Source organism: Hemitrygon akajei, chromosome 9 (assembly GCF_048418815.1).
Source record: "Hemitrygon akajei chromosome 9, sHemAka1.3, whole genome shotgun sequence".
Classification (NCBI taxonomy): Eukaryota; Metazoa; Chordata; class Chondrichthyes; order Myliobatiformes; family Dasyatidae; genus Hemitrygon; species Hemitrygon akajei.
In genome coordinates, this window is record NC_133132.1 from 97813731 (window position 1) to 97957909 (window position 144179).

The following is a 144179-nucleotide window of genomic DNA, read 5'->3' on the forward strand; positions in this document are numbered from 1 at the left end:
AGCACCAGGTGCATAAAGATGGCCTGAAAGATCATCGGGGACACCAGTCACCCCAACCATAAACTGTTTCAGCTGCTTCCGTCTGGTAAACGGTACGGCAGCATTAAAGCCAGGACCAACAGGCTACGGGACAGCTTCTTTCTACAAGCCATTAGACTTATGACTTCACATGTCTGTACATTGTGTCGGAGTCATAACGCAAACATTTTTACTCCCTCAGCGTATGGGAGGGATGTAAGATTTAAATAAATTCAATTGTTTCTCCGAATGGCCAAGTCTTATCTGGAGGACGCGGCCTCCTCCTGATTGGACAACAGCATCGAGCCTGGGCTGTTGTGATTGGTGGGAGGCCGGACAATGCCGAGTTGGGTGTTGGCGCAAGCGCACTGCCTTGCTTGTGATGGCGGAGAGAGGGCGGGTGAATGAATTCTCCCGGAGGACGAGGCAGGAAGAAGAAGGGACCGGCCCGAGATCCGCCCGAAGGCAACAGCGACAGGCTCTCGCTGCACAAACGTAACCTCTACTACTTCTCCTACCCGCTGGTCGCTGTCTTCACCTTCCTGCGTTTCCTGGCCTTTCACCTCTGGCTCTTCTTTGCCTACGTCTGCCAGCGCCTGGCCGAGATGGCATCGCGCAAGAGCACCCCGACCGTGGCCACGGCCGAGCCCGAGCAGATCCGCCAGTCCCACCGGCTGGCCTTCGAGTACATCTCCACGGCTCTCGGCATCGACGAAGACGAAAGAGGTGAGGAAGAATCAGGAGGGAGTTGGCTTTTGTTGGTCCATTGCAAGGGATGTTGGGTATGTCCACTGCCCCTTTAAAGATGAGTCAAAAGCACTGCATTTTGTTTTTAATTGGAGTGGGTCGGCATGGCATTGTAATGTTGTGCAATATACGCTGGATTGTAAAGTAGGCTGTGGTATTAGTTTGTCGCCGCGTTGCCAATGTTCCGCGTATTGTCGTTTTGCTGTGATGTACGTGTGGTATAAAACACTTTTTACTGTATTTTAATTTTGTACTATACAATGTACATAAATTGTGAACAAGTGCACACTTGTAAAAAGCTGATGCGTTGTCTTACATTTATTATGCACTGAAACTGAAGTTGAAGTAATAGTTTGCTTACTCCACTATCAGTTGGTCAAAGTCATGGTTAGTTTTCCTTAACACTTGATTCCCAAGATCCAAGATTGAGAAAAGACATAAGAATAGACTTGGGCTAGCCAGCCCATTGAGTCCATTCAATCATGGTTGATTTATTTATTTAATGGTACAGAGCAGCGTAATCCTTTCCAGGACAACCTATAATAACCGATTAACGTACCCAGTACATCCCTAGACGGTGGAAGGAAACTGGAGGGCCCGGAGCAAACTTGCGCATCCACAGGGAGACTCCTTGCGGATGGTGTCAGAATTGAACCCTGGAATGCCCCAAGCTGACAGCTACACTACCGTGACACCCAAAAGTCTTTGGCTGCCCACCCGATTTATTCCTCTTTTGTTTAGAGATAGTGTGGAACAGCCCGTCTGGCCCAATGGGCTCCACCACCCATCAACCCATCTATTTAACTCTAGCCCAATCGCAGGTCATCACCTCCCAGCTTCTCACTTCATCACCACCCCCCCCCACCACCCCCACCCCTTCCCTCTCACCTGGTCTCACCCATCACCTCCCAGCTTCTCACTTCATCTCCACCCCCCCCACCCCCTTCCCTCTCACCTGGTCTCACCCATCACCTCCCAGCTTCTCACTTCATCTCCACCCCCCCCACCCCCTTCCCTCTCACCTGGTCTCACCCATCACCTCCCAGCTTCTCACTTCATCTCCAACCCCCCCACCCCCTTCCCTCTCACCTGGTCTCACCCATCACCTCCCAGCTTCTCACTTCATCTCCACCCCCCCCCACCCCCTTCCCTCTCACCTGGTCTCACCCATCACCTCCCAGCTTCTCACTTCATCTCCACCCCCCCCACCCCCTTCCCTCTCACCTGGTCTCACCCATCACCTCCCAGCTTGTACTCCTCCCCATCACCTCCCAGCTTCTCATTTAATTTCCCCTCACCCATCACCTCCCAGCTTCTCATTTAATTTCCCCTCACCCATCACCTCCCAGCTTCTCATTTAATTTCCCCTCACCCATCACCTCCCAGCTTCTCATTTAATTTCCCCTCACCCATCACCTCCCAGCTTCTCATTTAATTTCCCCTCACCCATCACCTCCCAGCTTCTCATTTAATTTCCCCTCACCCATCACCTCCCAGCTTCTCACTTCATCTCCACCCCCCCACCCCCTTCCCTCTCACCTGGTCTCACCCATCACCTCCCAGCTTGTACTCCTCCCCATCACCTCCCAGCTTCTCATTTAATTTCCCCTCACCTATCACCTCCCAGCTTCTCACTTCATCTCCACCCCCCCCCACCCCCTTCCCTCTCACCTGGTCTCACCCATCACCTCCCAGCTTCTCACTTCATCTCCACCCCCCCCCCACCCCCTTCCCTCTCACCTGGTCTCACCCATCACCTCCCAGCTTCTCATTTAATTTCCCCTCACCCATCACCTCCCAGCTTCTCATTTAATTTCCCCTCACCCATCACCTCCCAGCTTCTCATTTAATTTCCCCTCACCCATCACCTCCCAGCTTCTCATTTAATTTCCCCTCACCCATCACCTCCCAGCTTCTCATTTAATTTCCCCTCACCCATCACCTCCCAGCTTCTCACTTCATCTCCACCCCCCCACCCCCTTCCCTCTCACCTGGTCTCACCCATCACCTCCCAGCTTCTCACTTCATCTCCACCCCCCCACCCCCTTCCCTCTCACCTGGTCTCACCCATCACCTCCCAGCTTCTCATTTAATTTCCCCTCACCCATCACCTCCCAGCTTCTCATTTAATTTCCCCTCACCCATCACCTCCCAGCTTGTACTCCTCCCCATCACCTCCCAGCTTGTACTCCTCCCCATCACCTCCCAGCTTGTACTCCTCCCCATCACCTCCCAGCTTGTACTCCTCCCCATCACCTCCCAGCTTGTACTCCTCCCCATCACCTCCCAGCTTGTACTGCTCCCCATCACCTCCCAGCTTGTACTGCTCCCCATCACCTCCCAGCTTGTACTGCTCCCCATCACCTCCCAGCTTGTACTGCTCCCCATCACCTCCCAGCTTGTACTGCTCCCCATCACCTCCCAGCTTGTACTGCTCCCCATCACCTCCCAGCTTGTACTGCTCCCCATCACCTCCCAGCTTGTACTGCTCCCCATCACCTCCCAGCTTGTACTGCTCCCCATCACCTCCCAGCTTGTACTGCTCCCCATCACCTCCCAGCTTGTACTGCTCCCCATCACCTCCCAGCTTGTACTGCTCCCCATCACCTCCCAGCTTGTACTGCTCCCCATCACCTCCCAGCTTGTACTGCTCCCCATCACCTCCCAGCTTGTACTGCTCCCCATCACCTCCCAGCTTGTACTGCTCCCCATCACCTCCCAGCTTGTACTGCTCCCCATCACCTCCCAGCTTGTACTGCTCCCCATCACCTCCCAGCTTGTACTGCTCCCCATCACCTCCCAGCTTGTACTGCTCCCCATCACCTCCCAGCTTGTACTGCTCCCCATCACCTCCCAGCTTGTACTGCTCCCCATCACCTCCCAGCTTGTACTGCTCCCCATCACCTCCCAGCTTGTACTGCTCCCCATCACCTCCCAGCTTGTACTGCTCCCCATCACCTCCCAGCTTGTACTGCTCCCCATCACCTCCCAGCTTGTACTGCTCCCCATCACCTCCCAGCTTGTACTCCTCCCCATCACCTCCCAGCTTGTACTCCTCCCCATCACCTCCCAGCTTGTACTCCTCCCCATCACCTCCCAGCTTGTACTCCTCCCCATCACCTCCCAGCTTGTACTGCTCCCCATCACCTCCCAGCTTCTCATTTAATTTCCCCTCACCCATCACCTCCCAGCTTGTACTCCTCCCCATCACCTCCCAGCTTCTCATTTAATTTCCCCTCACCCATCACCTCCCAGCTTGTACTCCTCCCCATCACCTCCCAGCTTGTACTCCTCCCCATCACCTCCCAGCTTCTCATTTAATTTCCCCTCACCTATCACCTCCCAGCTTCTCATTTAATTTCCCCTCACCCATCACCTCCCAGCTTGTACTGCTCCCCATCACCTCCCAGCTTGTACTGCTCCCCATCACCTCCCAGCTTGTACTGCTCCCCATCACCTCCCAGCTTGTACTGCTCCCCATCACCTCCCAGCTTGTACTGCTCCCCATCACCTCCCAGCTTGTACTGCTCCCCATCACCTCCCAGCTTGTACTGCTCCCCATCACCTCCCAGCTTGTACTGCTCCCCATCACCTCCCAGCTTGTACTGCTCCCCATCACCTCCCAGCTTGTACTGCTCCCCATCACCTCCCAGCTTGTACTGCTCCCCATCACCTCCCAGCTTGTACTGCTCCCCATCACCTCCCAGCTTGTACTGCTCCCCATCACCTCCCAGCTTGTACTGCTCCCCATCACCTCCCAGCTTGTACTGCTCCCCATCACCTCCCAGCTTGTACTGCTCCCCATCACCTCCCAGCTTGTACTGCTCCCCATCACCTCCCAGCTTGTACTGCTCCCCATCACCTCCCAGCTTCTCATTTAATTTCCCCTCACCCATCACCTCCCAGCTTCTCATTTAATTTCCCCTCACCCATCACCTCCCAGCTTGTACTGCTCCCCATCACCTCCCAGCTTCTCATTTAATTTCCCCTCACCCATCACCTCCCAGCTTCTCATTTAATTTCCCCTCACCCATCACCTCCCAGCTTCTCATTTAATTTCCCCTCACCCATCACCTCCCAGCTTCTCATTTAATTTCCCCTCACCCATCACCTCCCAGCTTCTCATTTAATTTCCCCTCACCCATCACCTCCCAGCTTCTCATTTAATTTCCCCTCACCCATCACCTCCCAGCTTCTCATTTAATTTCCCCTCACCTATCACCTCCCAGCTTCTCACTTCATCTCCACCCCCCCACCCCCTTCCCTCTCACCTGGTCTCACCCATCACCTCCCAGCTTGTACTCCTCCCCATCACCTCCCAGCTTCTCATTTAATTTCCCCTCACCTATCACCTCCCAGCTTCTCACTTCATCTCCACCCCCCCCACCCCCTTCCCTCTCACCTGGTCTCACCCATCACCTCCCAGCTTCTCACTTCATCTCCACCCCCCCCCTACCCCCTTCCCTCTCACCTGGTCTCACCCATCACCTCCCAGCTTCTCACTTCATCTCCACCCCCCCCACCCCCTTCCCTCTCACCTGGTCTCACCCATCACCTCCCAGCTTCTCACTTCATCTCCACCCCCCCCCCCACCCCCTTCCCTCTCACCTGGTCTCACCCATCACCTCCCAGCTTCTCATTTAATTTCCCCTCACCCATCACCTCCCAGCTTCTCATTTAATTTCCCCTCACCCATCACCTCCCAGCTTCTCATTTAATTTCCCCTCACCCATCACCTCCCAGCTTCTCATTTAATTTCCCCTCACCCATCACCTCCCAGCTTCTCATTTAATTTCCCCTCACCCATCACCTCCCAGCTTCTCATTTAATTTCCCCTCACCTATCACCTCCCAGCTTCTCATTTAATTTCCCCTCACCCATCACCTCCCAGCTTCTCATTTAATTTCCCCTCACCCATCACCTCCCAGCCTCTCATTTAATTTCCCCTCACCCATCACCTCCCAGCTTCTCATTTAATTTCCCCTCACCCATCACCTCCCAGCTTCTCATTTAATTTCCCCTCACCCAACACCTCCCAGCTTGTACTCCTCCCCATCACCTCCCAGCTTGTACTCCTCCCCATCACCTCCCAGCTTGTACTGCTCCCCATCACCTCCCAGCTTGTACTGCTCCCCATCACCTCCCAGCTTGTACTGCTCCCCATCACCTCCCAGCTTGTACTGCTCCCCATCACCTCCCAGCTTGTACTGCTCCCCATCACCTCCCAGCTTGTACTGCTCCCCATCACCTCCCAGCTTGTACTGCTCCCCATCACCTCCCAGCTTGTACTGCTCCCCATCACCTCCCAGCTTGTACTGCTCCCCATCACCTCCCAGCTTGTACTCCTCCCCATCACCTCCCAGCTTGTACTCCTCCCCATCACCTCCCAGCTTCTCATTTAATTTCCCCTCACCCATCACCTCCCAGCTTGTACTCCTCCCCATCACCTCCCAGCTTCTCATTTAATTTCCCCTCACCTATCACCTCCCAGCTTCTCATTTAATTTCCCCTCACCCATCACCTCCCAGCTTGTACTGCTCCCCATCACCTCCCAGCTTGTACTGCTCCCCATCACCTCCCAGCTTGTACTGCTCCCCATCACCTCCCAGCTTGTACTGCTCCCCATCACCTCCCAGCTTGTACTGCTCCCCATCACCTCCCAGCTTGTACTGCTCCCCATCACCTCCCAGCTTGTACTGCTCCCCATCACCTCCCAGCTTGTACTGCTCCCCATCACCTCCCAGCTTCTCATTTAATTTCCCCTCACCCATCACCTCCCAGCTTCTCATTTAATTTCCCCTCACCCATCACCTCCCAGCTTCTCATTTAATTTCCCCTCACCTATCACCTCCCAGCTTCTCACTTCATCTCCACCCCCCCACCCCCTTCCCTCTCACCTGGTCTCACCCATCACCTCCCAGCTTGTACTCCTCCCCATCACCTCCCAGCTTCTCATTTAATTTCCCCTCACCATCACCTCCCAGCTTCTCATTTAATTTCCCCTCACCTATCACCTCCCAGCTTCTCATTTAATTTCCCCTCACCCATCACCTCCCAGCTTGTACTGCTCCCCATCACCTCCCAGCTTGTACTGCTCCCCATCACCTCCCAGCTTGTACTGCTCCCCATCACCTCCCAGCTTCTCATTTAATTTCCCCTCACCCATCACCTCCCAGCTTCTCATTTAATTTCCCCTCACCCATCACCTCCCAGCTTCTCATTTAATTTCCCCTCACCCATCACCTCCCAGCTTCTCACTTCATCTCCACCCCCCCACCCCCTTCCCTCTCACCTGGTCTCACCCATCACCTCCCAGCTTGTACTCCTCCCCATCACCTCCCAGCTTCTCATTTAATTTCCCCTCACCATCACCTCCCAGCTTCTCATTTAATTTCCCCTCACCCATCACCTCCCAGCTTCTCATTTAATTTCCCCTCACCCATCACCTCCCAGCTTGTACTGCTCCCCATCACCTCCCAGCTTGTACTGCTCCCCATCACCTCCCAGCTTGTACTGCTCCCCATCACCTCCCAGCTTCTCATTTAATTTCCCCTCACCCATCACCTCCCAGCTTCTCATTTAATTTCCCCTCACCCATCACCTCCCAGCTTCTCACTTCATCTCCACCCCCCCACCCCCTTCCCTCTCACCTGGTCTCACCCATCACCTCCCAGCTTGTACTCCTCCCCATCACCTCCCAGCTTCTCATTTAATTTCCCCTCACCCATCACCTCCCAGCTTCTCACTTCATCTCCACCCCCCCACCCCCTTCCCTCTCACCTGGTCTCACCCATCACCTCCCAGCTTGTACTCCTCCCCATCACCTCCCAGCTTCTCATTTAATTTCCCCTCACCATCACCTGCCAGCTTCTCATTTAATTTCCCCTCACCCATCACCTCCCAGCTTCTCATTTAATTTCCCCTCACCCATCACCTCCCAGCTTCTCATTTAATTTCCCCTCACCCATCACCTCCCAGCTTCTCATTTAATTTCCCCTCACCCATCACCTCCCAGCTTCTCATTTAATTTCCCCTCACCCATCACCTCCCAGCTTCTCATTTAATTTCCCCTCACCCATCACCTCCCAGCTTCTCATTTAATTTCCCCTCACCCATCACCTCCCAGCTTCTCACTTCATCTCCACCCCCCCACCCCCTTCCCTCTCACCTGGTCTCACCCATCACCTCCCAGCTTGTACTCCTCCCCATCACCTCCCAGCTTCTCATTTAATTTCCCCTCACCTATCACCTCCCAGCTTCTCACTTCATCTCCACCCCCCCCACCCCCTTCCCTCTCACCTGGTCTCACCCATCACCTCCCAGCTTCTCACTTCATCTCCACCCCCCCCACCCCCTTCCCTCTCACCTGGTCTCACCCATCACCTCCCAGCTTCTCACTTCATCTCCACCCCCCCCCCCACCCCCTTCCCTCTCACCTGGTCTCACCCATCACCTCCCAGCTTGTACTCCTCCCCATCACCTCCCAGCTTCTCATTTAATTTCCCCTCACCCATCACCTCCCAGCTTCTCATTTAATTTCCCCTCACCTATCACCTCCCAGCTTCTCACTTCATCTCCACCCCCCCCCACCCCCTTCCCTCTCACCTGGTCTCACCCATCACCTCCCAGCTTCTCATTTAATTTCCCCTCACCCATCACCTCCCAGCCTCTCATTTAATTTCCCCTCACCCATCACCTCCCAGCTTCTCATTTAATTTCCCCTCACCCATCACCTCCCAGCTTCTCATTTAATTTCCCCTCACCCATCACCTCCCAGCTTCTCATTTAATTTCCCCTCACCCATCACCTCCCAGCTTCTCATTTAATTTCCCCTCACCCATCACCTCCCAGCTTCTCATTTAATTTCCCCTCACCCATCACCTCCCAGCTTCTCATTTAATTTCCCCTCACCCATCACCTCCCAGCTTCTCACTTCATCTCCACCCCCCCCCCCACCCCACCCCCTTCCCTCTCACCTGGTCTCACCCATCACCTCCCAGCTTCTCACTTCATCTCCACCCCCCCCACCCCCTTCCCTCTCACCTGGTCTCACCCATCACCTCCCAGCTTGTACTCCTCCCCATCACCTCCCAGCTTCTCATTTAATTTCCCCTCACCCATCACCTCCCAGCCTCTCATTTAATTTCCCCTCACCCATCACCTCCCAGCTTCTCATTTAATTTCCCCTCACCCATCACCTCCCAGCCTCTCATTTAATTTCCCCTCACCCATCACCTCCCAGCTTCTCATTTAATTTCCCCTCACCCATCACCTCCCAGCTTCTCATTTAATTTCCCCTCACCCATCACCTCCCAGCTTCTCATTTAATTTCCCCTCACCCATCACCTCCCAGCTTCTCATTTAATTTCCCCTCACCCATCACCTCCCAGCTTCTCACTTCATCTCCACCCCCCCCACCCCCTTCCCTCTCACCTGGTCTCACCCATCACCTCCCAGCTTGTACTCCTCCCCATCACCTCCCAGCTTCTCACTTCATCTCCACCCCCCCCCCCACCCCCTTCCCTCTCACCTGGTCTCACCCATCACCTCCCAGCTTCTCATTTAATTTCCCCTCACCCATCACCTCCCAGCTTCTCATTTAATTTCCCCTCACCTATCACCTCCCAGCTTCTCACTTCATCTCCACCCCCCCACCCCCTTCCCTCTCACCTGGTCTCACCCATCACCTCCCAGCTTGTACTCCTCCCCATCACCTCCCAGCTTCTCATTTAATTTCCCCTCACCTATCACCTCCCAGCTTCTCACTTCATCTCCACCCCCCCCACCCCCTTCCCTCTCACCTGGTCTCACCCATCACCTCCCAGCTTGTACTCCTCCCCATCACCTCCCAGCTTCTCATTTAATTTCCCCTCACCATCACCTCCCAGCTTGTACTCCTCCCCATCACCTCCCAGCTTCTCACTTCATCTCCACCCCCCCCCCCCACCCCCTTCCCTCTCACCTGGTCTCACCCATCACCTCCCAGCTTCTCATTTAATTTCCCCTCACCCATCACCTCCCAGCTTCTCATTTAATTTCCCCTCACCTATCACCTCCCAGCTTCTCACTTCATCTCCACCCCCCCACCCCCTTCCCTCTCACCTGGTCTCACCCATCACCTCCCAGCTTGTACTCCTCCCCATCACCTCCCAGCTTCTCATTTAATTTCCCCTCACCTATCATCTCCCAGCTTCTCACTTCATCTCCACCCCCCCCACCCCCTTCCCTCTCACCTGGTCTCACCCATCACCTCCCAGCTTCTCACTTCATCTCCACCCCCCCCACCCCCTTCCCTCTCACCTGGTCTCACCCATCACCTCCCAGCTTCTCATTTAATTTCCCCTCACCCATCACCTCCCAGCCTCTCATTTAATTTCCCCTCACCCATCACCTCCCAGCTTCTCATTTAATTTCCCCTCACCCATCACCTCCCAGCTTCTCATTTAATTTCCCCTCACCTATCACCTCCCAGCTTCTCACTTCATCTCCACCCCCCCCCCCACCCCCTTCCCTCTCACCTGGTCTCACCCATCACCTCCCAGCTTCTCATTTAATTTCCCCTCACCCATCACCTCCCAGCTTCTCATTTAATTTCCCCTCACCCATCACCTCCCAGCTTCTCATTTAATTTCCCCTCACCCATCACCTCCCAGCTTCTCATTTAATTTCCCCTCACCCATCACCTCCCAGCTTCTCATTTAATTTCCCCTCACCCATCACCTCCCAGCTTCTCATTTAATTTCCCCTCACCCATCACCTCCCAGCTTCTCATTTAATTTCCCCTCACCCATCACCTCCCAGCTTGTACTCCTCCCCATCACCTCCCAGCTTGTACTCCTCCCCATCACCTCCCAGCTTGTACTGCTCCCCATCACCTCCCAGCTTGTACTGCTCCCCATCACCTCCCAGCTTGTACTGCTCCCCATCACCTCCCAGCTTGTACTGCTCCCCATCACCTCCCAGCTTGTACTGCTCCCCATCACCTCCCAACTTGTACTGCTCCCCATCACCTCCCAGCTTGTACTGCTCCCCATCACCTCCCAGCTTGTACTCCTCCCCATCACCTCCCAGCTTGTACTGCTCCCCATCACCTCCCAGCTTCTCATTTAATTTCCCCTCACCCATCACCTCCCAGCTTGTACTCCTCCCCATCACCTCCCAGCTTGTACTCCTCCCCATCACCTCCCAGCTTCTCATTTAATTTCCCCTCACCTATCACCTCCCAGCTTCTCATTTAATTTCCCCTCACCCATCACCTCCCAGCTTGTACTGCTCCCCATCACCTCCCAGCTTGTACTGCTCCCCATCACCTCCCAGCTTGTACTGCTCCCCATCACCTCCCAGCTTGTACTGCTCCCCATCACCTCCCAGCTTGTACTGCTCCCCATCACCTCCCAGCTTGTACTGCTCCCCATCACCTCCCAGCTTGTACTGCTCCCCATCACCTCCCAGCTTGTACTGCTCCCCATCACCTCCCAGCTTGTACTGCTCCCCATCACCTCCCAGCTTGTACTGCTCCCCATCACCTCCCAGCTTGTACTGCTCCCCATCACCTCCCAGCTTGTACTGCTCCCCATCACCTCCCAGCTTGTACTGCTCCCCATCTCCTCCCAGCTTGTACTGCTCCCCATCACCTCCCAGCTTGTACTGCTCCCCATCACCTCCCAGCTTGTACTGCTCCCCATCACCTCCCAGCTTGTACTGCTCCCCATCACCTCCCAGCTTCTCATTTAATTTCCCCTCACCCATCACCTCCCAGCTTCTCATTTAATTTCCCCTCACCCATCACCTCCCAGCTTCTCATTTAATTTCCCCTCTCCCATCACCTCCCAGCTTCTCATTTAATTTCCCCTCACCCATCACCTCCCAGCTTCTCATTTAATTTCCCCTCACCCATCACCTCCCAGCTTCTCATTTAATTTCCCCTCACCCATCACCTCCCAGCTTCTCATTTAATTTCCCCTCACCCATCACCTCCCAGCTTCTCATTTAATTTCCCCTCACCCATCACCTCCCAGCTTCTCATTTAATTTCCCCTCACCCATCACCTCCCAGCTTCTCATTTAATTTCCCCTCACCCATCACCTCCCAGCTTCTCATTTAATTTCCCCTCACCCATCACCTCCCAGCTTCTCATTTAATTTCCCCTCACCCATCACCTCCCAGCTTCTCATTTAATTTCCCCTCACCCATCACCTCCCAGCTTGTACTCCTCCCCATCATCTCCCAGCTTGTACTCCTCCCCATCACCTCCCAGCTTGTACTCCTCCCCATCACCTCCCAGCTTGTACTCCTCCCCATCACCTCCCAGCTTGTACTCCTCCCCATCACCTCCCAGCTTGTACTCCTCCCCATCACCTCCCAGCTTGTACTCCTCCCAGCTTGTACTCCTCCCCATCACCTCCCAGCTTGTACTCCTCCCCATCACCTCCCAGCTTGTACTCCTCCCCATCACCTCCCAGCTTGTACTCCTCCCCATCACCTCCCAGCTTGTACTCCTCCCCATCACCTCCCAGCTTGTACTCCTCCCCATCACCTCCCAGCTTGTACTCCTCCCCATCACCTCCCAGCTTGTACTCCTCCCCATCACCTCCCAGCTTGTACTCCTCCCCATCACCTCCCAGCTTGTACTCCTCCCCATCACCTCCCAGCTTGTACTCCTCCCAGCTTGTACTCCTCCCCATCACCTCCCAGCTTGTACTCCTCCCCATCACCTCCCAGCTTGTACTCCTCCCCATCACCTCCCAGCTTGTACTCCTCCCCATCACCTCCCAGCTTGTACTCCTCCCCATCACCTCCCAGCTTGTACTCCTCCCCATCACCTCCCAGCTTGTACTCCTCCCCATCACCTTATTCTGGCTTCATCCCCCATCCTTTCTAGTCCTGATGTTATTTTCTCCATAGATGAGTTCCTCCAGCATTATGTGTGTGTTGCTCTTGAATACCATCATCTTCGGAATCTTGTGTTTAAGTACAGGGGAATCTGTGGGACTTTCTCTCATTCTGTAGCTCTTCATTCCCAGGGATCAACCAAGTGAACTGTGCCTTCCTTCAATGTCATTATATCCCTCAAACTAAATCTATGCACAGTACTCCCAGGAATTTGCCAATACTCAGCATAGTGCTAATAAGACTTTGTAATTGAAAAGGAAATCTGAATGAAAAGCATAAACTGGTGAGGAATACTCAGTGGGGTCAAGTAGTGTCTGTGGCAAGACAGAAACGGTTAAGGTTTTGGGTCAATTACCCTTTTTCAGAATTGGTGAAGTAGCTGTTATCCAATTTTCAAAGGACCCGTGTGGATCAGTCTGTTTATGACTATAACTACCAAACTTATTTGTATTGACTTTGAAATTCCTTGTACATGCTCTCCCTTTTATTCTTCATTCTAATGATCTTACTATTCCTTGTACTTTGCAGTTTGCCTGTTAGTTTACATTCTTGCATCCTTTACTTGTGTATAGCTTTATCTTGGATTACTTTTCACTCAGCAAGAACACTTTTCATTCCTTGATGTACGAGTTGCTTCTGTATTACATTAAAATTCCTAAAGCTCTCCTATCAGTCTGTTGCTTGCCTATTATTATTGATCATTAAGGACCCTGATCATCCAGGACATGCCCTCTTCTCATTACTAATGGGAGGAGGATTTGGATACATCCATTCAATTTGAAAATGTGCAGAGACCTAATAGGCAACTTTCCAAATCTGGCGTAGCAGCTCGCATAATGCTTTACAGCACTGGCTGTAAAATCAAGGTTCAATTCCCACCATAGTCTGTGAAGAGTTTGTATGTTCTCCCCATGATCGCATGGGTTCCTTCAACTTCCCCCCACATTCAGAGTTAGGGTTAGTAAGTTATGGGCATGCTATGTTGGTGCCAGAAGAATGGCGACACTTGCGGACTGCCTCCAGCACATCCTCTGACTGTGTTGGTTGTAGCTGCATACGACACATTTCACTCTTTCAATGTACATGTGACAAATAAAGCTGATCTTCCTTTAATCTTTTTCGTTTCATTCTTTCCACACATCAATTGTTTGCCTGCTGACGTTTCAGACGGCAACTCTGCCGTTATGTTGGCTGTGCAGAGTTACTGTATAAGGGGAGAAAGAAAATGTGTGTGGCAAAAAATTGCAGTTGTGCACTTTAAGTTTTCTGCTTGTTGGGACCATCAAATCATGGAAGCACCTTTGCAACCTCCCACAGCCCCAGATGACCTTGTAATTTCAGTCTCTGAGGCCAATGTGAGCGTGTCCTTCAGGATGGTGAACCCACAGAAAGTGCTAGCCCAGACAGAGTAGCTGGTCAAATATTGTGGCTAGAATGTTCACCGATATCTTTAATTTCTCACTTTGGCGGTCTGAGGTATCCACCTGCTTCACACAGGCTTCAGTTATACCTGTGCCTAAGAACATGGTAGCCTGCCTGAATGACTGCCGTCCTCTAGCATTTTCATGCACTGTGAAGTGCTTTGAGAGGTTGCTGATGAAACATATCAACTCCTGACTGAGAAGCGATTAGAATCCTTTCCAATTTGCCTACTGGCACAACAGGTCAACAGCAGGTGCCATTTCAATGGCTTTTCACTCAACTGTACAACAGCTGGACAGCGAAGATGCATACATCAGGATGCTCTTTACTGAATACAGCTCAGCGTTTAATGCCATCATCCCCTCAAAACTAATTAAATTGGTTTCATAACATTGGCTTCAATACCTCCTTGAGCAGTTGGATCCTTAATTTCCTCACTTGCAGACCCCAGTCATTTCGGATTGGCAACAACATCTCCATAATATCGCTCAACGAGGGTGCACCACAAGGTTGTGTGCTTGGCCTCTGCTCTATTCACTCTACACCTATGACTGTGAGGCTAAGCACAGCTCAATTATCCATTTTAAGTTTGTTGATGACAGCACTGTCGTTGGCTGGATCAAGGGTTGTGACGAATCAGCATCTAGAAGCCATACCAAGAACCTCTCACGATGTCAGCAAGACCAAGGAGATGATTGTTGACTTCAGGAGGAGGAAACTAGAGGTCCATGAGTGACTCATTGGGGAATCAGAAGTAGAGAGGGTCAGCAGATTTAAATTCCTCAGTGCTTTAGTTTCAGAGGATCTCTGTTCAGGGTCCAGAATGTAAGTGCAATTACAAAGAAAGCACAGCAGTGCCTCTAGATTCAGCATGTCATCTCAAACTTTGACAAGCTTCTATGTCAGGAACAGAACATGCTGTGATAAAAGTTGGAATGTTTGCCATAAAGTCTACAAAGAGTAGTGGATATGGCCCAGTCCATCACAAGTAAAGCTCTCCCCACCATTGAGCACAGCTGTACGGAGCACTGTCGCAGGAAGGCAGCATCCATCATCAAGGGCCCCCACTATCCAGACCCATGCTCTCTTCTTGCTGTTGCTGTCAGGACGAAGGTGATACAGGAGCCTCAGGACCCACACCACCAGGTTCATGAACATTTATTACCCCCCAACCATCAGGCTCTTGAACCAGAGGGGATAATTTAACTCAACTTCACTCACTGAATTGTTCCTATTGAACTGGGCTCACTTTCAAGGATTCTTCATCTTGTTCTCAATATTTATTGCTTATTTATTATTATTTTTTATTTTTGTATTTGCACAGTTTGTGGTTTTTTTGCACATTGGTTCCTGTTGGGTGTGGTCTTTCATTGATTCTGTTGTTTCATTTATTTACTGTAATTGCCACAAGAAAATGCACCTCAGGGTTGTATATGGAAACGCATACCTTTCTTCAGTAATAAATTTACTTTGAACTTAAACTGCAAGTAGGCTTCTGTTTCTAACGGCATGGCTCGTGGGTAGTCGGTAGTGGGGTGGGGGGGGGGGGTGTATAATCGGCAAGTTCTATTCATTGCTCCAAAGGGCTGATATAAATGTTTTCCTCTGTTTGAATAGGACAGAAGAAAAAAGCTGTGGAGTGGTACAAGAAAGGGATCGCAGAACTCGAGCATGGCATTGCAGTCCAGATCTCTGGAACAGGTAAGATCTTAATGAATGAAAACTTGTTCCTGTTGATGCCAGTGCAGTGTTTTTTCCATTCAGGTGGTTAAGAGAAATTTAGCATAATAAGTGGATTTAAAATGGATTTGGTTGGGGAATGGATGGTATTCGTCAATATGTACAGAGAAGAGTGTCACAATAAATTGTGATCTAGAAAAGAAATACAAGTTGCTTATAGGAATGAAAATCATAATGGTCATTTAGATAGCACTTCACAATCAAGATATTGCAGAGGATGACTCACAACTGTACAGTACATCGTTTTTCTCTTAGCTGGGTTATATTGCACCACATCCAATGTGCTATTATGTTTTCTGCCACTTGCTTTATTCTTGCCCTGCAGGTGAAGTTCTGGAACATACATTTGAATCTCACAATGGCAGCTGAGAAAGTTGAATTCAAATAATCACTTTTTTTTTGCAAAATCAAGTCCGTTTTGTAAAATGCTATTTGTAAAGACTCATCAAATATCCAATCTGGATGGAAAGTGAGACCCAATAAAAGCAATTGTGAATTAAGGGGTGAACGATAAACACTGGTCTTTTTCCAGAGTTCTGTCTGTTGCATGAATGAAATTTAGAAGTCATGAGGATTGAAAACAACAAAGACCAGTTAGTGGTGTTGATGGGCAGGCTTAGTCAGTAATATTTCTGCAGCACTGTGGTATGCAGCAACCATCGAGTACAACCATCTACTGTTGGTGGCCTGTGATATTGCCAGGACCAAATCTCCCACCATGAATATTTTGGATGGGCCATTTAAATACTAGAAGAGGAGATCAGAGGCTGGGCAATCTGGTGAATTTAGTTCTGTGGCCCAATATTTAGTGCAGTTACTCCCAGCTCAGAGGACCTAGATCTAACCCTGACCTTAGCTGCCATGCACGACCTCCCTAGGGAGGTCACTGCTGTGGTTTCCTCTCATCTCAAGTGTGTGTTGACATGTTAATTGGTTACTGTAAATTAAACTATTATGTAGTTAAGTGCTAGGAGTACCAAAGGGTACCTAAGGATATTTTCTCATGATAGTCATAAGACAGAGAGAAAGTTGCTGGATTACAGGAGAAGAGAGTGGGTCTGGAGATTACTTTGAGCCGGTGTGCATCAAGGTTCTTCAGTCAAGTGGGTTGAGGTTGGCTGGAGGTTGGAGTTGGTGTGTCTTGAAGCACTTCACGGTGATGGAAGTCATTAAGGCACTTTGTTATTTTAGGTACTGAGAAGATGGTGATTTTCTTTAAAAAGGTGGGATCCTCAGATTGAAACAGGGAGGTGTAAAATATTTGCAAGTCCCCTGACAGTTAATTTGTGCAGGATCTATGAATGTGGCCAGGGATGCTTGAGGCTAAATTCCTTTTGCAGTTCACTGATCTTGCATCCACGACAGTAATTGTGGGTACAGATGCATTGGATGCTAATGGGATAGTGGTAACATTCTAATCTCTTATCGACATTTTGAACAAAATGCACTAAGCTCGTCTGGAAAGGATGCACTGCTGCCTGACTTGTAGTTCAATATGGCTTATCAACCCTGTTGCAGCTGATGGCTGGTCTGGGACTTGATTTTTGGATTAGTATTGTCTCTGGATATCCTTGATGGTTTGACAAGGATCATATTGCAATTTCTTGTAAAGGTCAGGATCACCTGATTTGAATGCTGCACTCCTCGACTTCAGTAAGGAGTGGATGGTGGATCATTGAGTTCATCCATGCTTCCCTCTTCGGGAACACTCGGTTTGTTAGACTGGTTTGAGGTACTCTACAGATCTGCTGATAAAATCTGTGACGATGGTGACATGCTCATTTCTGTTGGCTACTGAGACTTTGAACGTAGACCAGTCTTCTGACTCAAAGCAATCATGTAGAAGCTCATCTGTTTCCTCAGATCAGCAGTGTATGACTTTCTGTATTGAATCTTCATATTTCAGCTTCTGTTTGTAGGCAGAGAGGAGTACAGCCTGGTGGCCTGATTTACCAAATTGTGGGCGAAGAGAGGCTTATTAAGCATTATTGATAGTCATACCTTATTGAATGGTGGAACAGGCTCGATGGCCTACGCCTGCTCCTATTCCTTGTGTTCTTGCATACCAATTGTCAAAGATATTTTGGCCCCTGCTGAGACGAGATGAGTTAACAAAATACTACCAGCACATTTTTTTTGAAGGTGGCCTGGTTGAAGTAACTAAGATACAGGAGCAGAAGTAGGCCATTTGGCCCATTGAGTCTGTAGGCCATTTGGCCCATTGAGTCTGCTCTGCCATTGCATCTCGGCTGATTTTATTATCTGTCTCAACCCCAGTCACCTGCCTTCTCCCTGTGACCATTGACTCCTGTCCTAATCAAGAAGCTATCGACCTCCACTTTAAATACACCTGATGACTTCATCCCTATAGCAGTTTGTGGCAGTGATTTCCACAGGTTCACCAGCTATAATGAAGAGTATCTTCTGCATCCTGTCACAACTGGTGACTGATCTGAATCTGCATGCTACATAATTAGATCTTTAGTAGGCTTGCTTTTGTTGCTAAATATTCACTAACCTCCCATCTTGCCAGGTGAGCAAGTTGAGCGAGCCAAGCGACTGCAGAGCAAAATGACGACCAATTTGATCATGGCTAAGGATCGTCTAGAGCAGCTAGGTAGGTACTGCAAATACTGGCCACTGATTAATGGTTGCCTCTTTATAAATGGGATTATTGCATATGACTGTGCTGTTGTGGGCAGTTTGCCAAGGTCAGGTGTTTTACTGTTGAGCATAGAAGATGAGAAGGCTCGTAAGCTCAAAACTGTTCCAGCAATCAAGGTGAGTTATGATCAAGCTCTACCCACACAGTTCCCTCATCCTTTTTCCCTTTCCCTGCTTCTAAATGTACCGTACTTCAATAAGTTTTGAACAAAATTTGTCTTGGATTTAAATTTTTAACAGCATTGGTTGCCTTTTTTTCCCTAAATTTCTGCATTGTTTACATAAAAACGTAGTACTCCAGTCTTGAAAATGTTTGCTTTGAGTGTTTTGAGGATTAATCCTTGACTCCTCAGTCAAAGGAAATACTTAATTTTTGCTGCCTCCTATCAGTTTACATTTTAAGCAATCAACTTAAGCCCAACACCCCTACTGGGACATAATGCTCTATTTGTCAGATCCTCGACTACTTGTTTAATCCTTTCTACATGTCCATATGTCCTTTTCAGCTCTATTTCAATCTCTCCTTCCTCTAGAGAGACAGCTGGGGTATGTAATCTGCGGGTGTACTTTCATAATGTAATGATTGGTTAGAGTCCTAAAGCATAGCAATGGACCCTTCAGCCCACTGTCTGTGCCAGCTGTTAATTACCTAATTGCATTTATGGCCTGAATAGATGCCTTCTGTGCCATGGTTCACATCTAAATATGTAAATGTTCTGCGGCTACCAGCTTCTACCTCAGAGAGGGTTTTCCAGAAATCAGCTGCCCTCTTGATGGACAGACTTTTCCTTCAAATCTCCCTCAAAATTTCCTACCCATGAAACCAATGCCATGCATTAATGGATAAAGTTTCTTGCTGACAACCCTATATGTGCCCCTGCATAACCATATATTTATTTTATTTATTAATTGGCCCTTCTGGCCCAATGCAGCCGTGCTACCCCTGTGACCACTTAACCTAGTAACCAAAGCGCCCTTGGAATGCGTAGGGAAATTGGAGCACCCAGAGAAACCCACGCGTCACAAGGAGAATGTACAAGCTCTCTACAGACTGTGGTGGGAAATGAACCCGAGTTGCTGGTGCAGTAATACCTGACACTAATTGTTATGCTACTGTGCTGTGCCAAACGTGAACTTCAGCCAGATTTCCCCCTTCTGCCTTCTTTGCTCCAAGAAAACAAACCCAGCCTGTCTAGACTTTTCTCACAGCTGAAACATTCCATCCCAGCCAATACCCTCGTGAATCTCCTTTGCAATCTTTTTAGTGATTAACGCAAGCATAAGCTAAATGCCAGGAATGATATAGTTATTAAGTAGGCGTGCATGCCTTTCTGTGCTTTCTGAGATACTTGAACAAAACAAAAAGGAAACAAAAGTGGTCTCTTCAATGCTGTTACAACTCGGGGTGCTGGAGTTCTAAGTTCAATTCCAGTGTCGTCTGTAAGAAAGTTTGTACGTCCTTCCCACGTGCGAATAGTGGATTTCATCAGTCTATGGTTTCCTTCCGTAGTACCAGTTAGTTGGGTGATTGGTCATTGTAAATTTTCCTGTGATTAGACTAGGGTTAAATCGGTGGGTTGCTGGGTGGTGTGGCTCAGTGGGCTGGAAGGGCCTATTCTGCGCCGGTATCTCTTTGATATAAAAAAGTTTATAATTTTCTGCTTTGTATAATATTAAAAGTTAAATATTCATTGTCTATTATGGAAGCCCTAGATTCTAAGCTTATGTAATGCTCCAGAGTTTATACTTTGAATTATTAATATTAAAAATACAAATCCCTTTTCACAAGGGAATTAATTAGATGTCTTAATACTGTAGTAAAATATTGATATCTGGACCTCTGTTTTTAAAATGCATACTTCTTGGTATAAAACTAACATTTAATGTTGTATAATACAATATTCTGTAAAATTGTTTTCTAATGAATTAACAGCGTCAACTGGATTGTTATTCCCATGGGGCATTCCTGTTGTAATAGCACAGTGAGGTAGCAGTTGGCTGTGTTCGTGCAATGAGGCGATTAGTGGCTGCCTTCACTGAAAGGTAGTTCCTGAGGTTCTGGAAGAAATCCACATTGTCCAGGTTTTATTTTTGCAGGCTTTCTTATCATGAGGGAGGTTGGGTGTGTTGTGTAGAACATTAAAGCACAATGCAGGCTCTTCAGCCCACAATATTGTGCTGACTTTTTGACCTACTCAAGATTAATCTGAACTTTCTCTCCAACATAACTCTCAATTTTCTATCATCCAAGCCCCTATCTAAGTATTTCTTAAATGCCCCTAATGTATCTGCCTCTACCGCCACCACTGGCAGGGCGTTCCACACACGTACCCACTGCGTGTAATGTGAACCTGTGACAACGCCACTTCACTATCTGCCAATTACCTTAAATTATGCCCCCTCGTATTAGCCATTTTCACCCTGGGGTAAGGTCTTTGGCTATCCACTCATCTGTGCCTCTTGTACACCTTTTTCAGAAGAAACATTTTGCAAATGTATTTTGTTTAGTGGAACTTGAGTGCGAGGCTCCTTCTGTTGTGTCCCTTGGTGAGTGAATCGATGCTGATGTGGAGCTTGGTCTTTAAATGGCTGAGGTGACTTTGGTTGTGGACTTGAGTTAACGTAGGTTAAGTAGTTTCCTATTTGTTATTTAAATTGGATGCACTTCAGTATGAAACTTGTTGAAGATAATGCACATCATTGAGGTGAGGAAAAAGTGAGATGGCACAGCCTTGTTTGACACTGGTCACCCACATCTTGTGTCTGGAGAAAATAATTTGGACCTCACGGAATTGGAGGGGAACCAAGTCGACCAGGTTGCTTCTCAATGGCTCTCCACATGGCTTTAGACCACCTGGACAACACAGATACCTACATCAGGATGCTGTTCTTCGATTATAGCTCAGCATTTAATACCATCATTCCCACAATCCTGATTGAGAAGTTGCAGAACCTTGCCCTCTGTACCTCCCTCTGCAATTGGATCCTCAACTTCCTAACAGGAAGACCACAAGCTGTGCAGATTAGTGATAACGTCCCCTCCTCGCTGACGATCAACACTGGTGCACTTTAGAGGTGTGTGTTTAGCCCACTGCTTTACTCTCTATATACGCATTACTCTGTGGCTAGGTGTAGCTCAAATGCCATCTATAAATTTGCTGATGATACAACCATTGTTGGTAGAATCTCAGGTGGTGATGAGAAGGCGTACAGGAGTGAGATATGCCAACTAGTGGAGTGGTGTCACAGCAACAACCTGGCACTCGATGTCAGTAAAATGAAAGAGCTGATTATGGACTTCAGGAAGGGTAAGACGAAGGAACACATATCAATCCTCATAGAGGGATCAGAAGTGGAGAGAGTGAGCAGTTTCAAGTTCCTGGGTGTCAAGATCTCCTGAGGATCTAACCTGGTCCCAAAATATCAATGTATTATAAAGAAGGCAAGACAGTGACTGTACAGGTAGTCCCCGAGTTACGCACATCCGACTTATGGACAACTCGTACTTACGAACCGAGGAAGGAGAACGCAGTCTACCATTTTAAGTTGGATGGCGACGCTGTCCACCATTTTAAGTCGTTGCCATTGACACTGTGAGTGTTTAACTTTGTATTTGGCTTAAATTTTTCTTAGTAAGGTTCACCCCTGACCATGCCCTGCCCCCCCATTCCGATCAGCTGGTGGCACAGTTAGATCAGTGCCAGGCTAGAGAATGGAGGGTCCTGAGTTCGATTTAGTGACAGACCACTCCCGTGCTGGGTTGATGTTGATCCAGTGACTGCTGTACCATCTGTGCTGGGTTGATGTCGAGCTTACAACTTGACCTCGTAAAAAAAAAAACAGTTTAAATTCCCATGTGGAATATTGTGGAGGATCAAATAGCCAAACCCAGCACAACCCCCACTTGTCCCACTTAACCTGTCTCTGTGCGGTGCAGTTTAGGACCCAGGGAAATCAGTGCGGTGGTCCTTAGGACCCAGCGGACCTCAGGAGCCGGCGCAGGTCGGGACCTGCTGCCCGCAGTGTTTCTGTTTCATTAACGGGAAGCAATCGCAATTGAAAATAAAGTGGAAATAATAAAGCGTTTGGAAAGAGGTGAAGCGCCATCAGTCACTGGAAAAGCATTAGGCTACAGTCGGTCAACGATGGGAACAATTTTAAAGGATAACGGATAAAGTGAGAATAATGGAGCATGTGAAAGGCCCTGCCCTGATGAAAGCTACAATTACTATTAAGCAACGCAGTGGTTTAATTACTGGAATACATGTGTTTTTGAAGTGTTTTATATGCATAGAAAGGTAAAATATATACTAAGACAAACGTTTGACTAACCGACGCTAAATAATACCGGATGTACTTGTTCCGACTTACGTACAAATCCGACTTAAAGACGGACTCAGGAACGGAACTCGCATGTAACCCGGGGACTGCCTGTACTTTATTAGGAGTTTGAAGAGATTTGGCATGTCAACAAATACACTCAAAACCTTCTATAGATGTACCATAGAGAGCATTCTGACAGGCTGCATTACTGTCTGGTATGGAGGGGCTACTGCAGAAGGTTGTAAATCTAGTCAGCTCCATCTTGGGCACTAGCCTACAAAGTACGCAGGGCATCTTTAGGGAGCAGTGTCTCAGAAAGGCAGCGTTCATTGTTAAGGACCTCCAGCACCCAGAGCATGCCCTTTTCTCATTGTTACCATCAAGTAGGAGGTGCAGAAGCCTGAAGGCGCACACTCAGTGATTCAGGGACAGCTTCTTCCCCTCTGCCATCCGATTCCTGAATGGACATTGAACCCTTGGACACTACCTCACTTTTTTTAATGTACAGTATTTCTGTTTTTTGCACTTTTTAAAATCTATTCAATATACATATACTGTAATTGATTTACTTTTTTTTCTCTTCTATATTATGTATTACATTGAACTGCTGCTGCTAAGTTAACAAATTTCACATCACATGCCGGTGATAATAAACCTGATTCTGATTCTTCTCGCCTCCAACCTGTCCCCCAATCTCTGAGGAGCTGCCTGAGAGTAAGATCCTGACATTGAAATGTCCAGCTCAGTTTGCTTTATTGTTACTGGGTCTAAGGATAACAGCAGTCTGGTGCAGCAATCAATCGGCTTTTTGTGGGCAATAAATGGTGCCATCGCCATGACGCCCATGTTCCTGAGTACTAATAAACAATGGATTTAAGCTGCAAGCTTTTGTATGTCGTATGTGAAGCAGATAGGGCACAAGAACTTCTGCAGATGTTGGAAATCCAGAACAACTCACTCAAAATGCTGAAGGAACTCAGCAGGTCAGACAGCATCTATGGAAATGAATACACAGTTGACGTTTTGGGCTATGATCCTTCATCAGGATTGGAAAGGACACGACTTGAGATTTTGTCTTCTAAGGACCATCAATAAGATCACAAGCTTGTGGGTTATTATAAGCTGGTCCAGGAACAGGATGGATTTTTGAGGGCAGCCAAATTTGAGAGTCAAAGGGCTTTGTGCCTCTGGAAAATTGAGGGCTAAGTAGGAAGGAATAGTAAGATTGCTCTTAGTAGGTTAAAAGGGCAGTACAACATCTGAAGATGGGCTTTCCTTGTTTGTAAAGTTGTTTGCTGAGCTTGGAGGTTACCGCCAGTCGAGGTGACGTAATTGGTGTATTGTTTCTGCCAAGTGCTGGAGTTTATATTGTTCTAACTCATTCTTATTGGTTCAGTAGTCTCTGGGGCCTGGCCATCCGGATAGCTGAGTGATCTCTGCTGGCGCATGTTACTGGTTATTGATCTTGGTTTCCTCCCACATTCGAAAGATGTACAGGATAAAGATCTTTTTTAAAAAAAGCTTTATTTGTTACATGTACATTGAAAAATACAGTGAAATGTTGTTTTGTATTAACAATCAATGCACATGTTGAGACTGTCTTGGTTGTTGGTGCAAAACAATGCATTTTGCCGTGCTTCTGATGCCAGCATAGCATGCCTACAACTTACTAATCCATGTGTCTTTGGAAGATGGGAGGAAACCCATGCAGTCACAGGGGGAATGTACAAAACATACAGAGGGCAGTGGGAATCAAACCTGGATTGGCAATGTAAAGCAATTGCACTAACCTACGGTGCTGCCCATTGTGAGTATTATGACCATCAGGGAGGAGGCTACATGGCATCCATGCCAGGACCACTAGACTCAAACAGTTACTTTCCCCAAGCAGCAAGGCTGATCAACACCTCCACCCACTAACCCACTCCTCCACAACCCCAGCTACTACTACGTTATCACTTCCTGTCAGTCACCTGATGTACAGATACCCCTTTGCCTAGCATTGCTTTATGGACATACCATTATGTATATAAGCTGTCTTATGTACTTGTATTTCAAAGTACATTTATTACCAAAGCATGTGTACTATATACAACCTTGAGATTTGTTTCCTTACAGGCAACCACAAAACAAACAAAGCCGATAGAACCCATTAAAAAAGACAGTAAAACATTCAAAGTGCAAAAAAACCCAAATCATATAAACAATAAAAGAAACAAACAACATTCAAAACTAAAGTTCATGAAAGTTAGTCTTCAGCCATGAGACCAGTTCATCGCTGCAGCCAGTCCAGGAGCCCATTAGTTGCAGGCTACAGCTTCAGTTCAGCACAGAGATGAGTAAACCTTGCTGAATGATGAGCCCATACCTTTCCTCTGCCCTGACACCATGTCCTTTTCAATTTTTTCTGGCACTTAAATTTATCAAGCATGGGCTCATTCCTGGCTCTTAGGCCTGGGTCTACCGTCTTGCCTTGGATGTGCTGCTTTGAATTGGCTCCAAATCTGCTGCAGCGATTTCCAAACATTGGCTCATTCCTCGCTCTTGGGCCCAGGCCCTGCCATCTCCATTCGGCCCGTACGTGATATGCCACAACTGTCCTGAACCTTTTGAAGCTTTCGGTTCACACTGCAAAAATGCCAGGTTGTTCAGGCAGTCCAGAAGCTCACTCTGAAAGGGAAATCGCAGGCTATTGATTGCGGTGATTGTTGTCCAGAAAGTGTGATTAATAATATAGGTAAGTTTTATTTGCTGCCAGTAAGGTGTCACTGTATTTCTTCAGTGCCATCTTAAAATGGAAGTTCTTTATCTTACTGTTTTTTGTTGCATCGGATTCAGGGTAATAATTATTTTGTTCTCCTTTACACTTGTGTACTGGAAATGAATCAAACAGTTTTGAACCTTGTCGTGTGAAGGACCCACCTGAAATCATATCTTGCATCCCTTCCAAGCCAGGAGGATCAGTTTTTCTGTTTGGTATGCAGACCAAGATTCCATTCAGGGTTAACGTAGAAAACCTCTACACTTGGAGCTTGCGTTCTAATGACTATAGCCTATTTGTTCTGTGTTAGTCAGCCAAATGGTCCTAATATGTTCTTTATTTCGGCATACAGTTTGCCGAATTATTATTGCATGAGGCTGAGCTAACCGGCTTTTTGCTAATTTAATTTGTGGTATGGTATTGGGCTGAAGATCTTTTGCTATCTGTTAATGAGAATTTGAAGTCGTGGTTGTGTGGAAAGCGCTGGCAGAATGGCCAGCGGCAGTGTTTGAGTGGAGGCTTCGGCCGTTAAGGGAAATTGAAAACTTTTTTTAAATTTAGAGTTACAGCACCAATGAGCCCACACCACCCAATTACACCCATGTGACCAATTAATCTACTGACTCCTATGTCTTACTGTCTTAGGAATGTGGGAGTAATCAGAACACCCGGAGGAGACCCATGCAGTCACGGGGAGAACAGGGAAAACTCCTTGCAGACAGCAGTGAAAATTGAACCCCAATCTTTTGTGCTTTAAAGCATTGTGCTAACTGCTACGCTAAAATACCACAATTAAACCATCAGAATGTTGAGCTAAGTGGCATACTATTTGTGCAAAATTCCTGCCAGAGTGAATTTTGCAACTAAACCTGCCCCCAAAATCTGCAATTTATTATTTGCAACTGCCCAGTATATGTCTGTCTGTATATGCCCAGCATATGTCTAACTCCTGTCTGTATATGTGGATGTTTCTGGTGTCTTTTTTTCCCCAGCCCAAGCATTGCAAAGGATCTTGTGCTTCAGATTTCCTCTCTTGGGTTTGTGGGAGGGACGGTTTTGCAGTTGATATTTTTTTGCTTCTTGTGTTCTGAGTTGTTCTGCTGAGCATTGTGGGCATGCAGTGTTTGGTGCCAGAATGTGTGGTGACCCTTGCAGGCGAATTCCAGCACAACCTCCGGTGTGTTGATTTCACTGTTTCGATGTGCACATGATAAATGTACATATTAGAATGTAAACAGCATTGCTAACAGTGGATTGAAGTGTTTACAGTGCAGTGTGTGACTGAGGTTTTAGATAGAGGGGGATAGGTTTTTTAACCAAAGGGAAAGAAATAACTTTTTACATGTATATCCAAACACCCTCAGCTGATACTGTGTTTCATTGAACAATGAGCACTGGGCGTCTTGCCTAAGATATTAAAATATTATTGCGACCCCTATGCAGGAGAAAAAGAGTTGGATTTGAATGCTGCTTCCCATCACCATGGAATCCTGCTAGTCTTTAAATTTAGCCGTTGTGGAAAGAAACATGACAACATGGTTTACTAAGTGTTTTATTGGCAATGGAAGAGGCAGCAATGAATAAGATTAGAAAAATTTCCTTTATTTGAAGAATCTTAGATCTTTTGCATCCACTTGATATGATAGTGCAGTAGCTCTGACATTACAATACCTTATCTGACCCATCTTGTGTATTGTATTGGCATCTGTAAGTTAGTTTTGTTCTGATTATGCAGTTGTTATAAACAAGGATCCTGTCTGCCTGTGCAGATGGCCAATGATCGTTCAAGGCACAGAATGAGGTTCGGGTGGCCAGGACCTCAAAACTTCAAAAAAAAAGGATTGGATCACAAGTCCAGTCATCTGCTTTGTTGACTGCAGGATTGCATCTGTTACAGTTTTTCTACATAACATCACTAAATGTAAAATGCCTTGAGCCATCATGAGGAGGTGCCATATATAATGTGGCCTTTCATGATTTGTATTTCCAAAGACTGTTTTCCACAGTCCAGAGTGTCCTTTGTTATTCTTGTACAGAATGTGAGTGTTGTTGGTTAAACCACATTCATCATTCATTGCTATTGCTTCTGAGCTGAATGGATTGTTCATCCATTTCAGAGAGTAGTTATCACTGTGAACCTGGGATCGCAACTCTGCCAGAGCAGATGTGGATACCGTATTTCCCTTCCTGAAGGACCCTAGTGGGAGCTTCACGATCACCATAAGTAAATGCTGAGATTTAATTAATTCCTTACATATAAATTTCACAGTTACAATGATGGATCAGGACTCCAGACAACTGGATGTGAGTGCTGTAACTTGATTAATTCTCTTCAAATTTTCAGCCATGGGTTATTAATCCAGGCACTCTTCTCATTACTTCCAATAGAGAGGAGGTGCAGGAGCCTGAAGACCCACACTCAGCATTTTAGGAGCAGCTTCAATGCCTCTGGCATCAGACTTATGAATAAGCCATGAACGCAACCTCATTATTTTGCTCTTTTTGTGTTATTTATTTATTTTTTATATACACCCAGTGTCACTTTATTATATATCTCTGTACCTAATAAAGTGGCCTCTGAGTGTTCATGGTTTTCTGCTGCTGAGGTCCATCCACTTCAAGGTTTGACATGTATTTTCAGAGATGCTCTTCTGCACACCACTTGTAACGTGTAGTTATTTGAGTTACTGTCACCTTCCTGTCAGTTTGAACCAGTCTGGTCATTCTCCTCTGACCTCTCTCATTAACAAGGCATTTTCGCCCAGAGAGCTGCCGCTCATTGGATGTTTTTTTTTGGACCATCTCTGTAAACTCGAGACTGTCATGTGTGAAAATCCCAGGCGATCAGCAGTTTCTGAGATATTCAAGCCACGCTGTCAGGCACCAACAATCATTCCCGAGTCGAAGTTACTCAGATCACATTTCTTCCCCATTCTGATGTTTGAACAGCAACTGAACCTCTTAACCGTGTCTACATGCTCTTGTGCATTTAGTCACTGCCACATGATTGGCTGATTAGATAATTGTATTAATGAGCAAGTGCACCTAATAAAGTGGTCATTGAGTGTACGTCAGTGATAATAACCAGATTCTGATTCCATGGTGCAGTTGACTTTGTCAAACGTTTGTGGGTTTGAACCCACTAAGGTATTCAAGTTCAACTGAAGCGGTTTTATTAGCTCGGTATTTGAATGCCATTTGCAGGAAACGTGCTCATACCATATCATTGCAGATGCTGTATTACCACACTACTAATCTGGTTAATCTTGCAGTCTTTTTAGAGTCTCCCTTAACCAATGGCTTCTAGTTGTAGCCTTGCCCAATCAGAAGAGAGAAAGCCTGCTTGAGTTTACATTATCTCTCATTATTTTGTATACCTCTATCATTCTCCTACATTTCAGCCTCTATTAAATGCCATCTGCAATTTCTCTAACTGACTTTGTAAGCAAATATTAACGATAACCTACTACCATCGGACCGGTCAACATCTTCAATTTCTCAATCCACTTTTCAGACTTTTTGTGTTCGGACTTTCCATGTAGGGAGAATTTCTCTCAGAAAGGAGGTTCTGATTAAAGTATCAGACACTGTCTTTATAGTTCATAAGGTAGAATCCTTCTTTGATATTTCTCAGTCACAGTCATACAGTAGAGAAACTTGCCCTTTGGGCCACTAAATCCACATCAAACATCAAGCACTACATACACCAATTCCATTTTATTCATCCCATATTCAAAGGAGGTTCATGAAAATGATTCCAGGATTGAATAGCTTGTCATATGAAGAGTGTTCGATGGCTCTGGGTCTGTATTCACTAGAGTGCCTGTATTCAACTATGAGGAACCCAGGGCATATTCAAAATCCAGATTCCAGCACCATCACTGCATGTTCCAACGGCCATGGATTGGCCCTGGCCGTCGATCTCGGCTGCCCCAGCAACCCAGGGGTTTTTGAAAATCCGGACTCCAGCACCATCAATGCGTGTTCCAACAGCTATGGATTGGCCTCGGCCGTCGATCTCGGCTGCCCCAGCAACCCAGGGCATTTTGAAAATCCGGACTCCAGCACCATCAACGCAGGTTCCAACGACCATGGACAGCTTCAAAGCGATTGCGCAACCACTGACTGCGACTCCAGCCTTGAACTCCAGGCCGGGTCTTCACGTGCTGCGATTGTGACTCCCGTCTCCCCTTCCCCCACCACCACTCTGCCATCCCCTCTCCCTCAGATCCCATCGTCAGCTCCTGGGCCCTCAGAGGCTCCATCTTCCTCTCACCCCAACCCTTCCCTCTCCACTGACACTACCAGCCTCCCTCCCCCCTCTGATCCCATCTCTCATCCATGCTGGGTCTTTACCATTCCCTCCGAACTTCAACTCTCTGAGGCAGAGCGCTCTGTCCTCAGTAAGGGCCTCACCTTTGTCCCCCTTCGCCCACACCTCAGTGAGTTCTGCGTACACCATGATGCTGAACTCTTCTTCCGCCGGCTCTGTCTCCGAGCTTACTTCTTTGACAAGGACTCTCCTGCACCCACCGATGACCCCTTCTCCCGTCTTCAACCCTCCTCCTCTTCATGGACACCCTGCTCTGATCTTCTGCCTGCTCTGGATCTCTTTATTGTTAATTGCTGACGGGACATCAACCGTCTCAACTTCACCACACCGTGTTCCAATTCCAACCTCACTCCTTCCGAACGCTCTGCTCTCCGCTCCCTCTGCACCAATCCCAAGCTCACTATAAAACCTGCTGATAAGGGGGGAGCTGTTGTTGTCTGGTGTACTGACCTCTACCTGGCCGAGGCACAGCGACAACTCTCTTGATACCTACTCTTATTTACCCCTTGATCATGACCCCACTAAGGAGTACCAGGCCATTGTCTCCTATACCATCACCAACCTTATCAGCTCTGGGGATCTCCCATCCACTGCCACCAACCTCATAGTTCCCACACTTCCCGTTTCTACCTCCTACCCATGATCCACAAACCTGCCTGTCCAGGTAGACCTATTGTCTCAGCTTGCTCCTGCCCCACTGAACTCATTTCTGCATACCTTGACACAGTCTTATCCCCCCTTGTTCAATCTCTTCCCACCTGTGTTTGTGACACTTCTCATGCTTCGAATTTTTTCAATGATTTTAAGTTCCCTGGCCCCCACCGTCTTATTTTCACCATGGACGTCCAGTCCCTATATGCCTCCATCCCCCACCGAGATGGTCTCGAAGCTCTTTGTTTTTTTTGGATTCCAGACCTAACCAATTCCCCTCTACCACCACTCTCCTCCGTCTAGCGGAATTAGTTCTTACTCTCAATGATTTCTCCTTTGGCTCCTCCCACTTCTTCCAAACCAAGGGTGTAGCCATGGGTACCCGTATGGGTCCCAGTTATGCCTGCCTTTTTGTTGGCTTTGTGGAACAGTCCATGTTCCAAGTCTATACCGGTATCCATCCCCCTCTTTTCCTTCGCTACATCGACGACTGCATTGGCACTGCCTCCTGCATGCATGCTGAGCTCGTCGACTTCATTAACTTTGCCTCCAACTTTCACCCTGCCCTCAAATTTACCTGGTCCATTTCCGACACCTCCCTCCCCTTTCTTGATCTTTCTGTCTCCATCTCTGGAAACGGCCTATCTACTGATATCTACTATAAGCCTACAGACTCTCTCAGCTACCTGGACTATTCCTCTTCCCACCCTGTCTCTTGCAAAAATGCTATCCCCTTCTCACAATTCCTCCGTCTCCGCCACATCTGCTCTCAGGATGAGGCTTTTCATTCCAGGACAAAGGAGATGACTTCATTTTTTAAACAAAGGGGCTTCCCTTCGTCCACCATCAACTCTGCTCTCAAATGCATCTCTCCCATTTCCCGCACATCTGCCCTCACCCCATCCACCCGCCACCCCACTCGGGATAGGGTTTCCCTTGTCCTTACCTACCACCCCACCAGCCTCCAGGTCCAACATATAATTCTCCGTAACGTCCGCCACCTCCAACGGGATCCCACTACTAAGCACATCTTTCCCTCCCCCCCCCCCCCCCCCCGCTTTCTGCAGGGATCACTCCCTACGCGACTTCCTTGTCCACTCGTCCCCCCCATCCCTTCCCACCGATCTCCCTCCTGGCATTTATCCTTGTAAACGGAACAAGTGCTACACCTGCCCTTACACTTCCTCCCTCACCACCATTCAGGGCCCCAGACAGTCCTTACAGGTGAGGCGACACTTCACCTGTGAGTCGGCTGGTGTGGTATACTGCGTCCAGTGCTCCCGGTGTGGCCTTTTATATATTGGTGAGACCCGACGCAGACTGGGAGACCGTTTCGCTGAACACCTACGCTCGGTCCGCCAGAGAAAGCAGGATCTCCCAGTGGCCACACATTTTAATTCCACATCCAATTCCCATTCTGATATGTCTATCCATGGCCTCCTCTACAGTCAAAATGAATTCAAACTCAGGTTGGAGAAACAACACCTTATATACCGGCTGGGTTGCCTCCAATCTGATGCCATGAACATTGACTTCTCTAACTTCAGTTAATGCCCCTCCTCCCCTTCTAACCCAACCCCTGATATATTTAGTTTTTTTCGCCCTCCCTTTTTTTTTCTTTCTCTCTCTGCCCATCACTCTGCCTGTTCTCCATCTCCCTCTGGTGCTCCCCTCCCCCTTTCTTTCTCCCTAGGCCTCCTGTCCCATGATCCTTTCCCTTCTCCAGCTCTGTATCACTTTCGCCAATCACCTTTCCAGCTCTTAGCTTCACCCCACCCCCTCCGGTCTTCTGCTATCATTTCGCATTTTCCCCCTCCCCCACTACTTTCAAATCTCTTACTATCTTTCCTTTCGGTTAGTCCTGACGAAGGGTCTTGGCCCAAAACGTCGACAGTGCTTCTCCCTATAGATGCTGCCTGTCCTGCTGTGTTCCACCAGCATTTTGTGTGTGTTGTTGTTTGAATTTCCAGCATCTGCAGATTCCTCGTGTTTGCGCTTTATATATACAAACCCCATTTCCAGAAAAGTTGGGATATTTTCCAAAATGCAATAAAAACAAAAATCTGTGATATGTTAATTCACGTGAACCTTTATTTAACTGACAAAAGTACAAAGAAAAGATTTTCAATAGTTTTACTGACCAACTCAATTGTATTTTGTAAATATACACAAATTTAGAGTTTGATGGCTGCAACACACTCAACAAAAGTTGGGACAGAGGCATGTTTACCATTGTGTTACATCACCTTTCCTTTTAATAACACTTTTTAAGCGTTTTGGAACTGAGGATACTAAGTTCTAATTGTAGTAGATTTGCAATTGGAAATTTTGTCCATTCTTGCTTGATATAAGACTTCAGCTGCTCAACAGTCCGTGGTCTCCGTTGTCTGATTCTCCTCTTCATGATGCGCCATACATTTTCAATAGGAGATAGATCTGGACTGGCAGCAGGCCAGTCAAACACACGCACTGTGTCTACAAAGCCACGCTGTTGTAGCCCGTGCAGAATGTAGTCTGGCATTGTCCTGTTGAAATAAGCATGGATGTCCCGGGAAGAGACGTCGCCTTGATGGCAACATATGTCTCTCTAAAATCCTAATATACACCTCAGAGTCAATGGTACCTTCACATACATGCAACTCACTCGTGCCGTGGGCACTGATGCACCCCCATACCATCACAGATGCTGGCTTTTGCACCTTTTGCTAATAACAATCAGGATGGTCGTTTTCATCTTTGGCACAGAGAACTCGACGCCCGTTTTTTCTGAAAGCTAGTTGAAATGTGGACTCATCTGACCACAGCACGCGGTTCCACAGTCTTTCGGTCCATCTGAGATGAGCTTGGGCCCAGAGAACTCACCAGCGTTTCTGCATAGAGTTGATGTATGGCTTCCTCCTTGGCATTTCTGGATGTAGCGACGGACTGTGTTAAGTGACAATGGTTTTCCGAAGTACTCCCGAGCCCAGGTGGCTATAATTGTCACAGTAGCATGATGGTTTCTTAGGCAGTGCCGCCTGAGGGCTCGAAGATCACGCGCATTCAACAGTGGTTTCCGACCTTGCCCTTTACGCACTGAGATGTCCCTGAATTCGCTGAATCTTTTCACAATATTATGTACTGTAGATGTTGAAAGCTAAATTCTCTGCAATCTTGCGTTGAGAAATGTTCCTTTTAAACTGACTAACAATTCTCTCTCGAATTTTGGCACAAAGGGGTGAGCCACGACCCATCCTTGCCTGCAAAGACTGAGCCTTTGATTGACGCTACTTTTATACCCAGTCATGATACCTCACCTGCTACCAATTAGCCTGCTTAATGTGGAGTCTTCCAAACCGGTGTTACTTGAATATTCTGTGCACTTTTTAATCTTATTTTAACTCTGTCCCAACTTTTGTTGAGTGTGTTGCGGCCATTAAATTCTAAATGTGTGTATATTTACAAAATACAATTAAGTTGGTCAGTAAAACTATTGAAAATCTTTTCTTTGTACTTTTGTCAGTTAAATAAAGGTTCACATGAATTAACATCACAGATTTTTGTTTTTATTGCATTTTGGAAAATATCCCAACTTTTCTGGAAATGGGGTTTGTTGGTAGATGTTGATAGATTATTGATTGGCGAGGGCATGAAGGGACACGGGAGGAGGCAGGAGATTGGGGCTGAGAGGAAGATTGGATCAGCCATGCTGAAATGGAGTAGACTCAATGGGTCAAATGGCCTGATTCTGCTCCTATATCTGGTGATCTAAATGAAAACTCCATGATCAGGAGTGATTTGCTTTGCTGGGGTTGAGGCAGCAGCTCTGTAGCTGCACCACAGTCCCACCCAGAGATTTCCTCCCGTTTTCACGGCCTTGGCTGGCTTCAGAAGATAGCAACGATTAACTTTATTTGCCATATACATTCACATGTACATTCTGGTTAATTCAGCCATCAGTTAGTCGGGGCAGCCGTTTATTTGGGGCAACACAAATGACAAAAACTAACTCAAGAAAATAGCCAGGATTCCCTTAGTTTACTCAGGCACTCATGCTGCTTAATTGGGACAGGAGACTGCTGCTGAACAGTTTCTAACTAGTGTCAGTCGCCTGTAGCTGCATGACTATTAGACACTACTCTATGCTGGGAGCAATCAGTTTGTAAATATCACCAGGTGCTTGTGTTTGTGTTCAAAAAGCGGTGATTTTATTTTAGTGGTTGGTGGAAAAATAAGCAGTAAGACAGTTCAGAACTGTTTTGCTCTGAATGTGTGGAGCAGGTTAAGACCTACAAGTATTTAGGAGTACAGTTAGACGAGAAGCTAGACTGGACTGCCAACACAGATGCCTTGTGCAGGAAGGCACAGAGTCGACTGTACTTCCTTAGAAGGTTGGCGTCATTCAATGTCTGTAGTGAGATGCTGAAGATGTTCTATAGGTCAGTTGTGGAGAGCACCCTCTTCTTTGTGGTGGCGTGTTGGGGAGGAAGCATTAAGAAGAGGGACGCCTCACGTCTTAATAAGCTGGTAAGGAAGACGGGCTCTGTCGTGGGCAAAGTACTGGAGAGTTTAACATCGGTAGCTGAGCGAAGGGTGCTGAGTAGGCTACGGTCAATTATGGAAAACTCTGAACATCCTCTACATAGCACCATCCAGAGACAGAGAAGCAGTTTCAGCGACAGGTTACTATCGATGCAATGCTCCTCAGACAGGATGAAGAGGTCAATACTCCCCAATGCCATTAGGCTTTACAATTCTACCGCCAGGACTTAAGAACTTTTTTAAAAGCTATTATTAATGCTTTTTGAGATAGTGATTTAGATGCATATCATATTTTTTACTGAGTTAAGTATTGTATGTAATTAGTTTTGCTACAACAAGTGTATGGGACATTGGAAAAAAGTTGAATTTCCCCATGGGGATGAATAAAGTATCTACCTATCTATCTATCTATCTATCTATCTATCTATCTATCAGTGTCGTTTCAAGCATTCAGGTTTGGAGCTGCCAGAAATGGCCAGGAGTTAAAGTGTAATGATTTCACTACTTAACGTTAGGAGTTATGAAGATTTTTCAGCCATCATCTTGAACAAAAATGAAGATTTGGAGGATGCAGTTGTCTAAAACATTGTGTGAAGGCAGTCCACTAGGTATCTCAGAATCAGGTTTATTATCACCGGCATGTGACGTGAAATTTGTTAACTTAGCAGCAACAGTTCAATGCAATACGTAATCTAGCAGAGAGAAAAAAATAATAAATAAAATAAAACGTAATAAACAAGCAAATCAATTACGTACATTGAATAGATTAAATGTGCAAAAACAGAAATACTGTATATTTTAACAAGTGAGGTACTGAAAGCTTCAAAATCCATTTAGGAATTGGATGGCAGAGGGGAAGAGGCTGTTCCTGTATCGCTGAGTGTGTACCTTCAGGCTTCTGTACCTCCTACCTGATGGTAACAGTGAGAAAAGGGCATGCCCTGGGTGCTGGAGGTCCTTAATAATGGACGCTGCCTTTTTGAGACACCACTCCCCAAAGATGTCCAGGGTAATTTGTAGGCTAGTGCCCAAGATGGAGCTGACTAGATTTACAACCTTCTGCAGCTTCTTTCGGTCCTGTGCAGTAGCCCCTCCATACCAGATAGTGATGCAGCCTGTGCTGATTTTGTTCATTTACAGTCAGTCAAAAGACATGACAGATGAATTCCTCCATTCGTAAATCTTAGGAGCTAATGCATAGTTTCATAGCATAGGAATAAAGAGCTGACATTTCAGGAGACCCTTCATCAGTTGCCTCGACATAGATGCGGCTTGACCTGCTGAGTTGCTCCAAGCACTTTGCATGTTACTGAGAATTTTAACAGTGAGTCTCACCTTGGTTTTCAGATTTCAAGGTCACACTGATGAGCATACAGAACTTGGTTGGTATGGGTAAAGTTAGGCCAGTCTAGTTTCCAAGCTGTACAATTCTATGACTCTATTGAAATTTAGAACCGAGCAACACAGTACAGGCCCTTTGGCCCACAATGTCGTGCTGACCCTTTAACCTACTTCCAGATCAATCTAACCCTTCCCTCCCACACAGCCTTCAATTTTTCTTTCAATCATGTGTTAGATTGGACGTGGATGGACAACCAGTGTTGTGGAGCATTGTTTAATATGTTGCTGGTTAAGTAGTCTGTTCTGACACTAGTTCTCTCTTGACACCAGTTCTGTTTTAACTGTAGAAAGTGGAGCTGTTCCAAAGAAAAAGGATCCTTTGACACACACAAGCAATTCTCTGCCTCGTTCTAAGTGTCCAACGAAAGCTGCTTTGCCGGGACAGGGTGGTCATCACAGGGCCCAGAGCTACAGTGGAATCTCCAATGTCACTGGTGCATCCCGAGCACCTGCTCAACCCAGTACCTCAACTGCCAAGGTATCATTATCTTATCTTTATTATGTCCTGTGTTTACCACTACAAGTGATCTCATGTTACAGTGCTGATGCATTGCATAGCATTGTCAAGCATCCCTCCCATCTACCCCACAACCTTTGACTCTTTACCATCAGGTAAGAGTTACCAAAGCACTAGGACAAGGACTGTTAGGATGGGAAGCAGCTTCCTCCCCCCCAGGTCGTGGAGCTTCTAAGCTCCCTGCCGTCATCCAGGTCTCATCACATATGAAATGTCAGTACAGTAATGTTGTACTTTTAACCTGTGTCGTATATAGACCTTGTGTTAAATATTGATCTTCTGGAATAAATGTTATTATATGTTAATTTACTTGTAATATTACTTTGTGTGTGAGTTATATGTACTGTGTTGTACACCTTGGCCCAGAGGAATGTTGTTTTGTTTGGTGATACCATTGAATGACAATATGATATATGTCATGATATTATTCCATTTCAAGATTTTGGCCTGTGATTCCTAAACTGTGTAAGATTCTATTTCTGTAGCCTAAACAGCCATAATGTGGGTGTTGCTTGTATTGTTGATTCACTAATGAGGCATTGGAAGGTAGTAGAAATCCATATGTTTTGGCCTTTTTTGTGAAGCCCTATAAATCACCGTGTGTTCACAGATGGAGAAGTACCTGTTGGCCTAATGTATTTTGGTAAGCCTCTAAGAGAAGTTGCTGTGAAAGCAGGGTGGTGGTACTTTCTAAAATTTAATTTGGATCAAATGGGATTAAATAATTTTGGGCATCTATAAATTCAAGTTATTGATCTGTCATTATTTTAATATAGTTCCTGAGATCCTGATGAAGAATTGAGATAAGTGGAATCAGTGTGTTTAAATGTGACAGTGAAATAAAATGGCAGTGCAGGTTGCTGCTTGTGGGTGATGGTGCTGGCCAGCAGGAAACTGGTTAAAAGCCAGGAGACTTCATTCATGATAGAGGTTAAAGGAAGAACACCGAGAAGAGGCATGGGTTTGAAACCTGCCTCAGAGTTCGAGCAGGGCAGGGCCGAGCGCCCCGAGCAGGGCAGGGCAGGGCAGGGCCGAGCGCCCCGAGCAGGGCAGGGCAGGGCAGGGCCGAGCCCCCCGAGCAGGGCAGGGCAGGGCCGGGCCGTGCACCCCGAGCAGGGCAGGGCAGGGCAGGGCAGGGCCGTGCGCCCCGAGCAGGGCAAGGCAGGGCCGAATGCCCCGAGCAGGGAGGGCAGGGCAGAGCTGCGAGACAAAATTCAGCGTTTCAATCATGGTGAACAAAATAAAGATATTGTGCATGTGTTGAATTTGCCTTTGTTAGTGTAACTACACTGTACATACATTATTTCTACTTTATATAGGCTGTGTATTTATCATATAATTCCTGCTTTTACTATATGTTAGTGTTACTTTAGGTTTTATGTGGTTTGGTATGATTTGGTAGGTTATTTTTTGGGTCTGGGAACGTTCACAAATTTTTCCCATATAAGTTAATAGTAATTGCTGCTTCACTTTATGCCATTTTGGCTTACGAAAGGCTCTACTTCCGGATAGCGGGGGGAAACCTGTATTTCTCTTTGGAGAGGAGGATGAGAGCTGACTTGATAGAGGTACAGGATGATAAGAACCATCGATTGAGTGGACAGCAGGAGACTTTTCACATAGGGAAAATGTCTAATATGAGGGGCACAATTTTCAGATGATTGTAGGAAAATGGAGGAGTTATTGGCGGTCACAAAGAAGTGAAATTCTGCAGATGCTGGAAATCTGAGCAACACACAAAATGCTGGAGAAACTCAGCAGGCCAGGCAGCATCTATGGGAAAGAAAGCCCAGTCAACATTTTGGGCCAAGACCCTTTGGCAGGACAAGAGAAAAGATGCTGAGGAGTAGATTTGAAATGTGGGTGGAGGGGAGAGAGAAATGCCAGCTGATGGGTGAAACTTGGAGGGAAAGGATGAAGCAAAGAGCTAGGAAGTTGATTGGTGAAAGAGACAGAAGGCCATGGAAGAGAAAGGTGGGGGGAGCACCAGAGGGAGGCGATGGGTGGGCAAGGAGATAACATCAGAGAGGGGCAAGGGGATGTGAAGGGGGGGTTGGGGGAGGCAACTGGAAGTTTGAGAAATCGACGTTTATGCCGTCTACTTACGTTTAAGCCACTCAAATGGAATATAAGGTACTCTTCCTCCAATCTAAGTGTGGCCTCATCACGACAGTGGAGGAGGCCATGGATGGACATATGGGAAGCGGAATTAAAATTGGTAGCCACTGGGAGATCCTGCTTGTTCTGGCAGATGGAGCGTAGATGCTCAGCGAAGTGGTCTCCCAATCTATGTCGGGTCTCACCGATATACTAGAGGCCACACTGGGAGCACCACAGTATATGGCCCTAACAGACTCACAGGTGAAGTGTCGCCTCACCTGGAAGGACTGTTTAGGGCCCTGAATGGTAGTGAGGGAGGAGGTGTAGGGGCAGGTGTAGCACGTCTGCTTGCAAGGATAAGTGTCAGGAGGGAGATCAGTGGGGGGGGGGGGGAACGAATGGACAAGAAAGTCACATAGGGAGCAATCCCTGTGGAAAGCAGAAAGTGGGGTGGGGGGGGGTGGGGAAGATGTGTTTGGAGGTGGTGGAAGTTTCGGAGAAGTATGTGCTGGACATGGAGGCAGGAGGAGTGGTAGGTGAGGACAAGAGTAACCCTATTGCTGGTAGGGTGGTGGGAAGATGGGGTAAGAGCAGACGTACATAAAATGGAAGATGTGGTTGAGGGCAGTGTTGATGGTGGAGGAAGGGAAGCCTCTTTCTTTGCAAAAGGAGGACATCTCCTTTGCTCTAGAATGAAAAGCCTCATCCTGAGAGCAGATGTGGCAGAGATGGAGGAATTGAGAGAAGGGGATGGTGTTTTTTTTTTTACAAGTAGCAGGGTGGGATGAGGTATAGTCCAGATAGCTGTGAGCTACTCCTCAGCTTTTTTTCTCCAGTCCTGCCGAGGGTTTCGACCCTAAATGTCGACATGTGTTTTTCCATTGATGCTGCCTGGCCTGCTGAGTTGCTCCAGCATTTTGTGTGTGTTGCTTGAGTTATTGGAGGTAGCATTTTTTACACAGTGGTGGGTGCAGAATGTGCTTTCAGGAGTGGTGGTAGAGGCACGTACATTAAAGACATTTGAGAGACTCCTAGGTACTTTATTGATCCCAAAGGAAATTAGTGTCACAGTGGCATTACAAGTGCTCAGATATACAAATATTAGACAGGTAAGGAAGAATAAAAAGTTACCTTAAGGACAGATGTACTGAGATATTATACAATAGTGGGTGCACATTCACACCTGTAAGTTCATGGATGATAGAAAAAAAAATGGAGGATGATGTAGGAGAGAGTACTTGTAAATCTGCACTATGTTCCCTGAAGGCCAGTAAATATATACACATGCATGTGTCCAGAACTTCTCTCACTAATGCAGATGTGGCCTCACCATGGTTTGTAACACTCATGGTATTCCTATCAAACAGATGTAAAGATCAGCTTGCTTGGTTTTTTTTTGTTCATAATATTTTAACATTAAGGTTACCGTATATTCCGGAGTATAAGCCGACCCCCCCCCCCCATTTTCAAGGTTGAAAAAGTGACTTTTTCATGTTACCTTTGTATAAGCCAACCCCTTTTGTAGAGGTTTTTGATTTAACCAGAAACAATCACAAGATCTCACATGTCGGGTACTTAGCTTTGTCGGACCAGGACCCTGGAAATTTTGTGAACCAGTACCTGCTAAGAAAACAGGCTTACATATTGTGTAGAGCGTCATAGGTGAATTCTTAGTAAATAAATCAGGGAGAGAAATTTTGGATTAGGTTTCCAATGGAAAAGAATCCTCTGAAATGTAACCCCTGTGAAACCATTTAGAGCCCATCGTAATCTTGTTAAAACATAACACGGGGTGGCGGAATCAGTGCGAGTTTGTGACCACCATGTACAAAAGATTAAAACAAATGCGATATGATGCTGGCTTCAAGCTGAAGGTTGTTGATTTTGCTAAAGGAACAAATAATTCTGCAGCTGCTAAGAAGTTTAGTGTAAACAAGAGAGAGAGAGTGAGAGAGTGGAGAAAGGCAGAGGACACACTGAGGGAAATGCCAAAGATGAAGTGTGCAAACTGCGGGAAAACATACCAGTGGCCAGAACTGGAAGAAAAAGTTTTAGAGTGGGTGAATCACCAGCGATCATCTGGATACACTGCTACCAGAGAAATGATTCGAGTTCAAGTGTTGAAGTTGGACGAAAAACACCGTGAGGTCAGCGAAAATTTCAAAGCTACGCGAAGTTGGTGCACCTGATTTAAGAATAGACGTGATCTTGTGTTTAGACAAAAAACAAAGATTGCTCAGAAAATTCCTGCGGGGTGTTGTTGTTTATGTTCAAGAACGCTGCTGGATGGATGAAGTGGGTTGAAGTGGGTTATAAAGGTGTGGCGTTGACGTCCCGAAGGTGTCGGGAAGGAAAAGTCACTACTTGTCTGGGACATGTTCAAAGCGCCCTTGTCAGGTGAGACAAAAGCAGCATTGAAAGCTGAAAATACGGACATTGCAGTCATCCCCGGTGGTTTGACGTCTGTGCTCCAGCCACTAGATGCGAGTTTAAACAAACCAAAGAATTCATGTGTCGACAGCGGAACCAATTTGACTCAAAAACAGCCAATAAATGCGACCTGTCTTCCGTGTATTCGTTTTCCCAAAGTTGGTACCCTTTGTATAAGCTGACCCCTTAATTTTAGGACCAAAATTTAGGGCCAAATTCTCGGCTTATACACCGGAATTTACGGTACATGGATCCCTGTCTCTCTTGGATTTCCAAACTTACTAACCAGCATTTAAAGAATGGAATTCGCATTTGTTTTGCTATCAAGTGTCACTTTGGTATTAAGACCGTAAAGCATAGTGGAATTAGGCCATTTGGCCCATTGAGTTTCTCTGCCATTTAATCATGGCTAATTTATTAACTCTCTCAATCCCATTCTCCTGCCCTCTCCCTGTAACCCATGATGCCTGTACTAATCAAGAACCTATCAACCTCTGCTTTAAATATACACAATGAGTTGTCTTCCACAACTGTCTGTGGCAGTAAATTACACAGATTCAAAATAAATTCCTGCTTGTCTCTGTTTTAAAGGGAATCTTGAACTGAGTTTCCAGCCCTGATCCTAGTCTACCCCACGTTTGGAAACATCCTCTTCATGAGTTATTTTTGTTTCAGCAACCTAATTTTAACTTTGAGGATGTTAGTGTATTAAGGAGGAGAGTGAAATTAAGAACTAGGAACTAGATGGACAGTTTCGTTTTAACTGTTTAACTTCTGCAAATGAATGTGTGGAATCAGAGCATGGGAGGAGACAATCTGATGCGTACACTTGTGACTGCTTCCTGAAAGACCTGTTAGTATTGCAGCTGTACTATTTCAGAACAGCTCTGGAAATGTTTCCTTTCAAGTATTGTCCAGAACGGTCAATCTTTTTGAGGATTTTGAACTTGCTGCTGCTGGCCTGAAACATGCAGACATGTTAATTTTTAAATTGACCAAATAAGTAACAGATGCAGTTTGCTCACTAAGCGGACTAATAAACTGCAAAACCAATCTTTAGAGGCAATAGTTAAGCTATCATGTCCAGGATCCTTCTGAAACATCTGTCACTGGAAATGTCAGTCTCCTTGCTGTTTGCTGAGAATTCTGAGGCACTGTGGCATACAGAACAGACTGTTAATGGCGTGGAATCCTGCAAAGATCATCACCATGTTGTTGTGGAGAAGCTTGTGGGTTCCTGAGATCCAAAGAGCAGTGTCTTCTGTAGCTTAGCCCCTAGTAGTGTCACCCATGGCGGTAAGGTCAAGGGGGAGGTTCCAGACAAAAGTGATCCAACGAAGACCTCAACAGTGGAGCTTGCAAAAGATCACAATGGCAGTGTAGGTGGAAGAAGGCAGTCATCTTGCATTCCATGCCTCTGGGCTCTGACCTCAGTCTGTCAAGGACCATCTGTGTATCAGCCTCACTTTATGTGACTTTGTTTAACAGGGGTTCTCCATTAAGGGAACAGCCCTTGAGGAGAACATCATACTTGACTTGTGGTTGCACTGTACCTACTATAATTTGTTCTCTACATGTAATACGTACTGCATTGCAGTTAATTGGCCCTGGCTTTGGTTTTCTTCTGCCTCTTTCTGAGGTGATTTCTAATGATTCTAGAAGCTGGAAAGGATTACCTTTTGGGAGAACTCTATTTTCTTCAAACCCTAGATATCATCATGAGGTTCTGCAGAAGCTGGAGGAACTCAGCAGGCCAGGCAGCATCGCAGTAGAGAAATAAACAGTGAACCTTTTATCAGCTCTGATGATGGGTCTCGGCCCAAAATGCTGACTCTAAATGATGTGGAAGTTGGCTACTATATTTCTCACATCAGAATATTGCCCACACTATAACTAATTGGCTTTAACGATTATATTTCAGATGACATGAGGCTGTATTTAAAAATAAGACTGCTGTGGAATTCCAAGTCTTTCTTTAGATCATTAGAGATTTAATGATAAGGCAAGAGAGGGAGAAAGGGCCCCATGGGCAGTCTGCATGGATGACATTTACTCCAGTGCCTATTGACTGATTTATACTGGTAATGCAAGTCCTTAGATTCTGACCTATTCAGAAAGACTTTCCCAGTGTCTTGCATGCCATGCACACACCAATATATGTATGTTATAGACTCCTTTTAAAGAACATAAACCATTCAGCAGTACAGCAGAGTACATGCCCTTCAGCTCACAATATTGTGTCATGGATGCTGCCTGACCCAGTGGGTTCCTCCAGCACATTGTGTGTAGTGATTCATAAGTGTTAGAATTTGAAGACTTAGGAGATAGCAAGAGGTTACAGATTTTTAAAAAAAAAAGATTGGCAAGATGGTAGAGAGTTTTTAATATATTTTGATTTGAAGGTTTATTTGATATGTTTTTGTTTTTAAAACAGGCCACAAGTTCAAAGCATAACAGACCGAACAAACCCACAACCCCTGCTGGAACTCCTCAGAAGAAGAAAGACTTGAAAAATTTCCGTAATGTTGACAGCAAGTTGGCAAACCTAATCCTGAATGAAGTGGTGGACAGGTAAATGTGAACATGTGGCGCAGATTTCAGTTGGATTGGGCATCCGGTTTAAAAACAAAACCTACAATCTTCATTATTGTTAGAGACAGTATTTTCTTCTCTGAAGCTCATTAATGACCCAGTTGGAAGTTTCGTAAAATCCCACAGCTTTATTGTTACAGGTGTTGATTTTTTTCCCCCAGAGCTTTGAAGCTGAATTTGAATTTGTTGACTGAGCTATGAATTTTCTTAATTGTTACTCTAGTCAGACGTATTAGTCTAACCCAGTTCAGTTATGGTAGTAGATGGTACTGTATTAATATCATGGAGTAGTATCAGGAAAGTGCTTCTGTTTCATTTCCAAGTGACCAGAAAGGTGTTGTTTGGTATCAAAGTGGTACTGACTTAGGCTGCTGTGTGTTTCAGCAGTGTTCGGTATTCCTGCAACTACAGAAAGTAAATATTCCTATGTTCAAAGTAAATTTATTATCAAAGTATGTATATGTTAACCATAACAGCCCTGAGATTCAGTTTCTTGCAGGCAATCACAGTAAATACAAGAAGCACAATGGAATCATTAAAAGGCCACACCCAATAGGGAGGATAACAACTAATGTGGGGGAGTGGGGGGGGGGGGGAGACAATGGTCAATGCAAATACAAAAAGAAAGGGGAAACAAGTAATAATAATAAATAGTAAGATTAAATTCACTTGTCATTCACCCATACATGACAACCCATAATACAGCCAAATGAAACAGCTTTTCTCCGGGGCCAAGGTGTAAACTACAATACTAATTGTCAAACACAGCACAAAGCACATTGCACACATAAGATGGCAGTAAAATAGTTACACAAAAAATATAGTCCAAATCCTTGAGTCCATGAATGTTGCAGCAGTCTGCAAACACAATACAGCTCATCTTCTGCTGAGCAAATACTGGAGGGCAGCACCAACATGGCTGCTGCACTACACTGCCTCTGGCACAAACTCCAGCGCCCCCTCCTGGGTGGCTGCAAACGAGCAACACTGTGGCTTGAGGCCTGGTCCAGGCTTTGACCAAGGCCATGCAACTGCTCTGTTGTGTGCCCGCTGTTCATCAGTGAACCGGACTTGCAGCATTCCACTAAGACAAACACTCACTGTTAGACTTCACACTGTCTTCATGCCTCTTTCAGTTTCTCTGCCAATGCACAACTCTCAGATGGGGTGGACCTGCAGTACTTTAAGTTCTTAATGTCCAGCAAGGTCTTGCAATCATAAAAAATCTTTAAAGAAAGATAATAAGCAATAAATATTGAGGAAATGAGTCCTTGAAAGTGAGTCCAGTTTAGAGGTGATGGTCAAGTAAAGTTAAGTGAAGCTATTCCCTGTAGTTCAAGAGCACAATAGTTGAGGGGTAATAACTGCACCTGAACATGGTGGTGCAGGTCCTGAGACTCCAGTACCACCTTCCTGATAGCAGAGGTGAGAAGAGAGCATGGCCTGGGTGGTGGGGATCCTTGATGATGGATGCTGCTTTCCTGTGACAGCGCTCAGAGTAGATTGTTAGGGAGGGCTTTACCTGTGATGGATAGGGCTGTATCACTGGTTTTTGTAGGCTTTATTGCAAACATCCACCCTTTTATCACAGTATGTCATGTTCCTGTCTTTTCCTTCAAATGGACAAAGGATTGTAATCAGGAACAGAAATAATATTTCAAAGTGCCTTGTCTCCCCTTATCCACTCGTACCAACTCCCACATTGCTTGAGTTCGAATTGTTGGCTGGCTTTGACATCAGCTGTTGCTTCAGAAGTAATCTTTGGCTGAACAGTATCAGAATCAAGTTTATTATCGCTGATGTATGTCATGAAATTAGATGTTTTGCAGTAGCAGCACATTGCAATATGTAAAGGAAAACTATAAATTATAATAAATATATATTTAAAAGTTTAAAATATAGTGCAAAAAGACAGCAAAAATAGTAAGGTAGTATCATGGGTTGGTGTGTTGTCCAATCAGAAATCTGATGGAGGAGGAGAAGAAACTGCTCCTAAAATGTTCAGCATGTGTCGTCAAGTTCCTTTACCTTCTTTCTGATGGTAACAATGAGAAGAGGGCATGTCCTGGCTGGTAGGGGTCCTGAACGATAGATGCCACCTTTTCAAGATGTCCTTGATGCTGTGGCGGCTAGAACCCATGATGGAGCAGGCAAAGTTTGCAACCCTCTGCAAATTATTCTGATCCTGTGCAGTGCCCTCTCCGTACCAGTATAGCATTAATGCATTCTCCCAACAACCACCTCTCCCATGAACATGGTGGAACGTGGGAGAGAATTCTAGGTTTTTATTTAAAGAGGAGGGCTTTTGTTTATTAACAATATTTATTGTTCTAGTAGTTGTTCCTGTCCTACAGGGGTTGACAATGTGGGTAAAGGGGAACCAGGCACAGTAAAACTCCATTTAATCTGGTACCTATGGGACTTAAGATTTTACCGTCTGCTAGGTGTTACTCCTATTGATATCCCAAAACATGTTTACTATTTTTTTGTAATATGTTACATACAATAAAATTATCAGTGAACCTGGTAAGCCTAAAGTTGGAGCAGGAAACAAGGTCCCAGTCAGTTTAAAGAGACCAGGGTTAAGGTCAGCTAAAATATCATCTTGTGGGTCACATCCAAATGGTGGGATTTCCAGCTGGTGGATTATTGGAGTCTTGCTGTAATTGAGTGTGTGGTTGTAAAGCAGTCGATTTTAAAGAGTCTGTATGGTCCTGGATGGCGCTGTAAGTAATGTTTATTAATGTCTCCCTTTCTGCAGTGCACCATCTGTCCGTTTTGATGATATTGCTGGGCAGGAGCTGGCAAAGCAGGCCCTGCAGGAGATCGTCATTCTTCCGACTGTCAGGCCTGAAGTAAGCAACGCTCGCATCATGGCATGTTCCTTTCGCCTTGTGTATGCTAGTGTTGGACCAGAATGCTGATTTTTTTTTTTACAGGGATCTGCATCAGGGTGGTGAGAAGTACTGAGGGAGTATGTTAATTATGAGAGTAATCTAGCAAGTAATATAAACACAAACAGCCAGAGTTGCCAGGGGTACACGTAAAGGAAGAGGATAGCTGAGGACGTGTGTCACTTCTAGAGTGGGAGATCAGAGAGTTAGTAGTCTAAATTCAAAGTGACTTTATTATCAAAGAATGAGATTCATTTTCTTGAAGTATACAGGAAAATAAAGAAATACAATAGAATTTATCAAAAGCTATAAATAACAAAGACTGGCAAACAACCAAAGTGCAAAAGAAGACAAATGGTGCAAATAATAATTTAAAAAAGTAAGTAAATAATGCTGAGTTGTGGAGTCCTTGAAAGCAAGTCCATTGATTGTAGTCATTTCAGCGTGGAAGTGAGTGAAGTTATTCATGCTGTTTCAGGTGCCTGATGGTTGTAAAGTAATAACTGTTTCTGAACCTGATGGTATGTACCTCCTGCCAGCTGGTAGTGGCATGAAAAGAGCATGGCCTGGATGGCGGGGTCTTTGATGGATGCTGTTTCTTGTGGCAATGTTCTCAGTGGTGGGAAAGGCTTTGCCTATGATGGACTGGGCAATATCCACCACTTTTTAATTAAATTTTGAATACATTTTTACACTCACTTGAGCAGCCTACTGTAAGAAAGGGTTCCTATTAACTAATAAACTGGGCTCCCTGCCTATTGCCCTGGCCTTGAGTTGTCAACACTGCCGGGCTGTTTGTTTTCTCTACCAGTGAACTAAGAGCTCATAAGAGGAGTGACTTCTCATCATTTAACTTGGCAGAGAATACAAAGACATCTCGTAAAGATCAATTAATAAAGAGTGGCTTTTACAGTTAAGTGCTGGATGCAATTCAGATATCCTGCTGAATTTATCAATAATAACGTCAAGGAAAAGATGGGAAGTAATTTTGCAAGAGAACTCTGAAGGAGGCAAAAGGAAGTTTGAGCATGGGTCCAAGTAGTACTAAGATGGGGCCTCCATTTTTTATACTGAAAGCATTCTAAAATGCAGAGCAACCCTCTCAAAAAGCTGGATGAACTCAGCAGATCAGGCAGAAGGAATAAACAGTCAGTGCTTCTGGCCAAGACCCTTCATCAGGTCTGGAAAAGAAGGGGCCAGAAGCCAGAATAAGAAAGAGGGGAGGGGGAGGAGGACATGCTGGCAGCTGATAGGTGAGGTTAGGGGAGGTGGGGGATGAAGTAAGAAGCTGGAAGGTGATTAGTGGAGGAGGTGAAGAAGAAGGGTTCTAATAGGAGAGGATAATAGACCATGGATGAAAGTGAAGGAGGAAGGGAACTAGAGGGAAGTGATGAGCTCATGAAGAGAAGAGGGGAGAGGGGAGCCAGAATGGGGACTAGAAAGAGAAATTTCCAGAAGATAAAAGAATTCATGCCATCAGGTTGCAGTCCATTCAGATGGAATATGTGTTACTGCTCTAACCTGAGCAGTGAGGTATTAACCTGAAATGTTGACAATTCCTCATCCTCCACATATGCCACTCAACCTGTTGAGTTGCTCCAGCAGATTGTTTGTTCCAATTCCAGCATGTACATAACTTCCACTGTATTGAATGTTAAGTTCCCTAATTCCCAGTTACTCTAGATTTACACATTAAACCTGGCTCTTTCTTTCTTTCCTTTTTTTTCATTTGGAGATCAGTATAAACCTGGCAAAGCCTAAGTTTATTGCCCAGGTCCAAAGTTGGTAGTGAGCTTTCTCCTGGTACAGTTGCAGGCTTTCTGGTGAAGATACGCCCACTGTTCTGTTTGTGAGGGTCTAGGATCTAGGCCCAGATATACCTTTTCAAATCAGGGCAGTGTGCAGCTTGGAGAGGATCTTTAATCTGTTAATGTTTCTGCCTTTGTTATTCTTGGTGAATCTCAGTCCACTGGGGAAGTCGGGGCTCTGTATCTATGAATCCACAAGTCTGCTGGAGGCTGAAGGCGCCCTGTCCTGGGGTTGGAGGACTATGTGGATGGGTGAGAGGGAGGGAGGAGCAGGGCTGTGGTGTTGTTGCTTGGTATGTTCTGTTTTGCTGTGTTCTGCTGAGTTTTATCAGCATGCTGTGTTGGCACTGGAACATGTGGAACCAATTCCAGGCTTACGGTGTGCTGGTTGTTAACACAAATGATACACTTCACTGTTTTAATGTGCATGTGACCAATAAATCTGAATCTTAGATCTGGTTGGTGAAGTTGTGGGCAAGGGCAGTGCTGTTACCTGATCGACGAATTGCTTTGAATATTGTATGGTGTATTTTGTATCTTGTGCTGGAGCGAACAAATACTCAGGTCAATTAGGCCTTCATTCAAGTACGTTGATTTTCTTTGAAGATGTTGAGCTTGCTCAGTTACTGGAGCTGCTGTCATCCAGTAGTCCATCGATACCAGGCCCAAGATAGGAAGAATCTGTGATTGCATTAGTGCATCAGGAAGTGAATGTCCAGCTGCAGAATACCCAGCTTCTGATCTTATCTAGCCATGTTGTTAATGTAGTTGGTTGAGTTGAGTTTCTGGCTGATGATGGCTCTCATTCCCAGGGTGGTGATGGTGGTGAATTTAGCAATAATGATGTTGAAGGTAGACAGATCCACACTGACCCTAAACAAAATAAGATTTTAAAAGTGTGAGTTTAAATTGTGTTGTATGCCAATTGGGGATGGGTAACAAGTTAAACCCCGGCAGTGACGCTCGCATCCTGCAAGTGCAAGTTTAAAAAAGAAAAATCATTCATTTTGCTCAACTGCATATTATCCTGTAGCAACTCAGTTAACCTTGTGTGGGAGCTATTTTCCCCCAAAGCCAAGCCTTCCTCAATAAATTTTGCCATAGGGTTCTGTGGGATGGAGCTTCATGGACCTTGCTATGCAGAGACTGGCTGCAGTATTTACTTGCATCGAGTCAGTGACTTCAGGGAATGCTGGCACAAGAAAGCAGCGTTGATCATCCAGGACCACCACCATCCAAGCCATGTTTCTGTTGCAGCTGTCATCAGGAAGGAGGTACGGGAGCCTTGGGTCCCACAGTACCAGGTTCAGGAATAGTTATTACCCTACAACTATCAGGCTCCTGAACCAGTGTGAACAACTTCACTCACCCCAACATTGAAATGATCACTGCACACAACCTATGGACTCACTTTCAAGGACTCCACAACTCAAGGTCTCAATATTAATTTTTTTGCATAGTTTGTCTTCTGCACATTTTTTTGTCATTCTTTGTGTATAGTTTTTCATAAATTCTATTGTCTTTTTGTTCTATGGTGAACGTCTGCAAGAGAATGAATCTGAAGGTAGTATTTGATGACGGATATGTTCTTAGATAATAAATTTATTTTGAACTTTGAGTACATATTTTTTTTGTGTGCTTGCTATTTTGAGGTGTGTCAAGCTGTGTACTTGCACCGTGACCCCAGAGAAACAGTTTCATTTGGCTGTATTCACATATGGCTGAATAATAATTTAACTTGAATTTGATACAGATGCTATTTAATGACATTTTCCTGGCTTTGGGCATGATCCGATCTTTAATTTATTTTTCCTCTTTCTTTCCTCAAGTTGTTCACAGGGCTAAGAGCTCCAGCTCGAGGATTGCTCCTGTTTGGCCCACCTGGAAATGGGAAAACAATGTTGGTATGTAAATAGCAAATGCACCTGGGCAACCATTTTAAAACAAAACCAAAGCTGTGATGCTTCAACATTAAGTCCTGACGAAGGGTCTCGGCCTGAAACGTCGACAGTACTTCTCCCTGTTGATGCTGCCTGGCCTGCTGTGGTTCCACCAGCATTTTGTATGTGTTGTTGTTTGAATTTCCAGCATCTGCAGATTTCCTCATGTATGCTTCAACATTATCTTTGTTTTACTCACCTACTGTGTTTTTGTTTTCCTAATTGAATTTGTATCACTGAATAGATGTGGTTTTTAATGTCTGATGAGGCTCAGTGGATAGTCAAATTGGAAGAAGTGTTAGACACTATAGTTTAGGCCAGGGGTGTCAAACTCATTTTAGGTTTTGGGCCGGATTGAGTAAAATGCAGCTTCATGCAGGCCGGATCAGTCGGACGCGTGCGAACGCAGCTTTCGTTGCCTCCGTTTTTTCAGCTTGCTCTCATGTGTCTCAGTCTCTGCTATAACTACGAAGTGTTTCACTTTACAAATTCCGTTTCTTATGAAGAAGACTGCCGAATAAACACTAAAAATCCTGAAAACCTGGTACCTGAATAAACTCAGCATTAGCCATATCATGCGCCATAGGCGCTTCGATTACTGGGTCCAGCTTTAATAGTAATTAGATTATATCTCGCGGGCCAAAGATAATTCCACCGCAGGCCGAATTTGGCCTGCGGGCCTTGAGTTTGACATATATGGTTTAGGCCATCAAAGCTCTGTTGGATCAGAAATTGAACAGTGCCCTCTACTGGTTGTGGAGAGTCAGTGTTTTGAAGAACTCTGGTAAATTGGTTGATTGCAGCACATTTTGGTTGTATACAAATTGTCTTGACTTGATATTTATATTATAATAGTGATGAAATTTCAAAATTATTTGATAATTAAGCTCACATCAAAGCTAGGTAATGAAAAGACCTTATAATTACAATATATTTTATCCTTATTAGTTACCTTCTATTCACTTCATCTTCAAATGAATGTGGCCATGTACTTGGGGGATTTTACATTTTCAAAGAAATATAAGAAGTTTGCCTCCTGTGTTGTAAATATAGTGCTAAATATAATATAATACTGAGCTGTTTAAGACCATAAGACGTAGGAGTAGAATTGGGCCTTTTGACTAATTAAGTCTGCTCCACAATTCGGTCATGGCTGATTTATTGTCCTTTTCAATCCCATTCTCCTGCCTAATCTCCATGGCTTTTGATGCCCTTCTTAATTACATACCTATCAGCCTCCACTCTAAATATACCCATTGACCTCCACGGCTGTCTGTGGCAATGAATTCCACATATTCACCAACCTCTGGCTAAAGAAATTCCTCTTCATCTGTATTCTAAAGGGACGTCCTTATATTCTGAGACTGTGCCTTCCGGTCCTCGACTCTCCCACTGTTGGAAAAGTCCTCAACTCATCTGTCTCCATTGAGGCTTTTCAGTATTCAATAGGTTTCAATTTTACTCTTCTCTCCCCCCCCCCCCCCATCCTTCTAAACTTCAGTAAGTACAGCCTGAGTCATCAACTGCTACAGAGTTATCGGTCATAAATTTAATTTTCATGACTAAGGGCTGATAAACACATTTATCAGCAGATAAATGTTCAGCAGATGCTGGAAGTATTTGGGGAGCACATGCAAAGTGTTGGAGAAAGTCAGCAGGTCAGGGAGAGGAATAAGCAGTCAACATTTTGATCTTGATGAAAGGTCTCAGCTGGAATTGTCAACAATTTATAAATGTTACTGAGATGTTACAATCATAGATGTTACTGAGCTCCTCCAGCTCTTTGTGTAATTTACTAGTATTCCTCTCCTGCGGAGTTCTGTCACTTTAAGCGGGTATCATAATCGTAATCCTGAGGGTTCTGTACTTTCTCTTGCAGTGTACATACTACTGATCTCCCGCTGTGTGGCTTGTACAGACTCCAGCTGGTCCCTGCAGCTTAACAGGCTGATTTGTGCTCGACAGGATCCAAAGAAGCCTGTTTTCAAATGCAGTTTAAGCTGCTGAAGCTGATGCCTGATTCTCCCACACTCATTTTCTGCCCATGGTATACCATCCCCCTTGAACAATAGCTGTCCAATTCACAACACACAGTGGCTTTCACTCAGTGTTGGCCTAGCTGTGACTGCAGATTCCAAGCCCTCGTGACAGGAAGACATAGGACTGGAGCGTAGTGGATGCTCATGTTATTGTCTGCCAATAGTTGTGCCTGTGGTCATGTGGAACTGGCAACTCAGTCTGTGATTGGGATGACTGTTAGTTATCAGCTGCAATGTGTATAAACTGCATTGTGGGAGATCAAAGATAGAAGTTTGTCGACCAAAGTTTTTTCCTTTTGATCTGAGGGTAAAAAAATAGAGAGGGTAGAAAAGCTACTCATTAATCCTTTAACAGAGTGATAGAGAATTTTTCCCAGGGCAGAAATGGCTAATGCAGGGGTTCATAATTGGAGGAAAATATAGGAGCTTGTCAGCTAAGTTCTCTTCAGAGAGGAGTGGATGCATGGAACACCCTGCTGTGGATATTGGTAGAGGCCGATACATTAGGGACATTTAAAGAACTCTTAGATAGGCACATGGTTAAGAAAAATTGGAGGTTATGTGGAAGGGAAGGATTAATTTGCTTTTGGAATAGGTTAAAAGGTCAGTACAAATTGTAGGCCATAGGGCCTTCAGTATGCTGTAATGTTCTGTTTTTTTAACAAAGGCTGGAACCAAAATGGGCAATTCAATGCAACTCATCTTTTCAGAAACCCTTGTTAAATATAGTATAGTTTACAATGTGAAATGTATATAAAGGAACAGTAAATGTATGAGTGGATTTTGGGGTTAGAGTAAATGAAAGATAACCAAACTGAAAGGAATAAAATTTGCATTCCAATAGAACTAGATGGATCTTGATGGGCCAGATGGCCTAATTCAGCTCCTATGTCTTGTGCTTCTTTTCTCCTTGGAGTGACGGAGGATGAGGTGACCTGATAGAGGTGTACAAGATGATGAGAGGCATTGATCGTGCAGATAGTCAGAGGCTTTTTCCAGGGCTGAAATGGCTAGCACGAGGGGGCACAGTTTTAAGGTGCTTTGAAGTAGGTACAGAGGAGATGTCAGGGGTAAGTTTTGTTTTACGCAGAGAGTGGTGAGTCCGTGGAATGGACTGATGGTGGTGGGGGCGGATGCGATAGGGTCTCTTACGAGACTCCTGGATAGATACATGAAGCTTAGAAAAATAGGGGGCCATGGGTAACCTTAGGTAATTTCTAAGGTAAGGACATGTTCGGCACAGCTTTGTGGGTCGAAGGGCCTGTATTGTGCTGTAGGTTTTTTATGTTTCTTACCTTTAATCTGAGGAGATATTAACTTGCACTTTTCAGTTCAAAACTGTTCTTTGGCTGTGACAAGGGAAGTGAGCTAGACTCTTTCTCCATAGCAAACTCACAATATAACAGTGTGCTAATGGCTATTGTGTTAGAAATAGTCTCTTTGGTCTTGTCTCCCATTTGAAAGTGGTAATCTTGATGGTTCAGTTCTCGCTTAGGATCATAATGGAGTTTCAGTCTGGATTTTACGTTTCCACGTTATCTAACTTGGTTGAGGGCTCACCACTGCACTTTGGTAGATACTAGTATTTTGTTTATTTCAACAATAAACTTTATTCATGATAAAAAAATATATAAAGGAAGAAACAGTGCAAAGCAAAACCTTATCATCTATGGTTGTTACGTTCAGTAGTATAAGCTGTAAAGAAAAATCAAAAACAGCATAGCATCATTTCCCCTCGTGTGGGTCTCTTGAGTTGATGCCCCTTTCATTGTTTGAGAGGATTCCTCATCCGTCTCTTCCTCCCAGCCCCCCTCCCAATGCAGCAGTGGAAGGAACTCATACTGCAGTCGTTCCCCACAGTGCATTGGCTGCACCAAGATTCAGTCTGTCCTTCAGTACATACTCCGGCAGCCTGCAATATGCCAGTCTGCATCCCATAATCTTCTCGTGCTGGAAGACCAGCAGGTTTCAGACAGACCAGAGGGAGTTTCACTGGGCTGATGGCCTTCCAGCAGCACTTGTCTGGCTTGGTATGTGCCCAGAGATCAGAGTCCACTGTTATGCATTGCTGGGATAAATAGGTTAATGGACCCTTGCGTCCACCTCCACATCCTGTCAGCAAGTCCACAGTCTGCAAAGAGACAGAGATGCATGACCACCTCTTAAGCACCATAGCTGTCCTGAGTACAGCACATGTTAGGGGTACATATCTTCTGTGGAGGAAACCTCTGACTGAGAGAACACCTCTCACTGCTGGCCACACAAGGTCTTGGTGCTTGTTTGTCAGATCCAGCAATACGACAGAATGCTTCATTATTTGGACTGTTTGCTCAGATGACAAACTCAAATCCATAGTGTCCCTGCCCCACAGTGTCTACAGTGCATTTAGTGCTGATCACTGCCTGATGGACTTGCAGTCAAAGGTGCAGCTAAATCCAGCAGATGGGGGCATTGTGTGGTAGAGGAGACAAGTGAAGCCTCAGTACTAAGACCATAAGAGAAAGGAGCAGAATTAGATAATTTTGGTCCATCGAGTCTGCTCCACCATTTCATCATGACTGATCCAATTTTCCTCTTGGCCCCAATATCCTTCTCCCCATATCCCTTCATGCCCTGACCAATCAAGAATCTCTCAACCTCTGCCTTAAATACACATAAAGACTTGGGCTCCACAACTGTCTATGGCAGTGAATTCCACAGATTCACCACTCTCTGGCTAAAGAGATCCCTCCTCATCTCTGTTCTAAAAGGACACCCCTCTATTCTGAGGCTGTGTCCTCTGGTCTTAGACTCTCCCACCATAGGAAACATCTTCTCCACATCCACTCCTTCAAGGCTTTTCGCTGTTCGATAGGAATTATGTATTTTGGATCCTCATTAACTGACACAGCCACACAAAGATAGTCTTCAGGATGAGGGCAATGTTGGGGACAGTTTTTCCCCTATTCTCAAGGGACTAATCCATCATGACCTGTCTGACTTGCTCCATCTTGGACCCCCAAATAAACTGCGTGATTACCAAGGCAAAGGAGCAGGAATAGGCCACACCTGCATCAGGTCACGAATACAAGAGATCCAGAGAAAACCCTCCTCCTTCCCTTTTTCCCTCATGGTTCACTATCCTCTCCTATCAGATTCCTTCTTCTGGCTTTATCTTTTCCCTCTATCACCTCCCAGCCTCTCAGCTTCTCTCATCATCCCTCTCCTTCCTCCTCACCTGCTCTCACCTATCACCTGCCAGCTTGTACTTCTAACCCCCCACCCCAACTTGCTCTGGCTCCTTTCCAGTCCCGATGAAAGGACTTGGCCCAAAACATCGATTGTTTATTCCCCTCCAAGGATGCCATCCACTGAGTTATACCTGCACCAGGAACAGCAGCCCTGAGAGCATATTACACCTTTTGACCAACTTCTTCCCCGTTAGACAGACAGACATACTTTATTGATCCTGAGGGAAATTGGGTTTCGTTATTACTTATTATTGTGATACAGTGTGGGACAGGCCCTTCGAGCACCCCCCCATTTAACCCTAGCCTAATCAGGAGACAATTTGCAATGACCTACTAACTGATGCGTCTTTGGACTGAGGGAGGAAAGAAAAGCACCTGGAGAAAACTCGCTCATTCCGTAGGAAAGATGTATAGACACCTTGTGGAGGACGGCAGAATTGAATTCTGAACTCCAATGCCCCAAGCTGTAATAGCATTGCACTAACTGCGGTGCCCAGTCATGGCTGTTACTTGTTGAATAACTTCTTTCATCATTATACTTCATGGCAGGCTTAACTTGAATCACAGTTAATATTCTCAGTGTAAAGGCACCACTCATGGTAGTGTCTAAAAACAATGTCAGAGCCCACCCGGTTCTCTTGACTTTAAAAACAATGCCTGCTTTATGTTGTTGAACACAGTGTTGTCTCAGCTAAAAAGCTGGCATAAAAGATTTGCATATTAATGTTACAGATTTATTCATAGCTATTTCTCAGCAAGGGTCACATTTGAAGCTAGTTAGTTAACGGACTTGAGTATGGTGTGGTGGGAGGTCTCTCAGTAATGTAAACAACTCAAGTGGGAGAAGAAAATTTGTCGATGGGTACACTGCAGGGTGACAAGTTTCAACATGACTTGTTTCACAGTGTGGGTAAAATCCACTTCCAGACTTGTCAGTTCGCTTTTGTATGAAGTTTTTTTGAAAAAAAAAGTGATGCATTCTTCTGTTTCGGTTTACAGAATCTTGTTTTGCATTTTTACATGCATATGGTGTTTTAGGCATACATTTTTAATTCTAATTTCTCAGTGGGGCTCTTTGTTGGGTGTTTTGGGTTTAAATCTCAAGACTTGAGCGCATAGTCAAAACTGACCCTGAGTACAGTGTTGAGAGAGGGCGGCAGTCATGTTTTATATAGATGTTGAAGTGAGCTGCAGTTACCATTCAATTGAATGCTAAAAATCTCAGTACAACTTATCAGAAATTATTGTCTTATTATGTTCTGTGATTGGTTCTGTTAAAGGTTCTAAATAAATGATTTGAAGATCAGAAAGTGTTCCATTGTTCTGGCTTAATATTTCCCACATTCCCCTTCCCCCTCCTAATCGTATTTCTTTCTTGAAGGAACAAAGTACATAATTTTCAACTGTTTATCTAGTCTGTAAATTTATTAGGACATTTTTTTACAGCTGCAAATGCCCGTTCATGCCCTCTCCATTGCTTTTGTTGCTGTTGACTAAGTGGAGCCACAGCTCTCTTGCATGTTGTTCTCTCTAGTGCAGGGGTGGCCAACCTTTTTCATTCCATGTATCAGTTTTTTCACGCACGAGTTCAGATGCGCCATACAACTCTTGTACCCCCATTCAATTCTGGTAAAAATATGTTAATATAGACGTATTTAGCATTTTTGCATGATATATTGATTTAATATAAAACAAGATAAACATTACTTACCTTAACAAGATTTTTAACAAATATATTTTGTTTTTTGATTTCTTCCTTTTTCTTAATCAGATATTCTTTCCGTAACTCAGACCCAAGCACTAGCTTCAGTTTTCCTTCTATTTCAGTCTGATGTGTTTTATAGTGTCTATTAAGATCATGTCTTCTATTATGTGAGCAAGTGTTTTCACAAACAATGCACAACTGTTTTCCTGACGGACCCGCTATAAATAAGAACTCATTTTCCCACTGTTCATTGTGCCACTGTTAATCATCCAATGCGCCACAGGTTAGCCATCCCTGCTCTAGTAGATTAAATATTTGTCATGTGTACATTGAAACATATAGTGAAATGCGTTGTTTGTGTCAACAAACAACAAGACTGAGATGTGCTGGGAGCAGCTTGCAAATCTCTTCTGTTTTAGTGCCAGCATAGTATGCCCACAATTTACTAACCCTAACATGTACATCTTTGGAATGTGGGAGGGAACTGGAGCACCCAGAGGAAACCCATGTGGTCACGGGGAGAGTGTACAAATTCCTTGCAGGCAGCAGCAGGAATTGGGCCTTCATCTGTGCTGTCTTGTATCCAAGAAATGGAGATTCCAGCATTTTTGTCAGATAGCTGTCACAACCATTCACTTGTGAATTTGGTTGTATTGGGTAAACCAGCATTGAGTTCTGTATCCTTTGCTGAATCTAAAAAGTTCGGACACTTTTTTGGTGGTGATAAAACCATCCTTTAGCAGCGTCTCCTGCTTGCTTCCTTTCTTTGACCTCCTATGCAACATGGTAGCAATGCTTAGTGTAGTGCTTCAGAGTCGGTGATTGGGGTTCAATTCCTGTCACTAAGGAGATTGTATGTTTTCCCTGTGACTGCACGATTTTCCTCTGGGTGCTCCTGTTTACTCCCACATCCTAAAGACATACGGGTTTGGGTTAGTAAGTTGTGGGCATGCTACGTTGGCGTTGGAAGCATAGTGACATTTGTGGGCTGCCCCTGCACATCCTCACACTGTATAACAAACAACACTTCACTGTATGTTTCGATGTACTTGTGACATAAGGCTAATTTCTTATCTCTTATGAGATTGGACCTAATAGTCCTAACCATCAGTTCAAACGGCATCTATAAACTCGACAATGGCAAAACTATTGTTGGCAAAATTTCAGATGGTGATGGGGAAGCATACAGGAGTGAGATCAATCAGCTGGTTGAGTGGTGTTACAGCAATAGCCTTACACTCGTTATCAGTGAGACCAAGGAATTGACTGTGGACTTCAGGAAAGGGAACTCAAAGAATTAGAAGTGGAAAAGGTGAGCAGTTGTAAGTTCCTGAGTGCCAACATCTCTGGAGATCTACCCTAGGCCCAACATATTGATGCAGTTACAAAGAAGACATGACAGGGGCAGTATTCCGTTCGGAGTTTTGTGGAAAATTGATAACATCTTCAAAGGTGCTGACTAATTTCTGCGGATGTATTGTGGAGAGCATTCGAACTGATTCCATCACCATCTAGTATGGAGGGGATTGGAAAAAGCCTCGAGGAGGAGATCAGGAGCCTGAAGAGACAAACTCAACGTTTCAGAAACAGCTTCTCCTCCACCATCAGAGTTCTGAATGGACAATCAGCCCATGGACATTATCTCAGTATTTTCCCCTCTCTTTTTGCACTACTTATTTAATTTATTTTTATTTTTATATACTACTTGTAATTTGTAGTTACTATGCATTGCAATGTAGTGCTGCTGCAAAACAACAAATTTCACCGACATATGTCAGTGATATTAAATCCGGCTGTGAACCCTGAGCTCAATCTTTTTCTGATTTCATTCCATCCCATCCCTTCCTACTTGATCTGAGATGTCCTTGACCCCAATCTCACTGAACAGTTGACCTTTCAACTTCTGTTTCTGATTGTGGCAACTGCTTTCTCTCCTCAGTTACTCCCATTAACTCTGGCATGTTCTGGCTCCATAGGAGATTCATCCATAAACCTACTGTTGATAAACAACCACTCAAAGTCAAAGTAAATGTATTATCAAAGTGTGTAGATGTCACCGTATACTACCTTGTGATTCATTTTCTTGTAGGCATTGACAGGAAAGTAAAGGAACATAATAGAATGTATGGAAAGCTATACATTAAAAACTGACAAATAACCATCGTGCAAAAGAAGCTGTCCGAGTCTCCCCCCCCCCCGATCCCCGGGGCCGCGCTGTCCGAGTCTCCCGCCCACCGATCCCCGGGGCCGCGCTGCCCGAGTCTCCCCCCGAACCCCGGGGCCGCGCTGTCCGAGTCTCCCCCCCCCCCGATCCCCGGGGCCGCGCTGTCCGAGTCTGCCCGCGAATGAAAAAAATAAATTATATGGAGAACAAGAATTGTAGAGTCTTTGAAAGTGGGTCTGTAGGTTGTGGAATCAGTTCAGAGTTGAGATGAGTGAAGTTATCCACGCCAGTTCAGGGGCCTGATAGTTGAAGGGTAATAACTATTCCTGATGCTATGGGACCTAAAGGCTTCTGTACCTCCTGCCTGATGGTCATAGCAAGAAGAGAGCATGGTCTTGGTGGTGGGGTCCTTGATGATGGATGCTGCTTTCTTGTGTCAGTGCTTATTGTAGGGGAGGGCTTTGCCTCTGATTGACTGGGCTGTATGAACTGCTTTCTCTAGACTTTTTCATTGCTGGGCATTGGTGTTTCCATACCAGGCTTTCAGGGTTTTCTATGAATTTCCCATGGGCAGTTTGCTGTGTTAAAACCACAATATAAATGTAAATCATTGGCTATCAAGTTTCAGCACTAAAAATTATTATTCATGCGTACAGACTCCTTTAATGGCATTTCACTGAACTTCAAAGAAATCTGATGTATGGGACACAGCAGGTCAGGCAGCATCTATGGAGAGGAATAAAGAGCCGACATTTCAGACCAAGACCTTGATAAATGATATTTAACTGTTATTAAACAATAAATGCTGACTGTTTATTCCCCTCCACAGATGCTGCCTGACCTGCTGCATTCCTCCACCATTTTGTGTGTATTACTCTGGATTTCCAGCATCTGCAGAATCTTTTGTGTTTCTGATGTATTGAAACTGATTCGATCCACAAAATTAATTCAAATCATTTGTGCTCAGTTTCTGAAGTGGGTGTAGTGGTCTGCTGGTTTGAATGAACCAGTTATTACCAGCCCTGTTCAAAGAAATAAATTTATTCCAGATTGATCTAGGGTACAATTGCATCTAAGTGAGATCTCTGATAAATAAGTTGTTTAAGGAAGTGGGCTTCTTCCATTCTATATGGATTTGTTGTATAATTAGCAATGTTTCTTATCAGTTTCTTTGCTTTAATTAGGCTAAAGCTGTGGCTTCTGAATCCAATGCAACATTCTTCAATATCAGTGCTGCGAGCCTTACTTCCAAATATGTGAGTAAGCACGTAAATTCAAAGTTAAAGAATTTATTTTTAATGCTTTTTTTGTGAGTGGCTCTGTTTTGGGAAGGGAATCAGAGGAAAGTGCTTTGTATTGGCATTGGCTGTGACACAAGTTCAAGTTGATTGACGTTCAACCATACACATTTACATAGCTAAACAAAACAACCTTCCTCCAGGACCAAGGTGCAAAGCACGATGCTGAAGGCTTTGCGAATGCAGCACTTCTGGTATATATCTTTTGTGTCATAAAATTAAAACAAAAAAAGCTGGATTAGGATAAAGAAGACAAGTTTGCTCGGTCTCAGTAGTTTTCCTTAATGCCATATATATTTCTCCATTCATACTAAAAATAATACAAAAAAATTAATTGAATAAAACAAATTGATGTGTCAGGGATAAGTGAAGGCCTCCTAAGTAGTTGCATGTTTAATTACAGTTTATGTTCTTTAAAGGCTTTCAGTTTTGGAGATGTTACGCCAAATTACAAATATTCCAACAGAAGTCTGAATGACCTGGTCTAATGAAATATTTGTTTCTGCTTCAGGTTGGGGAGGGTGAAAAGTTGGTGAGAGCTCTCTTTTCGGTCGCCAGAGAACTTCAGCCCTCCATCATTTTTATTGGTGGGTACAGCCTTAACGTTCTGTCATTACTGTATCTAGCTTTTCTAAAGTGCTGGCATTTAGTGAGTTCTGCTTGTTAATGTGTTGATTCTTCTTGCAGATGAAGTAGACAGCCTCCTTTGTGAGAGGAGAGAAGGAGAGCACGATGCAAGCAGACGCTTAAAAACAGAATTTTTAATAGAATTTGATGGGGTGAGTGATTTGGGGGCAGCACAGTACCATAGTGCTTAGTATAACAGTGTCAACGATCATATTCCTGCCACTTTTTGCATGTTCTCTCCATGACTGCATGGGTTTCTTCCACATTCCAAAAGATGTATGGGTTAATAGGTCATGGACATGATTGGATGAGCTCATTGGGCCAGTAGAGCCTGTTACCCTGTTATATTTCTTTCTAAAGAGTATAGATTGTTTGTTATACAGCACAGAAACAGGCCCTTTGGCCCGACTTATCCATGCCAACAAAGTTACCTACTTGTGTTTGGAACATAATACTCTGACCCTTTCCTGTCCATGTACCTGTTTAATATATTCTGCTGTGTTATATAACGTGGATAAATCTCCAGGTCCTGACAGGATATTCCCTAGGACCTTGAGGGAAATTAGTGTAGCAATAGCAGGGGCTCTGACAGAAATATTTCAAATGTCATTAGAAACGGGGATGATGCCGGAGGATTGGCATATTGCTCATGTGGTTCCATTGTTTAGAAAGGGTTCTAAGAGTGAACCTAGCAATTATAGACCTGTCAGTTTGATGTCAGTGGTGGGTAAATTAATAGAAAGTATTCTTAGAGATGATATATATAATTATCTGGATAGACAGGGTTTGATTAGGAACAGTCAGCATGGATTTGTGAGTGGAAGGTCATGTTTGACAAATCTTATTGAATTTTTTGAAGAGGTTATGAGGAAAGTTGATGAGGGTAAAGCAGTGGATGTTGTCTATATGGACTTCAGTAAGGCCATTGACAAGGTTCCGCACGGAAGGTTACTTAGGAACGTTCAATGGTTAGGTATTAATATTGAAGTAGTAAAATGGATTCAGCAGTGGCTGGATGGGAGATGCCAGAGGGTAGTGGTGGATAACTGTTTGTCGGGTTGGAGGCCAGTGACTAGTGGTGTGCCTCAGGAATCTGTACTGGGTCCAATGTTGTTTGTCATATACATTAATGATCTGGATGATGGGGTGGTAAATTGGATTAGTAAGTATGCGGATGATACTAAGGTAGGTGGTGTTATGGATAATGAATTAGGTTTTCAAAGCTTGCAGAGAGATTTAGGCCAGTTAGAAGAGTGGGCTGAGCGATGGCAGATGGAGTTTAATGCTGATAAGTGTGAGGTGCTACATTTTGGTAGGAATAATCCAAATAGGACATACATGGTAAATGGTAGGGCGTTGAAGAATGCAGTAGAACAGAGTGATCTAGGAATAATGGTGCATAGTTCCCTGAAGGTGGAATCTCATGTGGATAGGGTGGTGAAGAAAGCTTTTGGTATGCTGGCCTTTATAAATCAGAGCATTGAGTATAGGAGTTGGGATGTAATGTTAAAATTGTACAAGGCATTGGTATGGCAGAATTTGGAGTATTGTGTACAGTTCTGGTCACCGAATTATAGGAAAGATGTCAACAAAATAGAGAAAGTACAGAGAAGATTTACTAGAATGTTACCTGGGTTTCAGCATCTAAGTTACAGAGAAAGGTTGAACAAGTTTAGGTCTTTATTCTTTGGAGCATAGAATGTTGAGGGGGGACTTGATAGAGGTATTTAAAATTATGAGGGGGATAGATAGAGTTGACGTGGATAGGCTTTTTCCATTGAGACTAGGGGAGAATCAAACAAGAGGACATGAGTTGAGAGTTAAGGGGCAAAAGTTTAAGAGTAACTTGAGGGGGAACTTCTTTACTCAGAGAGTGGTAGCTGTGTGGAACAAGCTTCCAGTAGAAGTGGTAGAGGCAGATTTGGTATTGTCATTTAAAGTAAAATTGGATAGGTATATGGACAGGAAAGGAATGGTGGGTTATGGGCTGAGTGTGGGTCGGTGGAACTACGTGAGAGTAAGCATTCGGCACGGACCAGAAGGGCCGAGATGGCCAGTTTCCGTGCTGTAATTGTTATATGGTTATATATATTCTGTTGACATTTAGAGACTTGCTGCCCCAATGACAGGTAAAAGTGTTGTAATGATCCTTCGCAAGTTGGAGCAGAGAGGAGGTTCGTCAAGTGTAGTTAATCTGCTTGCAAATTAAAGGCAAGAAGGGATAATATTCCTCAAAATCCAGTGGTAAATATTGATTGAACGTTGTATGTTAATCTAATCAGACTTCCCATCGCTCATGACCAGGAACCTACTGATGAACAACATTTTGGTGCATAGTGGCATATGTGAGCTTGAGGCTGTGACCCAAGACTCAACTTGTGTGTTTCTCTATCTTGTGAGAGGTAGCTTGATAATGAAACAAGTCAATTGTAAAGCAAGGCTCTGCTTTATTCGTACAGTATTTAATCTGGATTCTACCTAATAGTGATAAAATGTGGTCCTTCATATCTGCTTCGCTGGTCCATCATGGCCGATTTATTATCCCTCTCAACCTCATTCTCCTGTTTCTCCCTGTAATCTTTGACACCTTTACTAACAGAGAATCTATCAACCTCCTCTTCCCAGTTTCACCACCGTTTTGCTGAAGAAATTCCTCCTCATATCTGTTCTAAAGGGATGTCCTTATGTTCTGAGACTGTGCCCTCTGGTCCTTGGCTCCCCCCACTTTAGGAAACATCCCCTCCACATCCACTCTAGATAGGCCTTTTAAGATTCGATAGGTTTCAATGAGATTTCTCCCCCCACCCCCCATTCTTCTAAACTGCAGTGAGTATAGGCCCAGAGCCATCAAGCACTCCTCATACATTAACTCATTCAGTCCCAGTTATGTTGCTAGATGAATAAATAAATTCAGGTTTCATCAATCTGAGGATTTGAGTTTGGTTTTACAATTCAAAATGTGAGAAGCATTTAAACTGAATATGAAGTTGTCTGGTTGCTGTTGAAGTTGTACTGGTTCACTAATTTTCCTAGTCTAGGTCTGTGTGATTCCAGGCCAACACCAGTACCATATCTGTAGTGAAACAATGGGGCTCTTGTCTTAAAAACTATTAGCAACTCAGTTTTATTGCTGGGCAGGAATAGGCAAAGAATAATAACCTTGCCTGTATCTTTTGTAATTCTAGAAGATGTATAGATAGATATTTTATTGCTCTCAATGGAAATTAGTGTCACAGTAGCATTACAAGTGCACAGATATACAAATATTAGAGGAGAAGTAAGAAAGAATAAAAAATAAATTACCACAAACAGTCTAACAGGAGAGGTAATCACTTCTCTGGCTATAGGTTGAATCATTATAGATGGCCCTAATAGCCCTCACTTCTCTGGCTATAGGTTGACTCATTATGGAGCCTAATGGTTAAGGGTAAAAATGACCTCGTAGCATTCTTTGGAGCAATGCACTTGTCTTAGTCTATTACTAAAAATGCGCCTAAAAGAATCTAATTGAAAGAAAAACATGGGAACCTGGAGTACTTGTGTACCTTTTCTTCAGTGAAGCGCTAATATATGATATGGTGGGGTAATGACTTATGCCATTCATGTGTCATACGTGAAATGCTGGAGGAAATCAACAGGCCAGGCAGCATGTATGGAAAAGAGTAAGCAGTCGATGCTTTGGCCGAAACCCTGCATCAGGGCCTGAAATCTTCCGGCATTTTGTGTGTGTTGCTTGGATTTCTAACATCTGCAGATCTTCTGTTTGTGCCATTCATATATGTACTATTATAGATAACCCATAATGAATTATGCATGCAAATAAAGAATGCTTAATTAAACAATATATTTACAATATTACTGAAATATTAAATACAGACTTCCGAGGCAAGTGGTCGCAGGTTTGGATCTGGCCAGCTCCTTGCATGCTTTCCATCTGTGTTGCGTTGAGCATCAATCCAGCAATTCAGCCTTGCTTTAGAAAAAACAGACGAAATGCTAACGAAATGGCAAGGTTGCCGCCTGATGTGCCACAAGGCACAGAAAGGAATAATACATTGCCAACTGCATCTGTGTCTCAATTCTGAGTAAGAAAAGCAAGTTCACAATGAATGTGTATTCCTTTGTAAGAAAAGTCCCCATGATGCAAACAGATTTGTATCTGATAAATAGAAGCAAGTGGTGAGCTTTCCCCAGTTTTTCCTCTTGTTTCATTCCCACGCTCCTACCCAGCCTATTTTCCCAATTCATCGGAACATCCCAGTAGAGTGTCACAAGTCCTTGGGCTGGGGTGTATCAACAAGAGCAAGGCAACAATCATGAGCATTGCAGTGTCCAAGCTCAGAGTTACAAGTTTGAACTCCCTGACAAACTATCTCGTCATTGACTAGTTAAAAATAACCTTCTTTAAAACTGGGCAAAAACTTGAATCTTGACTCTTTCACAGTTTGCTGCTGAATACTAAAATGGAATATTGAGGAATAACTTAAAAGAATAAAGATTCCAATTCTACATGCAAAGTCACCATCAATGTCAAAAAATCACTAAATATAAATTTTGATTTGCTTCAGGTACAGTCTGGTGGTGATGATAGAGTTCTAGTAATGGGAGCAACAAATAGGCCACAGGAACTAGATGATGCTGTGCTCAGGTTAGTAACCTCGACTTATAGCAGTACAGAAGTATACCTTGTCAAGCACTTTGACCTGCTCAGTGTTAGAGATACTATTCACCAGTCTCTAATAGAAATTTTGTATAGCAGAGAACACTGTAATGAAATTTTGATTTGGAACATTTGCTCATTGGAACTTGCTGATTATCAGAATTGCAGGAGAAAAGGCATAAAACAAAATGTTTTATTAGGCAACATGGTGGTGTAGTGGTTAGCGTAGCAATCACCAATTGGGGTTCAGTTCCCATTGCTGTCTGTAAGAAGTTTGTACTTTCTCCCCTTGACTGCATGGTCTTCTATCCACATTCTAAAGACATACAATTAGAGTTAGTGAGTTGGGAACATGCTATGTTGACACTTCAAATGCAACGATGCTTGCAGGCTGCTCAGTATAATCCTTGCTAATCTGATTTGATGCAAACAATACATTTCATTGTATATTTCAATGTACATGTGACATCTTTATCTGTACAAACAGCTCAAGTATCAGTAAATGTTTAAATATCTTCCAGCTTTTATTTCGGCAAGCAATTTTTTTCCTTTTCACGTCTGGAAAAATTAGGCAAAGATGAAGGTTATTTCATATTTCACTGTTTTTTAAAATATTTTGTAGATTGTTCTAACTTATTTTCAGTTTATATTTTTAATGACTCTGTTAGTGGTCTAAAAGCTTTTGAAAGCACCAGCAGCTTTGACAGGACAGACAGACAGACAGACATACTTTATTGATCCCGAGGGAAATTGGGTTTTGTTACAGCTGCACCAACCAAGAATAGTGTAGAAATATAGCAATATAAAACAAATAATTAAATAATAATATGTTAATCATGCCAAGTTGGAAATAAGTCCAGGAGCAGCCTATTGGCTCAGACACCCAGAAACTGGTTTTGTTCTGAGGAAATTTGAGTGCAAATTTAATAGTGTCTGAAATCATAAAAGGCTTTGGTTGGAGTAAGTGATTTAACTAGGAAACAAATTTGAGGTAATGGGCAAAAGGGGAAGAAAAGTTTACAACACAGGTTATGATTTGCAATATACTGTATTCCAAAAGGAAACCGCATTCAATAATAACTTTCGGAAGGGATTTGGGTAAGAGAAATGTTTGGAGGGTTGTAGGGAAAGGGCAGTGGGATAGGACTGTTGGATTGCATCTCCTTGGCACAATGGGCCAAATAGCTTCCCCTAATTCTGTACACTACTATAATTCTGCTGGTATGGAAACAGGAGAACAGCACAAGGGTATTTTGAAAGTTGCCATACTAATCAGTGTTTAGTATAAAGGTATAATTATACTAGTTATTCTGGTGATTTCTTGGAGGTGTGATTGTTTCATTGCTCTTCTTCCCTACAGACGCTTTATAAAGAGGGTGTTTGTCTCGCTGCCAAACAAGCAAGTATGTGATTGACATTTAACAATTGGAAAACTTGCTTCAAAATATTTAATTGTCAGAGTATGCAACTTGGACATTACGATATTTCAAGACTCTGGGCTGTGAACTTTGTTTGTCTTATGCCATCTGTTATTCTAATATAACAGAACCATTGGATATTACATTTTGGATTTTTAAAGTATTAACCTTAGACACTTCCTAAGTGAATACTTGTATTTGTGAATTGCTTTATTAACCCTTTGCTGATTTACCTTCTCATATGCACTCTTGTACTTTTCATTTCTAGCCATTATAATAATGCATCATAGTCCTTAGTCATTCTAATGGCCTAGTTGTCTCCTTTGGTTGACACAACAGACTGGTGTCATCCACAATTCAGTGCTGCCCATCTTTGTTCCTACAATCCCGAGTAATGAGGGAGGGCATGAAGGAAGAGCAGAGGGAAAAGAAAACCTACCCAGATGGTTGCATGTTCTTGACTCAATGCCTGGTATGGAATCACTAATGCCCAGGAACAGAACACTCTACAGGAAGTGGTGGATACAGCCCAGCCCGTCACAGGCAAAGCCCTCCCCACCATTGAGCACATCTACACAGAGCACTGCCACAAGAAAGCAGCATCCAACATCGAGGACCCACATCATCCAGGCCATGCACACTTCTAGCTACAACCGTGGGGCAGGAGGTGCAGGAGTCTGTGGTCCCACATCACCAGGTTCAAGACCAGTTATCACCCTTCAACCATCCGGCTCCTGAACCAGCATGGATAATTTCACTCACCAGAACAATGAGTTGATTACACAACCTACAGATTCACTTTCAAGAGCTCTATCTTTTGCACATTGTTTGTCAGTCAATCTTTGTTTGTGTAGATTTTTGTAAATTCTACTATATTTCTTTGTTCCTGTATGTGTCCACAAGGAAATGAAGTGTAGTTTATGGTGACATGTAGTTTGATAATAAATTTACTTTGACTTTGTCTCAGGGAAACCAATGCATGAAATGCAGATAAAACATTTGCCTTGCCCCCTCTTGCACATCTGTCCCTGATAACCTCTATGGTTTTCTCCTTCCAAAATGTCCTCTATATAAATTTCCCAATTTAATACCCTGCTAAAATGGCAGGGTAGCAGTATCTAATGTGATGTGCTGGGTTTCTGAACAACATTGAACAATGTTTGTTTTCTTTCTCTTATCACCAGACAAGATTGTTGCTTCTTACAAACCTTCTGGGCAAACATGGTAATCCACTGAATCGAAAGGATCTGGACTATCTGGCCAAGTAAGTAGATCTGAATCGGGCTTATTATCACTGACATAAATCGTGAAATTTGTTGTTTTGTGGCAGCTGTACAGTGCAATTCATTTTAAAAAAATTTACAATGAGAAATCTAAAACAAAATAGATGATGCAAAAAGAGAGCAAAATAGAGGTAGTGTTCATGGACCATTCAGAGATTTAATGGTGGAGGGGAAGAAGCTGTTCCTAAACTATTGAATGTAGGTCTTCAGGCTCCTGCATCTCCTCCCTGATAATATATATACACAGAGCAAGAACAAAAACAGAGCAGTAGGATTAAACATTTTTTACTGAGTCATGTTAGTCACTGCAGAAGATGGACAACTTACTGCGAGCTATGAATTGAGCCCTTGAAGACAAAACCATGCGCACTCAAAGACACGCATGAAAGAAAAGAGCCTTCCGCACGATCATCAGCCGTATGTGCACTTGCCACATTCTCGCAATTGATCCGATACTACCATTCAGAGAAGATACAGTAGCAAGAAAAAGTTTGTGAACTCTTTGCAGTTACTTGGTTTTCTGCATTAATTACTCATAAAATGTGGTCTGATCTTCATTTAAGTTACAGAACTAGATAAACAATCTGCCTAAACGAATAACACACAAACAATTCTACTTTTCATGTCTTTATTAAACACGTTTAATTATTCACAGCCCATGCTGGAAAAAGTACATTGTCTCTTGTATTTAATAACTGGTAGAACCTCCTTTAGCAGCAATAACCTCCACAGAAGTTTCCTATAGCTGCTGATTGGTAAAGAATTTTAGACCATTCCTCTATACAAAACTGTTTCAGTTCTATTTCTGGGATATCTTGCATGAACAGCCCTCTTCAAGTCATGCCACAACATCTCAGTTGGGTTAAGGTCTGGACTCTGATTTGGCCTTTCCAAAACACAAATTTTCTTCTTTTTGTTCTGTTGTTGATTTATTGTGTTTCAGATCATTGTCTTGTTGCATCAACCAACTTCAGGTGATGGACCACTACGCTGACATTCTCCTGTAAAATGTCTTGATACAATTTTGTATTCATTGTTCCCTCAAGCTGTCCAGCAAAGCAGCCCCAAATCATGACGCTCCTTCTACCATGCTTCACAGTTGTGATGAAGTTTTAGTGTAGGTGTGCCTTGTCCTTTTTCCTCCAAACATGGAGGTGTGCATTTCTGCCAAGAAGTTCAACTTTTGTCTTATCAGTCTACAGAATGTTGACTCAGAAATATTGTGGAACATCCAGGTGGTCTTTCGCAAACTTGGACGTGCAGCAATGTATTTTTGGAGAGCAGTAGTTTTCTCCATGGTGTCCTTCACTGAACACCATTCTTGTTCAGTGGTTTTCTTATAGTGGATACATTGACAAACTTGAGCAAGTTCTAGAGATTTTTGCAGGATGTGAGTTCTTTTACATCTCCTTCAGTATTGCATGTTGTGCTCTTGGTGTGATCTTTGCAGGACATCCACTCCTAGGGAGAGTTGCAACAGTACTGAATTTCCTCCATTTGTAGACAATTTCTCTTACTATGGTCAGATGAACACTCAGATATTTAGAAATGCTTTTGAAGCCTTTTCCAGCTTCATGCATCCCTCCAGTTCTTCAAAGGTCCTCTGAAAGTTTTGATCAAGGCATGGTACACATAAACAGATCTTTCTTGAGGAGCAGACTCAGTCAGTAAATTAACTTTGTATTTCTTTATAGGGCAGATCACCTCTACAACCCACACCTCCAATCTCATCTCATTGATTGGATATTTGTGTTTTGTTCTACTGATTTAATTCAATGAGGAGTTATGTTTTTTGACAGTATAAAAATGAAAGCCAGATCTTTTGGAATGATTAGGAAATATTTTTGTATGGAAAAGATGATAGTTTCAGTTTTTACCTTGTGTGATCTGCAGTTGGTTTTATGTCAGTTGATTTAACCTGAGTTAGATGGACCTTTGTTTACCAAAGGCATGAAATGGATATGGAACAAAGACTGGTATTATAGATTAAAGTGTCATAATCGTGTTGAATGCCAGAACAAGCTCTTTGATATGCTATGTCATTTATGTTGCTGCACTCCAGGGATTCTACCCAAGTGTAATTGTTACTTCACTCCTAATCGTTACTGCATTCCTTGAGTACAGAATTTTAATACATTTTTGGCAATAAAAAAAAAGTACCATATGAAAATAGAACAAACGTTTTGAGTCGAGGAGTTTTATGTTGTCAGACTAACTGCTGGTAGTTTATGGCAGCAATGTGTTACTGTATCTCTTCCACTGAAATTCTTGTTAAGCAAGTCATCCTTGCTGGTTACTGCCTGCATTCTTTCAGTAGGTGTTCTATCCTTTTATGTGCATTGGCTAGATGAACTTTAATGTTGAGACTTGTTGTTCAGGCAGACGGAAGGATATTCGGGAAGTGACCTGACTGCACTGGCAAAGGATGCAGCACTGGGTCCAATTCGAGGTAGGTGATTGCACAGAATCAAAGACAAATATTCAGCCTGTTGACTGAATTGACCAAATGCATTTATATTTCTGCTTTTTTTCCTCATTATTCTTGCCATCTAACGTGCACTCACTGGCTACTATATTAGGTACAGGACTGGCCGATTAGATATTTGCATTAATGAGCAGGTATACCTAATAAATAGCCACTGACTGTATTACAAACAAGGAGGAGTTCACTGAGCCCTAGTCACAGGTATCCATTCACAAAAATATCTAAGTCAATGGTGTGAAGTTGGAGTTGTCCTTTGACTCTGATCATTTAAGTAGATTTTAAAAGATTAGCTTAATTTGTCACATAAGCATCAAAACATAGTGAAAAGTGTAGTTTTATGTTAATAACCAACACAGCCTGAGGATGTGCTGGGGGAAGCTGTGAATATTGTCACAGTTCTGGTGCCCACAACTCACTAAGCCTAACCCGTACACCTGTGGAATGTGGGGGGAAATATGCAGTCTCAGGGAGAATGCATAAACTCAGTGGGATTGAACCCCAATCGCTGTTGCAAAATTGCTGCTGCTGTTGAGCATCACGCTAGCCACTACACTGCTGGGCCACCCTAAGGTAAGACCGACAACAGACTGGCTTTTACCAGAATCCATGAGCTTTGTTGTCACTTTCAACAAACGTTCTGAACTATGCATATCCACTGTTTCTAGACTTGCTTTGGTTTGATGTCTTTGATCTAAATTACATTTTCCTTTTGCTGTAGAGCTCAAGCCAGAAGAAGTGAGAAGTATGGCTGCTAGCGAGGTGTGGCTCATTTCTCTTGTATTCAAAACATTTCCCTGCGTTGCCCCATTGTGTTTGTACCACCACAGTGTATCAAGTCGCAGTTCAAAAGCACTTATTTTTAATCTCAATCTGACCTTTTTTCTGTATTATTAAATCACGCACGCTATCTGACCAGCCCTGACTTGTGTCTTGTATTCTGCCTGTCCAGGTGAGAAAGATCCGACTTTCTGACTTCGAGGATTCGTTAAGGAAGATAAAGCGCAGTGTTGGCCCTCAAACCCTTGAGGGCTACAGACGTTGGAACGAAGACTATGGAGACACTGCTGTTAATTCATGACGGATCAAACCAATATCCGGCTCCAATCCTTGCTTTAATGGACTTGGCTTGATTGGGGAGCGTGATGTGGGTTGTTAGCAGTAAACAACATCCAAAGTTGTTTCAGCACAGTTTCTAACTGGAATCAGGAACACAAAAGCTGACGGGATAAGTTTACATAACTGACTCTTTTCCATGATGTGCTGTATCCTTTAAACCAAGTTTTCCGGGAGTCTTGTGCTCTGAATTTCTGACCGCATAACTGGCAGGCAAAGAAGATTTTGTTTAGGATCTAGAAATACTCAAGTATATCATCTGTATATTTTGTTTCTGATGTAAAGAAGTTGGTCCCTGTTCAGAGTCTACTCAGTAGAAGCACAATAGAAAGAATCGTGCCTTAAGTTTGCAGTACACTTGTCTTCGGTCCTTTTGCTCTGAGAAGTAATCAACTTTTTTTAAAAAGAGAAACGTTAACGTTATTCATCTATTACAGGTAATTAAATCTGTTCAGTGCCAAATACATTACTAATTGTGCACTAATAAAGTGGTACCTTGTAAAATATTTTTGGTGCACATCGGCTTTCAAGAGTTTCTCATTTATTTTGGGTAACTTGATTTATTTTTTGACCATTCTACCACTAAATAACTTGGCCTTGGTCTTTGGATTTTTCAGCGCAATGTTTATCAGATAGACTTGGTACGAAAGACTTGAACCTTGGAGGAATAGTAAAATTTTGCCTGTAGAATTCAGCTCAGTATGACTCCCCCCCCCCCCCCCCCAATATTTTTTCCTTTATTTGGCTGAGTCCTTTGAAAATATTGTTGTGGGGTGAGTAATATGCAATTTCATAATGTTGAGGTATCTGTGATCATTGGGCTGCCCATTAATTGTCTTCCGAAGCTCTTCGTATCTTTTTGATATAACATCTGAACTCTTTTAAATTCTCTTTGCTTTCTTGTATCCCTTTTCCTGGATCCTGAGTTTAATTTCCATTAATCTTCCAGGTTTTACTATTATTACTAGAATTATCTATAGAAATTTCCTTAGCTGTTGTACAGGTGATTTGGTAGTCATTCTCCAAGAAGTTCTGGAGAGAATTTCCTGCTCATATCATTTGCTATTGTTACAGTTCACAGCAAGGAGGCAGAACAGGATGAAGGATATCAGAGTGTGTATATAAAAAATAGGTTCCAGGAAAGTAAATCATCAGAGGCAGAATGCTGTTGGCTACAATCTCCATTGAGGAAGCACTGGATGAGGACACCCAGTATGCTTAGAATTAAATAGCAACAGCTTTATCATTGACTCCTACGTGAACCATATTTATACTGTTTTGTTGCTTGCCCAGAAGGTTGAATAGCTACATGTTATCACTGTGTTCCTGATCTTACAACAACCCATGAGATTTCTCTTAATGTTGACAGAATGCTATATACTAATGTTATATTTTGTTAATTGTACAAAATAATTTTTATAGAACACAGTGACTGTGCTTAAAACTTTTAATTATTTGTAGTTAAATGCCCATTATGCAAATTGCTTTTTTTTTTTAAAAAGGAAGAAATGATCACCCTGGAATTTCAGGTTATAATTTCCTTACTCCAGTGACTGAAAGTAGGGACCGTTCATTCCAAGCCTTTCTGTTTGAATTCTAGTTGAGGGGAAGCCTGCTGTGTGTCTCTCTTGGGTGAGGTGGGCTCTTAGCGGGGCGTGTGTAGCCTGATGATCGAGAACTGAAGAATGAGGTTTTAAGCAATTCTTTGTACCGACTCTACCTCATTGAACAGTTGTGCTGTGCTCGTGTTCTTGATTGCTTACAGCTTTTTATACGGTGCGCACTTAGTGGTTTTTTTGTCCTTGAGATACATCTGAATAAATTGAATCGGCAGAGCTTTTAATACCCTGTAGCCATTAGAAGGTCTTGTACTGCAGACTATCCGAATGCGAGACGTGTGTTGAAAGGCGATGACTGCAGACATGGAGTGGGAATGATGTGTCCGAATTCAGCAAGCACTGAAATAATAAAAGGTCTGAACGTAAATACTAGGTACCTTTGTTGTTCAGTGCGATCTGTGCTTTGAAACTCTCTTCCAGGCTTTCTAGCTGTTTTCTGTGAATCTATACTGCCAAAACTCCTATCAATACGACCATTAACTCATGCAAAGTAATTAATTGACGTGTGAATTCTCTGACTTTGATTACTTTTTAAATGATCCTTTAACAGATTTTTACATCATTGCATTGAACTTGACGTGAGTAGACAGTTTAGTTACGCGCATGGTATTCAAGATTAGACAGTGATATTGTTTTATTCTAACACTTGTAACTCCAACACTCGTACTGCTGAAAATGGTGTAGAGAAAGGTGAAATGTCCCAATTAGTAAATATTGTATTTTTGAAACTTTATTTTTTTTTGTATAGATATGCATGAATGATTTATTTTTTGTCTGTTAATTATGTCTAATATATTGATAAATAAATTTTTAATTTGAGTTCTGGGATTTGTGAAACCTGTGATTTTATTTTTACAGAGCTGAAGGCCAGTGAGTAGGAAGGTTTGTATTATAATGCAAGCACCTAGATATCACCGGTACCAGCCTACCCACCATCAAAGATGTACACCCTGTGGCCACTTGATTGGGTACCTCCTATACCTAATAAAGTGGCCACTGATTGTATGTTCATGATCTTCTGTTGCTACAGCCCATCAACTTCAAGGTTTGATGTGTTGTGTGTTCAAAACTGCTCTTCTGCACACCACTGTTATAACATGTGGTTATTTGAGTTGCTAACCCCTTCCTGTCAGCTTAAACCAGTTTGGCCGTTCTCCTCTGAACTTTCCCATTATTAGGATGTTTTGCCCACAGAACCGCTGCTCACAGGATGTTTTTTGTTTTCTCGCACCATTCTCTGTAAACTGTAGAGACTGTTGTGTGTAAAAATTCCAGATCAGTTTGAGATATTCAAACCATCCCTTCTGGCACCAAAAATCATTCCACTGTCAAAGTCACTTAGATCACATCTCTTCCCCATTCTGCTGTTTGGTCTGAACAAAAACTGAACCTCTTGACCATGTCTGCATGCTTTTATGCATAGAGTTGTTGCCACGTGATTGGCTGAGTGTATGTACAGAAAGGTGCCAGAGAAAGGCCAGTGATATCATGAAAGATCCCACCCACTCTGTTCATGGACTGTTTGTTCCAGTCCCATCAGGGAAGAGGCTACCCAGCATCCATGCCAGGGCCATGAGAACATAGAACGGAACAGTACAGAGAACAGGCCCTTCAGCCCGCAATGTTCTGCCACCAAATAATTAGTGATCAAATCTCCAACTAAACTAATCACTTCTGCACAATGTCCGTATCCTTCTATTATCCTCATCTACTGATCTGAATGTCTCTTTAAAGCCTCTATTATATCTGTCTCACCAGCAACCCAGGCAGCGCATTCCTCACACCCATCACTGTGTATATATAAAAAAAACTTGCCCATCACATCTCCTTTGAAATCACCCCCCTCTCCTTAAGTACATGCTTTCTGGTTTTAGACATTTGAACTGTGATACTGCCTGTGTATTCTATCTGTGTTTCTCATAATCTTATAATTCTCTATCAGATCTCTCAGTACTGCTCCAGAGAAAAGAACCCAAGTTTGTCCAACCTCTCATTATAGAACATGCCCACTAATCCAGCCAAATCCTAGTAAAACTTCTGCCCCTTCCAAAGCCTTGACATCCTTCCTATAATGGGGCAACTAGAACTGTATGCAATATTCCTGATGTGACCTGACTACAGCTTTATAAAGCTGTAACGTAACTTCCTGACCTTTGAACTCAGTGCCTCGACTAATAAAGGGAATCATGTCATGTGCCTTTTTAACCATTCAATCAACCACTGTAGCCAGTTTCAGGGGCTGTGAACTTGGACCTCAAGATCCCTCTGTTCTTCAACAATATTAAGGGTCTTGCCTTAACAGTGTACTATCTCTTTGCATTTGACCTACCAAGGTGCAACACTTCACATCTGGCAGAATTAAATTCCGTCTGCAGTTTCTCCTCCTATTATCTGCATCTAATCTATATCCCACTCTATTCCTTGCCGGTCATCTACACCATCTACACCACCACCAAACTTTGTATCATCTGCAAGAATGCTAACCCACCCATCTACACTTTTATCCAGGTCATTTATATACATTACAAACAACAGAGTTCCTAGTACAGATCCCTGTGGAACACCACTAATCACAGACCTCAAGCTGGAATATATTCCTTTGATCACTACCCTCTCTTCCGTGAGCAAGCCAGTTCTGAATCTGGACAGTCAATTCACCATGGATCCCATGCATCTTAATCTTCTGGATGAGCCTTCCGTGAGAGATCTTGTCAAATACATTACTAATTCCATGTAGACAACATCTACTTTCAATGACCCTTGTCACCTCATCAAAAAGTGCAATGAGGGTAGCAAGACTCGATTTGCCCCGCACAAAGCAATGCTATGCTGGCTCTTCCTAATTAGGTCATGGCTTTCCAAATGCTCAAATACTATCCTGAGGAATTCTTTCCAGTAACTTCCCTACCACTGACATGAGCCTCACCTGTCTGTAGATTCTAGGATTATCCCTTGAATAATGGAACAATATTTAAAATTCGCTAGTCCTCTGGGACCTTGTCTGTGGCTAGAGAGGACACAAAGATATTGGTCAAAGCCCTGGCAATCTCTTCACTTGCTTCTCTCAATAACATATCCTAGCAAACCCTGGGGACATCCTCAATGATGGATGCTGCTTTCCTTCAGCATCCTTCAAGAATCTCTACCACCCAGGCCACGCTCTCTTCTCACTGCTGCCACCAGGAAGAAGGTAAGAGCCTCAGGACTCACACCACCAGGTTCAGGGACAGTTATTTCCCCTCAGCTATCAGGCTCTTGAGCCAGAGGGGATTATGTTACTCCACTCACCCCCATCACTGAACTGTTCCCACAACCTATGGACTCATTTTCAAGGACTCTACATCTCGTGTTCTCAATATTGCTTATTTTTATTATTATTATTTTTCTTATTGTATTTCCAGTTTGTTGTCTTTTGCACATTGGTTCTTTGCCCATCTTGTTGGGTGCTGTCTTTCATTGATTCTATTGCGTTTCTTTGTATTTAAAGTGGAATCCCACAAGGAAATGAATCTCAGGGTTGAATATGGTGACATACAGTGTATGTGCTTTGAGAATAAATTTACTTTGAAGTTTAAACTTTTTAATGTTTTTTTTTAAGAGACCCAACGCTACCTCCTCTTTAAACTCGCAATTCCATGGCATATCAACACACTGGGCACTGATCTCCCTATCCTCCACGTGCTTTTCCTTCGTAAATACTAATGTAAAGTACTCATTAAGGACCTCACCCACTTCCTCTGCATCCAAACAAATGTTCCCCTCTTATCCTTGAGTGGTCCTACCCTCTCCTAAATTTCCTCTTGATCCTGATTTTTGTTTTAAATTTCAAATCCCTTGGGATTCTCTTTAACCCTGCTTGCCAAGGACTTTTCATGGGCCCTTTGGTTTTCATAATTCCTTTCCCGAGTTCTTCTCTGGCTTCTTTATAACCCTCCAAGCTCTGTTTGGTTTTAGCTTCCTAAGATTTACATACTTTTACTTTTTCTTCTTGACCTTACCATCCTTGACCTTCCTTCTGATGGGAACACGTGTGTCCTGCCTTCTGTGCAGTTGGTCTTTAAACATCCTCCACATGTCGGATGTGGATGCCCAAAAACAGCTGTTCCCAATTAACTCTTTCTAGTTCCTGCCTAATGCTCTCACAGTTTGCCCTGTTCCAATTTACTACCCTCCCACAAGGTCCATGCTTATCTATAGCTACCTTCAAATTTGAAGAGCTGTGGTCACTGTTAGAGAACAGTCACTTGGCCAGGCTCATTACCCAATACCAGTTCCAGTACAGCCCTCCTCTTGTTGGACTATCTACATATTGACTTAAGAAACCCTCCAGAATGTGTCTTACAAATTCTGCCCCATTTAAATCTCTTGCATTAAGAAGGGCTCAGTTTATATTGGGGAAAGTTGAGGTCCCCCACGACAACAACTCTGTTGTTTTTACACCTAATTCTGCTTGCATATGTTGCTCAATGTCCTGCTGGCTACTGGGGGGTCTGTAGTATAATTGCATCAGAGTGATTTCTCCCTTCCTATTTTTGAGTTCCACCCATACAAACTCAGTGGGTGAGCCTTCCTATATGTCTCCTCTGAGTACAGTTGTGATATTGTCTTTGGTTGTGCAATTCCCCCACCTCTTTTACCTCCCTGTCTAACTTTTCTAAAACGTAGAAACCCTACACCATATCTGTCTCCCTCTCAACCAAATTTCCACAACATCATAGTTCCACGTGCTGATCCATGCTTTAAGTTAATCAAATTTACCCATCGTACTCCTATCATTAAAGCAAAAACAAGCTCAAGCTCTCGCTGTCACTCTCCTCCATCCCCCCCCCCCCCCCCACTTCTGAACTAGTTTAAACCCTCCCGACTAGGACCAGCAAACCTCCTGGCCAGGATATTGGCTCTCCTCCAGTTTAGGTGCAACCGTCGCTCTGGTACAGGACACCCCTGCCCCAGAAGAGACTCCAGGGATCCAAGAACCTGAAACCCTGCCCCCTCTGAGGTCCTCAGCCACTCATTCATCTGTACTGTCATCCTGTTCCTGCCCTGAGAGTGGCACTGGGAGTAATCCAGAGATTACTACCTTGGAAGTCCTCTTCAGCCTCTTTCCTAACTCCCTATACTCCTCGTGCAGACCTCTTCCCCTTGTCTACCTGTGTCATTGATGCCCGTGTGCACCACAACCTCTAGCTGCTCATCTAGATCATCTGTCCTCCCCCCCCCCCCCCGAGAATAATCTGCAGCCGCTCTGAGACATCCTGGGCCCTAGCACCTGGGAGGCAACAAGCTATCCGGGCATCTTTCACAACTACAGAATCTCCAGTCTGACTTTATCCTTCCCTGCTGTGCCTCAGAGCTGATCATAGTGCCACTAGCCTGACATCCCCACCCCTACCAGCAGTATCCAAGGGGGTATACTTGTTGCTAAGGGGAATGGCCACAGGGAACCCAGCTTGTGGTCACCCATCTACTAACAGGGAACCCTGCACTAACAGCTTATTCATCTTTCTTCTGGTGGTCACCCATCTATCTGAAGCCTGCACTCTGGGTGTGACCGCCTGGGTAAAAGTTTCACCAATGAGGCTTTTAGCCTTCTGGGTGGTCCTGATTGCATCCAGCTCCACCTCCAGTTCCTTGACCTTGTCAGTCAGGAGCTGAGGTTGGGTGCACTTCCTGCAGATGCAGTGATCAGGGAGACAGTGAGGTGCCCTGCAATCTCTCATCTCACAGGAGGAGCATTCCATTCCCTTTACCATAATGCCTACACTGAACTGAGGACTAAGGATTTACAGACAAAAAAAGCTTTGCCTGTTCTTAAACATGAGAAATTCAGTAGATGCTGGAAATCTAAAGCAACAGACACAAAATGCTGAGCTCCTCCAGCAGTTTGTGGGTGTTACCTGTTCTAACTTGTGCATTCTCTCTGAAACCTTTGGGTTTTTCACTCAACCAGGTCACTTCCTCGGCCTGCTCTGCTTGAGCTTGTTATACCTTTGGCTCCAACTTCTCAAGCACAAGTTTCACTATCCAAACCAAATTACTCGGCACCTGAGCCTCGGTCTGCCATAACCGAAGCCCGTGGACCAACACCTGACCATTCTAACGCTGGCTAATTCCTACTTCTGCTCCTATATCTTAAGGTTTTATAGTCAATGTAGTCATGTTTGCTGATGTCGGGAGGCATGGGGAGGGAGTGTAAAGCAGGTGTGGGGTTCAGCTGATGTCCAGGCAAGGATAATTTACAGATAGTGAAGAGTCTGCACAGGCAAGAAGGATCTTTTAAGAAAGGCCTTTAAAGTGCATAACTTCACTTTGTACGGCAGGTGTGACTGGAACCATTTGGCATAAGGAGACAAGATAAGGATGTAACCGAAAGATGCCAGACACCCCCACCAACCAGTGGACAATCACTTCACAAACTTCAAAAGTGTCATCAGTTGTTAGCTTGTAGTTTCTATTGGCCTTTGTATTGTGATTGGAGATTGATGATGCAAATAAAGTGAGATTGTTTATTGTCATTCTTCAATATAGAAGTATGAAGGAGAATGAAATGAATGTTGGTCTGGATCTGTTGCAGTATAAGTAACTATAATAGAGAGGATGTACCTAAAATGACACTAGATGATGTGTGTGTAGTGATGGTGTGGTGGGTTAATGGGTGGAGGTGTCAATCAGCCGGATGGCTTGGGGTTTTGAGAGGCTAGTTGTCCTGGCATAGATGCTGTGTCAACTCTTCCCTGATGGGCGAGGGACGGTAGTAGAGGATCAGTAGATTAAGTGGTTACATGGGTGTAATTGGGAGTGCGGGTTCATTGGGACCGGAGGACCTGTGACGGTGCTGTATCTTAAAATAGAATAATGTTCGGCCACATTACCTGCAGGTTCAAGCTCAGCTGAAGGTGGTGTTTTTTTAAAAATTTGTACCTCCACAGATTTCCCACTAGGTGTCACCATACCCTTATCTGTAAAGTGAGGGAAGCCAGTGAATGCGAACAATCGGATGTTATTTTAGTATCTCTCTTCTCCCCCCCCCCCCCATTCCTTTCCCTTCCCTAACCTGCAGATAAGGATTAATCAGAATAAAATCCACAAAGTGGAGTGTGGCGATGTAATTGTTCAAATGTGTATTGCAAGCTAGTTCAAAGTAAATTTATTATCGAAGTACATGTATATCACCATACCTTGAGATTCATTTTCTTGGCATACTCAATAAATCCATAATGGAATCAATGAAAGACCATACCCAAAAGGAAGCACAACCACCAATGTGCAAAGAAAAGCAACAAAGTGTGCAAATATAGGAAAGAGAAAAATATAATAGTAAATAAATAAGCAATAACTATTGAGATCGTCCTACTTAGTGGTGCAATAACCTCAGTGCCGGACTCCGCGGCGAAGGTTCCCGAGTTCGAATCCGAGTCGGGTTGAGTGTTGGGCTAGCAACTCAGCCTCGTAAAAACAAGAATAGCTTGCTACGGAAACACCGTCATGACGGTGGCCCCGATAACTCCACTGCCAAGTTAAGGGCTATTCTTTTTCTTCTATTGAGTTCATGAGATGAAGAGTCCTTGGAAGCAGGTCTATGGGTTGTGGGAACATTTCAGTGCTGAGGCGAGTGCAGTTATCCCCTTTGGTTCAAAAGCCTGATGACTGAGGGGTAATAACTTCCTGAATGTGGTGGTGTGAGCCCTGAGGCTCCTGTACCACCTTCCTGATGGTAGCAGCGAGAGGGAGCATGGCCTGGGTGGTGAAGTTCCCTGATGATGGATGTGACAACACTTTGTGTAGAGGTGCTCAGTTACCCATAATGGACTGGACTGTATCCACTACTTTTTGCAGGATTTTCTATTCACGGGCTTCAGAGAGTGGAAAGGACACCTAAATAAGGGAGTGTGTTGGAAAGGGATTGTAGGTGAGATCAGGGAAAGAATTCTGAACATGAGATTCTGCTGACGTTGGATATCCAGAGCAACACCCAATTCTGACTGGAGGTCTCTTCCTTAGTTTTAAATAAAAAATGGAAGTAGACACATTAAAACTTCTTAAAGGGCTTGATAAAATTGATCCTAGCAGTCTGATTCTCCAGGCGATGAATCTGGAATTGGGAACAACTTTCAGCATGAGGGGCTACATAGAACAAAATGTGTTAGTGTCGCTGATTAACTGGACTCTGACAACATGCATTCGTTCCTCAATCACACTTTACTTGTGTACAAGGAGATCAGCCTGTCACCACACTGCACAAAGAAATGTCATTTTATACTGAAGTAGACTAGTTGTAAACAAATGGTGATCCAATAGATACTCTGTGCACTTCTGAATCCCATTATTTGTATATTTAAGTACAATCATATTTTAGATATTAATAACCAATTAAATCCACATGTTAAAACCAATAATATTTGAGAATCAGTAAAATAACTGTCCAATGGTAAGTGTTGCCCTGGAATCCTTTGTTTGCATCTTTGTCTTCCTAGGTTTGATAATTTTGGTTCCCAGGCTCAAGCCGTACAAGAATTGGGCTTTCAAGGACCATATTCAGGCTGGGTGACTGTACTATGTCTGCACACTCTTTCTGTCAGCTTAACAAGGCTGTAAACAGTACCTGCACTCTGTTTGCTTGCCAGATATTTTAACCCTTGCCTTTCTGTAATTTCCACGTTAGCGCCGCAGTGGGCTCTTCAGCCCGCTGAGCTTTCTGTAGGAGTTCCCATTCACAGGCTTAAACTAATCACTTCATCCTGCCCTTGATCCCTATCCCTGGCCCTCCATTCCCTGCATCTTCATGTGCCTATCTAAAAGCCACCGCACCCTCTCACCTGAAAGCTTAAAGGATATTGAATTGTGCAAGGTAAGGGAAGCAAGTAGGGTAGTTATGGAAACTATGATGATTAAAGAGGAGGAAGTACTGGCGCTTTTAAGGAATATAAAAGTGGATAAGTGCGGGTCCTGACAGGATATTCCCTAGGACCTTGAGGGAAGTTCGTGTAGAAATAGCAGAGGCTCTGACAGAAGTATTTAAAATGTCATTGGAAACGGATGGTGCCGGAGGATTGGCGTATTGCTGATGTGGTTTCATTGTTTAAAAAGGGTTCTAAGAGTAAACCTAGCAATTATAGGCCTGTCAGTTTGATGTCAGTGGTGGGTAAATTAATGTAAAGTATTCTTAGAGATGGTATATATAATTATCTGGATAGACAGGGTCTGATTAGGAACAGTCAACATGGATTTGTGCGTGGAAGGTCATGTTTGACAAATCTTACTGAATTTTTTGAAGAGGTTATGAGGAAAGTTGATGAGGGTAAAGCAGTGGATGTTGTCTATATGGACTTCAGTAAGGCCTTTGACAAGGTTCCGCACAGAAGGTTAGTTAAGAAGGTTCAATAGTTAGGTATTAATATTGAAGTAGTAAAATGGATTCAACAATGGCTGGATGGGAGATGCCAGAGAGTAGTGGTGGATAACTGTTTGTCAGGTTGGAGGCCGGTGACTAGTGGTGTGCCTCAGGGATCTGTACTGGGTCCAATGTGTGTCATATACATTAATGATCTGGATGATGGGGTGGTAAATTGGATTAGTAAGTATGCAGATGATACTAAGATAGGTGGCATTGTGGATAATGAAGTAGGTTTTCAAAGCTTGCAGAGAGATTTAGGCCAGTTAGAAGAGTGGGCTGAGCGATGGCAGATGGAGTTTAATGCTGATAAGTGTGAGGTGCTACATTTTGGTAGGAATAATCCAAATAGGACATACATGGTAAATGGTAGGGCATTGAAGAATGCAGTAGAACAGAGTGATCTAGGAATAATGGTGCATAGTTCCCTGAAGGTGGAATCTCATGTGGATAGGGTGGTGAAGAAAGGTTTTGGTATGCTGGCCTTTATAAATCAGAGCATTGAATATAGGAGTTGGGATGTAATGTTAAAATTATACAAGGCATTGGTAAAGCTGAATTTGGAGTATTATGTACAGTTCTGATCACTGAATTATAGGAAAGATGTAAACAAAATAGAGTACAGAGCAGATTTACTAGAATGTTACCTGGGTTTCAGCACCTAAGTTACAGAGAAAGGTTGAACAAGTTAGGTCTTTATTCTTTGGAGCGTAGAAGGTTGAGGGGGAACTTGATAGAGGTATTTAAAATTATGAGGGGGATAGATAGAGTTGACGTGGATAGGCTTTTTCCATTGAGACTAGGGGAGATTCAAACAAGAGGACATGAGTTGAGAGGGGGCAAAAGTTTAGGGGTAACACGAGGGGGAGCTTCTTTACTCAGAGAGCAGTAGCTGTGGAACGAGCTTCCAGTAGAAGTGGTAGAGGCAGGTTTGATATTGTCATTTAAAGTAAAATTGGATAGGTATATGGACAGGAAAGAAATGGAGGGTTATGGGCTGAGTGTGGGTCAGTGGGACGAGGTGAGATTAAGCATTCGGCATGGACTAGAAGGGCCGAGATGGCCTGTTTCCGTGCTGTAATTGTTATATGGTTATATGGAATGGGGAGCAGACTCGATGGGCTGAATGGCCTGATTCTGCTCTTATCTGTTAAGATCTTAGAAGGTGCAGGACTGTGAAGACACAAACTCAATGTTTTAGGAACAGCTTCTTGCCCTCTGCCATCAGATTTCTGAGCGGTCCATGAACATTACCTCACTATTTTTTGCTCTCTTTTTGCACTACTTGGTGATACATATTTCTTTTTATAGTATATTTTAAGTATTGCTCTGACTCTCCAGAGAAAACAACCCAACTTTGTCCAAATTCTCCCTAAATTTAACACCCTCTAATCCAGGCAGCATCCTGGTAAACCTCTTCTGCACCCTCTCCAAAGCCCTCGTACATTTCCTGTAATGAAGTGACCAGAACTGTACACAATACTCTAAGTGTGGTCTAACTAACGTTTTCTACAATTCCATCATGACTTCCTTGACACTTGTACTTTGTTCCTAGCAATGAAGCCATCTCTATCGATCTCTGAGAGAGGTATGGGCTTGGTATAAGAGGAGACTTAAATGTATACAAAATTAGGGAAAATAGAAATAATGTGGAATGATCAATAAATCTAACTGTTGAGGGGGGAGTGGCCCAAGATTAGGACCAATACAAATCCTTTGATCATGTTGGGAATCTCTGGGATATCTTACCCTGGAGGCTCTCATTCAGTGTATTCCATGGATTCTTCGATTCTGGGGATTTGAAGGTAGGGTTGGAAGGCGGTCAGAATCATAGAAAGCCCATTAATGCCAACTGGACAGGAGTTGAGGGGAAATCCCAGGACTCATCCATTCACTTTTAAAATTGTGATCCCCTCTACTCTTGATGAATTATTTTTCTGACTACTCATTGGTCCTTCCACAAAACAAAAATCATTTCTATTCACTCTGTCGAAGTCTAACAATTTTGTGTACAATTAAATTATTCCCATTCCCTTGTGCTAATGTCTGGAATTTATTTTATTGTTGGTTCAGGAATGGCGGCCTGCTGGAGAGAGCACTATTCAAACCACAGGTGTATCATTCAACAGCTCTAAAAGTAAACACTGTATTCCAGGTAGGGGTTGGGCCAAGGCTTTCTGCAACTGATTGTGGAATGGCCACGGCAAATGAAGAAGCTAGCAACCTGGATTCATTGCTGACCTCCAGTGCAGCCCGTGGTGGAGTCTGTGCTTGTACCCTGTACTCTGGATTTTCTCCCGATTCTCCAGTTTCCTCCCACGGAGCTTTGGAACACTGCAGAGCAAAGCCTGGGGTCCACAGAAGAACTTGCTTTGCTTCTGTCAACAGGGCTCAGATTGACAAAGGCTGCCAGGATGAGTTTTGCATCCTAGGAAAACTGGGATAAATGAAAGCAGCTTTCAAATAATTTTGGTGTGAAGACCCAAATACATTAGTAAATGCAGGTGCATTAAAATACTACACAATACTCATATTTAATTGCAGCGCACAGCGTTCTAATAATGCTTTTAAACGCATGTGTTCAAATGCAAATCCTCCTGCTGAAATGCAGATTTGTTTTCTTTCCCGGCCCAAATACCAGTCAAACCTTAACAAGCATCAATCATGCAGATCAGAATGAGTCAAACGAGCTCCCTTCCCCCATTTACACACAAAAACACCTGGTCTCCAAATCTAGCCAGCAGCAATTGATAGAAAAATGAATTTAGTATCATGTTTCTTCCATTTAGTGATGTGCAAAATGAGTAATTTAGATTGTAAGATAAAAATACACTCAGTGGCCACTTTATTAGTTACACCCATATGTTAGCCAATCATATGACAGCAACTCAATGCATTGTACTCCTGATGAAGGGTTTCGGCCCGAAACGTCGTCACTACCTCCTCCCATAGATGCTGTCTGGCCTGCTGAGTTCTGCCAGCATTTTGTGTTTTTATTTATTTCCAGCATCTGCAGATTCACTCGTGTTGCCTTTGTAGACACGCTAAGGAGTTTTTGTTCAGACTCAACATCAGAATGGGGGAAAAAATGTGATCTCAGTGACTTTGACTGTGGAATAATTGTTGGTCCCAGAAAGGGTGGTTTGGGTATCTCAGAAACTGCTGATCTCCTGGGATTTTCACACACAATAGTTTCTCGAGTTTACAGAGAACGGTGTGAGAAACAGAAAGAAAGTCTAGTGACTGGCAGTTCTGTAGGCAAAGACACCTTGTTCAGGAGATAGGTCAGAGGAGACTGTTCAAGCTGATGGGATAGTGACAGTAATTTAAATAACTACACGGTGTGCAGAAGATCATTCCTGAATGTGCATTGCATCAAAGCCTGAAGCGGATAGGCTGTAGCAGCAGATGACCAACAGGAGGCACGTAATAAAGTGGCCACTGAATGTATACCCCTTCCAATGGATGTCTCTCTAGCACCTCCGTTACCTCATCACCTTTCCAGTATGCCCCTTCTTAGTGGTCTGGCCTTGCCTTGACTCAAGAGCAAGCGTCTGTCTTTATTTCCCAACACAAAGTGACAACCAACAGCCGCACACCGGGACGAGTCCTGGCAGCTCCCTGCCACAGCCTGTGATGCAACGTCACTCTTCCTAGTGACCGTGAGCCAGAACCTGCCTTGCAAACCCCAAATCTCCCAAACGATTCGAGACCGTGACCAAGGTGTCATCGACTGTTTATTCCCCTTTACAGATGCTGATGGCTTGAGTTCCTCCTGCATTTTCTGCGAGTTGCTGAAGATTTCCAGCATCTGAAAAATCTCGTGTCCCTGGTGTATCTCAAGCTAGAGATAAATAATCCAGACAAACTTCTCTGTGCGCTGTCATCAGAGTACTGTCTGTCCAATGAGACATTAAACTAAGGAGGAGAACATGTGAGGTGCTGTGGCACTATTTTCAAAGCAAATGATATAATTCTCTACCCTTCTTCCACAGCCATTTTTATCTGAGCTCTGCCCAGCAACCAATCCGGACTTCGGAAGTTTGTGAGGAGAGTATTTCACTCAGGTCTGGCAGCTTATCCGGACTTCCGGAGTGAAATTCTCCTAGTTAAGATGGTGCTACCGAATGTCTGCAATCGCTTCTGGTAGTCAAAAAGCTAAGAAATTTGACTAAAAACTTCATGCAAATAACTTTACTGAGGTAAATTGTTTTAAATTATTGATGCAAACAGTGAAGAGGTGAGTTCAGGGGTTGAGCCAAGATGATGTGTTGCAGTTGGAGTTCCAGTGCCCGTATGACTGGCCCAGGTGCGAGGTTGGATCACTCTGGATACCGAAAGGAGAAGTTGGGGCCCAGAAAGAGAGCATTTGTTTTTCGTTCCACTGGCCCGGGTGCAAAATTGGATAGCTCTTGGGCACTGAGCTGATCTGAAGAGCCTGAAAGCGGCTTTGGGCTGGATGATGGATTCTGGGCCTGGCAGCAGTGTCTGGGTCCTTGTGCAAGGTACGATTCGCTGTTTAAGCTATTTAAACCCCAGCTCAGACTGGAGGTGAGAACCGATTTCGCTCGCTCTTCGCGATCTTCACTCCTCTCTCCAGGGCACATAGCCTCTCGCAGCCTGTTGTTTGGTCAATTTAAACTGGTACAGATAGACTGAATGGGCAGGGTATCGGCCGGGATGAGAGCCAATTTCACTCGTTCTCCGCGATGGTCTATGGAGACCGCCCCACTTGCTGTGCTGCTTGCCCGCTGATATGATGAACTGATAAGTTCGGATCTGAGGACTCAATGTTGGTTTGGAATGCTGTTGTCATTCGCCTCAATTTTTCGCCTGATTTTTTTTCTCTTGTGCATTGAGTGTTGGTCTTTTAATCTTATTTTCATTCTCTTCTTTTTCTTTACTTGGGTTCTTTGCGGCTGCCTGTGAGCAAGCAAATCTCAAGGTTGCATCATTTAAACATTCTTTGATAATAACAAATGAATCTTGAATCTGGACATCAGATGTTTGTGAGGAGGTGATTACACTTAGACCCACTGCCCAAGTTGAAAGAGGTAGCGCCAGATCACAGTTACCTATTTGAGGTCTGACTTGCAACCAGTCCTCATGTCATTGGAGTGGACAGAGTTAGAGTAGTGAGGCTTCAGTTCAGAAAAGTCAAAAAAGAAAAGCTCTGGGTAAGATTTTTTTCCCCTTCCCTTCTTTACACCTGGTTAGTTAGGATAGTAGAGATGCCAGGCAGTATAGTTGAAATCTCCTCTTGCAGGATGTGGGAAGGCAGGAAGATGTCCGGTGTCCATGACAACTACTGCGAGAAGTACATCCAGCTGCAGCTTCTAACAATCCGTGTTAAGGAGTTGGAGGTGGAACCTGATGAACCCCAGATCATTTGGGAGGCTGAGGGTGTCATAGACAGGACATATAGAAAGGTAGTTATCCCCAGGACACGGGAAACTGGGTGACAGTCAAGAAGAGGAAAGGGGTTAAATAGCCAGTGTAGAATACCCCTGTGGCCACCCCCCTCAACAACAGGTATACCACTTTGGATATTGTTGGGGGGTGGATGAAAGAGGCAGGTTGTGGTGATAGGGGATTTGTTAGGGGAATGGACAGGGGGTTCTGTGGACGAGAAAGAAATTCCCGGATTGTATGTTGCTTCCCAGGTGCCAGGGTCTGGAAGATTTCGGATGGAGTCCTCAGTATACTAAAGTGGGAGGGAGAACAGCCAGAAGTTGTGATCCATGTTATAGAGAAGTATGACACAAAAATGGGCCTTTCGGCCCATCTTGTCCATACCAAAACCATTTAAACAACCTACTCCCATCGATCTGTGCCAATGATATGGGTAGGGCGAGTGACAAGGTTCTGCATAGGGAGATAGGTGCTTAGTTAAAGGGCAGGATCTCCAGGATTGTGATCTTCAGATTGTTATCAATGTCACGAGCTAGTGAGGCCAGAAATGGGAAGATTTTGCAGTTCAGCACATTGCTAAGGAGTTGGTGGATGAAGGAGGGCGTAAGATTTTGGGATCATTGGGCTCTTTCAGGTAAGGTGGGACCTGTACAAAGGGGATGGTTTGCACCTGATCTGGAGTGGATAGTAACCTAGCAGGAAGGTTTGTTAATGCTGCGCAGTGCGGTTTAAACTGCAGTTGCAGGGAGATGGGAACCAGAGTGCCAGAATGGTTACTGGAGAGGTTGTAGAGACAGATGTTGATAGGACCTCAGACAAAGTCAGGAATCAAAAGGTTGAGCATGGTGTCATAGGAAAGGTGGATGACCTCAGGCCATAGATCAACACCTGGAATTATGACGTTGTAGCCATTAGTGAGGCTGAGTTGCAGGAGGGGCAGGACTGGCAGCTCATTGTTCCAGGGTTCCATTGTTTTAGATGCATAAGGGTGGGAGGGAGTAAAGCAGGAGGGGTGGCGTTACTAGTCATGGAAAATATCACAGCAGTTCTTGGTCAAGATAGACTGGAGAACTTGACTAGAGGCATTATGGGTGGACCTGAGAAATGAGAAAGGTATAACACATTAATGGGGCTGTGTTACAGACCACCCCACAGTCCTAAGGATTTCAAGGAACAAACTTGTAAAGAGATTGCATATTTGTGAGAATGCAAGGTTGTTATAGTAAGTGATTTTAACTTGCCACATACTGACTGGGAATCCCGTGCTGTAAAAGGACTCAATGACATAGAGTTTGTCAACTGTGTTCAGGAAGTTTCCTTCATCAGTACAAAGACAGGTCAGGTGACAGAAGTTTGTGCAGGGGAACACTTTGCATCCAGTGACTACAATGCCTTTAGTTTCAAAGTAAATATGGAAAAGGATAGGTCTGGTCCATGGGTTGAGATTCTAAATTAGAGAAAGGCCAATTTTGGTGGTATCAGAAATTACGTATCTGGCAAGTGTGGATTGGGACAGGATGGTTTCCGGCAAAGGTGTGCTTGGTAAGTGTGAGGCCTTCAAAAACGAAATTTTGATAGTACAAAGCTTGTATGTGCCTGTCAGAATAAAAGGTAAAGATAACAAATGCAGGGAACCTTGATTTTCCCCTAGAGATATTGAGGCCCTGGTTAAGAGAAAAAGGGAGGTGCATTGGCAGGTAGGAACAAATGAGGTGCTTATGGAGTATAAGAAATGCAAGAAGGAAATCAGGAGGGCTAAAAGATCGCATAAGGTTGCAATAATAGACAAGGTGAAGGAAAATCCTAGAGGATTCTACAGAATTCTAAGATCCTGAGAGCAAAACGACTGCAAGAGACAAAATTGGTCATCTGGAAGATCAGAATGGTAATACATGTATGGAGCCAAAAGAGATGGGGGAGATCTTGTATGAATTCTTTCTATCTGTATGTACCTAGGAGATGGACACAGTCTACAGAAGTGAGGCAAAACGGCATCAACTTCATGGATCCTATACAGATTATAAAAGAGGGTGGTGTTTGCTACCCTGAGTCAAATCAGAGTGGATAAACCCCCAGGGCCTGACAAGGTGTTCCGTCAGATCTTATGAGAGGCAAGTGCAGACTTTGTCGGGTGCTAGCAGAGATAGTTAGATCATCTTCAGTGACTGGGGAGGTACCAGACGATTGGAGGACAGCCAAAGTTTATAAATATAAACCAAGAACTTATAGATCAGTAAGTCTGACATCAGATGTGGGAAAGTTATTGGCAGATATTCTAAGGGTCCGGATATATTTGGATGGACAGGGACTGTTTAAGGATAGTCACCATGGCTTCATGCGTGGTGGGTCCATGTGTTATAGAGTTATCCAGTTTTTCAAGGAAGTTAGCAGGAAAGTTAATGAAGACAAGGCAGTGGATATTGTCTACGTGGACATTAGCAAGGTATTTGACAAGGTCCCTCATGAGAGCTGTAGTCAAGAAGGTTCAGTTGTTGGGCTTTCAAGATGAGGTAGTAAATTGGATTAGACTTTGGCTTTGTGGGAGAAGCCAGAGAGTGGTAGTAGAGGAACACACACAAAATTCTGGAGTAACTCAGCAGGCCAGGCAGCATCTATGGAAATGAGTGCAGTCGACATTTCGGGCTGAGACCCTTCGGCAGGACTGCCACAAAGATCAGGGAGTGGGAGCAGTGAGAAAGGTCTGCCTGGTTTGCTGAGTTCCTCCAGCATTTTGTGTGTGTTGCTTGGATTTCCAGCATCTGCAGATTTTCTCTTGTTTCTAAGTGGTAGTAGTGGGTTGTCTCTCTGAACGGAGGCCTGTGTGCTGCAGGGATTGATACTGGGTCCATTGCTGTGTGTCATCTGTATCAATGATCTGGATGATACCGTGGTTAAGTCTTTCAGCAAATTTGCGGATGACACCACAATTGGGGGTGTAGTGGACAGTGAGGAAAGCTGTCATAGCTTGCAGGGGAATCTGCATCAGCTGGAAAAGTGGGCAGAAAATGGCAGATGGAATTTAATATAGACGAGTGAGGTTTTGCACTTTGGTAGGACCAACTAGGGTAGGTCTTACACAGTGAACAGTAGGGCGTGAGGAGTGCTGTAGAACAAAGGGATCTGGGAATACAGGTCTATAGTTCATTGAAAGTGGTGTCTCAGGTAGATGGGGTCGTAAAGAAAGCTTTTGGCACTTTGGCTTTCATAAATCAATGTATTGAGTACAGGAGATGAGAAGTTATCTTGAAGTTGTATAAGATGTTGGTGATGCTTAATTTGGAGTATTGTGTGCAGTTTTGGTCATCTGTCTACAGGAAAGATGTAAACAAGTCTGAGAAAGTACAGAAAAAATTTACAAGCATGTTACCGGTCTGGAGGACCTAAGAACATAAGAAATAGGAGCAGGAGTCGGCCATCTGGCCCCTCAATCCTGCTCCATCATTCAATAAGATCATGGCTGATCTGACCATGGACTCATCTCCACCTGCCTGCCTTTTTCCCATAATCTTAATTCCCCTACCATGCAAAAATCTATCCAACCTTGTCTTAACTGGGACAGCCTCCACTGCTTCATTAGGCAGAGAATTCCAGAGATTCACCACTCTCTGGGAAAAGCTGTTCCACTTTATCTCTATCCTATATCCCCTAGTTCTAGTCTCACCTACCAGTGGAAACAACTTTCCTGCCTCCATCTTATCTTTCCCTTCCATAATTTTATATGTTTCTATAAGATCTCCTCTCATTCTTCTGAATTCCAGCAAATATAATCCCAGGCGACTCAATCTCTCCTCATAGTCAAACCCCTACATCTCTGGAATCAACCTGGTGAACCTCCTCTGCACTGCCTCCAAAGCCCGTACACCCTTCCTCAAGTAAGAAGACCAGAACTGAACACAGTACTCCAGATGCAGCCTCACCAGTACCCTGTACAGTTGCAGCATAACCTCCCCGGTCTTAAATTCAATCCCTCTAACAATAAAGGTCAACATTCCATTTCCCTTCTTGATAGCCTGCTGCACCTGCAAACCAACCATTTGTAGTTCATGCACAAGTACTCCCAAGTCCCTCTGCACAGCAGAGCATGCTGCAATGTTTTACAATTTAATTAATAATCTGTTCTTTCTTTTTTCCTTCCAAAGTGAGCGACCTCGCATTTACCAGCATTGTCCTCCATCTGCCAGACCTTTACCCACTGACTTAACCTCACTCTGCAGACTCTCCGTATCTTCTGCACAATTTGCTTTTCCAATCAATTTAGTATCATCAGCAAACTTAGATACACTTCACTCGGTCCCCTCTTCCAGATCATTAATGTATATCGTGAACATGTGGGCCCAGCACCGACCCCTACAGCACACCGCTCACCACTGATTGCCAACCAGAGTAACACCCATGTATCCCCACTCTCCACTTTCTATTAGTTAACCAATCCTCTATCCATGCTACTACATCACCCCCAATTCTACGCATCCTTATCTTATGGATAAGTCTTTTATGCTGCACCTTATCGAAAGCCTTCTGGAAATCCAAGTAAATAACATCCATCTGTTCCCCTCTATCCACTGCACTCGTTATATCCTCAAAGAACTCCAGTAAGTTTGTCAAACAGGACCTGCCTTTGCTGAATCCATGCTGCGTCTGCCTGATGGATCCATTTCTTTCCAGATGCCTCACTATTTCGTCTTTACTGATAGCTTCAAGCATTTTCCCAACTACAAATATTAAACTAACTGGCCTATAGTTACTTGCCTTTTGCCTACATCCTTTTTTTGAACAGTGGCATGACATTCGCCGCCTTCCAATCCATCGGGACTTGCCCAGAGTAAATTATCACCAAAACATCTACCATAACTTCTGCCATTTCTTTCAGTAGCCTGGGATGCATTGCATCAGGACCAGGGGACTTGCCGATCTTCAGGCCCACAAGTTGCTCAGCACTGCCTCTTTAGTGATAAAGAGTTATAAGGAAAGATTGAATAGGTTAGGACTGTAATCTTTAGAACAGAGAGGATTGAAATGAGATTTGATAGAGGTATACAAAATTATGAGGGGTATAGATAGATTAAATGCAAGAGGGCTTTTTTCCACTGAGGTTAGGTGGGACTACAACCAGAGGTCAAGGGTTAAGAGTGAAAGGTGAGAAGTTTAAGGGGAACATGAGGAGAAACTTCTTCACTTGGGGGGTTGAGAGAGTATGGAATGAGCTGCCAGTGGAAGTGGTGCGTCCGAGCTCGATTTCAAAGTTTAAGAGCAGTTTGGATAGGTGCATGGATGGTAGGGGGATGGAAGCCTATGGTCCTGGTGCAGGTTGATGTGAGTAGGCAGCTTAAATGGATTCAGCATGGACTAGATGGGCCAAAGGGCCTGTTTCTGTGCTGTACTTCTCTATGACTATATAACAAACACTCAAAATTGTTTACACAAGATACTGCAGATGCCTCAGTCTGGAGCAAAGCAAAATTGAGATGCTGGAGGAACTCAGTGGGTCAGGCAGCATCTATGAAGGAAAATGGACAGTCGATATTTCGGGTTCAGCCCCTTCATCTGGGTTAATCCCAGATAAAGGTTCTAGACCCGAAACATCACTTGTCCATTTCCTTCCAGAGATGTTGCCTGACTCAGCATCTTGTTCTTTGCTTGTGATCTGGTTTTTAGCTGTTTGCAGAATCTTGCTGTGTGTTTCTGTGGTGTCCTGGGGTTGTGAAATGCAGGTGTGTGTTTCTCAGGAGGTGTTAGCTGGGATTAGTGAAGGTCTGTTTCATGGGGAAGAGATGAAAGTGATGATGTTGGAGTTGCGCAGCGTGGAAACAGACACTGGCCTAACTCATCCATGTCAATCAAGGTGCCTTACTGAGTCACTCTAATTGGGCCTGTATCCGCTAAACCTGAGTCACTCTGGGCCTGTATCCGCTAAACCTGAGTCACTCTGATTGGGCCTGTATCCCTCTAAACCCGAGTCACTCCTGATTGGGCCTGTATCCCTCTAAACCTGAGTCACTCCTGATTGGGCCTGTATCCCTCTAAACCCGAGTCACTCCTGATTGGGCATGTATCCGCTAAACCTGAGTCACTCTGATTGGGCCTGTATCCCTCTAAACCTGAGTCACTCCTGATTGGGCCTGTATCCGCTAAACCTGAGTCACTCCTGATTGGGCATGCATCCGCTAAACCTGAGTCACTCCTGATTGGGCATGCATCCGCTAAACCTGAGTCACTCCTGATTGGGCATGTATCCGCTAAACCCGAGTCACTCCTGATTGGGCATGTATCCGCTAAACCTGAGTCACTCTGATTGGGCCTGTATCCCTCTAAACCCGAGTCACTCCTGATTGGGTATGTATCTGCTAAACCTGAGTCACTCTGGGCCTGTATCCCTCTAAACCCGAGTCACTCCTGATTGGGCCTGTATACCTCTAAACCTGAGTCACTCCTGATTGGGCCTGTATCCCTCTAAACCTGAGTCACTCCTGATTGGGCATGTATCCGCTAAACCTGAGTCACTCTGGGCCTGTATCCCTCTAAACCCGAGTCACTCCTGATTGGGCCTGTATCCCTCTAAACCTGAGTCACTCCTGATTGGGCCTGTATCCCTCTAAACCTGAGTCACTCCTGATTGGGCATGTATTCGCTAAACCTGAGTCACTCTGGGCCTGTATCCCTCTAAACCCGAGTCACTCCTGATTGGGCCTGTATCCCTCTAAACCTGAGTCACTCCTGATTGGGCCTGTATCCCTCTAAACCTGAGTCACTCCTGATTGGGCATGTATCCGCTAAACCCGAGTCACTCTGGGCCTGTATCCCTCTAAACCCGAGTCACTCCTGATTGGGTATGTATCCGCTAAACCTGAGTCACTCCTGATTGGGCCTGTATCCCTCTAAACCCGAGTCACTCCTGATTGGGCATGTATCTGCTAAACCTGAGTCATTCTGGGCCTGTATCCTTCTAAACCCGAGTCACTCCTGATTGGGCCTGTATCCCTCTAAACCTGAGTCACTCCTGATTGGGCCTGTATCCGCTAAACCTGAGTCACTCTGATTGGGCCTGTATCCCTCGAAACCCGAGTCACTCCTGATTGGGCATGTATCTGCTAAACCTGAGTCACTCTGGGCCTGTATCCCTCTAAACCCGAGTCACTCCTGATTGGGCCTGTATCCCTCTAAACCTGAGTCACTCCTGATTGGGCCTGTATCCCTCTAAATCCGAGTCACTCCTGATTGGGCATGTATCCGCTAAACCTGAGTCACTCCTGATTGGGCATGTATCCGCTAAACCTGAGTCACTCTGGGCCTGTATCCCTCTAAACCCGAGTCACTCCTGATTGGGCATGTATCCGCTAAACCTGAGTCACTCTGGGCCTGTATCCCTCTAAACCTGAGTCACTCCTGATTGGGCATGTATCCGCTAAACCCGAGTCACTCTGGGCCTGTATCCCTCTAAACCCGAGTCACTCCTGATTGGGCATGTATCCGCTAAACCTGAGTCACTCCTGATTGGGCATGTATCCGCTAAACCTGAGTCACTCTGGGCCTGTATCCCTCTAAACCCGAGTCACTCCTGATTGGGCATGTATCCGCTAAACCTGAGTCACTCTGGGCCTGTATCCCTCTAAACCTGAGTCACTCCTGATTGGGCATGTATCCGCTAAACCCGAGTCACTCTGGGCCTGTATCCCTCTAAACCCGAGTCACTCCTGATTGGGCATGTATCTGCTAAACCTGAGTCACTCTGATTGGGCCTGTATCCCTCTAAACCCAAGTCACTCTGATTGGGCCTGTACCCCTCTAAACCGGAGTCACTCTGATTGGGCCTGCACCCTCTAAACCTGAATCATTCTGATTGGGCCTGAGTCAGCCTAAACCTTTCCTAATCCTGGCACTGGCACAGATGAGGAATGGCAGGTATGAAGTGGAATACATTTTAAAGTCTTCACATCTAGTGGGCTAAAAGAGCAACCAAAACCATGTTAAATTCATTAACTCTTCCCCATACGAGATCCTAGTCAGTAAATCTAACTCATTGTTAACACACCAGCTGATTAGTTATAAGTGAAGCCACAATAGATTAACATTCACAGCGAGGAAGAAGCTGCTCCTGACTCATTGAGTAGGGTCTTCAGGCTCTTGTACCTCCTCCTCAATTATAATCACGAGAAGCGAGTGGTGAGGGTCCTTAGTGAATGACGCTGCTGCCTGGAGGCATCGCCTCTTGTAAATGTCCTCAGTTGCGGAGAGGGTTGTTCCTTTGATGGAGCTGGTTTAGACTATGGACTCTCCATCCTATTGTGATCCAATGCATTGGAGTCTCTATACTCCCCAGGCTGTCTTGCACTGACATTAACACATTTTTCCCTTTCGTTCCAGGAGTCTGTTCTACGCTTCCTGTATATCCCATGTCACTGGGTGTGCTCAGCAAGCACAGATCTGAAATCCTCAGTCTTCAAAGCTTCAGCTGAATCCACTATCCCTCGTATTTTGGGGAAGTAATTACAGATATCCATCAACCTCCCTGTTATTCCGAACTTCACACCTGGAAACCTTTAAGATTTAGGTATGCAGTGCAATAACGAGCACGTGCTGACCAATTACACCCATAACCTACCAGGAAACCCATGCAGCCATGGGGAGAAAATGCCAACTCCTTACGGAGAGTGGTGGGAATCGATCCCGGGTTGCTGGCACAGCGATAGTGTTATGCTAACCACCACACTATCATGCCATGTATGCTCATCACCGCAATATTAAGAATGATATTTAAAAATTTATTTAAAAATATTTTTTTCTGAAGTTGGAGATACACCTCTTCACTGTCATTAGATATTTCACCATTTAAATAAATCTTCCCCCCACCAGCTGACATTCCTCAGATCCAGGCTGATGAAACTGTTAAAATCGATGAACACATAATACACATTCCTCACCGATAGTTCAAGCGATTGCAAGTACAGTGTTAATTCATTTCTGGAGCTTTGTGAGATTAGCAGTTCCTCAGGCTGTACAGAAATGTTAACCGTTGAGAAATGTCCCCTTCCCCCACCACCTGCTTACCACAGATAAAAATGCCAGTCACACCTCCCCTCAGATGAATGAGTTGGAGCTTATTAAAGAGAATCCGAGTCTGACTGAGCATCCGAACCACAGAAATGGATATTGGGTTGTTCTGACAGGCTCAAGGAGCTGCGTGCATGTCGATCAGTGCTTCAGTTGTTTGCCCGTCACCTTATTTCTTCCCCTTTTTATCCATCAAAACACTTTCAATCCCACTTCTGACCACCTAATTGTCCTTCACATTTTGTGTGCCAGCCTTTGTTGTAGCATCAGCCACAATACTAATAAATCAGACACTGAGTGTGTGTTTGTGGGACTGCTTCTGTGGCCCATCCACTTCAAGGTTGATGTATTGTGTCTTCAGAGATGCACACCACTGTTGTAACGTATAGTTATTTGAGTTACTGTCACCTTCCTGTCAGCTGGAACCAGTCTGGCCATTCTCCTCTGACCTCTCATATCAACACGGTATTTTTGTCCACAGGACTGCTGCTCACTGGATGATTCTTGTTTTCAACACCACTCTCTGTAAACTCTGGAGACGGTTGTGTGTGAAAACCCCAGGAGATCAGCAGTTTCTGAGATACTCAAACCACCCCATCTGGCACCAACAATCAATCCACTGTCAAAGTCACTTAGATCACAAATTTTCCATTTCTGATGTTTGGCCTAAATAACAACTGAACCTCTTGACCATGTCTGCATGCTTTTATGCATTGTGTTCCTGCCAAATGATTGGTTAATCAGATTTTTGTATTAATGACCGTTGTGTACAGGTGTGCCTAATAAAGTGGCCACTAAGTGTATATGCTGGATATCCAAATACCCCACAACACAGCTTCTTTTATCCCCTCTCCCCCTCCCCTTCCCTCTCCCCCTCCCCTTCCCTCTCCCCCTCCCCTTCCCTCTCCCCCTCCCCTTCCCTCTCCCCTCCTTCCCTCTCCCCCTTCCCTCTCCCTCCCCCCCACTTCCCTCTCCCCCCCACCTGCCTATTGTGTTCTCAAAGAATTCAATCAAATGTGATTACCTTTCCATAAAACTATGTCGAAATGGTTTGATTACATTTCTCTAAAGGACAAGTTACTTCTACCCCAATTGGACTCCAGCATCTCTCTAATAAAAGTTGTTAAGGTAAGTGACCTTTAACTTTGTTTCCATCGCTCCTTTGGAGATTAGCTTTATTTGTCATAGGTACAGTGAAATGCGTCATTTGTGTCAAATCAAAGCAGCGAGAATGTTTCTGGTGCCAACATAGCATACCCGCAACACACTAACCCTAACCTGTACGTCTTTGACATTTGGGTGGAAACCGGAGCACCTGGAGGAAACCCACATGATCACAGGAAGAATGTACAGGATAAACTTCTTACAGACTTTTGTGGGAATTGAACCCTGATAGTTGATCGCTGGCACCGTAAAGTGATTGCGCTAACTGGTACGCCCTTCTTGAGCAAGGGTATTCAGGATTTTCCATTCCATTGGTTCCTTCCTGGTACTTGGTGAATCTGATAAATTTTTAATAGGTAGTTCTGCTATCCTCTTAAATACTGGGTGCAGCCCACTGTGATGTGGTGATTTGTTTCTCCTTAGTTCCCCTAGTTCTTCAAGTACTTTATTCCTCATGAAAGAGATTGTTGCAAGTACTTCAAGCTGACACTTTGGTTATCCTTGGGACATTTTCAATGTCTCTACTTTGAACCAAAGTATTACTTAAATTATCTGCTATTTTCTTAGCTGCTACAACAAGATCAGGCACATCTGCAAGGAACACGGCCACAAGAAAGCAGGATCCATCATCAAGGACCCCACCATCCAGGTCCCGCACTCTCCTCACTACTATCATGTACTCAATATTTATTGCTTATTTATTTATTTATACTTTTTGTATTTGCACATTTTGTTGTTTTTCTGTTTTGCACGTTGGATGTTGTCCACCCTGTTGGGTGCGGTCTTTCATTGATTATATCGTGTTTCTTGTATTTACTGTGAATGCCCACAAGAAAACGAATCTCAGGATTGGAGATGGTGACATACAGTATGTACTTTGATAATAAATTTACTTCGAACTTTGATCTGATTCCACAACATTTTGGGATTAGTCCTGATGAAGGGTCTTTGTCTGAAAAGTCAAGTGTTTACTCTTTTCCATTGAAGCTGCCTGGCCTGCTGAGTTCCTCCAGCATTTTGTGTGTGTCACTATGCTACCACGCCGTCCCTATCTATCAGTGTCATTGCGTTTTATGTATAAGCTGGGGCTTCATCCTCCTCCCTGCAGCTGAGCTGTGCTTATGCAAACTTCTAAAAGGTTAACCAAGCTCAAGCATTAATGGGGGCTTTGTACAGGCCACCCAATACACCATGGAGTCTGATTAAGACCAATGGTGGTGTTACTTCTGTAACAAGTATCTTTGAATGGAGCAGATTGTTGAAGAGATTACTGGCTCATTGCTGTTTGTTAGCGCAGTATTTTAAAATCAGAGAGTGAATGCTTGAGTGATTACTTGCTAAAGCTTCAATGGATATTACAGGCATGTTCTCACTTAGACTCAGCAAGAGCCATGCCAGCAGCCGGTACGTACAGCAGATGATTTATGAGAATCTAACATCTCGTCTCGGTCTTCATTCCTCTCTGAATTCCTCACGACACAAAGTCATTATGAAATATTTTTCTTTTTTAGTTGTTGTAGATGTGATGAATTGCCCCCAGATTAAGTGCTCTGACTGATCTAAGCAGTGAAATGTTGTCTACACCCTCCGCTTTTAAGCCAGAAGCAAGAATTTGATCTGCTCAGTAGAATTCGCTTCACACCAGCTGAAAGAAAGACTTTGCATTCATGAAGTCCCTTTCACCAGCTCAGGATATCCCAAAGCTCCCTGTGGCAATGGAGCACTGCTGTGTCTAAGGAACTGCAGCAGATCATTTAGAACATAGAACAGTACAGGCCCTTCAGCCCACAATGTTGTGCAGACCCTTTAACCTACTCCAAGGTCAATTTAACAATTTTCTCCCACATCGCCCTCCATTCACGTGCCTATCTTAAAGTCTCTTAAATGTCCCTAACGTATCTGCCTCTATCAGCACCCCTGGCAAGGCATGCACCCAGTGTTTTTAAAAAAAAACCCACCTCTGACATCTCCCCCTATACTTTCATCCAGGCCACCTTAACATTTTGCCCTGTCCTATTAGGCTTTTCTGCCCTGGGAAAAAGTCTCCGGCTGTCCACTCCATCAATGCCTCTTATCATCTTGTACACCTCTATCAAGTCACCTCTCATCTTTCTTCACTCCAAAGGGAAAAGCCCTGGTTCACTCAAGCTATCCTCATAAGACATGCTCTCTAATCCTGGCAGCATCCTGGTAAATCTCCTCTCACCCCCTCTAAAGCTTCCACATTCTTCATATAATGAGGCGACTGTGATCTAATGAGAGGTTTATAGAGGTACGACTTTATTCATCTCAAATTGCACTCAGCAAGATCCCACAAGCAGTAAAAAGGCAAGTCACCAGCCAGGAGGGTTGAGAAATAAACATTGTCCTGGACAGAAACATTACTATTTTTCAATTCAGGCCTTGAAACATAGGACAGGGCAAGGCAAGACTTCCCATCATAATTCAGTTCTGATTAGAATACGTGTTCACTTCTCCGGGGTAATGGTTGGACCCGTGACTCCTGACCAGGGTCCATTGCATTCTCCAGTGAAAAGTATCTGGCCAAACATCCTCCTGATCTCTAACCGTGTCCATTGCAAAATGGAGATGCAGGAGACTGGAAATGCTGGAAGCTGGAGCAACACAAAGTGTTGGAGGAATCACTGAGTCAGGCAGCGTTTATGGAGAACAATGGGCAGTTGTCAGTTTGAGCCCCAACCTGAAATTCCGACTGTCCATTTGCCTCCATAGATGCTGCCTGACCGTGGAGTTCCTCCAGTGCTTTGAGTGTTGCTCCACTGTAGAATGTATAGGTACGGACAAGACGCAAGGGGGTCAGACAAGTTGTGGCTCTTCACAGCCTCTCTCCGGGATAATCAACTCAACTTTGTAGCACCAAGAGAGCATTCCCTCACATAGCACAGTCCCTAATAGGGTGTAATGTCACAGTTATACTTCGCAACCCATAGTACGTCCACTACACCCACTGAGTCACCCTTGACTCTGGATGGCTGTTCCCCATAGCTTTATCCACCCAAACAATGGCTGCTATGCCATCAACTAATGGAATCTCCATAAATCCCTCTCTATTGGAAGGATGTGAGGAGAAATATTCTTACCCAGTGTTTGAAGGACACAAGGCCTGAACTGTTCACACTTAAAGTGGTGTTGGGGATTGGCTGACAGGAACACAATGGGCCAACCAAACTGCTTCTCATTCATATGGTTCTCTGAAAAGATGTACAAATTAAGAGCAGGATTTGCCATTTAGCTTTTTGAGCCTGTAATGCCATTTATCAAAAAGATGCAGGATCTTCTATCTTAACTCCATTTTCTCCAGCATTTGTTTTACATGTTCAAAGTTCAAGGTACAGTAAATTTATATCAAAGTAAGTACAGTGCCTATAAAAAACAGTCACTCCCCCTTGGAAATTTTCATGTTAAAACAATATTGAACAACATTGAATCACAGGAGATTTAATTTGGCTTTTTTGACATGATCAACAGAAAAAGGCTCATGTCAAAGTGAGAACAGATCTCTACAAAGTGATCTAAATTAATTACAATATAAAACACAAAATAATTGATTGTATAATTACTCACTCCCTTCATGTCAGTATTTAGTAGATGCACCTTTGGCAGCAATTACAACCTTTAGTCTATGTGGATAGGTCTCTAACAGCTTTGCACATCTAGACACTGAAATTTTTCCCCATTTTTTTCCCCAAAACTGCTCAAGCTGTGTCCAAGGGCATGGACATCATGAGAGAACAGCCTTTTCAAGTCCATCCACAAATCCTCAAATGGATTAAGGTCTGGACTCTGTCTTGTTTTTAAGCCATTTCTGTGAAGGTTTGGTTATATGCTTCAGGTTGTGGTCTTGCTGGAAAACAATTCTTCTCCCAAGTCACAGTTCTCTTGCAGACTGCATCAGGTTTTCCTCCGGGATCTCCCTGTATTTTGCTGCATTCATTTTACCCTCTACCCTCACAAGCCTTGCAGGGCCTCTGCAGTGAAGCATCCCCACAGCATGATGCAGCCACCACCATGCTTCATGGTAGGGATGGTGTGTTTTTGATGATGTGCAGTGTTTAGCTTATGGCAAACATAGCATTTAGTCTAATGTCCAAAAAGCTCAATTTTGGTTTCATCAGACCATAGAACCTGCTTCCAGTTGAATTCAGAGTCTCTCACATGCCTTCTGACAAACTCTAGCTGAGATTTCATGTGAGTATTTTTTTCAACAGTGGCTTTCTCTTTGCCACTCTCCTATAAATCTCCCATGAAACACCCAGGCAACAGTTGTCGTATGCAGTCTCTCCCATCTCAGCTACTGAAGCTTGTAACTCCAAGGTCTCTTGGCCTCCCTCACGAGTCCCCTTCTTGCACGGTCACTTAGTTTTCCAGGACAGCCTGCTCTAAGCAGATTTCTTGATCATTGACTTAACTGCACTCCAAGGGATATTCAGAGACTTGGAAATTTTCTTGCATCCATATCCTGCCTTGTGCTTTTCAATAACCTCTTCACAGAGTTCCTTGGAGTGTGCTTTTATCTTCATGGTGTAGTTTTTTCCCCAGGATGCAGAATCACCAGTAGTTGGACCTTCCAGATACAACTGTATCTTTACTACAGTCAATTGAAACACCTTGTCTGCACATGGTAATCTCTATTTAGCTAATTCTGTGACTTCTAAAACCAATTGGCTGCACTGGTGATAATTTGGTGTGTCATATGAAAGGGGGTGAATACTTATGCATTTAATTATTTTGTGTTTTATGTTTGTAATTAATTTAGATCACTTTATAGAGATTTATTTTCACTTTGACACAGAAGAGACCTTAAGATATAGAAGCAGAAGCAGGCCATTTGGCCCATCGAGTCTGCTCCACCATTCAATCATGGGCTGATCCAATTCTTCCAGTCATCCCCACTCCCCTGCTTTCACTCCATATCCTTTGATACCCTGGCTAATCAAGAACCTATCTATCTCTGCCTTAAATACACCCAATGACTTGGCCTCCACAGCCGCTCGTGGCAACAAGTTCCACAGATTTACCACCCTCTGACTAAAGTAATTTCTCTGCATCTCAGTTCTAAATGGACGTCCTTCAATCCTGAAGTCATGCCCTCTTGTCCTAGAATCCCCTACCATGGGAAATAACTTTGCCATATCTAATCTGTTCAGACCTTTTAACTTTGGAATGTTTCTATGAGATCCCCCCCTTATTCTCCTGAACTCCAGGGAATACAGCCCAAGAGCTGCCAGATGTTCCTTATACGGTAACCCTTTCATTCCTGGAATCATTCTTGTGAATCTTCTCTGAACCCTCTCCATTGTCAGTATATCCTATCTAAAATAAGGAGCCCAAAACTGCACACAATACTCCAAGTGTGGTCTCACGAGTGCCTTATAGAGCCTCAACATCACATTCCTGCTCTTGTATTCTATTCCTCTAGAAATGAATGCCAACATTGCATTTGCCTTCTTCACCACAGACTCAACCTGGAGGTTAACCTTTAGGGTATCTTACACAAGGACTCCCAAATCCCTTTGCATTTCTGCATTTTGTATTCTCTCCCCATCTAAATAATAATCTGCCTGTTTACTTCTTCCTCCATGTGCATGACCATACACTTACCAACTTCTGAAGGAAGTAGCTGGAGAGATTGCGGAGGCATTAATGATGATCTTTCAAGAATTGATAGATTCTGGCATTGTACTGGATGACTGGAAAATTACAACTATTATTACGCTATTTAAGAAGGGTGGGAGGCAGCAGAAAGGAAACTATAGACCTGTTAGCCTGACATCAGTGGTTGGGAAGTTGTTGAAATCAATTGTTAGGTATGAGATTACAGAGTACCTGGAGGCACATGACAAGATAGGTCAAAGCCAGCATGGTTTCCTGAAAGGAAAATCCTGCCTGACAAACCTACTGGAATTCTTCGACAAGCAAGGTAGACAAAGGAGATGCAGTAGATGTGGTGTACTTGGATTTTCAGAAGGCCTTTGACAAGGTGCTGCAGATGAGGCTGCTTAGCAAGATAAGAGTCCGTGGAATTACAGGGGCGTTACTAGCATGACTGGAGCATTTATTGATCGTCAGAAAATAGAGACTGGGAATAAAGGGATCCTATTCTGGCTGGCTGCCTGTTACCAGTGGAGTTCCACAGGGGTCGGTGTTGGGATCGCTCCTTTTTATGATGTATGTTAATGATTTGGACTACATTATTAATGGATTTGTGACTAAATTTGCTGATGATACAAAGATAGGTGGCAGAGCAGGTAGTGTTGAGGAAATGGAGAGCCTACAGTGATAGGGGACTCTATAGTTAGGGGGTCAGACAGGCAATTCTGTGGACACAGGAAAAAAACACGAATGGTAGTTTGCCTCCCAGATGCCAGGGTCTGAGATGTTTCTGATCGTGTCCATGATATCCTGAAGTGGGAAGATGAACAGCCAGAGGTTGTGGTACAGGTTGGTACCAATGACATAGGTAGGAAAAGGAAGAAGGTCCTGAAAGCAGACTACAGGGAGTTAGGAAAGAAGCTGAGAAGCAGAACCACAAGGGTAATAATCTCGGGATTACTGCCTCTGCCACGTGACACTGAATATAGGAATAGAGTGAGGTGGAGGATAAATGCATGGCTCAGAGATTAGCGCAAGGGGCAGGGATTCATATTTCTGGATCAATGGGACTTCTTTTGGGGCAGGCGTGACCTGTACAATAAGGATGGGTTGCACTTGAATCCCAGGGGGACCAATATCCTGCAGGGAGGTATAAGGCTATTTGGGAGAATTTAAGCTAGAATTGCCGGGGGGGGGGTGGGGGTGGGAACTGAACTGAAGAGATGGAGGAAGGGGCAGTTGGCCCACAGATAGAGAAAGCTTGTAGACAGTGTGAGAGGGAGGATAAACAGGTGATAGAGAAGGGTCGCACTCAGACCAATGGTTTGAGATGTGTCTATTTTAATGCAAGGAGTATTATGAACAAAGTGGATGAGCTTAGAGTGTGGATCAGTACTCGGAGCTATGATGTTGTGGCCATTACAGAGACTTGGATGGCTCAAGGGCAGAAATGGCTACTTAGAGTGCCAGGTTTTAGGTGTTTCAGAAAGGACAGGGAGGGAGGAAAAAGAGGTGGGGGCATGGCACTGCTGATCAGAGATAGTGTCATGGCTGCAGAAAAGGAAGAAGACCTGGAGGGGTTGGCTACATCTCTCTGTGGGTGGAAGTTAGAAACAAGAAGGGGTCAATAACTCTACTGGGTGTTTTTTATAGACCATCCAATAGTAACAGTGACATCGAGGAGCAGATAGAGTGACAGATTCTGGAAAGGTGTAATAATAACAGGGTTGTTGTGATGGGGGATTTTAATTTCCCCAATATTGATTGGCATCTCCCTAGAGCAAGGGGTTTAGATGGGGTGGAGCTTGTTAGGTGTGTTCAGGAAGGTTTCCTGACACAATATGTAGATAAGCCTACAAGAGGAGAGGCTGTACTTGATCTGGTATTGGGAAATGGACCAGGTCAGGTGTCAGATCTCTCAGTGGGAGAGCAATTTGGAGATAGTGATCATAATTCTGTCTCCTTTACCATAGCATTGGAGAGGGATAGGAACAGACAAGTTAGGAAAATGTTTAATTAGAATAAGGGAAAATATGAAGCTATCAGGCATGAACTTGGAAGTATAAATTGGGAACAGATGTTCTCAGGGAAATGTACGACAGAAATGTGGCAAATGTTGAGGGGAAATTGGCGTGGCGTTCTGTATAGGTATGTTCCAATGAGACAGGGAAAGGATGGTAGGGTACAGGAACCCATGATGTACAAAGGCTGTTGAAAATCTAGTTAAGAAGAAAAGAAAAGCTTACAAAAGGTTCAAGAAATTAGGTAATGATCGAGATCAAGAAAATTATAAGGCTGGCAAGAAGCAGCTTAAGAAGGAAATTAGGAGAGCCAGAAGGGGCCACGAGAAGGCCTTGGCGAGCAGGATTAAGGAAAACCCCAAGGCATTCTACAAGTATGTGAAGAGCAAGAGGATAAGATGTGAGAGAACAGGTCCAATCAAGTGTGACAGTGGAAAAGTGTGCATGGAACTGGAGGGGATAGCAGAGGTACTTTATGAATACTTAGCTTCAGTATTCACTACAGAAAGGGATCTTGGCAATTGTAGGGATGACTTGCAGTGGACTGAAAAGCTTGAGTATGTAGATATTAAGGAAGAGGATGTGCTGGAGCTTTTGGAAAACATCAAGTTGGATAAGTCACCAGGACCAGACAAGATGTACCCCAGGCTACTGTGGGAGGTGAGGGAGGAGAAAGCTGAGCCTCTGGCAATGATCTTTGAATCATCAATGGGGACGGGAGAGGTTCTGGAGGATTGGAGGGTTGCAGATGTTGTTCCCTTATTCAAGAAAGGGAGTAGAGATAGCCCAGGAAATTATAGACCAGTGAGTCTTACTTCGGTGGTTGGTGAGTTGATGGAGAAGATCCTGAGAAGCAGGATTTATGAAAATTTGGAGAGGCATAATATGATTAGGAATAGTCAGCATGGTTTTGTCAAAGGCAGGACATGCCTTAGGAACCTGACTGAATTTTTTGAGGATGTGACTAAACATGTTGATGAAGGTAGAGCAGTAGATGTAGTGTATATGGATTTCAGCAAGGCATTTGATAAGGTACCTCATGCAAGGGTTATTTAGAAAGTAAGGAGGCATGAGATCCAAAGGGATTTTGCTTTATGAATCTAGAATTGGCTTGCCTCCAGAAGCAAAGAGTGATTGTAGATGGGTCATATTGTGCATGTTAGGTCAGTGACGTGGTGTGTCTCAGAGATCTGTTCTGGGACCCCTACTCTTTGTGATGTTTATAAATGACCTGGGTGAGGAAGTGGAGGGATGGGTTAGTAAGTTTGCTGATGACACAAAGGTTGGAGGTGTTGTGGATAGTGTGGAGGGCTGTCAGAGGTTACAGCGGGACATTGATAGGATGCAAAACTGGGCTGAGAAGTGGCAGATGGTGTTCAACCCAGATAAGAGTGAAGTGGTTCATTTTGGTAGGTCAGCTATGATGGCAGAATGTAGTATTAATGGTAAGATTCCTGGCAGTGTGGAGGATATCAGAGGGATCATGGGGTCTAAGTCCATAGGACACTCAAAGCAGTGTGCAGGTTGACTCTGTGGTTAAGAAGGCGTGCGGGGTATTGGCCTTCATCAATCGTGGAATTGAATTTAGGAGTCGTGAGGTAATGTTGCAGCTCTATAGGACCCTGGTCAGACCCCAGTTGGAGTACTGTGCTCAGATCTGGTCGCCTCACTACAGGAAAGATGTGGAAGCTATAGAAAGGGTGCAGAGGAGATTTACAAGGATGTTACCTGGATTGGGGAGCATGCCTTATGAGAATAGGTTGAATGAACTTGGCTTTTTCTCCTTGGAGCAATGGAGGATGACAGGTGACCTGATAGAGGTGTACAAGATAATGAGAGCCATTCATTGTGTGGATAGTCAGGGGCTTTTTCCCAGGGCTGAAATGGCTAACCCGAGAGGGCAGAGTTTTAAGGTTCTTGGAAGTAGGTACAGAGATGTCAGGGGTAAGTTTTTTACTCAGAGTGGTGAGTGCGTGGAATGGGCTGCTGGCAACAGTGGTGGAAGCGGATACGATAGGGTCTTTTAAGAGACTCTTGGATAGGGACACGGAGCTTAGAAAAATAGAGGGCTGTGGGTAAGCCTAGTAATTTCTAAAGTAAATACATGTTCAGCACAGCATTGTCGGCTGAAGAGTCTGTATTGTGCTGTAGGTTTTCTATGTTTCTATGACTAATACAAGAGGGTATAATTTTTAAATATGAGATTCTGCAGATGCTGGAAATCCAGAGCAATGCACACAAAATGCTGGAGGAACTCAGCAGGTCAGGAAGCATCCAAGGAGGGGAATAAGCAATCAACATTTTGGGCCAAGACCCTTCATCAGGCCTAATTTGAAGGTGGTTGTAGGTTAATATCTGGGAATGTCAGAGATAGGTTTTTTTTTTACACAGCAAGTCCAAGGCTAGATTCCAGGCCAGCTCACTCTCTCACTCTCACCTCTTCTTCCTCCACAGATCCTGTTTGACCTGCTGAGCAATCCAGCAAGGTTTTCAATTTTCCATGCAGACACCTCTTGCTGCTCAATCAGAAAAATAATAGGAACAAACTTTAAAACATTCTCATTATGGGTGGTTTAAAAAGCCATATGGGGTGTTGTGCTTCAGTAGGAATTCAAGGGCCATGAGGTAATGTTGCAACTCCATAAAAGCTTTGTAGATATTGTGTTCGGTTCCGGTTGCCTCATTATAGGAAGGATGTGGAAGCTTTAGAGATGGTGCAGAGGAGATTTACCAGGATGCCACCTGGATTGGAGAGCAAGTCTTATGAAGAAAGATTGAGTAAACTAGGGCTTTTCTCTTTGGAGCAAAAGAGTATGAGAGGCAACTTCCAATAACTTCAGTTACACACAGTATAGTGTCAAATAACACTGTTATTTTAATCTCAAATTATCTATTTTGTGCTTGTATAGTTAGCCAGCATACTCTTGTGAAATTCAACTCAAAAGGACTTGTATAACAGTCTGAGTGTCGTGAACGTTTTGTACCCAAGCTAAAAGATCTACTCCCTTTAGTTGGTTAATACCAACCCGTTAACAAAGAGTGATGAGAAGGAGAGAAAATTGTAACATGATTTTCCATCCCTCTCCTTACACCTTCCTTATCGTGACACTTGGTAATTTATCCAACGTTAACTTTGAATCCAGGCCTATTTGTAGCCCAAGGAGATGTTGGAACTTGTCTGATGCTGATTGATGTCCCTTCCAGCTTCACTCTAATTATAGCACCAGGCACGGTGATTGTTCCTGGCTTACCCAGCCCCACGGCAGCGGTGCAACGCATGGGGGAAGGAGGGAGGGGTGATGGGTGTGTAGGAGGAGGGAAGTGAAGGCTGGTGAGTGAGAGGTGGGGAGTAATGGGCTGGTGATTGTAGGTAGGAGGTGGAGAATGAGGGAAGGGGGAGTGAGCAGTGGTGGGTGAGGGAGGAGGGGAGTGAAGGGTGGTGGGTGAGGGAGGTTGGGAGTGATAGGGTGCTGATGGTGGATGGGAGTGGGAGGAAGTGAGGAGGTAGTGAGGGCAATTGAACCTGCATCCTCTGTTTCCACTGGCAGCTCATTCCACACTTCCACCCTGAATGAAGAAGCTCCCCCTCTGGTTCCCCTCAAATAATTCTCTGTTCTTCCTCAACCTGAAACTTAATGTGTGTTGCTCAGCATTTGCAGAATATCTTGTGTTTGGGACTAACTTGTGGATATGTTTTGAGTGTTACCATGTTCAGCCTCTGCAGCTTGCAAATGCAGACAGCCTCGGTCCCTGAGGGTTTCACTTAATCCCTAGAGGGTCGAAGGAAGATGCTGTGAGAGGGAGAGCCCATTGTCCTGAAGGACAGGGAGCAGACGTGGCAACTGCCACAGGCTGTTCTGTGGCAGACAGACAGAGCTGGGGATGAAGGTCAAAGGCAGCTCCTTACTGCCATTTTTCACTTGCCGGCAACCTCCAGGCTTCTGTCTGCTCAGGACTGAGCAAGATAAGACAGGATGGAAGGAGAAGATTTAGATCATAAAGGAATTGCAGGCAGCTGTCAGGTGAGATATTGTACGTTGGAATGTGAGGGGCTGTGGTTGTGTGAATCCGATTGCTCCTGTCCATATTTTTCATGCGTTACTGTGTGGACTTATAAAGGCCCCCATTCATCTCTTCACTGTCACTTTCTCCTCCTGTCATGGCCTCCCCCGAGATCATCACCAGACCTGCTCCACGTGCCCAGTTCAGTTACTGCCCCCAAGGCACAGTTCTGCTTTCACTAACTCTGACAAGTCAGAGAGAGCCTGCAGCTGTCTGTCTCCCCGCATCATCAATCTGCACCCTGTGTGACTCTGTTCGTGTTGATGTACACATACACAGCATGCGTACAATTCTATAGTAGCTTGTACACACGTGACACACCTGACATGCAGTACAAGTTCATCAAACAACGTTACTGAAATTATCACATGCTGCATCTGAACAAGACACACAAAATGCTGGAGCAACTCAGTCGGCCAGGCAGCATCTGTGGGGAAAAAACACAGTTGATGTTTTGGGCTGAAAAACCCTTTGGCAGGACTGAAGAGAAAAAGATGAGGGGTGGATTTAAAAGGTGGGGAGAAGGGAGAGAGACCCACCAGGTGATAGGTGAAACTTGGAGAGGGAGGGGTGAAATAAGGAGCTGGGAAGTTGATTAGTGAAAGAGATACGGGGCTGGAGATGGAGGAGTCTGATAGAAGATGACAGAAGGCCATGGAAGAAAGAAAAAGGGGGAAGAAGTTCCTGAGGGAGATGCTGGGCAGTGTTCGGTGCCCCCGGTGTGGCCTCCTGTCCATTGGTGAGATCTGATACAGACCGGGAGGCCATCTACGCTCCGTCTGCCAGAACAAGCGGGAACTCCCAGTGGCCATCTACCCAACTCCACCTCCCATTCCCGCTCCAACACACCTATCCTTGGCCCCCTCCACCATCGCAACGAGGCCATGGCCAGCTCAGAGGAATAACACCCCACACTCTGCCTGGGCAGCCCCCACCCGATGGCATGAACGCCCCCCCGCCATTCCCCCCTTTAGAGCAGTTCAGCACAGTACAGACCCTTTGGCCCGTACTCAAAAATCCACACAGCCCTTCATTCCTGCGGCCCAAAAAATTGACTGTTTATTCCTCTCCATAGATGCTGCTTGACCTGCTGAGATCCTCCAGCATTTTGTGAGTGTTACTCTGGATTTCCAATATCTGGAGAATCTCTTTTCTTTATGATTTGCTCCTCCATGTTTTCTTTCATTCATGTGCCCATTTAAGAGTCACTTAAATGTCCTGAATCTATCTGCCTTTACCACCAACCCCCACAGGGGGTTCCACACATTTACCTCTCTCTGTGTAAAAAAAAAAGCATACCTCTGACATCCCCCTGTACTTTCCTCCAATCACTGTAAAATTATACCCCCTTGTATTAGCCACTTCTGCCCTGGGGAAAAATGCACTGGCTGTCCATTTAATCTATACATCTTATCATCTCATACACCTCTATCAAGCCACCTTCCACCTTCCTTCACTCCAAAGAGATAAGCCCCAGCTCACTCAACCTACCCTCACAAGACATGCCCTTTAGTCCAGCTGGCACCCTGGTAAGCCTCTCTAAAGCTTCCACATCCTTTCTATAATGAGGCAACGAGAACTGAACCCAATAATCTAAGTTTTGACCAATTAAGAGCTGGAACTACAGTGATACATAACGGTATTCAGGGCTCTGGGGAAGGAGAAGGGGGAGTGGGATTGATTGGAGAGCTTCTACACGTTGTCAGCTCCAGCCCCCAGAAGTAGTTTTCACCAAAATAAAAAGAGAATCTATGTGAGGATGCTGGGGAGCAAGTTCTCTGATGCCTGCCTGTCCCTTCACAGTTCATTGATTTGGCTCTCCAACAGCTTCCTATTAACAGCCCCTGCGAGGTGTGTTGTCCTAGTCCAGCCAAGGTGGCCATTTGCGGATATAAGTGGCAGCCATTCGAAGGTCCTGCTTGTTTTTTTAATATATTTATTTGTAACTTATAGTAGTTTTATGTATTGTACAGTACTGCTGCTGCAAAACACCAAATTTCATGACACAGAACAAAGAACATAGAACATTTTAGCACAATACAGGCCCTTCAGCCCACAATGTTGTGCAGACCTGTTAACCTGCTCTACGGTCACATGATAACACATTCCTATCTAGCCAGAATGCACAGGAGTATGAGTGGTGCCAATTTGTCTTGGAAATTCCTCATTGGAAACAGTGTGCTCCTTCTCCAGCAGGTGATTGGCTCAACTGCCCACAGCCTAGGCCCAAGAATTGCCACTTTGGCCAGGCTCAGGAGCAGAAAATCAGGAGGTCCACCGACCAACCCACCCTTGCCTCTCTGCACCGGCTGACTGAAGGTGAGGGGTGTCAGGCTGAAGTGCGGCCCATACCTGGGGAACAGCCCCTCAGATACTCGGGCTGCAGCCTCTCTTGCTCGATTACACCAACTCCTCCTAGCTGCAGAAATGACAGGCAGGGGTGGGGAGTCCATAAACCGACCAAAGAATCTTGCACAGTAATGCTCTGTGCAACATGTTGCACCCCAGATCCCCAATGTGAATGGAGTGAAACTATGCACAAGGAGTCCTCCACCGGGCACTCCCCTCACTGCCGGTGGTAAAACAGACAAGGCCAAAAATGTGTACGGTGTCCAGGAGGACACCGTATAAAACTACCTCACCCATCACAAAATGGCCAGGTAGCTCCTGTTGTGTGGGGCCGGCTCCCGGGTGAGATTTCAGGCCTTTGGTGGGATGAATAGCTCTGACTGAGCAGGGGTCAGTCTGCACTCTCGAGCCCCCTAACCGGCCACTGTGACAGAACGAGGTTCCATAGAAAGCTTCCTATCTGGATGCACGATGACCGCAAGAAACTGCACAGAATTGTGGACAGAGCCCAGCACGTCACAGGAACCAGCCACCCCTCTAAAGACTCTATCTGTACTTTCCACTGCCTCAGTAAAGCAGCCATTGTAATCAAAGACCCCCCCCCCCAAACATCCCAGGCATTCTGTCTTCTCCCCTCTCCCATCAGACAGAAAATACAAAAGCCTGAAAGCACACACCACCAGGCTGAAGGACAACTTTTATCCCACTATTATCAGACTCTCTTTCTCAGTAGCTTTTATGTTTTATTCTGCATTCTGTTATTGTCTTACCCTCTTCTAGCTCAATGCCAGGTGTAATGGTTTGTATAAACAGAATGCAAGACAAGCTTTTCACTGTATCCTGAAAAGATAAAGATTAGCTTTGTCACATATACATCAAAACATAAAGTCTGGCACATGGACGAAAGAAAAATGGAGGGCTTTGGAGGAGGGAAAAGGTTCGATTGATTTTAGAGTAGGTTTAAATATCAGCACAAGATTGTGGGCTGAAAACCCTTATTGTGTTGTAGTGTTCTGTGTTCCATGAAGTGCATCATATGCGTCAATGACCAACAGTCCAAGAATGCACTGCAGGCACCACGATTCCTCTGCCAACATTTATTAATCCTAATTTGCATGTATTTTTGGAATGTGGGAGGAAACGAGTATATGAAAGAACCCCATGCGGTTGTGGGAAGAACGTACAGGTAAAGGCGGGAATTGAAGCCTCTGTTGGAAGTTGTAAAACTCTGTTACAATAATAAACCAATATCAGAATTTCCTTCACAGCCACTGCACCATTTTCTGCTGTCTCTGATGTGGACTAACTGTATTCTAACAACTTGCACTTGTCCCTCAGTCACACCTGATTTACTTGCTTTGACTGTCTTCTCAGTAAGCTTTGACACAGAGAAAGGTTGTACAAAGTGACTGCTCTGTTTGATTAGCACACTTTTTAACACTTGCTATGTCATCATTTCCACAGCGGTGAGAAGCCATTTACTGCTTAGCTCTGCTCTCCTTTCTTCTCGGTGGTCATATTCCTGGCTTTTACATTTGTGAAACTTCCCTTTCATGTTCTCCAGAACAGATAATGCATTTGATTTTGTTCAGATTATCTTACTGCAGCAAAATGAGCGATTATTAGAGTGGGTGGGCAGCTCCTCACCCACCATGATTCACATGGGGCAGGTAGAGGGGTGAGTGTTGGGAAGAACAGATCTGTCACAAACTTGCCATAATGCTGCATTAAAAAACATAAAAACAACTGCCTTTTGATCACAGATACATTTATCATTATGTATTGGATTCAGTGATGTTGATCCCAGAGTTCTTCAGAAGTTGTAGATCTTGGTGCTTATGGTTGGTTTATTAACTTTTATTGACCCACTTTCAAGGACTCTTTATGTTCTCAGTATTTTTTTATCTATTTGGACAATTTGTTTTCTTTTCAACTTTTGTTATTTGCCATACTTCGTGTATGCATGAATTGTTTTGTATTTCTTTATCTTCCTGTAAATGCACTGTCTGAGATATTTATCAGGAGCGCTGCATAACAGGGTCCTTAGCATTGTCAATAATCACTCCCATCCGTCCAACCATCTCTTTGACCCTCTACCATCAGGCAGGCATTAGTACAAGAACTGTTAGGATGGGGGGAAACAGCTTCTTCCCCAGGCTGTAGACTACTGAACTCCCTGCCACCCCCAAATCTCATCACTAATGAAGCTCCAGTAATATTATACTTTTTAACTTGTGTTGTAAATGCACCTTATTATTTGTTAATTTATTTGTGGTAATATTGCCTTCTGTGTTATGGGTAAGTTACATGTTCTATGTTGCACACCTTGGTCCGGAGTAACATTGTTTCGTTTGATGGTATACATGTACGCCGTTGAATGCCTGTGGGAAAATGAATCACAGGGTATTATATTGGTGACATATGCATACTTTGATAATAAATTTGACTATGACTTCTTTGCCTATAAACATGAGGTGTTCATGACAGTGTAAATCACGGCTGTCCTTGTCATTCACAGATTGTCCCCATCAGAGAAGATACTGTTATCTAATGTTGGATCCTGGCAGTTTTCTGATCCAAATGTTCTTTGGAAGTCAAAAATGGGACATAATAAACTGCTGTAACCACCAAGTTTTAAGTGTTATAAGAACAAAAAAGATGAGGAACAAATAAATCATGGTCATATATTAAAAAAATAGCTTTGACAAAAAAAGAGAACAACATTCCAGTGATAACAATTAACCTATAAAACAGCCAGATTCCAGTGGTATGGCACCCACTGCAAAAAAACTGAATCAGCTTTACTACAATTACTAGAAAATGTATTGAACAATGACACTTTCAGTATATACTGTAGGTAATTATATAAAATTATTAGCAAACATAGAAAAGTTAAACTACAAGAAAAATACTAATAAAAATAAAATTCTACACCCTAATCTAATGTGATGCTATTGCCACATTACAAATTTCTGTTCAATGTACAATAATACTCCAATAATCCTGTACAATTGGGGCTTGCAGTTTTCTGGACTGTACTCCGAAGTTCTTTTGGCTGGAGGCTGAAGGCAGCCTCCTGTACTGGGGTTAGAGGACTGCGCGTGTGGCTTGTTTTGCTCTTGTTGTTTGGTATGCTCTGTGTGGTCCTGTTGATCAGGGGTGCAGTGTTGTTGGAGCTCACCGGAGCACCACTCCAGCACCTCTGTAAAAAAAAAAAGTCAAAATAAACAAGCGGGGAGTTTAACAGTGGCTGCATATTAAATAGAGGGAATTTTACAGAAGCGAGGGTTGGGGAAAGGGGGTGATGGCTGGTGTGGAAAATACCACATAACATTAGGATATTTGATCGTTTTTTGCGAAATCCTGGAGCTGTAACCGTTTTGTGAAATTCCTCCTCGCTCGACCCGTTGTCCCAGCATACCCTGCTGTAACCTCCTGCCATTTCACAGATCCTCAGTCTCTCTCCAGCACTCGTTGTTTGAGCATTGTTTGCAGAGAAAATAAAAATCTTAGATCTTCTGAAAAGTGGCATGTCGCTTGCCAAAGTGCGCCGTAAGGCTGGTAAGAACAAATCGAGCATTCACACGATAAAGCAGAAAGAAGCTGAAATTCGTGGAAATGTTCGTGCTACCCCTACAACCGCAAAAATGGTTTCTCTGGTTCATGATAAAGTGCTTGCAAAGACTGAGAAAGCATTAAGTGTGCGGCTAAAGGACATGTCACAGAAGCATATCCCTGTTGAAAGCAAAATTATGCGTGAAAAAGCACTTAGCCTCTATGAGCACCACTGTGAGGGGGTTGAGGAGAGTGAGAGGAAGGAGCTTAAGTCTAGTAAGGGATGGCTGGCTAGCTATGTGATGCACCATCAATAACTCACGCCGAGACTTAGGAAGTGAGATATCGGCTTTTATTGACTGAAGAACAACACTACATCCTGGGGAAAATGAGGGAGAGCAGCAGGCCACAGTCGCCTTTATACAGGGGTCTGTGGGAGGAGCCACAGGGGTAGTCAGCAGGGTCTTGGGAGGAGCCACAGGAGCAGTCAGACAGGTATATCTAGTTCACCACACTATGTAAAGTGCTACAGCCTCAAGAACTTAAAGATCACGGGAGAATCGGCATGGCAGATGTACCAAGTATCCTATTATGGAGCTGATCGAAGTACACGCTTGAAGACTCTCAGAAAAAAAATTCTTGATCACAAACTATCAATAGCTCACACTGCTGCTCTAAGTGTTGAAAATATAGTTAGTGAAGATGCTCTTGGAAAATTATGTGACAGCATGAATGCTTCGCATCTAAAGGCAACTTGTTCAATTTTTCATTCTGCTTATTATTTAGTTAAGAATGACAGACCATACTCTGATCACTTTGGCTTATTGGAACTTCAGAAACAAATGGTGTTGACATTGGAACTGGACTGCATTCCTGCACTAGTGCTACAGAGATAATTAATCACAGAGCCATTAACATGAAAAAGGAAATCTGCCAGCATATTGAGCAGATAAATGGCAAGTCTTCTGTTCTCATTGATGAATCAACAAGCCTGAGCATTAGGACCACACTAATAGTTTATCTGAAATGTGGAAGGTGATCCCTATTTTGATTTTAGATCTAATTGAATGCCTGATCAGAAAGCTGCAACTATTGCTAAGCATCTATTGAACCGTCTCAATAACCATGGGTTTGATGACTCTTATCTGAAACAGAACCTTGTAGCATTTGCTAGTGATGGGGCGAGCGTAATGCTTGGTGTCAAATCTGGTGTTGCTACAATTCTCAAGGAACATTACCCTGATGTGTTAATTTGGCACTGTCTTAATCACAGATTAGAACTTGATTAATTCACTGAGAGAAGTTCATGGAATAAATAATTTTCAATCATTTACGGACAAATTGTACTCTGTTACTACAGTAGATCACCTCTAAATCAAAAGGAACTGTCTGAATGTGCCTCTCAACTAGAACAACAAATTTCCAGAATAGGCCGTGTTCTGGGCACCAAGTGGGTAGCTAGCTCATTTCAAACAGTTTCAGCAGTGTGGCAAAATTATGAAGCACTGTGTTTTCATTTTGAAAAAGCAATGAAGGATGAAACATGATATGGGAGTGACAGAAAAACCTGTGAAGGTCTGTTGAAAAGACTGTCTTCAGAACAGTTTCTATTGGACTTAGCTGTAATGTATGACACGTTGCATGAACTTGGTTTACTGTTGGAGTGTTTACAGAAACACACTACTACGATTTATTATGCAGAAGATCACTGCATGGACTGAAAGAGCAACCTGGTGCAAAAACTCTAGAAGCTCAAGAGGCAGTTGAATAGGGGAAGTTTGGAGAAATTACCTTAACAAGCAACAATAAAATTGTCTCCATCAATTATCTACAGTTTCTTACTAGTCTTATAAACAATTTGCAGCACCATATGTTCACGGCAACATCCTTGAAAGGTTCTCGAACTTCTAAACCTCAAAGTATGTATAAATCCCTGCTAAATGAAATGTGTGTCCTTGATAAAGATAACTGGCCTGCTGAAATACCACCTAATTATGGAGAAGCTGCAATATCGTCTCTCTGTTAGAGATTTAAGCTTTCTTCCTCCTCTGGAATAAATGCCTTCAGAGATCATGTGGAAGATCGTGGACGCCACATCCCCCAAGATTTACGCCCATTACTGAGCTGTTCACAAGTTATTCCTATTAGTACTGCTGAGTGTGAGAGAGGATTCAGTCACATGAACTTGATAATAACAACACGCTCAAGAATTCTCATAAGTCATGTATCAGCACTTATGTTTGTTAAAGTACATGGACCTCCCCTAGTTCAGTGGAATCCTGAGCCGTATGTCACATCATGGCTGCGGTACCACAGATCAGCAGATGAAACCAGGACAAGAGTTGCTTCAGACCCCCGAACACATATTACACCTGACCCTTTGTGGAAATTATTGTGAAACCTCTCATTGGTGACATTTGGTAAGTAGGTAATTTCTTTTAAATTGGTAAAATACATGATTACTTTCTTTTTCTTTACTTGATGATTATATTTTATGATAATTAGTGAGTGCAACCGTGCAATACTTTGTTATATAGTTAAATTAAGTATTATATGTTTTATTGTACCAGTTATACTCTGAAATGTAGTGACAGGCTATAATCTTGTTAATGTCTTAACTATCACTATATTTCTGTGGAGCTTTGGAATTCATATATTTCTTTCATCTTGGTTTAGTGCTTGACGTTATAAGAAGTCCTATTCATATATATGCCACACCCAATTTGTGTGTCTGCTCATCACATGAATGGGGCGAGGAAATTGCCCAGTACATGAAATGAGCAGGTACACAAATTGGGTGTGACATATATATAGAGAGCATATAAGAAATGGCAAGCATTTTGTCAGCTCCGGCACCTGAAAGATTAGCACTGCACCCCTAGGGCCCACTATGTTGGGACCAGAATGTGTGGTGACACCTCCAGCCTGTCCCCAACACAGCCTTGGGTGTTGTATGCATGATAAATAAATCTGAATCTTTTAATTCATTTTTAAAAAATTGCTTAGTAACTAACATTTCAACAAACCTGGTAATTTTCAAGGGAATAGGATTGATAAGAGAAGGTTAGATTAAAGGGTGTGATCCTAGAGAGAGGAAGGAACTGGTGTCCTGGAGAGAGGAAGGAAGAACAGGAGATGGGACTCTGGAAGGTGAAAGATGACCTGGCGGTTAGATGGGGAAAGCACTGAACGTCACCTGGTGAGCCGCTGGGAATTCAAAGTAAACTTATTATCAAGATGTCTATATGCTACCCTGAGATTAATTTTCTTGCAGACGTTCACAGTAAAACAAAGAAATACAATAGAATCAATGAAAAACCACACACAGAGACTGATAAACAACCAATATGCAAGAGAAGACACTGTGCAAATACAAAGAACAAATATTGTAATAATAAATAAATAACACTGTGGACGTGAATCGTACAGTCTTTGAAAATGAGTCCATAGGTTGCAGAATCAGTTCAGTGTTGAGGTGAGTGAAGCTATCCAAGCTGATTCAGGAGCCTGATAGTTGTAGGATAATAATTGTTCCCAAACCTGGTGGTGTGGGACCTAAAGCTACTTGTAGATCCCTGTAGCAGATTATTGGAGATTTACCGTCAAATCTTGGATAATTCAACGACTTTAGTAATCAGTCTCTGCAACTTCCTGTGCTTCTGAGGCTTGGTGTGTTTTCTCCTGTTTACATTGGAATTTGATGTGTGTTTTCCATCTGGTGAAGTAGATTTTGTGTTCACACCTGCCATTTTTTGTTAGAATTTGACTTCAGGAGGGGGCGGTGAGTCTGCCTTGTCTCACAGCATTGCTCTACAAAGTTTTCAGGATGCGGAAAACTCCTCACAAGTTTGTAGGCTGCTTTGAAGTTATTGAAGCAATTTGAAGGAAATGACAGATGAGAACAATGTTTTATAGGGATTATTTCTGCAGATTAGCGGGGCAGTGCTAGGTGTTGTGACAGAGTACACGTTAGCTTTGGCTGGTTAAGTCTGGGACAGAGGCTGATGAAACAGTAAGTTCTCGGTTGCAGTCAGACCCACCTCACGCTGCCTGCGGGATGGCTGTAGTGGGAAATGTACAGTTGCTCACCTCTTTGTGGGCTGTGGGTTTATGAAGAGGGTGTGGGGAAAGGTGCAAGGGCCTGTGTCATGGTTCAAGTTGATAAACTGTGTGACAGAGGGCCCTCTGACCTACGGGCTGTTCCCACAGGGACGGGCATCAATTGCTGCTGGCAGACCATCAACCCGGTGAAAGACGCCCTTTGGTCTGCCCGAAAGCTTTTGGTGTGGCAGCACTTGGGAGATGTCCGTGGAGGAATGCTGCCAACTGGCTGCAGGAGTACGTGCCGAGGGACACACTGAAGCTTGGTTCAGCCACCGCAAGGGCTCGGTGGGGAAGGACCACCCGATACAAATTATAGCGTTCTTCTGCTGCTGGAGAGGGAGGGGCCGGGTTTAGTGAGGAAGCCCCTCAATTGTTGTAACAACATACCACCCCAGAGGACCACAAGTGCCAGCGGTGCTACTGATGTGTAGGAATGGACGAGAACAGTACGGAAAGCATTGGCTGTGAATGTAAAGAATGAAAAGGCATTGTGCAGTTTATTCTTGTAAATATTTTTTATTGTTATGAATTGTTTGTTTTGATTTTTAAAAAGTCCTGTCTTGTAAAAAGCTTTGAAAAATAAGTGGCCAACTGACGTTGTTTCAGTGAAATGGTCACTTCGATCAATCCGGCACTCACTCCTCTAACACGGTTTTTGTTTGACAAGTCTCTCAAATTTCAGCCACTATTTTATTCGTTCTGAAGCTGCCTGCATTCCCATGTTTACAGATTCCTTTATTTTGTTCACAGTCAGTTTGAAGTTGTCTTTAAGCTTAGTTCACTGCAGCAGTCTGAATGCCCGGATTCTGCCGGGTGTTATACAGAGTTTGAGTTTCAGGTGGAGTAGAGAGCCATGTGGGTTCTTGGACAGAGCACACGCTTCACTGATCGCAGATCTGTTGTAAAGCCATTGAGTAATGCAGCTTGGATCAGGCCCCAAGGTCTGACTGGTCCATGGTAACCATAGCATTAGCCTAGCTAATCCTAGTTACTTGTGTTTAGAGAGAGGTTAGCTTTAATTGCCACATGTACATTGAACCACACAGTGAAACGTGTCATCTGCATCAATGACCAACACAGCTCCAGGACGTGCCGGGGGCAGCCCACAAGTATCACCGTGCTTCGGGTACCAACATAGCACCCCACAACTCACTCATCCTAACTCCAGCCATATGTCTTTGGAATGTGGGATGAAACTGGCGGAGCTGGGGAAACCCTCACGGTCACAGGGAGAATGTATAAACTCCTTCCAGACAGTGGGGGGAATTGAACCCCAATCTCCCTGTAAAGTGCCACACTAACTGCTATGCTACTGTGCTCCATAACCCTCCATAGCACTCTCATCCCTGTCCAAATTCCTCATTGATGTTACAATTGTACGCGCCTCGGCCACTTCTTCTGGCAGCTCTTTCCAAATACTCTCTGCCATCTGTGTAAAGAAATTACATCTTCTAAAGTTCCATAAGGTCTGGGGACCTTTTATCGAGTACTTTCATAACCTTCCTCCTGACGAGGGTTTTTTTTTCTTTTTCTTTCTTCTTTTCGGTCCCTTGCTTTCAGCTCCCTTTTTCTTTTCTGGTAGTAGGCATTATTATCCTCTGTTACTAAGTGTATTCACAGTCTGGGAGTTTGACTGTCCGGACTTATACTCTTTATACTGTGTGGTGGTTGGTCTGGAGTTGTTGTTGTTTTTTTTCTTGTGTTGTGGGGTTTGGGGAGGACACTAAGCTCACTTGTCTTTAATTTAGGTGCTTTTTTGTTAAATTCTCTTCCTTTGTAGCACATTGTTATTGTATGCTTAATCTTGCACTGTATTAATGCTCCTCATTGGGATTTGGGGTTTTTAATTTTGTAAAATGTTTTGAAAAACTAATTTAAAAAAATTTAAAAAAAAAAAGAAATTACATCTCAGGTCTCTTCACTCTCATCCCGTATCTGTACCCTCTGGTTTTGGGTTTCCAATCATGGGGACGAGCCTGCGACCATCCACCTTATCCACAATCTTATTACAATGTGCTCTGATCCTTTATCAAAGTTCAAAGTAAATTTATTATCAAAGAACATATATCACTCCATATACGACCCTGAGTTTCATTTTCTTGTGGGCATTCACAGTGGAACAAGAAAATACAATAAAATCAATGAAAAACCAGACACACACAAAGACCCAAAAACAACCAATGTGCTAAACTCGTACCAGACCTTGATGCAACCAAACAGGATTCTCTCCATTGTGCATCAATTGAAGCATCTTTACCAGCAAACACAAGCCCACATTGACAGGACTACTGGGCTCTAATCTTCCACTGTGTCAAAGCAATTTTGCACCTGAGTCCGCTGGAGGCTGCAGGCCTGTCCTGGGGTTAGATGTGTGTGTGTGTGTGTGTGTGTGTGTGTGTGTGTGTGTGTGTGTGTGTGTGTGTGTGTGTGTGTGTGTGTGTGTGTGTGTGTGTGTGTGTGTGTGTGTTGGGGTGGGGGTGTGGGTCTGCGTGTGTGTGTGTGGGGAGGTTGAGGTGTGGGTCTGCATGTGTGTGTGGGGAGGTTGAGGTGTGGGTGTGTGTGTGTGTTGGGGTGGGGGTGTGGGTCTGCGTGTGTGTGGGGAGGTTGGGGTGTGGGTGTGCGTGTGTGTGGGGAGGTTGGGGTGTGTGTGTGTGTGTTGGGGTGGGGGTGTGTGTGTGTGTGTGTGTGTGTTGGGGTGGGGGTGTGGGTCTGCATGTGTGTGTGGGGAGGTTGAGGTGTGGGTGTGCGTGTGTGTGTGAGGAGGTTGGGGTGTGTGTGTGTGTTGGGGTGGGGGTGTGTGTGTGTGTGTGTGTTGGGGTGGGGGTGTGGGTCTGCATGTGTGTGTGGGGAGGTTGGGGTGTGGGTGTGCGTGTGTGTGTGTGTTGGGGTGTGTGTGTGTGTTGGGGTGTGTGTGTGTGTGTTGGGGTGGGGGGGTGTGTGTGTTGGGGTGTGTGTGGGTGGGTGGGGGTATGTGTGTGTTGGGGTGTGTGTGGGGGTGTGTGTGTTGGGGTGGGGGTGTGTGTGTGTGTGGGTGTGTGTGTGTGTTGGGGTGGGGGGTGTGTGTGTGGGTGGGTGGGGGTATGTGTGTGTTGGGGTGTGTGTGGGGGTGTGTGTGTGTTGGGGTGGGGGTGTGTGTGTGTGTGGGTGTGTGTGTGTTGGGGTGGGGGTGTGTGTGTGTGTGTGGGGGGTGTGTGTGTGTTGGGGGTGTGTGTGTGTGGGGGGGAGTGTGTGTGTTGGGGTGTGTGTGGGTGGGTGGGGGTATGTGTGTGTGGGTGTGTGTGTGTGTTGGGGTGGGGGGGTGTGTGTGTGGGTGGGTGGGGGTATGTGTGTGTTGGGGTGTGTGTGGGGGTGTGTGTGTGTTGGGGTGGGTGTGTGTGTGTGTGTGTGGGTGTGTGTGTGTGTTGGGGTGGGGGTGTGTGTGTGTGTGTGGGGGTGTGTGTGTGTTGGGGGTGTGTGTGTGTGGGGGGGAGTGTGTGTGTTGGGGTGTGTGTGGGTGGGTGGGGTGTGTGTGTGTGTGTGTGTGTGTGGGGGTGTGTGTGTGTTGGGGTGGGGGTGTGTGTGTTGGGGTGGGGGTGTGTGTGTGGGGGGGGTGTGTTGGGGGTGTGTGTGTGTTGGGGTGGGTGTGTGTGTGTGTGGGGGTGTGTGTTGGGGTGGGGGTGTGTGTGTGTTGGGGTGGGGGGGTGTGTGTGGGGGTGTATGTGTGTTGGGGTGGGGGTGTGTGTGTGTGTTGGGGTGGGGGTGTGTGTGTGGGGGGGTGTGCGTGTGTGTGTGTTGGGGTGTGCGTGTGTGTGTGGGGGGGTGTGCGTGTGTGTGTGGGGGTGTGTGCGTGTGTGTGTGTTGGGGTGTGTGTGTGTGTGGGGGGGGTGTGTGTGTTGGGGTGGGGGTGTGGGGGTGTTGAGGGGAAGGGAAGACCAGCGCTTGTTTTTGCTGCTGGTGCTTTGCTGCTTGTTGTGTTCTATGTTGTTCTGCTGGTGCTTTGCTGCTTGTTGTGTTCTATGTTGTTCTGCTGGTGCTTTGCTGCTTGTTGTGTTCTATGTTGTTCTGCTGGTGCTTTGTTGCTTGTTGTGTTCTATGTTGTTCTGCTGGTGCTTTGTTGCTTGTTGTGTTCTATGTTGTTCTGCTGGTGCTTTGCTGCTTGTTGTGTTCTATGTTGTTCTGCTGGTGCTTTGCTGCTTGTTGTGTTCTATGTTGTTCTGCTGGTGCTTTGCTGCTTGTTGTGTTCTATGTTGTTCTGCTGGTGCTTTGCTGCTTGTTGTGTTCTATGTTGTTCTGCTGGTGCTTTGCTGCTTGTTGTGTTCTATGTTGTTCTGCTGGTGCTTTGCTGCTTGTTGTGTTCTATGTTGTTCTGCTGGTGCTTTGTTGCTTGTTGTGTTCTATGTTGTTCTGCTGGTGCTTTGCTGCTTGTTGTGTTCTATGTTGTTCTGCTGGTGCTTTGCTCTTTGTTGTGTTCTATGTTGTTCTGCTGGTGCTTTGCTGCTTGTGTTCTATGTTGTTCTGCTGGTGCTTTGTTGCTTGTTGTGTTCTATGTTGTTCTGCTGGTGCTTTGCTGCTTGTTGTGTTCTATGTTGTTCTGCTGGTGCTTTGCTGCTTGTTGTGTTCTATGTTGTTCTGCTGGTGCTTTGCTGCTTGTTGTGTTCTATGTTGTTCTGCTGGTGCTTTGCTGCTTGTTGTGTTTTATGTTGTTCTGCTGAGCTTTGCCAGCATGCTATGGAATGAGGGGTGACCCGGCCCACCCTCGAGTGTGTTAACAACAAACAACACGTTTCACTGTATGGTTCAATATGCACGTGATAAATAAGCTTGAATCTTGTGCACTATCTTGCATTTTCCAGTGGCGGGAGTGGCTACAACGAAGGGGTATAATTTTAAGGTGATTGAAGGAAAGTATAGGGGTGATGTCAAGACGTAATGTTTTACACAGAGAGTGCTGTGTGTGCGGAGCACCTTGCCAGGGGTGGTGGTACAGGCAGATACACTGGGGACAATTTAAAAACTCATTGATAAGCACATGGATGATAGAAAAATGGAGGCTATGTAGGAGAGAAGGGTTAGTTTGATCTTAGGGTGTATTAAAAGGTCAGCACGTCATCTACTGTGCTGTAATGTTCTGTGTTCCATGGCCCATGTTCAAACACAATTACTCGAGGACCCCAACAGGTCTGGTTGCATCTATGGAGAGGAATAAATAGTCGATAGCTAGGGCCAAGATTCTTGGTCTGGAAAGGATTTTGACTATTTCTATTACTAGTATTGGGAACAAAAAGTTGTTTGCCAAATCTCTCTCTCCTTCATTAAGGTGTTCCTTCAGATCTGCCTCTTTGATTGAGGCGATGGTCACCAATCCTGCTATCTCTTTAATGTCAGAGTGTGTTTGATTAGTGTGTCTTGGGATGTTCACTGTCTTAAGTATAGAATAAGTACAGGTTTTGACGTTGAAATGGCCGGATGGCAGGGGATAATGTGACAGAACCTCCAGGTAAACAACCTGTCAATATGCAAGGCTTAGTCATATGTTCCAATATCTGATAGCACTGATATGTTTAGCCTGGGGATTAGTTCCATTCAGTGATGTAGAGTGGTACACTGTTCAATCTTGCATGATTCCTGACATGAACATTCTTGGTAAGGCAGCAGGGCTTGTCCTGTTTGTACATTGCATGGGCTTGAATTCTGTTCGAGGGGAATAAAACTAAATAACTCTATTGCAGACAGTTTGAATATCGATCACACAGCTGCCTTCATCACAAAGGGCTGAACTCAATTTCAGGAACAGGCCTGTTCCCCTCTGTTAATCTGCATCCTAATTCCATCTGCTTGTCTTGGTTCTGTAACCATTAGTACTCCCACCTCACTAACTCCCACGCTGCAGGCGGCACGGTAGTGTAACACTATTACAGCGCCAGTGAACGGGGTTCAATTCCCGCCTCTGTCCGTAAGGAGTTTATACGTTCTCCTCCCCATGAACGCATGGGTTTCCTCCGAGTGCTCTGGTTTCTTCCCACATTCCAATGACATGCAGGTAGTAGATTAATTTGTCACAAGGTGAAGTGGGCTCATTGGGCTGATAGGGCCTGTTACTCTAAATAAAGTCAAACCTGTCTTATAAGGAAATGTTGTGTGAGCCAGGCCTTTCTTTTTGGAATGAAGTAAGATGTAGGGTTGCTTGATAGACGTGTTTAAGACGCAAGGAAAGAGAGGACAGCTAGCATGACAATGGCCAAAACCATACTTTTAAGGTGAGTGGAGCAAAATTTAGGGGCAATGTCAGAGGCAGGTTTTGCAAGGAGTGGTAAGTTTGGTCACAGTCATGTTCTCCCGACCTGGAACACTTAACAATTAAGTGCTGACATTTCTACTTACCCAGGGAGTTCTCTTCTGTGATCCTGATCGCAGTTTGCATACTGCCAAAAGCCGATGTTATTCAGGCACTTGAGATATTGATTGCTGCCGTCACCAAACAAGAAACAGCCTGCCCTGTGCATTTCAAATCATTGTCAGAGACTTCAATCAGGCTTGTTTGAAGGAATCTCTGCCCTATTATCATCAGCATATAACCTGCAGCACCAGGGCCCCCCATCACTCTAGACCACTGCTATACTACAATAAGGAATGCCTTCTGTTCCATCGGGAAATCCGATCACTTGGCTGTCCTTCTCTGACGCTAAAGAGCGAGGTTTAGAGATGAGGACAACAAGAGGTGGTTGCAAGAGGCAGAGGATTGCAGATGTCATCCAAGAGGAAGCAGAGTTTAACCTGGCTAAATTACAGAGGCTTGAGAGGGGAGCTGGCCAAAGTTAACTGGAAGGGGATACTAGCAGGGATGACAGTTGAATGGCAAAGGCTGGAGTTTCTGGGGACAGTTCAGAAGGCACAGTATAGATACATACCAAATATGCAGAAGTATTCTAAAGGAAGGGAGAGGCAACTGTGGCTGACGAGAGAAGTCAAAGGCAGTGTAAAAGCAACATATAATAGAGCAAAAATTAGTGAGAAGGTAGAAGACTGGGAAACTTTTAAAGACCAACAGAAGGCAACTAGAAAAGCCATAATGAGAGAAAAGATTAAATGGAAAGTAAGGTTTGCCATTAGTATAAAAGAGGACACCAAAATTTTTTTTCCCAGATATATAAAGAGTAAAAGAGAGGTGAGAGTGGATATCAGATTGCTGGACAATTATGCTGGTGAGGTAGTAATGGGGGGACAAAGAAATGGCGGACGAACTTAATAAGTGTTTTGCGTCAGTCTTCACTGTGGCAGTATGGCAGAAATTCAAGAGTGTTAGGGAGCAGAAGTGAGTGTAGTTGCTATTACTGAGGAGAAGGTGCTTGGGAAGCTGAAAGTTCTGAAGGTAGATAAGTCACCTGGACCAGATGGACTACACCCCAGGGTTCTGAAATAGGTAGCTGGAGAGATTGTGGAGGGTAATGATCTTTCAAGAATCACCAGATTCTAGAATGAGTCTGGAGGATTGGAAAATTGCAAATGTCACTCCACTCTTTAAGAAGGGAGGGAGGCAGAAGAGCGGGAATTATAGGCCAGTTAGTCTGACCTCAGTGGTTGGGAAGATGTTGGATCCATTATTAAAGGTGAGATTCTGGGGTACTTGGAGGCACATGATAAAGTAGGCCAAAGTCAGCATTATTTCCTTAAGGGAAATCTTGCCTGACAAATCTGTTTGAATTTTTTGAGGAAATAACAGGCAGGACAGACAAAGGAGAATTGGGGAATGTTGTGAACTCGGATTTTCAGAAGGCCCTTGACAAGGTGCCACACATGAGGCTGCTGAACAGGATAAGAGACCGTGGTATTGCAGGAAAATACTAGCATGCAGAGAGAACTGGCTGACTGGCAGGACACGAAGAATTGGAATGGGGGAGCCTATTCTGGTTGGCTGTGGTATTCCACAACGGTCGGTTTTAGGTCCGCTTCTTTTCACGATTTGGATGGTGGAATTGATGGTTTTGTGGCGAAGTTTGCAGACAATACAAAGATAGGAGGAGGGACAGGTAGTGTTGAGGAAGTAGGGAGTCTGCAGAAAGAGTAAGACAGATTAGGAGAATGGATGAAGAAGTGGCAGATGGAATATACGAGTGTAGTGTAGGGAAGCGGACGGTCATGCACTTTGGTAGAAGGAATAAAGATATAATCTATTTTCTAAATGGGGAGAAAATTCAAAAATCTGAGGTACAAAGGGTCTTTGGAGACATTGTGCAGGATTTCCCAAAGTTTAACTTGCAAGTTGACTCAATTGAGGAAGGGAATCTCATTGAAACCTATTGAATATGAAAGGCTTGGATAAAATGGATGTGGAGAGGATGTTTCCTGTTGTGGGAGAGTTTTGGACCAGAGGGTGCAGCTTCAGAATGGGGATGTTCATTTAGAACAGAGAGGCGGGGCAATTTCTTTAGCCAGAGGGTGTTGAATCTGTGGAATTCATTGCCAAGGATGGCTGTGGAGGTAAGGTCATTGAGTATACTTGAAGTGGAGGTTGATAGGATTTTGATTAGTCGGGACATCAAAGATGACCGGGAGAAGGCAGGAAAATGGGATTGAGAGGGAAAATAAATCAACTATGATGGAGTGGCAGAGCAGACATGATGGGCCGAATGGTCTCATTCTGCTGCTATGAGTTATGATCCAGTTGTGAAGTGTTGCACTTAGTGGGTCAAATGTAAACACCGCTAAGGGCAAGACCTTTAATAATGCGGAGGGATTTTCCGGTCTTTGAAAGTGGCTGTACAGGTTGATAGGGTTGGTTAAGACGGCATATGGCACGCTTGCCTTTACTTGTCGAGGCATTGAGTTCAAAAGTCAGGAAGTTATGTTTATAAAACTCCAGTTAGACTGGATCTGCTGTACTACATATAGTTCTGGTTATAGGAAGGATGTCGCGGCTTTGGAGAGGGTGTAGAAGACATTTACCATGACGTTGCCTCGATTAAAAGGCAGGTGCTATAACAAGAGGCTGGACAAACTTGGGTCATTTTCTCTGGAGCAGCAGACGCTGAGGGAATATCAGAGGTTTATCAGATTATGAGAAGCATGGATAGAGTAGACAGGCAGTATCATTTTTCCAGGGTTGAAATATCGTATACCAGACGGTATGCATTTAAGGGGAGAGCGGGATAATTTGAAAGGAGGCATGAGGGGCAAGTTTTTGCAAAGAGTGGTGAGTGCGTGGAACATGCCTCCTGGGTGGTGGTAAAGGCAGAAACATTGGGGACGTTTAGAATGCCAGTCAAGTGAATGGATATGGACATTGTGTAGGCAAAAAGTTTAGTTGGCCATTTGATTACCAATTGAATTTGTTCGGCACAGCAGTGTGGCTGAAGGGCTCTGCTGCTCTATGTTCTGTGTATTATAGGTGACTAAATCCCACTGGACTTCACCCACTTCCATCAGTAATTCCTCTTATCTTTGGTACATCTCATAGCGCATTTATTTCCTAGAGCTCACCAGCTATTGCCAGCCCCCAGCTCAGTTCAATCATGTACTGGCAAACGTGGAATGAAAGGCTCTGACTGACCTATGCCAGGTGTGTGGGGAGAGATCTCACTAGTAGAGGTGACGCACACTAAATACTGGGGGAGCTCAGCTGGCCAGGCAGCAGCTACAGAAAAGAGTAAACAACGTTTGGGCTGAGACCCTTCATTAGAACTGGAAAAGAAGGGAGGTCAAGATAAAAATGTGGGGTGAGGGGGAAGGAAGAAGACAAGGTGGCAGGTGGGAACTCCGACTGGCGAGAGATAAAAAGGCTGGAAAAGGGGGAATCTGATAGGAGAGGACAGGGAAGAAAGGGAAGGAGGAGGAGGAGCTCCGGAGGGAAGTGATGGCCAGGTAAGGAGATAAGGTGAGAGAGGGGGATGGTGAAGGGGGGGGCGGTGCAATTACCGGAAGCTCGAGAAATCAGTGGTCATGCCATCAGGTCGGAGGCTATCCAGATGGAATACAAGGTGTTGCTCCTTCAACCTAGAAGTAGAGGAGTCCATGGACTGACATGTCAGAATGGGAAGTAGAGGTGAGTTACACTCATCAGGATGTAGGATATTAACTGAGTGACACACTCAATGCTGGAGGAACTCAGCAGATCAGAAAGCATCTATGGACAGCAATAAAAAGTTGGCGTTTCGAGCCAAGACCTTTCATGGGTCCAAAGTTGAAAGTACTTTTATTATTCAAGTATGTATATCATGTTCTGTACGATCTTGAGATTCATCTTCTTGCAGTCAGCCATGAAACAAAGAAATGCAAAGAAATACATGAAAAACCCTCAACATATAGGCTGACACACATCCAATGTGCGAAAGAAGAACAAGTTGTGCAAACAATAAAAAAGTAAGCAAAGAACACACAGACCACGTACACGGAGTCCCCGAAAGTGAGTCCACAGCCACAGAGACAGGTCAGCACTGAGGCAAGTGCCTCTGGTCCAGGAACGTGATGGCTGCAGAGTAACGATCCTGGTGGCAAGACTCCTACACCTCCCAGCAGATGGTAGCAGTGAGAAGAGGGAGGCAGGTCAAACACAGGCAGAATGGGCTCCTGGCAGACATGGAGAAGCGTGTTTAACACTGGTTCGTCCTCTGCCCTCAGCCTTGACGTCTGAATCTTCTTAATCTGGCTCAGTGTTTAAATCAGCTAAGCATCGATTCGTTTTTTGCCCACAACCATGGCGATGGGTATACCTACATTCTCAAGAGCCCAGTTCGCTGAATCCTTCAGGAGACTGCAAAAATGCCAGATTGTTCAGACGGTTCAAAAGTACAACTCACAAAGGGAAATTACAGGCTGCTGACGGCAGAGATTCCAGTCCAGAAGTATATTTAGTAGAATAGTTAGTAGTTGTACTAGCTTCGTTTTGCTAGCGGCCTGCAAAACCTCGCCATATATCGCCAGTGCCATCTTAGAATGTTAGGTGTGTGTTACTCTGGATTTCCAGCATCTGCAGAATTTCTAGCATTTCGATATTAACTGAAGAAAGCCTTGTCAGCTAGAATTCAGTTCCTATTCTTTCATCTCAGGCTTGATGTAGATTTCACTGTCCCTGCAGGAAATTCCACTGTTTGTGGTATCAGGGATTATTTTCCATTCCTGGGATCTGAGGGTTGCTGGGAAAAAATATCCCTCTCCTGCCACTCCTGTCGATGTTAGTAGTTAACCACGTTCTGAGATAGGGCAGCTGATGTGGGAAGGTGTAGTCCTTGTGCCATTCAGAATCTGAATCACCTTCAGATTTATTATCAGGACCAGACAACGCACTCAGAATACAAGGATGTCCCTTTAGAACAAAGGTTCAGAGAAACTGCTTCAGCCAGAGAGCTGGACAGACAGCTATAGAGGCCCAGTCATTGGATATATATTTAAAGCAAAGTGTTGATTGGTAAGGGTGTCAAAGGTTATGGGGAGAAGGCAGGAGAATGGGGTTGAGAGGGATAATGAATCAACCATGATGGAATGGTGGAGCAGACTCGATGGGCCCAATGGCCTAATTCTGCTCCTATCCCCTATGGTCTTACCACTGATAGATGATGTGAAATTTGTTGTTTTACGACAGCAGTACAGTGCAATATATGAGTATGCTGTAAGTTGTAAGTAGTGAAAGAATAGTGAGGTGTTGCTCATGGGCTGTTTAGAAGTTTGATGCCAGAGGGGAAGATGCTATTCTTAACATGCAGCCTGTGTGACTTCACGCTCCTGTACCTTCTCTCTGATGATAGTAATGAGAAGAGGGCTTAGGCTTTTGGGATCTTCATGTAGTGAGCAGTGATGATTTCCAGTGACAGTGTGTGACTTGGAAGTGAGCCCACCTTTTGGTGTTGCCACAAGCTTGCAGTCAGGAGATTGCCAGGACAGTCTGGACAGAACAGAGACAAGTACATAGATAGCACGGTACAGGGTCTTCGGCCAACCTTTTAACCTCCTCGAGGATCAATCTAACCCTTCCCTACCACATAACCTGCCATTTGTCTTCCATCCATGTGCCTATCTAAAAGTCTTTTGAATGTCCCTAAAGTCTCTGCCTGTACCACCACCCCTGGCAGCTACCACTCTTGGGGTAAAAGCCCACCTCTCTCATCCTCCCTATACTTTCCTCCGCTCGTGTTAACCATTTCCACCCTGGGAAGAAACCTCTGAATTGTTCACTCTGCAGTGGTTTGTCAGCGGAGCGTGAAAGTTTGCTGCTCAGCAGACCACAATTATCAGGCTACGTTGGTGCCGAACCTCTGACATCTGTTGTTCCACTCCTGAGTTTTATAACTGGAGAGAAGACGCATTCCGGCGCCAACATAACGTGCCCACAGCGTTCGGCAGAACAACACTAACAAACGATAACAGCAATACTAAAAAAAGTACAAGTTCCTTTCCCACCATCCTGACTACCCACTCATCCACCCTCCCTCACGTACACAGACAGGTCTCCACCTCCAAACCTCCTTCGCAGCCTCCAGCTTTGGACGCCCCAGGGTTCTCCGATCACGGGGTTGACCTTCTGGCCTCGACTTCCAGATTTACAATAGATGCTCCCGTGACTCCTCCCAGCCTCTATTGCTCTGTTATTCCTCTTTCTAATCCCGAGCTGGGATCTTCCTTTTTGTAGATACACCTATCCTAACATAGTGATCGAGCCTTGAGCGTGTAGGATACAGACCCTTCATTAAGGATGATGAGAACAATCTCTGTAGCCTGGGTCATTGGCACAAGATGTATACCTTGTGTTCCCCTTGTCCAGTGGCAGATTCACATTCACTAAAGCCAGAGACACAAGTGACACATTTCATCTGTCTGTTTCTGTTATACTGCGTTACTCTCTAAAACCCTGGTTGGACCACACTTGGAGTATTGTGTGTAATCCTGTTCAGTTGTTTGTCAGTCTGTGTGCAGGTTTTCACTGATTCTATTGTACCTTTTTGTTCTACCGTGAATGCCTGCAAGAAAATGAATCTCCGGGTGGTAATGCTGATATATATGTACGGGGGTTGATTGATAAGTTCATGGCCTAAGGTAGAAGGAGTCAAGTTTAGAAAACCTAGCACCTTTATTTTTCAACATAGTCCCCTCCTACATTTACACACTTAGTCCAGCGGTCGTGTAGCACACGGATCTTGGACCTCCAGAAAGTGTCCACAGCAAGGGTGATTGATAAGTTCATGGCCTAAGGTAGAAGGAGATGAGTTATACAGCTCTCGTTACATGCACATGCAGTTCAACTCTTTGAGTGATGATGCAGAAAGTTTGAAGTTAATAACTCATCGGGGTGATTGATAAGTTTGTGGCCTAAGGTAGAAGGAGATGATAGGACAGTGCTCTGAATGTGAGTTGTATTTTCGCAGTGCTTGCTGCCATTACACTGTGAATCTGACAAATTCCAGGTGCACGTCTGTGACACAAGGGAATAGAGGAATTTCTGTTGGTTTATCTCTGACCTTCTTCACCATATTCTTCGTGGTATGGTGACATGAGAGAGAACTATTCTTGCTGTAAAAAAACTCTGGAAACATTACACTTTGTCAGATGAACTGTAAGTGAGTTTTTAAAGTTGCAGTAAACCATAATTATTGTTTATCGGATTCTCTCTGGGAGCTAATTTTATGTGAGATGACTATAATGCCAGCAATTAAAGTTTTCTAAATGTGAAGTACTTTAAAAATATTTTTTACTTTGTTTTATACAGTTTATGACTTTTCAGCTTATACATAAGAACATAAGAAATAGGAGCAGGAGTAGGCCATCCGGCCCATCGAGCCTACCCCGTCATTCAATAAGATCATGGCTGATCTGTCCGTAAACTCAACTCCATCCACCTGCCTTTTCCCCATAACCCTTAATTCCCCTACTATGTAAAAACCTATCCAACTGTTTCTTAAATATATTTAGTGAAGAAGCCTCAACTGCTTCCCTGGGCAGAGAATTCCACAGATTCACCACTCTCTGGGAAAAACAGTTTCTTCTCATCTCCGTCCTAAATCTTCTCCCCTGAATCTTGAGGCAATGACCCCTCATTCTAGTCTCACCTACCAATGGAAACAACTTTCCTACTTCTATCTTACCTATCCTTTTCAAAATTTTGTATGTTTCTATAAGATCCTTTCTCATTCTGCTGAACTCCAGAGAGTATAGTCCCAGGCAACTCAATCTCTCCTCATAGGTTAACCCCTTCATCATCATACATTATTTTGCATGTTGTCTAAGGTTTAAAACACAGTCAGATCAGACAGATAGCCCAAATCACTTCAGAAACATGAAATACTTTATCTTAACTGCAGTTTGCCAGATGCTGACATTCTCTGTCACAAATCTGAAGTCAGAAAGGTTGGAATTGATTACGTCAGCTCCTTATTCAGACCAGTAGCAAGCAGCAAATAATTGATAATGTTTTCTCTATTTAAACTTGGGCACCACGGTCGCGTAGTGATTAGTGCTACTCTATTGTATATGGCATTCTGGAGTCTGGCACCATCTGTAAGGAGTTCGTACATTCTCCCTGTGAACCATATGGATTTCCTCCTTGGTTACTAGGTTACTTGGTCATTATAAATTGTCCTGTGATTAGGCCAGGGTTAAATAGGTAGGCTTCTGGATAGTGCAGCTCATTTGGGGCTAAGGGATTGTTCCACTGTATTTCCAAATAAATAACCTGCTGGGAGCTATGGCAAGAATTTATGCACAGGAGGTCATAGGTTAAGGGTGAAAGGTGAAATGTTTAAGGGAAACACAATGGGGAACTTCTTCAGTCAGAGGATGATGAGAGTATGGAACAAGCTGCCAGCAGAAATGATGGATGCGAGTTCATTTGCAACATTTGAGAGAAGTTTGAGTAAAGACATGGATGGGAGGGGTATGAGGGGCATTGGTCCAGGTGTGGTCAATGGGACTAGGCAGAATAACTGTTCAGTGTGGGCTAGATGGGTCACAAATCTTGCTTCTATGCTGTACTGCTCAAAACTATGTCTCTATAAGGATCTCAATAGTTTCCAAAATGAATAACCTGTGGCCATCAAACTTTACAACTCCTCCCTCGGAGTGTCAGACACCCTGAGCCAATAGGCTGGTCCTGGACTAATTTCCACTTGGCATAATTTACTTATTATTTAATTATTTATGGTTTTATAATGCTATATTTCTACACTATTCTTGGTTGGTGCGACTGTCATGAAACCCAATTTCCCTCGAGATCAATAAAGTATGATGTCTGTCTTTTGGATCTGCAAATTTCCCAGTGTTGTGCTGGAGTGAAATGTCTCCAGGTTCCCACTGCTGACTGATTGTGAGACCCCAATGGTGAATGATGATTTATTGGACTGTGATAGTGATCACTGACCGACTGTGAATGATGTTTCATTGGACTGTGATAGTGACCGCCAACCGACTATGAATCATGATTCATTGGACTGTGATGGTGATCACTGACTGACTGTGAATGATGTTTCATTGGACTGTGAAGGTGACCGCTGACTGACTGTGAATGATGATTCGTTGGACTGTGGTGACTGCTGACCGACTGTGAATGATGATTCATTGGACTGTGATGGTGACCGCTGACCGACTGTGAATGATGATTCATTGGACTGTGATGGTGACCACTGACCGACTGTGAATGATGTTTCATTGGACTGTGGTAGTGACTGATGACCGACTGTAAATGATATTTCATTGGACTGTGATGGTGACCGCTGACTGACTGTGAATGATGATTCATTGGACTGTGAAGGTGACTGCTGACCGACTGTGAATGATGATTCATTGGACTGTGATGGTGACCGCTGACCGACTGTGAATGATGATTCATTGGACTGTGATGGTGACCACTGACCGACTGTGAATGATGTTTCATTGGACTGTGGTAGTGACTGATGACCGACGGTAAATGATATTTCATTGGACTGTGATGGTGACCGCTGACCGACTGTGAATGATGTTTCATTGGACTGTGATAGTGACTGCTGACTGACTGTGATGGTGACCACTGACCGACTGGAAATGATGATTCATTGGACAGTGGTGGTGACCACTGACCGACTGTGAATGATGTTTCATTGGACAGTGATAGTGACCGCCAACCGACTATGAATGATGATTCATTGGACTGTGAAGGTGACCACTGACCGACTGTGAATGATGATTCATTGGACTGTGAAGGTGACCACTGACCGACTGTGAATGATGATTCTTTGGACTGTGAAGGTGACCACTGACCGACTGTGAATGATGATTCATTGGACTGTGGTGGTGACCGCTGACCGACTGTGAATGATGTTTCATTGGACTGTGGTGGTGACAGCTGACCGACTGTGAATGATGATTCATTGGACTGTGGTGGTGACCACTGACCGACTGTGAATGATGTTTCATTGGACTGTGATAGTGACCACCAACCGACTATGAATGATGATTCATTGGACTGTGGTGGTGACCGCTGAACGACTGTGAATGATGTTTCATTGGACTGTGATAATGACCGCCAACCGACTATGAATGATGATTCATTGGACTGTGGTGGTGACCGCTGACCGACTGTGAATGAAGTTTCATTGGACTGTGATAGTGACCGCCAAACCGACTATGAATGATGATTCGTTGGACTGTGAAGCTGACCACTGACCGACTGTGAATGATGATTCATTGGACTGTGAAGGTGACCACTGACCGACTGTGAATGATGATTCATTGGACTGTGATGGTGATCACTGACCGACTGTGAATGATGATTCATTGGACTGTGATGGTGACCACTGACCGACTGTGAATGCTGATTCATTGGACTGTGAAGGTGACCACTGACCGACTGTGAATGATGATTCATTGGACTGTGATGGTGATCACTGACCGACTGTGAATGATGATTCATTGGACTGTGATGGTGACCACTGACCGACTGTGAATGATGATTCATTGGACTGTGGTGGTGACCGCTGACCGACTGTGAATGATGTTTCATTGGACTGTGGTGGTGACCGCTGACCGACTATGAATGATGATTCGTTGGACTGTGAGGGTGACCGCCAAACCGACTATGAATGATGATTCATTGGACTGTGATGGTGACCACTGACCGACAGTGAATGATGATTCATTGGACTGTGATGGTGACCACTGACCGACTGTGAATGATGTTTCATTGGACTGTGATGGTGATCACTGACCGACTGTGAATGATGATTCATTGGACTGTGATGGTGATCACTGACCGACTGTGAATGTTGATTCATTGGACTGTGAAGGTGACCGCTGACCGACTGTGAATGATGATTCATTGGACTGTGAAGGTGACCGCTGACCGACTGTGAATGATGATTCATTGGACTGTGAAGGTGACCGCTGACCGACTGTGAATGATGATTCATTGGACTGTGAAGGTGACCACTGACTGACTGTGAATGATGATTCGTTGGACTGTGAAGGTGACCACTGACCGACTATGAATGATGATTCATTGGACTGTGAAGGTGACCACTGACCGACTATAAATGATGATTCATTGGACTGTGATGGTGATCACTGACCGACTGTGAATGATGATTCATTGGTCTGTGATGGTGATCACTGACCGACTGTGAATGATGATTCATTGGACTGTGATGGTGATCACTGACCGACTGTGAATGATGATTCATTGGACTGTGATGGTGTTCACTGACCGACTGTGAATGATGATTCATTGGACTGTGATGGTGACCGCTGACCGACTGTGAATGATGATTCATTGGACTGTGAAGGTGATCACTGACTGACTGTGAATGATGATTCATTGGACTTTGAAGGTGACCACTGACCGACTGTGAATGATGTTTCATTGGACTGTGAAGGTGACCGCTGACCGACTGTGAATGATGATTCATTGGACTGTGATGGTGACCACTGACTGACTGTGAATGATGTTTCATTGGACTGTGAAGGTGATCACTGACCGACTGTGAATGATGATTCATTGGACTGTGAAGGTGACCACTGACCGACTATAAATGATGATTCATTGGACTGTGATGGTGATCACTGACCGACTGTGAATGATGATTCATTGGTCTGTGATGGTGATCACTGACCGACTGTGAATGATGATTCATTGGACTGTGATGGTGATCACTGACCGACTGTGAATGATGATTCATTGGACTGTGATGGTGTTCACTGACCGACTGTGAATGATGATTCATTGGACTGTGATGGTGATCACTGACCGACTGTGAATGATGATTCTTTGGACTGTGGTGGTGACCACTGACCGACTGTGAATGATGATTCATTGGACTGTGAAGGTGATCACTGACTGACTGTGAATGATGATTCATTGGACTGTGAAGGTGACCACTGACTGACTGTGAATGATGTTTCATTGGACTGTGAAGGTGATCACTGACTGATTGATCACTGACTGACTGTGAATGATGATTCGTTGGACTGTGAAGGTGACCACTGACCGACTTTGAATGATGATTCATTGGACTGTGAAGGTGACCACTGACCGACTGTGAATGATGATTCGTTGGACTGTGAAGGTGACCACTGACCGACTGTGAATGATGATTCATTGGACTGTGAAGGTGACAGCTGACCGACTGTGAATGATGATTCATTGGACTGTGGTGGTGACCACTGACCGACTATGAATGATGATTCATTGGACTGTGAAGGTGACCGCTAACCGACTTTGAATGATGATTCGTTGGACTGTGAAGCTGACCACTGACCGACTGTGAATGATGATTCATTGGACTGTGAAGGTGACCGCTAACCGACTGTGAATGATGATTCATTGGACTGTGGTGGTGACCACTGACCGACTATGAATGATGATTCATTGGACTGTGAAGGTGACTGCTGACCGACTATGAATGCTGATTCATTGGACTGTGAAGGTGACCACTGACCGACTGTGAATGATGATTCATTGGACTGTGATGGTGATCACTGACCGACTGTTACTGATGATTCATTGGACTGTGATGGTGATCACTGACCGACTGTGAATGATGATTCATTGGACTGTGGTGGTGACCGCTGACCGACAGTGAATGATGATTCATTGGACTGTGGTGGTGACCACTGACCGACTGTGAATGTTGATTCGTTGGACTGTGAAGGTGACCACTGACCGACTGTGAATGATGATTCATTGGACTGTGAAGGTGACCGCTGACCGACTATGAATGATGATTCGTTGGACTGTGAAGGTGACCGCCAAACCGACTATGAATGATGATTCATTGGACTGTGAAGGTGACCACTGACTGACTGTGAATGATGATTCATTGGACTGTGATGGTGACCACTGACCGACTGTGAATGATGATTCATTGGACTGTGGTGGTGACCACTGACCGACTGTGAATGATGATTCATTGGACTGTGAAGGTGACCACTGACCGACTGTGAATGATGATTCATTGGACTGTGGTGGTGACCACTGACCGACTGTGAATGATGATTCATTGGACTGTGATAGTGATCACTGACAGACTGTGAATGATGCTTTGTTGGACTGTGATGGTGACCACTGACTGACTGTGATGGTGACCGCTGACCTACTGTGAATGATGATTCATTGGACTGTGATAGTGACCGCTGACCGACTGTGAATGATGTTTCATTGGACTGTGATAGTGACCGCTGACTGACTGTGAATCATGATTCATTTGACTGTAATGGTGATCACTGACCGACTGTGAATGATGCTTTGTTGGACTGTGATGGTGACTGCTGACCGACTGTGAATGATGATTCATTGGACTGTGATAGTGACCGCCAACCGACTATGAATCATGATTCATTTGACTGTAATAGTGATCACTGACCGACTGTGAATGATGTTTCATTGGGCTGTGATAGTGACTGCTGACTGACTGTGATGGTGACCAGTAAATGATGATTCATTGGACTGTGGTGGTGACCGCTGACCGACTGTGAATGATGTTTCATTGGACTGTGAAGATGACCGCTGACCAACTGTGAATGATGATTCATTGGACTGTGGTGGTGACCGCTGACCGACTGTGAATGATGATTCATTGGACTGTGAAGGTGACCACTGACTGACTGTGAATGATGATTCATTGGACTGTGGTGGTGACCGCTGACTGACTGTGAATGATGATTCATTGGACTGTGGTGGTGACCGCTGACCGACTGTGAATGATGTTTCATTGGACTGTGGTGGTGACCACTGACCGACTGTGAATGATGATTCATTGGACTGTGAAGGTGACCACTGACTGACTGTGAGTGATGATTCATTGGACTGTGGTGGTGACCGCTGACCGACTGTGAATGATGATTCATTGGACTGTGAAGGTGACCACTGACCGACTGTGAATGATGATTCTTTGGACTGTGAAGGTGACCACTGACCGACTGTGAATGATGATTCATTGGACTGTGGTGGTGACCGCTGACTGACTGTGAATGATGTTTCATTGGACTGTGGTGGTGACAGCTGACCGACTGTGAATGATGATTCATTGGACTGTGGTGGTGACCACTGACCGACTGTGAATGATGTTTCATTGGACTGTGATAGTGACCGCCAACCGACTATGAATGATGATTCATTGGACTGTGGTGGTGACCGCTGACCGACTGTGAATGATGTTTCATTGGACTGTGATAATGACCGCCAACCGACTATGAATGATGATTCATTGGACTGTGGTGGTGACCGCTGACCGACTGTGAATGAAGTTTCATTGGACTGTGATAGTGACCGCCAAACCGACTATGAATGATGATTCGTTGGACTGTGAAGCTGACCACTGACCGACTGTGAATGATGATTCATTGGACTGTGAAGGTGACCACTGACCGACTGTGAATGATGATTCATTGGACTGTGATGGTGATCACTGACCGACTGTGAATGATGATTCATTGGACTGTGGTGGTGACCGCTGACCGACTGTGAATGCTGATTCATTGGACTGTGAAGGTGATCACTGACTGACTGTGAATGATGATTCATTGGACTGTGATGGTGACCACTGACCGACTGTGAATGATGATTCATTGGACTGTGATGGTGACCACTGACCGACTGTGAATGATGATTCATTGGACTGTGAAGGTGACCACTGACCGACTGTGAATGATGATTCATTGGACTGTGATGGTGACCACTGACCGACTGTGAATGATGATTCATTGGACTGTGGTGGTGACCGCTGACCGACTGTGAATGATGTTTCATTGGACTGTGGTGGTGACCGCTGACCGACTATGAATGATGATTCGTTGGACTGTGAGGGTGACCGCCAAACCGACTATGAATGATGATTCATTGGACTGTGATGGTGACCACTGACCGACAGTGAATGATGATTCATTGGACTGTGATGGTGACCACTGACCGACTGTGAATGATGTTTCATTGGACTGTGATGGTGATCACTGACCGACTGTGAATGATGATTCATTGGACTGTGATGGTGATCACTGACCGACTGTGAATGATGATTCATTGGACTGTGAAGGTGACCGCTGACCGACAGTGAATGATGATTCATTGGACTGTGAAGGTGACCGCTGACCGACTGTGAATGATGATTCATTGGACTGTGAAGGTGACCACTGACTGACTGTGAATGATGATTCGTTGGACTGTGAAGGTGACCACTGACCGACTATGAATGATGATTCGTTGGACTGTGATAGTGACCGCCGACCGACTATGAATCATGATTCATTGGACTGTGGTGGTGACCACTGACCGACTGTGAATGATGATTCATTGGACTGTGAAGGTGACCGCTGACCGACTGTGAATGATGATTCATTGGACTGTGAAGGTGACCGCTGACCGACTGTGAATGATGATTCATTGGACTGTGAAGGTGATCACTGACTGACTGTGAATGATGATTCATTGGACTGTGAAGGTGACCACTGACCGACTGTGAATGATGTTTCATTGGACTGTGAAGGTGACCGCTGACCGACTGTGAATGATGATTCATTGGACTGTGATGGTGACCACTGACTGACTGTGAATGATGTTTCATTGGACTGTGAAGGTGATCACTGACCGACTGTGAATGATGATTCATTGGACTGTGAAGGTGACCACTGACCGACTATAAATGATGATTCATTGGACTGTGATGGTGATCACTGACCGACTGTGAATGATGATTCATTGGTCTGTGATGGTGATCACTGACCGACTGTGAATGATGATTCATTGGACTGTGATGGTGATCACTGACCGACTGTGAATGATGATTCATTGGACTGTGATGGTGTTCACTGACCGACTGTGAATGATGATTCATTGGACTGTGATGGTGATCACTGACCGACTGTGAATGATGATTCTTTGGACTGTGGTGGTGACCACTGACCGACTGTGAATGATGATTCATTGGACTGTGAAGGTGATCACTGACTGTCTGTGAATGATGATTCATTGGACTGTGAAGGTGACCACTGACCGACTGTGAATGATGTTTCGTTGGACTGTGAAGGTGATCACTGACTGATTGATCACTGACTGACTGTGAATGATGATTCGTTGGACTGTGAAGGTGACCACTGACCGACTTTGAATGATGATTCATTGGACTGTGAAGGTGACCACTGACCGACTGTGAATGATGATTCGTTGGACTGTGAAGGTGACCACTGACCGACTGTGAATGATGATTCATTGGACTGTGAAGGTGACAGCTGACCGACTGTGAATGATGATTCATTGGACTGTGGTGGTGACCACTGACCGACTATGAATGATGATTCATTGGACTGTGAAGGTGACCGCTAACCGACTGTGAATGATGATTCGTTGGACTGTGAAGCTGACCACTGACCGACTGTGAATGATGATTCATTGGACTGTGAAGGTGACCGCTAACCGACTGTGAATGATGATTCATTGGACTGTGGTGGTGACCACTGACCGACTATGAATGATGATTCATTGGACTGTGAAGGTGACTGCTGACCGACTGTGAATGCTGATTCATTGGACTGTGAAGGTGATCACTGACCGACTGTGAATGATGATTCATTGGACTGTGATGGTGATCACTGACCGACTGTTACTGATGATTCATTGGACTGTGGTGGTGATCACTGACCGACT

At 44.5% G+C, this 144179-nt stretch overlaps 1 protein-coding gene across 1 annotated transcript; it reads left to right on the plus strand.

The window, feature by feature from the left end:
* The first annotated feature begins 386 nt into the window (after positions 1 to 386).
* On the plus strand, positions 387 to 75218 carry spast (spastin). Its single transcript, XM_073056605.1, has 16 exons — positions 387 to 744; positions 15697 to 15780; positions 18353 to 18436; positions 36761 to 36951; positions 43955 to 44091; positions 46874 to 46967; positions 50644 to 50718; positions 61077 to 61148; positions 61702 to 61777; positions 61878 to 61969; positions 66386 to 66465; positions 67838 to 67880; positions 69080 to 69159; positions 71557 to 71627; positions 72382 to 72422; positions 72613 to 75218. The coding sequence occupies exons 1-16, from the start codon at positions 423 to 425 to the stop codon at positions 72739 to 72741; spliced, it is 1671 nt and encodes a 556-aa protein (XP_072912706.1). The 5' UTR covers positions 387 to 422; the 3' UTR covers positions 72742 to 75218.
* The last annotated feature ends 68961 nt before the right edge of the window (positions 75219 to 144179 follow it).

Coding starts and splice junctions, on each gene's coding strand:
- spast (XM_073056605.1), top strand. CDS start 423: ATGAATTCTCCCGGAGGACGAGGCAGGAAGAAGAAGGGACCGGCCCGA. Junction 745..15,696: donor CATCGACGAAGACGAAAGAG/GTGAGGAAGAAT, acceptor CTGTTTGAATAG/GACAGAAGAAAAAAGCTGTG. Junction 71,628..72,381: donor AGCACTGGGTCCAATTCGAG/GTAGGTGATTGC, acceptor CTTTTGCTGTAG/AGCTCAAGCCAGAAGAAGTG.